This window comes from Molothrus aeneus, chromosome 1 (assembly GCF_037042795.1).
Source record: "Molothrus aeneus isolate 106 chromosome 1, BPBGC_Maene_1.0, whole genome shotgun sequence".
Lineage (NCBI taxonomy): Eukaryota > Metazoa > Chordata > Aves > Passeriformes > Icteridae > Molothrus > Molothrus aeneus.
In genome coordinates, this window is record NC_089646.1 from 85,474,193 (window position 1) to 85,618,371 (window position 144,179).

Below are 144,179 nucleotides of genomic sequence, written 5' to 3' on the forward strand. Positions count from 1 at the left end.
AGAAGCAAGTTGAAACAGCAAAATTGATAGACAGCTCTTTTACCTGAAATGCTGTCTTTGGTATGAAAAGGAGAGCAGGCTACAAATTAAAGTGTTGCAGCCTCCTTGGCTTGACGGCAGTACTAGCAATTTTCAGATATTCTCTGTGTGTGCATGTCTATGTGTGAGACAGAGAGAGGGGGAGACAGACAGACAAGGAGAGTGACTGGAAGCTTCTTGATTAAAGAAAACCCCTATAGTATTATGCTCACAGCAGGCAAGCAATGAGAAAAATAGCAGAAATTCAATCTATCTTACAAAATGCCAATTATTTTAAAGTACTGATTTTCTACGATGTGGTAATAGGCTGGCACAAGCAGGTTCAGCAGTAGTTTCCAAAAGTGACAATGCCAAAATATATTTAAAGAGATTTCTTTGCCCTTGTCTCAGCGTCTGTATAGTGGTGGAGCAGCTCACAGCTGCTCATAAACCAAGTAACCTCCAAGTAAATTTTTAGCCTTTCATCCCAAAATTAACTTATTCAGCAAAACAACCTCTCTCAGGCCCTGGAACATGAGAGTTAAAGCCCCATCAGTCTCCTTTAGCAATTTTCATGGGTATGCTATCCTATCAGCTTATCAGCACACAAGCAAATCTTATATTTTCCTCTCTTAGACAATTCTTAATGTTTGAGCATGCCCCTTCCCAATACTCTCAAAGTGTGAGAAAAAAGGAGAGAAATAACAAATTTAAGACTAATAATTTAGCAATCCAAGAAAATCTGCTTATGCTTGTATAATTTACTTTAAGTAATGCACTTTCATGGTTTTGCTATGGGCTTTGAGAAATTTCTCTCCAACTCATCATCTTCTGAAAACCTTAAACCTAAACAAATTACTTTTTTTTTCCCAAGAAGTAAAAGTTCATACTTGCATTGGAGTAAGATTAATCCTGATGTCAGTAAAGTAAGTAACAATACATTTAATAGGCAAAATCTTAAAAGTCAAGAACTTGTCTACATTGAAGAAACATTTAAATGTGATACTAAAATAGTAAATCTTTCCTACAGTTTCTACTCACTCTCCTTCCCTACCTTCTCCTGAGCCTTCTAACATGCACTACAAACCTGTGTACCATATTTTATAACATTTTTCTGATAGTCACTCTCTGAGAAATTATGACATGACTACTGTCTTCAGTCTTTTTTTTACTGATTTCAGTCCATTGAAAATAGGAAATCAGAATTTGGATGATAATTTAAGGAAAGTTTTTTAAGTACTATCCTTGCACTGGTAAAATGGTGTACTTCAAATAATTTCTAGAAATGTTGGTATTTTTCTTTAGTTATATTTTAGTTTGACATATGTAACGTCATACAACAACAAAAAAGTTACAGTAATGAAACACAAATACTGGTTTATTGCTGTGAAAAAATATATTATGTGTAAAACAAGAACCTATGCACTCTGTCAGTTGCACCAAAACAGACTTGTTTCACAGATCAATTATGCCTAAACAATTATTTAAGAAGCTTTTTTTTGTCTTGGCTGTTAATTAACACCACCCAGCTGAGATGTCAAAACTGAGTGAATGAAAACTCCCTGTCATTTACATCTAGTTTAGATTAAAAAGACTTCCTAAAATCACTGTTGGAAGCAGTTTGAAACTCTTGATTAAGGTTAATCTCATAGATTTCACAGTAAAAAAGTTTAAAAGTGCTTACATAGGATAGATGGCCATTGCTAATTAGGTAAGAAAAATAATTCAGGTCTTTTGTAACTTCAGTAGGCTTCTATATCCTAAAATATACCATCACAACAACCCTACTCTCACCCTGACACACGTGCTACTTGAAGACTCATTGGTCTTGACAAGCAGAGTCAGTTCCTGGTTCTAATAAACATACACTAACATAAGACCCAGAGAAGGATCCCCAAGTGAAGACTTTGTTCCACATCTGCATATCAGCGTAAACAGATTTTAAAATATTCCATACAAGAAATTTGCAATGAGACAGTTGCTTTGGAAAATTTCAGCAGTGTTACATAGTTCCTGCAGCTCATGGTAAATGCTGGTTGTTAACTCTTTCAGTTGAAATAAAAAACGCATGTAAAAAGCCACAGAAAACAGCAAAGTTCTATGATTCAATTTTAAATAAAGTGAAATGAGACCTAAGTTCAGCTCTGAGGTCAAATAACAGCTTCCAAAGCTTTTATTAGTATTTTCTAACACTAATAAGCTAAAGGGAACAAATTTCCTGAAGGAATACAGCAAAAATGACAACCCAAAGGGTGGGATCATTCACAAGAATTATCCAGCTTCATAATCACAGCAGGAATCACCTATCTTGTGCCAAATCTCAGAGGTTCTCATTTCTACTGTGTCCATTCTGTATTGAAATTTCTAATGAAAGAGATCCAGGACTGAAAATGGGGAATAAGTTGAGCAGCTTTTTGATGCAATATAGCAGCAAAACTGAATCAACACAGAATACATTTCTTAGATTTCCAAATACAAGAACCTACTGGGTTCAGTTGCTATGTAGTGCTAAATGGAGTGCTAACTGAAGAATTTGCAGCTGGTCCCTTATGGAGCTAAGTGTGAAGAATTGCATGCCTGAATCACAGCAAGTCTACACCTGATGTAATTAGTTCTGCACCCCATTAGTGTGGCCCTCAAATGAATGTGACTGCACAGACTGTACAAAATCTGTTATTGAGAAAGAACCTTTTCCCGGCATGGTGATGCTCTACAGAGACATCCACTTGATGGCTCAGCGTCAGCTCAAGGTCTTAAAATGTGGCATGAGATGATATGCTAGGATACTTGTCACAGAAGAAAGAAAGAAAGAAAGAAAGAAAGAAAGAAAGAAAGAAAGAAAGAAAGAAAGAAAGAAAGAAAGAAAGAAAGAAAGAAAGAAAGAAAGAAAGAAAGAAAGAAAGAAAGAAAGAAAGAAAGAAAGAAAGAAAGAAAGAAAGAAAGAAGAAAGACATATTTTCAGAAGTAAAAATGAAAATTACTGGTTCCATTTGTTTACAGAAAGGGATCCGACAGTAACAAAAACCTTCAAGGCAAAATTAAGTATACAGTGTAAATGGAAAAGAGGTTACTTTATCTAGGCTTTTTTCATTTTAGGTGGTTTCACAACAGGGCAGTTCTATTGATTTTACCACTCTCTAAAGGAATAATCAAGTTTTTCAGCAGATAGAGGGTCCTGAACCAATCTCTCCTAGCTGATTAATGCTGAAATTTGGTGAGTTTTATTCTATAATTACCTCCTGGCAACCCTTCTGGACCTTTAGAATATTGGCTAGGTTCTATTTCTACCTAAGATCTTTCATAATTATACTTTTCTAAGGAAAATACACAGAGAAATAAAGATGACAAGGGAGACAAAGAATGCCGCTTTGAGACATTTCTCAAAATAATAGTTCAGTATCTGTGTAAATGAGAAACCAGTTGAAGGCAAGATCTGTGAAAGAAAGGTGCTCAAAGACAAAGCAGAAAAGATGTCTTGCTGGAAAAAAAATCATAACTTATCTTTCATTTGCTCCAGGATTGTAGGGGAAACATAACAGGAAGACTATTTTTTTCCCCTATGGCAAACAGTGAAAATACACTAGAAATAAGGTCTCACGAGAAGAGTTCTTTGAAGGAAAAGTCAAGAACATTTTGAGGTCAAAGAGTATTTCTCTAACATTTCATAGAGGCCAACTTCCCCATGTAGACAAGCATATAATTACAGCTGGCACCAATCAGCAAACAATAGTACACTGGGTTTTTTGTTCTTTTGTCATGCGGAACAGAGGCTTCATATCACAAAATAGGCTAGCTTTAAGCAATGAGCAGGTCCATATTCATAGCAAACAAATCATGCATTTCAAAAAAGTTTTACCTTCCCAAGATCAAGCAAAGGACTAAAAACTGTGAATCACAACAAAACCAATTTTTTATCTTAGCTTTGTAACACCCTCATGGTAAAAGAATAGAACAGACAACACTCTTTCACAGACAGAGAAGAGAAGAATAAAGCTGGCCAACTTCAAAACAGGACTTTGGAGGAATTTCAGCAAAGTATCCTATAGTGAAACTGTGAAAAGCCTTCTACAAGTATGTGAAGTCCCCTGGCACGTTTTGTCTCAGTTACTGCCCTCCTTCTTTCTGAACATATTACTCACAGGCTGCATCGAGATCTATCTGAACATATCTGAAGGGCTCAGCTCTGTAGTACTCTTTGTTGCCTCCCTCGCTAAACTCCACAGCAAAGGAGCTCAATGAAGTACCTTCACTGGAGGAAGTAATCTTTTCACCAGACAGTTGGACCATGCACAAGAACATGGGATATGACATAAAATCTGTTTGGGGTTTTTTTTGGTTTGTTTTTGTTTTTTTACCCCAACATGACTGCCTGCCTAGCTGATGAGGTAGATTATCTGGAGAAGAGGAAAGAGCAGGTTTGCAAAGCAAAGGATTAATGACATACCCAGAGATCTGCATGAAAAAGGTTGTGAAGAGTGTGTCAAAAAACAGACAGTCTGAGAAAAGGAAAGCCAAAATCTGAGAATAGATAGAAAGAGAAAACATCCCAGGCACTCCACTCTCCATAGACTTGCTAGTCAGAAGGGGTGGGCCAGAGAGGAAGAGTAATTAGAGATAAGACATGGCAGCTAGTTTTATTGCTACAAGTCAAAAAAGCTTAATTAGTCCTGCACTCAGACAGGATTAATTAAATGTCCTAAGCATCCCAACTCCACTATTTATTTCTGTATGGAACATCAGGCCTAGAAATTTGTTAATTTGGGAAGCATGCGATCAGTCAGGGGAATAAACCAAGTCTTGCGGATCCTAGATTAACATGAAAGCACTGACACATCATCTTGAAGTCCAGCTCTTCTCACCCCACTGAACATGCCTTTTTTTTTTCCATTTTAATCTTCTATGCTACCAAATGGGGCAAACACTAAAACTATCCTGTTTCTGTCAGTTAGAAGCAAAACTGTAAGACTGAAAAATGAAATAAACCACAGAAAACCCGTTCAAAGCTCCATACATCACCAGATAATACTACAACAACTCCATGTAAGCACAAGATTATAAAAGCTCATGCCATCAGCATCATCAGGTTCCTATAGCAATACTTATGATGCACCATCAGACTTCTGGTTCAAAAATATGGCTGCCTTGTTCCTTCTCACTATGCAACTCCACTACAGCCTCTTCTCTGCTCATACTTCACCTTTATCAGCAAGTCATTTCATCTGAGCTATTTAATGAAATTATTTTATTGGTGGTGCTCTGACATGCCAGACTGTCAAGTGCATTGCTGCAATAAGGTCCCCTAATGAACAGCATGATCTCGTTAACATGACATACTGTGCCCAAAACAGAGCCTAGTGCTAGTGCCTTAAATTCCCTTGAAGCTTTAATTGTAGAAGACCCAAGTCCAAGAATTTGTTCCACTCAGTTAGTATTACAGAAGGCACTATTCTTTCACTGCCTGAAGCACACTACCGCAATGAGATGAATTAGTGTTTAGCTGGTTCATTTACCCAATCAAATATTTTGACTATAGAAGGTACTGTCAACACATCAATTACATTAAAGACTATTTGGAGCCTTGATTATTGCCAAGTACCAGACAATATTTCCTTTTAAATTTCACACAGTTTTCAGTGTGAAAAATGTGTCAGTGTCATACCTGTGAACTTGGTACCAATAACAGCCACTGCAAAAACCTGGTTATGTTCAGCAAATTATTTTCCCTTTACTAAACAGTCTTTGGCAAACTGACCACAGAGGCCACTTTTCCTTCAGCCAGATATTTCCCTGGCTGTTAAGGACCTGTTACTGTCTGGCATTATGTTATCTCCCTATGTAGGAGTAATTTCAGTACACAGAAGGGTAGGCAAAGAGCTGTGCTTCATCATCTTGTGTTCAGACATAAAGTTTGTCCCATACACTTTGATTTCAAGTCTTCCTTACACCCTGAAGATTAAGCATGTGATATTTTTGGTTAGTGAAAAATGTGCCACCAAGGCGTGGTTTTTTCCACCAGCCGTGAAGATTCACTGATCTCTTTTTAATTTCTCTTTTAAAGTACAGAGGAGATCAGTGACAGCAAATTTGCCTCATTTGTGTTTCCCAGTCCAAGACATGTGTACATACAGCATCACAATGAAGCTCAAATTTTCCTTCATTATTCCTGTTGTGGTCCTTAAAACCTCTTTAATATAAAATTTAAACTTGGCTTGACAGAAATTATCCTGGTTCAGTCTGATGAAGTGCTCATTTCTGATGCCCCAGCTTTCTAATTTTCCATATTTTTTTTGTTTGGATTTTTTGTTTACTTTTTCTTTTTTATTATTGTTGCTTGTTTGTGTGCTGAGGGTTTTGGGGGGGGGCTAGGCTTGTCAAGGAGAGAAGCTTCATTTTAATATTTCTTAACATGAACATTCAATCTAGTTTTTTAGAATGCTTTAAAATTAAATTTACAGTTATTTTTCATTAAACATGCAAAATGACAAACCCCATTTTTAGATCATATAAAACAATGTGTCTGTTCATCTGAAGTAATTTGACCTTTAATGATTTGACCTTTGTTTTTGTGCTGCCAATGAAAAACAATAATTCATAATTAATTAATATAATTTCATTATAACAACCTCTCTAAAATTACCTATTCTAGTCATTCTTAACCCAATTTCTTCCAGACTTGGGTAAACTGAAAAACATATTCAAATTTCCTCAACATTTCACATATTATACAAAGGGATGTGTGCAAGTTTATACACTATATGAACTGCATATATGGGATAAAATTTATTTTTATGTACAGCTTCACTCACTTGTGTTTGATGTAAAATCCTCTTCCTGTTTTAAATGCACATGTTAATTTATATGTGAGCTCCAAGACAGTCTTGCAAAGACTGTCACTAAACTTCAGGCTACCTTTTTTTACCATTTTCCCTAATCTAACCTTACATCCTGTGTTTTGTTTTTTTCTCTAACTCAGGCAAGATCAATTAAAATCAGTAATCTTATTTCTGCAAAATAAAGTGGGAAAAATAATATATGTGAATGCTACAACAATTTTTTTATTGATAAAAGTATATATAGACCAGTGTTCCTGAGTGATACTTGATGAAAAACTTCCATGTAATAAAAAAACCAGATTTTTTTTTGTGGTAAATAACATGTAGAGTGAAATGTGAATGAATATTCTTCTGAGGTTTTTTTCCTGCTTATTCCATAGGTCATCTTTCCATCTTCTCCTTCAATGTGCATTTGTGAGTGAACATAAGCTATTTACAGTCAAAAGGAGAGTGTATGCCTTTCAAGTTTCAGCAGGTTGTCATTCTTTTAACACATTACAGAACACAATCCAATTCAATAAAACCTAGTGAATCTTGACCTGGCACACTTATCTCAGCCTTACTTGTTGCTCCTGATGGGAAAAAAACCCAAACCCCTAGCTTTTGCAATCATGTTGGGGTTTGGGATTAATTTTTCTTTCCTCCTCCATCTGTTAGAGCCTCTTGGGATGGTGGTACCAGAATATGACTTCTGTTTTATTATATTGTTGTTGCTGTTGTTGTTGTTGTTGTTGTTGTTGTTGTTGTTGTTGTTGTTGTGGCATTGCTGCTGCTGTTGTTACTTCCAGAGCCTTTGATGGTAACAGCTATATTTCTGGGAGCTTTGAGTCAGAACAAGGTCCTGCTAATATAGTAGCATCTTTACTGAAAACATAATGGTGGGCCTACTAAATGTGGTCTCTAGTTCTTTAACTGCCTGGATTCCTCCAACAGGGCTCTTTCCTCAGTTTTCTTTCATATGACCATCCTCCTAAGATGAAGGCAACAGTACCCTACAAAGGATTTTCGAATTACTGAAGTTTAAACTCACTGTGAATTCTACCTTTTAAACTCTTCCACCCATGCCCTCAGAACCTTATGGAGCCATTTCTCTGAAAAGCTTTCTAAAATCTCTCACCTTTTTACTTAAATGCCACAGACCAAACAAATGCACTGTTTGTGCCCTTAGAGCTGTGTACTATTTTTCTCCTGGTTTTCACATGAAGGGAGACTGGAGAAAAGACAGCAAGAAAGGATTGCTTTTTTACTTTTCTTTCCTATCCCTTTTATCTGTTTGCCCATACCTCCTTTCTTTATGCACTGTGTCTTCCATCACAGTCTGACCCTGTGAAGATACCAATAATGAAGATTTTTTTTAGAAGAACTAGTATTTTATATATAGCCTCATACTGGTCAGATGAACAGCAGTTTTTTCTGTGCCCCATGAGGCAAAGTTAAAGTGAAGACTGTGGTTTTCTTTTACATCTAACAAGGGCTGTAAGACAGGAGTCACGAGCTAGTCTAACCATTTTGCTTTGAAGCCTTTTCAATGTAGAAAACTCATAACACATCAAAGTGACAGTTTCTCTCTTAAAAGAAAATGAACAACAACTGGGTTTATATCCTAAAATTTGAAATAACTGCAGAGATTCTAACCTAAAAACTCCCTTGCAGAAATGGTAGGAGATAACAGAGTTCAGTACATGAAAAACATGAAACCCAGTAATTCTGAACTGCTACAGATATTTTAGCCAGAAGTTCTCTGGCAGTCACTTACAAGTGTGTCAGTGAGTGTGGAATCAATGTCTCAGGTAAAAGAAATTAAAAAACAACACAACAAGCTGGCAGGAATACAAGGTGTACAGTGATGTTGGCTCACTTATAAACCTGGTTTGCTACATAAGTTCTGGGGACTGTGAACTCCGACTCTCATGGCATGTGCACGCACTCACATGTTGCTGGCTTTCTCACCACTCTGAAGCCTCTTAGAAAATTTCAACCAAAACAGATAAGAAAATGAGCTTCCAAAGTTATGAGGTTCCCTCAAGTTTGGCAAAAGAATGCAAGAAAACTCCTAACTGGAGGAGAAGCTGAAGGCCATCCTTCTGAGGCACTATGGAAAGACATTACAAGAATGTCTCAAGAGCAGTAACATCTCTGTCAGTGCTCTCCCTCTCAGTATGGGGTGTCAGAAAACCTAGCCATATGAGGCTGAGAGATAAGCAGCAACCAGCCTTCATTAGCTTTGGGGCTAAAACTACTTCCTTTATTTGTTATGCCAGCAAGTATGAGCATCTTTAAATACCACTGGAGTGTAGGTACTCTGTATGCTAAGGGCTATACAAACATACCAAAAATTGCTTATTCCTGCCCTAGAGAGGTTGCCATTTCCCTCACTGAGATCAGAGAAAAACAATAAAGTTTTAAAACCAACCCGCATGCCCTTGGGAGATACCCAGGTGCAGCTTTCAGAAAGATGTTGCACTAGACATTAGGGTGAGAGTACTGCTCAGACCCCCAGAGCCAGCCCAGAGGTGCATACTGAGCATGAGGCTGCTTTAATCCCCTCCTGGCTGCGCACAGAAACAGCAAATGCAGTGGAGCCAGCTGAAGTCTGATAAGCTTAGTAGCTGATATGCTGCCTGCACCTTATCAAAGAGTAGTTTTGATAACTCTAAGTCACCAGAATCAAGAGAGAGGGTATCAGTAACAGTCATATAAAGAGAATTTCTTGCCCTTTCATTCCCTAAGTAAAAGCCAAGACACTCAAAGAGATCATAACGAAAATATACACTGTAGTTATGCAATTATTTTGGAGTTTTTTCTAATTGAAGTTTTTTAAAACTTGATTAACTATGAAATGTAGTCTATAAAAGGGAAATAAAAATAGCACAATCACACACTGTAGATTGCATTGGAAGTCACAGATCACAGCAATACCTAGGGTTTTATGTACACAAAGTATTTGTTTCTCTTTTATTAGACAAATCACACAGGGACAGAGGGGTTTGCATTTTCTATTTGCTTGTTTCAGAGTTTACACTTTTTTGCCCCCTTATTTATGCAGTGTAAAAAACATTCATAGCTTTTATTTATATAAATGTTTTCTATTAAAATGGCGTGCATATAGGGAGAGGAAAAATAAACTTAGTCCTACATTCTGACTTTATGTCAACATAAAGAGGTGTGCTTCTGTATCTAAATAATCTAATGTGAATTAAGGTAATTTTTAATATGTGAATTTGTTAATAATACACAATGCTTTTATTTAACAGGATTAAGTACTCCATGAAATGTGGTAAAAGCTTAAGACCATGTCTATGCAGCATTCAGAGTAGCTGTATGTTAGAGGAACTTGCACTAGCAAGAAATCATTCTGCTTAGGGATGATTGGTTAAATTATTAATACATACATATAGCCATGATTAAATTAAACATACTGAGAGGAATGAGAGTATATGGAACTTTCTTCAACTGCCTTTGATAGTCCAGAACGTGACCTTCAGTTAAGCATGATGATATGTCAGTACACCTGGATTCACAGCTGCAATATAAAGAAAATAATGCAAAATAGTAGGAGTGTCTCCTGACCCAATTGGTTCTTACCTCTCTAATAAAAATACCCAGGTATGTGTTACATTAAGAATTAAATGATTACTGATCTACAACATTTACAATGCTTTGAAGCAAGCTAATTAGCTCAAGACATAATAACCTGTACTAGAAAGTTAAATTGTTGCCTATATGCTTTAGAATTATTGGCATTTTATTCATATTCATCCCCAAAAAGTAGGGCAGGAAAATGCTGCTTTCAATCAAGCCAATTCACCATAATTATTTCCTGATTGACAAGATGCCTGATTACAATTTATACTCTATCTTGCTAATTTATGAAAGATCTTTTAAAAGTGAGTTTTTTGCCTTCCAGTGCATTAGAAGGTGATGCTAACCCTACTTCAGAGGTTTCTTCTGCCAGTGAAGTCCTAATTAGTTTTGGAATCTTCTTATGTTATTTGACAGTCCATGCTTTTCATTGGTTGGCCGGATGTTTTTTTCATGGTGCCTCGTGGTATACTTTTTTGGTTTTTATCTACAAAATCTTTTTTTTTTTGGCTCAGCATGCAGTCAATAGAACACAAAAATATCAGAAAATTGGATCATTAGTAAAAAAGTAAGAGTACTTTCTTTTATCACAAAAAAGTACTATTTTCTTAACACATTTTTTTTCTAGAATCTATGAATTAATTACATTTGAAGATAAGGCAAAAGTTCTTGATCTATTCAATTCCAGTCTTTTTGATTCAAATGCCAAAAATTATTGTTAAGATATTATTTATAACATCTTTCATAATAAGGAAAGAGCATCCACACAGTAATACTAAGGAAACAGTAACAAAGTAGGAGAAAATAGCTGAAATAAGAAAACTAACCCTCCACCTTTTTTTTCTGAGCATCTTTTTATGTCTTCTGTGTTCATTTGATATGGAGAAATATTTGTGCATACACTCCCAGTCACTTCTGTGAGACCATGATTTTAACCTTAGGCTCCAGGCCAGAGAAGCATTCAAGAGTTTTGAGTTTCACCAAAATCAGTGTTGGATTACTCACAGACCTAAAGATTTGTGTTTAAGCTTCTACCTGAATCAACTGCAGTGTTCATACCCACCTAGAGGCTGTAAATAGGTATTGAGAAAGCAGGTAAAAATGTCAACCATTAGAGCAGTACTGCTCTCTTATTGTTCAGATCATACTGTAGAAGGCTTTAACCTTAGTAAATTAAGCCATCTGAGACTAAATTTTCCATACCCAAATACCTGCCTTAATTCCCTCTCCTATCACAGCACACTTACATAATGACTATAACTCAAGATGAAACACAGCAAAGTGCTGATTTCTCCCCCTATCTCATTGCCTTGATTTCCATGCAAAGAAAAAGAGATAATTAAAAGGAAAAAGAAGAGAACAGGCATCAATTTGAAAGAGTCCTTCAGACTCCAGCTTACCTGGGAAACACCATGGCACATTGCAAAAAATCCAGGTGAAATCATATTTATCTTGTTCTATCCAGCTCTAGAATGACTTAGTTTGCTGAGTGGTCACTTCACACCCTGCAAGTGAGACTTCACTTTAGTACGGGCACTTACTCTCCCTCAAAGAGGCACATGATCCTACAAAAATACTTTCTAGCTACCAACAGCTGAAAATTTTTATTTCCATATGCACAGTGCAACATTTTGACTCTGTAATGGGACATTCAGAGCTCTAAAGCGAGCCTAGCTAAGTCATTCAGAGCTGTAAACCAAGCCTATCTAGATCTTCTTCTTGTAGGTCTTTTCTCACAGATAACCCAAACATCTGGATTTTATTAAAATAAGTGTAATTCTAGCGCATTTCTATTTTAAATACAGAGACTTCAAAGCAACATGATGAGAGAGAATATGGGCAAGTGAGGCAGATTTAGAATCAGTTCTCCCTGGGGCCGGCACATCCTTGCAGTTGAGTACATGCTGCTAAGCTTTGCTTCAGTAAAATCTGTAGTTTCCTGAAGAGCAAACAACAATATTCATTTCCTGAGGAGCAGCCAAGACTGTTGTAGGCAGAAAAGCTCCCCTGGTACCACAAGAGTAGCAGGTAAAAAAGGTACAGAGGTGAATGTCCACACAGAAGAAGGAGCAGAGGGACAGACAACAGAAGATGATGGACAGGGAGCTCCCTAGAAGCCAGAGGATGCAATCTCCTTGCCACCTGGCATTTTGACACAATGTGGTCACACTTCTCTTGAGATTATATAACACAACAGTGAAAATACAAAGAAACACAAATACTACCCATCACAGGCTTCCTGGAAATGTGATAACAGTATGTAATGGCCATGGTGGTTAATAAGGTTGGGACAATTCTCCCCCTAATAAATCTTTGCCAATAGGGGGGGAATATAGCATACGCTCAGCACAAGAAAATGAGATACTGTCTACCCTGGCACAATAACTGGATTAGGATACTGAGAGACAACAACAAACATGAGCGGCAATTGTGCAAAAGAGAGAGGAAAAATGTTGAGATTATCATAACAGACAGGATAAGGAAACTACAATATAAGAAAGCTATACACAGAGGAGTATTTTGTGTGGGGCTGGGGACAACTTTTACACCACTGAGCAGCAAATTTTAGGCAGGAGTGGAGAACTATTTTACTGTTAAAAAGAATTTCCCAAAGAACAGGAAGTACTTGAGACTCACAGTATCTCCACTTCAATTTACCTTGCAAAATGTATGCTCCATCTGCCGAGGTAAATAGCCTGCCTTTACAGAGGATGATGACTTATTACAGCTACCTGCATGCTCACTCTTTCAGCTTGACTGGCAGATATCAAAATGTACAGCGAATTGGAAAACTTATACTGAGTATAGTATGGCACATTTTCAGAATTTCACTTGATTGAAAATTATATTCTGTTTCTTTTTATTGAAGAGATTGGAAATCACAGAAAAAGATCAATGTAAAATTATAACTAAAGGTATGATATAGCTGCCTGACAAAATTATTGTAAAAGAAAGAAAAGGTCAGACAAAATGTGGCCTACACACAGCTTTAGCTCAATTTCCTTAACATTTTACAAATGTTCAAAAGTGGACAAATACATTAATGAATTTAGAACATGTGAAAAGTAATTAGAAAAATGTAAGTGGGTAAGATATTATAGTAAAATACCATAATTGTCTTCAAAGGTGAATTTTATTTTTATAGGCAAGTAGAAATATAGTAATTTTTCAGGAAAGCATAAGCTTTTTGTTTGTGTATTAAAACCACCAAAGAAGAAAGTATTATCAAACAATGCAGTTTAAATGAAGTTAAGTTGAGATTTGGGCTTAGTTATAAAATCCCAAAATCAATTAAAAGGAAACTCAAAATCAGAATTCAAATCATTGAAAACTAACATATATGCTATATTGATAATGTAGGTAGCTTTAAAATAGTTTGTAGAAATAATTCTGATTTGAGCCCAGAAAGTTATTGTGCCTAAGGCAAAACTCATGCTAATTTAAAACCAGGTACATTAAAATCTCCATTATCCTTTAATCTTTGTTAAAGACAAAATTTATTTCCTAGGAAAAAACATAGAAAAAATTCAAACTAACATTTTGTAAGAAAATGTCAGTGCTCATGAAATTTAGTCAAGTGTTCCCAGCTAAAACCCTTCCCAAGACTCTAGAAATATCAGGGGCCTTTTTGTTACTCAGTCATGCTCATTTTTAAAACAGAAAATTGAGTCAGAAAGCTTCTTAGTTTTATGACTTACCCAAGCTTAGCAGAAATACATCTCATACAAAAGTCAAGGGCTACGTTGATGGTTACCCTTTTTTCCTTTCTTTTTTTTTCCTTGTATACATGAAGAGGTCAAGGGTTTTCCAAGGGACAAATTGAAACAGTGTAACAGCTTTCATTTTAACAGAAATATTGAGAAAAAGAGTGTGCAACTTTTATGCATAGCCTAGGCACTATTTAATTTTTAATGGCTGAACAGTTTTAAAACACATTTGCCTTTACATTATACAGTATAAGCAAAATCCTGTCCATTTCCCCTTATTCCTGCATGAAATGAAACCTAACACTTCTAAGTGATTTTATGTAAGACACAACTTACAATTTGTGAGACTGAAAACCTGAAAAGGCAACAGATTTTCCTCAAAATTGTATGTTTTCACTGTTAAAAGCCAATAAAAAAAAAAAGCTGGGGAAGTTCAACATAAAAATACATCTCTTTTAAACTTGTGAAAATCCCTGAAAAAATAGTAAACTGAAAGAGCAAGAAAAACAAAATAACATGTGAACAACAAATTGAAATATCCTCTAAAACACCTTGACTTGCCACTTGAAGAAAAAGCCAGGATTACTCTTTTCCACATCCAAGAACTCTCCACCACATGTACAGGTACCAACCCATCCTTAGATGGGTGCAGCCTTTCTGTCCTGTGCAGCATGGTATGAGCTGCACATCTCAGCAAGGGAAGTGTCCAACCTGTCTTTTGCAGGCCTGGGACTTTTCTTACAAGTTTAGAGAGCAAAAATGAACTGGCATTGCCATTCAAACTCCCAAGTGCTGCAGGGCCACAGGGAACAGGAGCTGAGCAATCAGGTGAAAGATTACATCTTACGAAGGGGCCATAAATAAGAACTCTACAGGTCTGACAGGGCTAGCACTAGAAGTGCTGATAGCCAGCGACTGTAGCAAAACTAAAAGTACAACTGAAGGAAGACTGACAAATTTAAGATGACACAAATGGGGAGAAAGATTATATGCAATGAGGTTTCTCTCCTATCCACTTTCACTGCTCAAAGAATCAGGAAGGAAAGGGGAAAAAAAAGCACTTTGTAAGAGTTATAAGATATTTTTACATGGATATATCATTCGCTGTAAGAAAAACTGGTATTGTTGTGCCCCTTCCTGTTCAGGGCTGAATTTAAATGCTTTCAAATTTCTTGCTCATTTGAAATGCAGCAGAGATCTATAGACTTATTGCTGTCCTATATCATGACATTGCAAAATATGCCAGCACTTCCTAGGGAGGCCTACCCACCTCATTGTGAGGCTGTATTTAATATACTGCCTCTTATCAGCTACAAATCTCATTTGTCACCACAGCTCTTAAGGTTCCTGCCTTCCACTGAGATTTCTCCACTTTCCCACAGTCTGTATTTTCAAGAGACGAATCTCATTTTGTCGTCTTCCTGCCCATCTTTCTAATCTCTCCAAGACCTTTTTATTATCTTCTGTACTTAGTGTTATTTTCAATGGCTCTTGAGTTAGTATAAGTATTCAGGCATTCCATTGAAAATCTGCTGTCTTTTCCTAATAATTTAAAAAGATAATTAATAATAATTATTAATGTGAGATTTTGAAAAAGTTAGACATAATTTCCAACAGCCTTTCTCTTGCCTCTACCTATTGTTACCAGTATGAAAAAACTAAAAATCTCTTCATAGTTAAGTCAGGGTCATTTGAAATAGAAATACCATATAATAGGAACATGTATGAAAGGAAAAAAAAAAAGAGTAGAGTTTTATGAAATATTAGAGGAAAAAATTTCCGGGATTTCCAGGTATGTCCTCTTTAATTAAAAAGATGCTGCTCTTGTTGAAGAAGCTAAATATGCAGTAAACCTATACTGCAAGTCAAGAAGAGGGATTTAATGCAAACTAACATCATATCAGAGCCATATGCATAATGTATTCATCATAATAGAATAAAAGCTCAATTCCTTTCCTTATCTCCTCCCACTCAGGGAGAAACTGCTAATTTCTAATAATGCAAAAAATATAAGGTATTACATTTGAACATAGATCCAAGCCAGGTACTATGAACCCCTTCCCACGCAAACATGGAGAAGCCCAAAGGGGTTCTGGCAAGATGCTTAGATTCCCATTTCCCAACACCTACAGATTAAACTAAACTACCAGTGACTAAACTACTTGCCAGTGTACATTCTCCCTCACACAAGTTAAGTTAGCTATGAATTTTTTTATCCCAGGCCTTCTGGTATGTGCAGACTGTGTTTGGGTTGACTGCAACTGCATGTTTCCATATCATCATATAACCAGGACCATGTCTATTACACCAGATACCTTAAAGAGGGGGAGAGATATAAGACATGTTAATCCCCCTGACAAAACTACAGCTGATAAAACTTGGAGGAAATCAGTACTTAAGCTTCAATTTTCTTAGAAAACTGACAGTCACTTTCCCAAAATTGATGCTGTAACATTAGTCTACATGAGCAAAATCCATATTACATATTATTCCACAAGGGTTTTTTTCAGGTTTTGAGTTCAGTTTTTGAGTAATCACTCTTCCATTTAATGCTGTGTTGCTCTTCACAAAAGGTGTCAGTGAGGATTACCACTTGCATTTCTGCTTGTGATATCATTGAAATGTGATGATGTAAGAATTTATCCCATTTGTACAACACTTAAATGATTGTCCTAAATGCTGCCCTCTGCAATCCATCTCTGCCAATCATAACTGATAAGATAAGTGAAAGGAGCAGTCCTAGTGATGCATGGGACTGCCTCTTCAGTGCAGTAGGAAAAAACAGCAATTATTTTGAACTAGGCAAACAAATTCCACAAAAAAACCTTCACATTAAGTTCTTTTGGTTGGTCAATTTGATTTTTTTTCCTTTTTACTCAGCCATTAGCTTAGGAAAAACAAATGAACTAAACCCAAAAGCAAAATCCTCCCCAGCCCATCTGTTTTCAGCACAAGTTTTGAATATTTACACATATGCTTTGATCCTAAATGCCAGCTTTTGGCTCAAAGATAATTTTTTAAAGCCAGAGTGTAAATATTCATTCAAGAAGAGAAAGGCTGGAGAACCTTTATTCCAGCCTCCCAGCATCCCAGGCATTGTGAGGAAATGTCAAATGAAGCAGGAATTACTGCGTCAATCCCAAATTTGGTGATAAAGCAAACTGAGCTTTAGAATAGCCATGATGGTAGCACTACTGGTTTTTACCTTTCAGATTTTTTTTTTTGCAATTGTTTTGAATAGCGACAGAGGACTTCCATTTACTTCTTTCAGGGTTGCGAATGCTTGTTCGAAAACAGACAGTAACTGCTCTTAATTACAATGAGAAGGGAAGAGGTAGATGGACCAGTATTTCAGGCTTAAAGATTGAGTAGAGCCTAAGGTGCACAGTGTCATCTAGAGGCCAAAACCAGCTCTTCACAAAAAGCTTTACAGTGAGGGTCTGAGGTTTTTTTCACTTCCTCTAATAGTCAACACTTTTGTCTTCTTGGCTGGTCACATAAATTATCTCTACAAATATCTTGAACTGGAGACCCACTGCAGTCATTCTGAAAGTCTGCACTCACACCTGCAGATGAGGGCAGGAATGCATCGCTGCAAGGTACACAAAAGTGACTGGGCTGTGTGTAACCAGCCTCAGGAACTATTTTCTCCTTACATCTCCACAAATACTTTTGAGCACAGGGATCAGCCACTGTTTGTCATCATGAACCGGAAAGATGATTTAGTTTTAACAAATTTGTACCGACTGAGATGGATTCCACTACATTTTAAACTGTACATTTATGTCATCATCTCCTTTTTTCTTGGAACATCATATAAAACTGACATTCAGTAAACAGGACATAGTAAATCTGGACAGAAATACTGCTTCATTATTGTTATCAAAGATGCAAGAGAAAAAAAAAAACACTTTTTTTTTTTTTAAGCACTGGAATATGTTCCAACAGAGGGATCTTAACTTACTAACCAAATGAGAACATGAAATATTTGTATCATCCCCAGTATTAGAACATGGCAACCAAAAGCTGAATTTTCAATCTGCATGTAAGAGGGTATTTCTCACATATTTGAATGTTGTATTCTATTCTTTCCAGAAGAATAATCCCCCGTTTAATATACACAAAAAAAGCACAACACACCTGACAAATGCCTGACATGGAGTTAAGCAGAGTGTTTACCGCAAACAGAATCTAGGCAGATTAGTATCATCACACAAAGAGGAAAAAACATTGGCATAAAGGAAATTATTCACACAAAAATATTTCAGACTTGGTGCAGGCTTGGTATAAACCTCATTTGTTTTCTGCTGAAAAAAAACCCCAAACAAACAAACAAACAAACCAGTTGGAAGAATGTAATAAAATAGTGTGCAGACCCATTTAGCAGTAGTACAGGTAGTACTGACTCCATCAGACCGAGAGAAACCCAAGAGAGAGAGAAACACAGAGAGGGGGAGAGAGAGAGTGAGAAAGTGGTGGAGCACTGCACTGAATCAGAAAAAAACTCTTAATGTACCTGTACACCTTTGGAAAGAAAGAGAGGGAGGTGAGCCAGGCACATTTTTATTCCTTCTTAGCACTGAATAATCACAACTCCTGCCCCCTAAGGATGGAGTTCACCTGTAATGTATGAATGAAATCTGGTACATGGTGGTCCAATCCCCATTTATGAGAGAAGGTATCTAATGACAAAAGAGTATAGTTTATCTGGGAATTCAGGACCTTTGTGAGAACTAAGACTTTCTCTGTTCTCAGTAGCATCAATGTAGTCACCTTTATCTAAGGTAAAACCAAGTTCAGTTACTCCTTCAACCTAAAACAAGTATTACCAACCCTGTACCTTCTTGCATCTTGCATGAAATCTATTTATATATTCTTTTTTTATTCCTAATAGCATCTGCAATAGTTAAAAGTAAATGGCAATTCAAACTTAAGTGTCTATAGTTCCATAAAAATTTTTTTGTCTGCAATTCAAACCAGCTGGAAAGAAGAGTAAAAACTGGGAGAAAAAAATTACAAGAAATTTGTCTGCTATTTCCCCTTCTATTTAAAGTGCAGTTAACATGGCTGCCTAGAGAAATTGTCTCTGTTGGAAGAAGGAAACCACCTACTTGTCTACTAATTCTGTAGTTCAACAAGTAAGTCCATTGTTGATATAAACATAAATATTGAACATATATTATTTTTAATGCTTAAAAAAATGTGTCTATAGGAGAAAAAAAATATGTAAAACCTAAAAAAAAAAACTTTTAGAAGTAATAAGAGTTACCAGAAAGAACAGAAATATATATTCTATTATAAAACATGGAAGCAAGAAGCTATCAGCACATTAGTCTTCCCCCACATCTTCAAAAGTACAATGAATTTTAATGTAAAGTGTTAAAATTTAAGAATGAAAGTGCTGAATAGAATTATTTATAGAAGTAAAGACGCACAGGCAGTAATTCACTGAAAACCCACGCCTCCAAAGACTGCAATGAATGTGAAGAAAGGACAGTGAATTTATTCTATATAAAGGATCATATATTTTATTGCTGAGAAGATTTCTTCTTTTCTTAAATTTGATACCATTAGGCTCTTACTTCACAAACTCAAAGTGCAAACTTCATACCCTGGTAGTTCTCTAACATTAATGTGATGTCACATTAAACAAACTTGGGTACTTTTCCAGTTTGTTAGTATTTATACATTCATTTTAAAATGATGTTTTGATTGACTCCTATGCATCCAACAGAGACTTTTTTTTTCTGTCCTCTCATATAATGAGGCCAGAGCACTGTTAAAGAATAGCAGGAGGGCAGTATTTAAAGTAAGTCACTGGCTGGAAAAGTGTTTTGATGAGGAGTACTAGGTCTCTTCCCATAGAAATAGACTTCTCACTGATGATTTAGCGGTTAATGTCAAAGAGAATCCATGACACACAGAATGAGTGATTTGCACAGGCAGCAAGATTCGTATTTTTGGTTTTATCACACGTATGACTTTTTGCCAATAGCTTCTTCTATAATCCAAGACAGTAAATACTCCTGAGAATTCAGCTTGCATACATATGAGAAATACAGTGATCACACAGTCTTTTCAATATTTTTAAAGCAACATTCAGAAAAGAAAAACAGAAGCTATTTAAAGCATAGAGATTAAATCAGAGTGTGCACAGAAAATTTCTTTTATCTACCAAAAGAGCAATTCAGAGACATGATTAATTGTTGCATGTAAAGGGCACTAAGAAAACATTACAAGAAAACATTTCCATTCCAAACAGATCTATTTTTCAGCTCTCAAAGCAGACTATTATATGCTGCAGGTAATTGAAAGTAAAATAATGAGATTCACAGAAGGCCTGATATTTCTATTTTATATCTGAACATTAAGGGCTTCCAACACCCATAGCATTGGGTCTACAGTATATAATCAACCACTGGCATTCTCATTGGTCATCCAGATATTTTAAAAATCATTCATCACATTCTGAATAATTTATGGTTTCAGAGCAGAATTCCAATCAGGCTTAGCTGCTGAAGTTCATAGTCTAGGGTATTTATTTCAACTGTATAAAAAGTCCAGTTTACATTAATATGCTAAGCTGAAATTACAGGGAAAAGTCAGTTTGGGTGTTGCTGCTCTAGGGGTATAACACAACACAGATCAGAGGAAAGCAACTGAAAGTAGTCAAGTTCTTAAACCAAAACAGATATCAAAACAACAAGCAGGAAAATGAGAGATTTCAGATTAGTTTCCAAATAATGGAAAGAAGCAGTTACCTTAAGTAAATAGAAGATACTACACAGGCTAGATGGATTGCAATTACATTAAGAAAATCCACTGGAAAAAAATACTAACACACATTTCCCCTCACTATTCCAACCCTATGTTCACACTTATATTGAAGTAATGGAATGGTAGTCCAAAATAGTTACTTGAAATTCAAAGTGAGTGACAAAATAGCTGTTGTTTCATTGACTAAATTGTGAAACTGACTAAAGTTGTTTTTTTTTTTTTTTTTAATTTGAAATAACTTTGATTAGCAATTTTTGTAAAATTCTTTTCCTATCATGTCAAATTATCAAGGTTTAACCCCAGCCAACAACCAAGCACCAGCAGTGACTTGCTCATTCCCCCCACCAGCAGGATTAGGGAGAGAATTGGAAAGGTAAAAACTGGAAAACTCATGGGTTGAGATAAAGTCAGTTTAACAGAGCAAGCAAAAGCTGCACACACAAGCAAAGAAAATCAAGGAATTAATTCACTGCTTCCCATGGACAGGCAAGTGTGTCAGAAAGAAGAATAGACAGGATACCAAGTATAGACATTGTGTATGTCAGTGCTAACCTCAGCACTCCTATCTAAACTTTTTCAAACTCAAAACAGTGTAATGCTTTCTTTATTTGTTGCTTGACATAGAACTTAGTCTCACTGTCAATGCACATCTTGCTCTCCGGAGAGGTAAAATGGCTTCTTACAGCATTTCTCCATGTTTTGCAGCTGCTTTTGGGAGAGAAGATTAAATATAAAATGCTTTTAGTAATGAAAAAAACCAACAACTTTTCTCTTTACTGTCTGCCAGACCCTGAATGATTCCTTGTACAGCAGGGATGGTTTCAATCAGAGAGTGCAACATTCTTAGCTAAACCTTGTTCCTGAAAATATGTTTTCTCATTTTTCCATGAAATTACACTCTTACCCTTCCTCATGGCTATGATAGATATAAAGAACATCACTCTCTTTTTTGTAATTTTCACAGAAAACCACTGTTATGAAATTTCTATTATTTTTGCTTAGAATGCCCTCAAAAAGTATAAAATTTACTTTTAAATACTTTATCTGTGGGCTGTAATATAGCTCTGTAATATGATTGCCCTTTTCATTTCATGTGCACAGTAATTCAGAACAAAAATATTAGAGCTCTACACAATTCCATGGACTTAAAACTCACTCCATTCTCTAAGGTGGAGATCTACTTATTTCCTGATATATTCTGACACTGAAACAATAAAAAGTCCCCACCAAATTATGTCAATTACACCTCTGGAAGTCTCTAATAAATTTTATATACACCGCTGTGGGTCTTTTAGGGCATTTTTTTAAATAAATTAAAATATTTGTTAAATGGTTAATTGTTCTTTAATTAACTTTATTTTGCAGAATTGAATTCTATTATAACTCCTTTACTATATATCTTTCATTTAGAAGATACCTCAAACACATTTATCAAGGTTTATTTCCACAGTTGAAGAAAGGATGGTAATTTAAAGTTGAGCATTGACTTCACACTATGAAGTCAATGTTATGATAGCAAAAGTATTTCCTTATCTGCTACCTGCAACATTTGACAAAAATATTATAAGATTTTTTTTGTCATTGAATACTCTTGAAAATTTATTTTTCCCACAAGTGCTTGCCAAGTCAGATCTTGGCAACTATACAGACTGTATTAGAATAGAATTAAAGTGAATGCTGGAAGTGATCACAACTGAAGCCATCTTCTGACGTTTAAAAGTTTAGTGGATTTTGTTGTTACTGAGCTTGTTTGCTTTTAAGATTTTGAGGCATATGTAACCAAAAGACGCTGCATAATGGCTCTAATTTTAATTTTCTTTAGTCTTTCCACCATTTCTTGAAATGCCACTTGACCTTACAGTTTTGCATGCCAGAGAGAGATGAAGGTAGTGGAATATCTCCTGCTGTTTTTTCTAATCTATTAATAGCTATCTAGTTTTGTCAAAAACCATCTCTATTTAACAAAACACAAAAATCAATAATATGTATTTTGATGAAAATGTGTTCTCAGAGAAAAAAAAAAGCCACAGACAAGCTATAAAATTATAGAACAACTTTTCCTGTTCCTGTATTTATTCTGTTGTGCCAACAGGCTTCAGCAACAAGAAGAAAGTGTGACAGAGACATCTCAGGACATCATTTCTGCTTGCAGAGGTTTTATTTTTCATTTTCTGAAAATTCATCAGTGTTGTAGAATTTAAACATTGGCAGAACTAAATTAGAGAATTACCTTGCTAATTCTTTTCAAATCCTTCAATGCCAGATTCCTTAAGAATTGATTAATTTTTGTAGATAAATAAAAAACGGTAGGCCTGATGTCTGATGGGAAATAAACCAATCAGCATCTTTCCCAACTTATCTTCTACTGTCAGCTCCAGAACTTGGTCCTGAGCTCTCTGAAGAATGGAGGGAAATCAGAAAGATGGGAAGCACACTGATCAGGGTGCTGGGTGAACACTGCAGAGCTGAAAGGCACTGGGTGGGTGCCATGTGCATGTTGCAGGCTCTTGGCTGCAATGTATGTTCATTACCAACCACCTTGTTTCTGTTAAGTTGCCCATGTGGCCATACCTATGCACGGAATGCAGGGCATGATGATTGAAGGGATCAGTATCATAGCCAAAAAACAGCCGATCAAGAGGGAATGTGGCTAGCTATGGACACAGAGGGGCAGGTGCACACACTCATGCTCCCCCACAACCCCTCCATCACAGTGTTTTGCATTTCAGTAGTCTGGAATCCAAATAAGTCTTTCTTTTGCATTTAGGTCCTCTCTAATAAATGCCTTGAACATATATCATGAGTCTCTGTTCTGTGATACCTACTCCCAATAATTTTGAACTAGAAAGTACACTCAATTTAGAGATGTGAAAACAACATTAAGAATGTTTCTGTAAGCACTAAATTAGTTTTTATTCAAACAAATCTGCTTTCTGAATCCTTGCTCTCTTTTCTACCTATCTAAATCAAAGCCAAGACCTTTTTTGCCTAGAGATGCTAAAATGTTTATTCTTGTCCTTATCCCTGTTTGCTGTAGTTTACCATTGATTTTCATTTGTCATCCACTGTCTGCATTCATAACTCATAATTCATAACCACCTCTGTGAAACTCTCAGGTTTTTATAACATACTATATATTTAATATGAGAGAGATGTTTTTATTCCTACTACTATTTCCAGCAAGGACATTAAGGTTTTATTCTGGTTGTACCAGAATGCATTGCTGACAAGCAGAAAGGCACCAATAAATTATTCAGGTCATTCTAAGTGGATGCCAATAAAAACCTCATATACAACAGCATTTCTTTTGGACTTTAGCATTTGAGGCATTATTCTAGTTTTAAGCATTACTTTTTGATATAATAGATTCATTTTTCCTCCCCTTTTCTGCATAGGTAGAGCTCAGTGCATTTAACCATCAGGAAAGATGAACTAGAAATGATTTGAAAAAAATGCCCTAAAGTAAAAATAAAATCATCATCATTCAGTTCATTCTCTAACAATAAGCAAAGAGGGGTCTTCTGCACAAAGCACTACTGGGAAGTACTTAATCTCTCCAGAATCCCAAAAAGAGAAAATGTTGCATGGCCCATTAAAATTAGGCTACTTCTCTTTTGCATTCTCTCTACTTCCCAAATTTATAACAATTTAGGGTCACGATATTGTGGACATTAAAGCTTACCTTTGGATCAGTCTGCTTCACTGTGGAACAGAAGACACGTATTTGTTGGTGAGTGGTGAAAGTCAAACATTGCATTTCTCAGAATGGACAAAAGGGAATAAATTAATTATTCAAGGATATGGTCATAGAATATTTTTATGTTCACAAACAGGAAGAGATTATTTGGCAGGGTAACAATGAAAAGCAAAATGAATATATGATGAGTCCAATTTATTGCATAGACACCAGCAACAGAAACATGGTCTGTTTCTGGGGTGTATTATTCTGCAATATAACACACTCATGAAGACACGGGCCTAACCTGGGGCTTTGCCCTCAGTGTCCTCATATGTGATGCACTACCACTGAAGAAAGAAAATTTATACTGAGAAATTGAAAGTTCAACAATCATCAGGTACCAACTTTCTAGGGATCTGTGTTCATGTTCTGGACAATATTTTGTATATACATATTGATAAGAAAGAAAAATATATGTAGATGTTATCAAATTAAGGTTTAACTTCAGAAAACAAAATTAGATGCTTATAAAGCAGGAATAAAATTATTAATATTAGCCTGATTATAGCCTCTCTTCATCCTCTGAAAACCCAATTTTACACTTGTTCAATAAAAAGGTTAAATTTTCAAAAGCTTTCTGAAATACTAAGTGCAATTTTGAGCTTTGATGCATGCTTTAAGACTCATTTTTTAGTATTCCATAGTCTCAGTGTTTGATTTTTAAGTTTGATTTCTTCAGAAATATATTTTAAAAAATAGCCTTAGAATAGTTGACCAGGCATCACATGCAGTGCCAAAGACACAGAAAAGTATTTATATCTCCACTGAGATGACAAAAACCATTGTATTGTAGACACAAGAAAAGACAATTACACACTACAAGGCTAGACTCTAATAATACTTCAGAAACAAGTGTTGCTCCATGAACAAGTATGGTGACAAAAATAGCTTCACATTAGAAACAAAGGCGCTTCTAAAATGCTTCCTTGAGTCTTAGTTTTCATGATTGATAGTCTGGCTCAACTGTCCGAAGAAAATGTTGATGGCTTGCTACATGAAATCAGTCTTTGATTCACAAGCGTTTCTGCTTGTGTTTCTTTTACTTTTGATATCTAGCAGACACACTGAACCCTATTGTCAAGCTCAGAGAACTGATCTAAGCTCAAAAATTCATGCTAAATTCTGGCATTAACATCACTGAATGTAGCCTTCTTCTCACCCCACCAAGCGCCCATCATTTTAAATTTTGGGTGTTTTGTTTGTCTTTGACCACTGAAACTGGGGATAAAGGGGGAAAGAAAACTTTCCTGTCTTGTAATATCTTTATAAATATTTTTTGTTTTCCTATAAGTGGATTTCTCTCCATTGCTAAGAGAATCTACAGTATCTATGCTGCTATGAATGTTGCATTCTTTACCAAATTACTTGTTGGGCAGGAAATTCTTAAAAATTAATAAAAATTTTATTACAGCAGTTCTGATAACACTTCTCACACAAACTTCATTGTCTTAAAAGGGAAGATATTTGTTCCTGAGATTCTCTTGATGGCAATGTTTTAGCTACACAAAACACTGCACCGACTATAAAGTGTAGGTGGTAATTCACCAGGAACCTTCTCTGTGCCTCTCCAAGAGTACAGCATGCTCTAGCTATGAAAAAACACCATGTTTTAAACTATATATATATTGAGAGTTGTTTGAAAATAACACATATAAGTTTAATGGTCATTGCATTCCATCGATTCTTTCTACATACAATCTTACCATTAAACGTTTTTCATATACAGCAATTAACATTTGGAACAACCAGATAGTTTAGCCCAGGGATCAACACATCAGTGTTGGCTCAGCTAAAAACAAAAGCCTTGAATTTTTTCTTTCTTATTTCTATCCTAACAAGCGTAACAGCACTTTGCTCTATAAATCACATATCAGCACTAGTGGCACTAAAGAACACAGGTTTAATTCAGTAAGCTGTCTTCATGAGGAATTACCACAACAGTCAGTATGCCTCGCTTCATGAGGGCGTGCAGATCATCTTTCTTGATTTTCAGTCACCATCTAGATACCCATGGGGTCAGATTCTGAACTAATATTAAAGCTAAAAACCAGCTGCTGGTGTAGCTGCTAAGGAATTCAGTTGTGCGCTTACCACTGATTCCGAGTTGAACTAATATAATGACTGTTAATTCTTTGGCAGTTCATAAATACATTTTCTTTCAAATGCTTGCACAAGAAAATACATAAAAACACCTGTGACAAAAACAATTAAAATCAAAAAATAAACACAGAAAACGTAACTGCCTAGTGTACCTTCACATGCATATTTTTAAAATTATTCTGAAGTAGATTTAACTTAAAATTATTAAGCAAAAAGGAATTAACAAGTCTATACAAGTAATTGAATTGGCTCAATTATTAGTAAAACAGGCAGAAGATAATTCTTCCTCATTCTACTGAAATGACTAAATTGGCAAATGAGCTGAAGAACTGGCAAGGTTGAACAGGTTTCAAAAAGCCTCTACTGCTTTTAGAGATCAGGATTTAATTGCTTATTTTCGAATAACCTGCATCTAGATCCAGTAATTACAGGAAATACACTCAAAATCATAGGGAAAAACAGCCAACAAGATACTCAGAAGAAAGAAAATGAAAGCATACTTTGTTTCAAAAAGTGACTTCACAGCACTCCCATGTGAATGAACATCTAAAGTTAACTGTTATCTGCTTGTATAAGCAGCCTGGGAAAAAATGCAACTTGGTTTCAAACATGGCAGGTACTGTCTGTTTTGTTTGATAATTTTCTCCTCTGACCATTCACATTGGCTTTAAATCCTCTTTGCAAATGAGGGGAACTAATTCAGCAGCTGAAGTAGGAGCAGCAAAAACAGATCTTGTGTTGTATTTCCTCTCAGAAAAAGCTGCAGAATGCAGGAGGGGAACTTTGCCAGAGAGGGCTCTGCCTCTTTGTAAACACAGTGCTGCTGAATTTGCGTAGTGCTGCCTACAAAGGCTAAAACTGAATGCCATCCTCCCTCCAAATTTAGCTGTTTTGTTTGTTTGTTTGTTTTTAATTTCATTGACTGTTCTAGAAAGCTTTTCAATTCACGCAGTCACAGAGCTTAAATGCCAGCTGTGCTATGAAACAACTACAATTTGAAAGAGTTTTGTGGGTACTTTCTATGTGAGTGTATCCAAGGAACACAACAAAAGTTCTGGGGAGGAAATGGTTTGATATTCCTGAGTCTTGGGTTACACAAAATAGGTTGGTAATTTGCCCAACAGACCAAATAGAATCTGCCTGCTCCTTACCACAGTCTGCAGAAAGGCATGAGCTTGTTTGTTTTAAGAAGGAAATAAAAACTCAAATGTGGTCTTCCATGCCCACTCTCAGACTTATTTGCATGAACTTAATCTGTATCATCTTCCAATATTAGACATGAAAAAAATTCTACACAAGTAGTTACGAGATAAAAAGTGCATTTTTCCCATTCCATCATAAAGCACTAGATTAATTTGTTACATGAGCATCGCAGGAGACAGGTGAGCTAGAATAAGCTGTCTGCTATTAAAAACTTGGCAAGGGAAAAATGTATATTGAAAAAGAAAGTGAGTGAAATCAGTGTTAAATGCTGCCCATGGAATATTGAGGGATGATGAATTGCACTTCTTTCATTACGGCTCTCCTATGATATCCAGATAGGAAATAAAGTTTCCAACCCTAGTAATTGGAATGTTTGCAAGACACTAAAAGAAGATTCAGAGATTTCATTTCCTCTTCTTCCTGAGTTGCCATGCTCTGAGAAGGGCTCATTCCTAGAGAAATGCAGATCGTATTGTTGACAACACCATCTTTAAAATAGATTTGTGGTCTAACCTGCTTACAAAATCTGAAAGATTGGTGCACTTTCAAGGTCCTTTCCAGCCATAGGCAATATACAAGTACTTGTTCTGCTGCCCTCATGCTTACAGGAGCTGCCAGCAGTCCCGTCACCAAAAACAGAGGGGAAAACCCTAGTCTGCATTTCTTGAGAAGAACTCTGGTCATATCAACCACTCTCACTCGTTTTTCATTACTGTCTAAATCCTAAATCTAAATTAATTATTTTAAAAATATTATTAGCACTGAGTTTTCATAATAGAGCTGCATAGTTACAATTAGAAATATTTTTCAGTATTTCAGAAACAGAAACCTCATAACTGCTGTCTTATTTTAAAGCTGGACTGGTTTTAAATGTCACATGTTTTGGAGTAACGTCTGTCTCTTTCTCTTGCACCAAATCTCATCATAGCCTGACCTCTGAAAGCAGTTCAAAGGAATTTTTTTGTTTTGTTTATTATTAATTTATTGGGAAAAGAGACATATAGATGTATCCACTTTTCACTGTAACCACTCACAGTTTTTGCAGACTTGATATGCCTGCACAGAATATGGAAAATTAATAGGGTTTTTTTCATTATAGGAACAAAATCAGCCAAAGGTTTGAAGTACATCTAAGTATAATTCCACTCCATCACTTAACAGAGCACTACAATAGCATCTGTAAAGATGACGAAAAAGCTTTAAATTTTAAGAGAAAGAAGCTTTATTTAAAGATTAATGTGAAATAACAATGAATTTTTTAAATTGAGAAATCTAAAGTGACTTGTTCCAACAGACTAGAACTATATGGGGGATAACTGTCCCTGCCCTTGCCCACTGTGTCCTTGGCAGTGGGTCCTTACTTCCTGGTTTGATTTCAGATTAATCAACGACTTCAAGTTTTAGCAAATGCTATCCAGTCATCACTTGTCCCCAGAAAGGTTATTTTCTTTGATTGTGATAACTGGCTTTTGAATTCTTAGCAGTCCCTTTTACTCATTCTAAGAAATTTCTCAGTCCACAGACTTCCAGACCTATTTGAGGAGGCTGTTCACCACAGCCTGTGAAAACCTTTCTTTTTCGTGTTGTTTCCACAGGAGAAGTCCCACATTCCTTCCACAGGCACTGACATTTTAAATTTTAGTTTTTAATTTTAAAGAGCATATAATATGAACAGCAAATTAAGCATAAAATGTCCATTTCTCAGTGTCTGTAAGACAAAAGCCTTGAATATTCCCATATATTGTGATATATATGCTACTGGCATACAGATGTTCTAGACTTTCTTTTTTTTTTTTTTTTCTTTGAAAACCTCACCAAATAACCTGTCTTGTCTTTTATATTGAGGACTTTCCCAATCCCCCAGTTAATCTCTGCTTCAGGCTCAGACTGGTTCATGGTCATAGAATACTAGAATCATTACGATTTGAAAAGACGTCCAAGATCATCAAGCCTGTCTTTCGAGCAAATGCCACCATACCCACCAGAGGTATTGTGAAGTTCTCATTCCAAAACAAAATTTTGGGAAAAATCCATCATGTTTTAGTACTCAACACACAGATATAAAGCACCTTGCAAGTTGCTTTTTGATGACATTAGTTCTGGAAAGTCATTTTTTGGGAAGTAAGAGATAATAAGTTTTAGCTACAACAAAAAGAAGCTTCCAAATACATTGTTTCTATTTTCAATTATGTATCTATATGTTCAGTATACACTTCTTTCAAAAATAAACTCTGCGTACTTGATGACCAAGTGCAAATTCTACTAACAATTTAATGAAAGTATTAACCTGGGAAGTTTGAGTTAATGGTGTTGCACATTTCAGTTCAGCTTTCTTTTTTAATTGTATTTCTTAAGTAAATCAAATAAAAAATAAATGAAGAGTTATATATTATTGCCTGGCCTCCCCCAGGCAGTATTTCCATGTCCATTAATGCTGCTGTATATATTATTCCAAGGTGGAAGTCAGTTCAGTTGGCAGCATATCAAGAACTGGGCACCAGTTGAGCCAGCCCTGATCCACCACAGCCCACACAGCCTGACAAGGCCAGGCCAGGCCCCAGATGTGGCCGGGGAGGGGAGGGGAGGCCATGGGGCCCCGGCCAAATCTGGGCTGGGCCGTGGGAGCTGACACCTTGCTGACACTAAGGCCTGCTCCCCACCGCCAGCCCAGGCCAAGTGGGGCCTGCTGGGCCTCAGGAGCAGCTCTGTGCTGGTTTCACACTCTCCCCAGCATTGCAAGGCCGACCTGCAGCTCAGCTGAATTCTGCCACTGCTGAGTTTCACCAGAAACTGCTGGGCAGGGGGAGGGAAAGCCATCAGCCCATGGCATGCTGCTGCTGAGTCATAGACTGGCTGCTGAGGTCCCAGCTTCCCCTCCAATGCGGCCCTGAAGAATCTTCCACCGTAAACAGTTCCGGCCACAGCCCAGCAGAGAATCACAGGCCAGCCACAGGCCTGGAAGAGATATTAACTCTTTCACTGTACAGATGAAACTTGCAAAATAGCAATCCTCTCTTTAGTGAGGACAGAGTGAAGACATGTAGGGAAACAACATGAAGACACCAAGGTCAGTAAAGGAGTGAAGTCCCAGATGGGAGGAGAATGAGGAGATGCCTTAGTCTTAAGGTGAAATTCTTTTGGTAAGGCTATGGTGATGGACTGTGATACACTAGATTATCCCTTTAAATAATGAAAAAGCATGGGGGGATGAAGTGTTCAAACCCCAGACATGAGCAAAAGCATCTATGCTGAAGCTGAAGTAGCTGTGATTTAAATGAGAAGCTTGAACAGAGGGAGATAAGAGTGATGAAGACCCTTTAGCCCCAGGGAAAGAAGAAAACTTCTGTTCCCAGAGATGAAGATGATCTCAGAGATCGACAAAGAGAACCTTTGCTTCTGAACCGCTCATCCTTAAAATAGTACCCCACAAGCTGATCTGGCCCATAAAATCAGCTGTGGGAAGACTGTAAAAGATGGTATGGACTTCATGATTGCAGGCGGCTGCCATTTGTGGAAATTAAAAGCCATGAGAGAATTGTTTTTTGTAGAGAAGCCGCCATGGCATGGTATGAGAGACTTCTCTCCCTACGAGAACTGATGAAAGACTATTCTAGAAGTGTTGAACTGATTAAAAATCCCAGGTTTTGTCTCTTTACATTGTCAGAGGGAAAGAAAAGAGACTGGGAGGGGGGAGGAGAGGTGTTCTGAAAGTTTTATTCAGATTCTTCTTATTCTTTCTTTTAGTTCTGTTAATAAAGTTTTCCTTATACCCTTTTAAAGTTTGAGCCTGCTTTGGTCTTCTCTTAATCCTATCTCACAGCAGAAAATAAGTAAATAATTCTAGTAAGTGCACTTTCATTGGGCCAGCACAAAATCCACTACATTATTTGGTGCATTGGCCAGGAAACTCAAACTGGCAAACCAAAACCACTACATCAATCACAGAGGGTCGGCAGCATTTAGAGCTTGTCTGAATCGCTAGGTGACCAGGGGTTTACTTGATGTCATAAGTCCTCATACTACATTAGTCCAGTTTTGCAGAGCAATTTCAGTGAAATCAAAGCCATATAATAAGCACCAAGCTGCCACAGCACAGTGGAGAAATGCCCCTCACATTCTTACAATTGGGCAGATGGGGGAACTACTGTGTTGCAACATGTATTCCCTGTGGTTTGATGTGTGGGCTTTGGCACATGGTGAGCATTTTTGCAAGGAAGTATTTTACCATAATTTAACTTTTATTGTAAGGCATGACACATCCTTTCCAGCTAATTGCTCTATTTCAGCTTTTAAAATGAACAGCTCTTTCTCTCTTATGTTTCAGCTCATCTATTGTAATGATGTTACTGCTGCTGTTAAAGGTGACCTGGAAATGATCTTAGATTATTTGCTTCCTGCTTCTTCATTTTTTTACAATGATTAAAAATGGCTAAGAGATTCTAGACTATTTCTAAATCACATCCCCTCCTCCTGCTCCACTCCCCCTTTCTATTTTTACTTTATATATATGTCATCTTTCATGCTCCAGCTTTACCCAAGTTTGAAGTGCACATGATATATCCCTAGCAGATATTTTAAGTTGAAGAACTAATAAAGACTTTTAGGACAAGACTCAGCCCTGTTCCATGATGTGCTACACAGATCCTTATGAGTGTTGTGCTACTATCAGAAATTATCTGGCCTTCATCACTTCTGCACTGGATCTAAAACCCTGCAGTCATCCACTCACTTGTTAGATTCTTCACTTTGTGATTGAAGATTTTGGTATTGATTTGCCTTACAGAGGGGTCAAGATGCAAGAGATGCTGTCAGAAGACTTACAAGCCTTTGCTGAAGGGGAGGAAAACTGAGCACCCCTGTATTAAGATATCGATATTCAAGACAAATAGAACTCCCCAATCTCCCAATTCTCTCCAATTTATATAACAAGATAATACCTGTGAACCTTATTAAGATCTATTCTTTTAGGTAAAGAGATTCAGAAAAATTTCAAATGAGAAGAGGCGAATTCTAACTTTGTGGGGAAAAAAAAAACATCCAGAGTCCATAGTTTTAAAAGGACTACTATGCAAAGATGTTCTCTCACCCAGAGCCAGGTCAGAGGAGCAGCTGCATCTGGGAATGGTGACTATTCCTTAATCTTTCGTTTTATGTGCAGAATAAAGAGATCAAACCAACTTTTAAAACACCTGAGCAACATTTTTGTTCGGCAAGGAAGAATAGTGTTCTGTCTTTCATATCTGTTAAACTGATGCATTTACTAGAGGTAAAGTCCCTGCTGGGAGTGTAATGTGAAAATCCACTCAGTGTGTGTGTTTCTTTATAAACTTTAAGTGCTAGTAACTTGATTAATTTAACTTTGCTTTTCCCTTCAACCCTAAAAGATGAGAACATTTTGAAATGTACAGTGAAAAATCTTGGTACAAAAAGGATTTTATTCTGTGCAAAACCAAATCAGATGACATTTTTTTCATAGAGAACTACGTATGCTATAATCATGGGGTATCACCAGATCACGAGGCTGCTGAAGTCAAAAATAATTTGAAACCCACAGGTGGGCAAAGATTAATATGCACCTTTGGTTCTATAGAGTGTTGCAGAGATGACAAACAGACAAACAGATTAATCAACTACTGGATTAATAAGCAATTGATGTATTCAATATGGCTGGCTCCAGCAGTACAAAAACATGCCACCAAAACAAACAATAAGAAAGGTTTGCTGTTCTCAGGAGAAATCTCCAAATCCTGCTCCCAAGTGTCAGACTTATACAATTAAAAAGATTGTATTTTAATCTCAAAGAAACTATTTGAGCAGCAGAGCACTCAAAATAAACAAAATACCTATTATGTGGATCAGGATAGATAAATTTAAGATTATTAGCTCAAGAAAAGGTCCTGTTAATTTCTGATTAGATTATACTTGTCATAACACAGTTTAAATTGTGATTCTTCCACAACATCCCTCTTGATATTTCCTGAACAAAAAGGAAGGCTTTAGGAAAACTTTTGACACTGTGCCCGATGACACTCATGGACTAGCTGCTGAAGCATAGGTTATATAACTGTACAGTGAGATAGTCTGAAGTCATCTAAATCATAAATAAAATACAAGAATAGTTTAAAAACAATTCCTATAAAGTGAATTTTAAAAGTAATCTATGGGTGATCAAAATATTTCATTTCCCACAAAAAGAAAAAAGGCACCCATGATTTTAAGCTAGACTCTTAAAAACAATGCACCAGTTCAAATTGAATCTGAGGTTTAGTCTGAAGAAAGAAAACTGAGACTTTACCTCATAAAATAATAGTTTGAGGTATTTGGAATTTTTAAAACCAATAAATTTTAATAAAAAATCAAACAACTGATAATCTTTACGTCTGTAGTCTGCAATCTTAAATGTGATATCATGTATCTACAAAACAAGATTTCAAAATAAATCTAAGAGTCTTCTATAGACTAAACTGAGTTGCAAATTAGAAATTTAGTGATTCAATACTTCTTTAATTGGTAAAAAATTCGAAGCAGAACACACTCCCCCTGCCTCCATAAGTGCAGCTAATAAGTTACATTAGTTTCTACTAGACAGGTTTCTTTACCAAAAAGAATAATGATTTTTTTTAATAACCACTAAGAAATTTATTATAAAAATATTAAAATATCATAAAATCTTCCAATGGGACATATTGATGGAATTAACTGGAGATGGTGAATTCTGTGAACAATCACACTCCAATATGGACCTCTTATTCTTCAGAGCCCCAGTAAAGGGAAATATGTTCACAACAAAGATTAAAAAAAAACTAAGAAAATGGTTTTTACAACCATTGAGGGAAGTGTTACTAGTTTGTTGTTCAGGTTTAATGCGTTTTCCAAATGCTTTAGTCAAAATCTCGATAGCCCTCCATGTTAAAATCTGTTCTTTCCTGAAGTTATTTATGGGATAACTGATGGCACAGATCATTTGTCATCAAAAGCACAAGATTAGACACAAAAATAAAATGCTGACAAAACATACTTCAACAGCAATACTCGGAATGGCAAGTGTATAATAGAACTTTTGAAGCACTTTTTTTTTTTAAATCTTCCTCTACAAAGAATGTGTTTTCTTACTGACACCGGTAATATTAATTTCAGAGAGACCAGGAGTGCATTATAGAAACTGTGACTGGAAAGATGGCAAGGTTTTGTTTATTGGAGTATTTTCATCTGTCTACTTTTGACAAGGTCAAAAAACTCCTCTAATTCAAATTTACACTTGGCTGCTGATGAAAAGTAGCTGTTTGCTTTCACATAAAGTAACCCACAGTATCAGGTAACAAACATTTGAAAGCATTCCTACTAATAACTGAATTCAGGACAGCAACTAAGCAGAAATATCCATCTTTGTCAAACACTGTGCTTCCGAAGTGTTCTGCTAATCACTTGTAAGCACTGAACACACAACTCACTGAAGTCTCATTCTATTGTTTGCATTTCAGATTAACAATAATTCAAACAAACAAGAAGACATTTTAGAAAGTGTTGCAGGACAAATCTTTAGAACTCTCCCTTCTTAAAAACACCCAAACCAACCAAACAGAAAAACTCCAAAAACAAGAACAAACCTCTAAACTAGAAACCAATCATGAAAAACACACCCAGAGAAGGAGCTCCTTTCTTATTTCCCACCATAATTAGTGTCTGTCAAGAAAAGTTACAGAAGCACTGTATTTTGTGGTGGGTGAGACATGGAAACCCATGAGTGAAAAAGTTTAAATCCTTCCAAATCAGCACTTATAAATCAGAGATGCCACAAGCCCAGGTAAACTAAGCTATCAATCTTTGCTCCTGCTGACAGAAATTCTTTCCTTGTCACAGAATTTTTGAAGGGGTTTCCATCTGATTCCTGTAGACTATTACCTAGATATGTCTACTAATGTACTGTTTAACAGCAATAAAGCTCTTGACAAGGTGATGTTAGATAGTCAGCTAATATTTACACATCACAGAAAATCAGTACTAACTATTTTTTGTGTTTGTGTCTTTGAAAGTAGCAACTACTCATATGACAATGCAATTGATATTCTCTATGGGCACACAATATGTCTGTGTACATTTTATTCTCATATCTGAACTTAAACCAGTGCTACTCTATGAATGCACAATAAGAATAATCTGTCTCAAGCATTAAAAAGAACATGCCCTTGGATGTTGTTCTATTCCTTTCCTATTTATCTGATCTAGCAAAGACTTTCACAGAAGTGATATTCTTTTATTAGAATTCATTAATAAATTATGCAACTGACATCTGAAATCCCAGCAATAGTCATTTGCATGACAGAAAACTTACACTGGCAGAAGTTCTTTTTCAACAAGGTCAAAAATCTCCATCAGTTAGTTCTACATCAAGTCAAGCTGGTGAAGCATTAGGGCTGTATACTTTCATAGTAGAAATCCTACATTAACATAGAATAACCATTTTGTTGTACATGCACAAGTGATGTAAAATATGCATTGAAGGTGACATCTGAAGAAAAAGAACAGCAACAGAAAACTCTCTTTCCTTTATTGCTTCTGAACAATGGACTTCGCTATGTCCTCTGAGGCCCTGTCATTGGCTTTATATTATAGTTTTATTGGAAAAAAAGCACCAATATAATTTTAACTTACCTTTATTATTACTTTCATAACCATTAAATCAACAGATTATTTTTAATAAAACTGGAATTATGTCTTGCAGTTTCAATTTACTTTTCACGACTTAGAGAGTTCTTTTAGCTGAGTGTATACTCTTTGCTAGGCATGTCCTTTGATGCATAAGCCAAACAAACCTAGCATATAGGCCCACAAATTGAAAGTTTAAAGTTAAATCATGGATTCTGACATGCATCACAGCTGATTAAAAAAAAAAAATGAGAAGGGCTTGAAATAGTTTCACACAAGGATTTTTCTGAAAGACCTCTTCTGTTTTTATAACCATTTGCTTCTCTAACTCCTCTTTCACTTAGCTTCTGAAAAGAGATGCATTTCAGAGATGGGAAAGATAAAGGATGGAAGAATAAAAGGACAAATTAAGTTTTTGTATCCTATAAAGTACTCCAGAGACCATCTTTATCTCATTCTCAATGTGAAAAGATGCAGTAAAGTAGAATTCAACATGAGTCCTATATGAACCTATACAGGGTTCTTTCCCTTTTGTAGTGTAATTCATTAAATCATCGCCTTGATACATTCTTCTCCATAAAACAGCTGCACAAGGTTTAGACTTCTTGTTCACTTACAGTCTATAACAGTCAGATTTATGTAAAGGAGAGGTTGGGAGAAGCAAATGAGAAAAGCAAAAATGCCCAAGCTCTGTAGTTTTTCTATCAGAGCTCTGCTAAACGAGTCTTAAATAGTCTCCAAAATTCATCGTATTACATTTTTTACTGATGTTATCCATTGCCTAGAAAAGTTATGAAACAATGAATGCTTCTCTTGAAGGGGACTCATAAGTGATGCCTTAACTCTAGCACACAGTAAATCACAAACAGCCCTATGAACCTCTAAAATAAAAGTAGTTCTGTATTTTACATTCCACTCACTGTGCAACATATCCCACTAAAGCCTGCCTTTAGGTTAGCCTGCCAACTATTTTCAAGTCCAAATACTATAAATATTTGAGTGCATGTAGAGTAAGGCCTTAAAAAATTCTACATTACTAATCATTACATAAGTAACTTTTAATCAAGGAACTCATCAAGAAAGTAGGACAAGGCCAGTCCGGTCAACCTGAAGCTGATTATCACACAGATGTGTTATCATGCACTTTCTCAAAAGGTTTTGTTTAGATTTGAGAGCAAAATTATTTCTAGTATCAAACCATGTGTGTCCTTTTTTTCCCGTTCAAAACTAAAGCTAGCAACTGTGATTAGAAAATGAAATGCAAATACTTCTGAAGAAATATGATGAGGGGAACAACTCCATGATTTGTCATTGCCATCAACAGGCCTACACAGTACAGTGCAATTACTGCCAATGAGGTGAACAAGGCTAGGTACAAGTGAGGATCTTTGCCAGGCAAAATTTCTGTTTGTATAATTTCATTCTACTATGCATAAACACCCTTCAGAGCAAAAGAGTCTCACCTCTAGAAGGACAAACTTCTAAAATGCTATCCAACTGCAGATAAAAATTGGATAAAATAAGACACCTGCTTTCTAATCTAACAGATTGGTTGGAGAGTTTATTTCTTGGTTTTCAATGTTGTGCAGCAGCATAACCTGGGTTACGACTTGGGTGAAATGATTTGAAACTGCAAGCAAGTGTGGTGAGAAAACAAATACAGTAGAGCTCCATCAGGTGAGAAAAGCAAAATTAAAGACAGAAGCAAGAGTGCTAAGACCGAGGTGGTCAGTAGCTCAAGGATTCCAGGGGTAAAATACAAATATACAAAATGTTAAGGAAAGAAGCAGCTAATTGGAAAACTGCTCCTCATCAGCAGAGATGTTCAGCCTATGGGATCAAACATAGGATGGGATCAAAGAGACCAGTCTTCCCCTCTAAATGATGACTGCCAGGCTAACCCAACTCATCAGGGGACTTAGTGGAGGGTGACTATCATATTAATAATTTACCAGTATCTCATAAGTTTCTATTATGTAATAATTAATTGGTTACCTATTGTATCATTTGAAAATTTGTACTTTGCATTCTCTAATGGTGCAGAACTGCTTTTTAAAGAATGCAGATAGGAAGGGCAACATTAAATGAATTGCAGTTGTTATTTGTACCTATCCATCTGTGAAGCTGCCTAATGTGAGCTGGGTTAAATATGCTGATGTCATTAGCACTTCATGGTTTGAGCAATGGTATTGAAAACTCAGTTTCAGTACCACAAAAACTAGCAGCATTGGTACACATAGAGTGTACCAACTACCTCCTACAGTGGTAGTTTCACTTGAAAATTTATTTTCTCTTTAAACTGTCTGAAATACATTAATTTTTTCAATTACTATGTACATGAGAATTCATGGTAAGGCAAGAGGCTATATGCTGAGACAATCACAAGAAAAGTCACTGATTGAAATGGGTTTTTTTTATATCCACAATTCATTGCATGTCACAGACATATCATTGGAGGAGAAAAAAGTAAACTCACCAAAAAAATCTCCAGACACTTAACCACCTTACTTATTTTTTTTTTAATTCCAGAAACATAGTTCACCAAACAAAAAGTTTTCCAACCATCATAAGTATTTCTTATTTAGAAATTTGGCAGGTGCTGAGAACTGCAATGTTTGGCCCAGAAACCTTTGTCATTCATTCAAACTAAGGGAAATCCATTTCGTAAGCAGAAAATCAGTGGAAACCATGGATTTGTAGATCTCCTACAACATCTGTTTAACTAGAATTGCTGCAGTCAGAAACCTGTGCTATATTACATCACACAATTTGAGCATTTGGCTCCACCCCGCTCACCAATACTTAAGCCTCTGCCATTAAAGCTCTTACCATTCACAGAAATCAGTCTCCCTCACTTTTGGGGTAATACCTCCTCTGACACCCTTTAATTTCCTAAGGCATAGGAAACCACCATGTGCTCCTGATGCAGAACACCACATCAGTTTTCCTCCTCTATTTCCTGCTTTTTTTCTATTCCTCCTTACTCCTACTGCTCCTCTCATCTAAAAGTAAAACTGCAAGATAATGGGAAAACAAAGAAAACAACTTTTGCTTTTCAGTTAGTGCTTTCATTCTTCTTCTTCCTTTTCCCCTCCCTGTTCTTTGGATGTTTAAATGTTTCTATGTTCTGCTCAACTCTATTGCTGTTACCTCTGTCTTTCACTGTCAATGACCTCCATGTCAGGAAAAAAATCAGCTCATAGACATGAAAGTCTGAAAATATAAATATACCATTTTTACCTCCTTTTGTTCTAAAATACTTTCCCTCTTTAGAGACACAAACCCTCTTGCCCCAAATGTAAATCTTAAAAGATATCAACAGGTTGTTCTTTTGCCTTTTAGATAAAGTGTCATTAAGTACACAAAAAAATTATGAAGTCTGTGCTCCTCCCGTCTTTTATTTCAAGGCTTTAAATGTTTTTCAAGATAAAGCAATAAAGTTTTATTCTTTTTGCAATTTGTTTTTGATCTGCTGAGACAAAATAAAATATTTGCAGTATTTACCCCAAATTAGCTGTAACAACTTGGTCTAAATAAAGACTGTTTCGCATCAGTCTATTACAAAGAATGACTATTTACAGTATTTTAAGTGCTACTCTTTATTCTCAATTCTACACCCTCTAGAGAAACCAAGCCAACAATCTGCATAGATATCAAGTTTTAAAACCTTATTTGAAGGAGCACAGAGCTAATTTTGTCACAGTATCTCACCATAAAGGTCAAAATTGACAAATTAGAGGATAATGTATTTTCCACTGGTTGGACAAAGGAATAGTCCTCAGAAAGCAACCGGAGCAGCCCATCAACTTAGATTTCCAAAAAATCACAGCTACTCTGAATGCTTTAGGTAGCAAAAGTGATTTATAGTTTTCTGCAGGAGGTTCTGAGTTGTAAAACATGAAAATATTACACTTACACAACTCTAAAAGGGTGAGGAAGGCTAATGTAGTTGCTAAGAATACAAAAGTGGATATTAAGATGTGGAAAGAAGAGATGCCTCCACATCCCTTCCTCTACACAGACTCAACTATAGTCATGACCATTTACATATATGGTACATCATATAGCCAGTATACTAAACCATTTTAAATTACTCTCTTCTTCCCCTGTCCCTTCCCAACACCATTTTTCTAAAGACATATCCTTCCCTTTGGTTTAACCTGCCCTCTCATTTTCTACATACATACTCAATTTCTGAACTGCCTTTGAAGTATTTTTATATCAACCTTCAGCTCCACCCAAGATTTTTATTCTTCATTGCCTAACAAACTTCTGGCATCAAGGTAGAAATGTGACACTGTCCTTGCAAACAAGAACATTGAGCTTCATTTTTACAGCCTCTCTGTAGATGGAGACTTTAAAGACCGGGATTATCTTGGACAAACTTGTCTTCCAAACCGTCACTCATCACTGCCTTGCATGACTGGCACACCTAGTCTCCCGCAAGGAGGAGAAAGCACTTTGACAAAGATGCTCATGTCACTGCTAAGATGAACTCACAGTGTTCAAAGGGCTCCCACTGAACAGCCCTTTGCCCAGTCAGACATCCCTCCAGCTGACACCCCCAACAAGTCACAGTGTTTAGTGCTCAGCTTTTACTCCCCTGGTTCCAAGTAGGCAAAATAAAATGGCTGCAAGAAACATGTTTTTCCTGAGGAGTATGAGCAACAAAGCAACAAAAACAGAGAAAGGAGAACCAAGAGATACTGGTTGAAGAGCAAAAGAAGCAGAAAGGCCAAAATCAGATTTGTTCTGGAATTGCTCATGCCAATTCAAATCATAGTCCAGGTTTCCTTCACAGAGTATCTACCATTGCTGTTATCTGTTACTCTGTTGAATAGTTTCCGAGATAGCTAGGAGTATTTCAGGAAAAGGCGGAAACATGAACTCTCTTCACAGCACTGCAGTTATCCTCATAGACTGACAGATTGCCTAGAAATTTAGATGTTCTGTACAAAGCCAACTCATGTGAAAATTAATGCGCTATGCATAACCCAAAGGGACATGTCATAACATCACCCATAATCAACAGTCAGAAGCATAATGCATTAGTTGTAATGTTTTATGGAAGAAGTGCCTGGTAAGATACAGAGGGAGCACTGTGTATGGTAATGTAAGAATATGTATTTCAGTGCAATGCTTAGTGTAGAGAAGAAAAAAATATGGGCTCAAAGCAGAATTCTTGCATCATTTCCCTCTCACATCAGGAAATTTCAAGTTTAAAGGAATATTTTGTGTTGAATACCAAGTAGATGAGCCTCTGAACCACAACAAAACATTCTTTTTTGCATAAAAGACTTCAAAATAGACATAGACAGTAATACAGATTTTAGATGCTCATTTCATCCTTTGTATTGCCAGGTCCCTGAAGGTCTCTTAGTTGTTTGTTTCTAAACTAAAAATTAATCCACTTTCTGAAATCTTAATATATATAGTCAGTGAATTCTCCTCCTAAGTAAAATTTCCTCTAGATTCAGACATTATTTCCTGCAGATGTCTCTGGCAGCCAGCTGCATGCTTTAGCAAATAGCATCAGGGGTTACCTGATATCTCAAGAGACAAAGCAGCCGAGTGATAAATCTCTACAAATGGAGACAGTTGCTGTACCACAGAAGAAAAGGCCAAGTTTAACACTAAAAATCCTGTCATCAGACACATTATTTTCTATTCTGCAACCCCACAGCCTTGCTATCTTTCCTCCCAAGCATGTAAGACCACTGAAGAACAGAACAAAAAAGTAATGTATATCATCTTTGCAACTGCAACTTGGGGATTGTACTTTCACCTTTCTGACTTTGAATGTACTCACGTGGAAAAAAGTAGGAAAAATAAACACTTACTAAACAGTCAGCTCATAAGAGAAATAGACATTTATGAGAGCTTCTAAAATCATGTGATTTTCTGACTTGAAACTTCCATCAAATTTGACCTGAACTAAGATGAGTTAAAGACAATGTCATAAATCTACTTGTTCAGAGTGTCACTGCTGTTAGTATAAGTTCAAGGGAAAAGTTTTTTGCAAAAAAGTTTTATTTTTTCTCCCTGGAATTAGCTCTTGAGTAGTTCATGTTACACCCTGGGTCTTAAACAAAAGTGGACATGGGGCACATGACCAGGGAAAAGCTCTTTTGCTAAATCCTGAAAAGTGGTGTTTTCTCTATTGAAAGAAAAGTTTTCATTATCACGACATGGTAATTTACATCCAGGCAGCCTGAAATGCAATTGGTCTCAACACTTCAGCAAGAAACAGGTACTTCATGCAATGGCTTATTTAAAAAGCATTTACTTAAATCCCTTAGACACTATAGTATGTAAATGTCAGTTTCTCATCTATGGAAGTTTTTTTATTTTGTTTCCTTCTAATAGGTGGCTGGTTCTTTTTTTTTTTTTTTCTTAATTCACTTTTGAGCTCTTTATCTTTCCTTTAACTCACATACAGGTTTTGGCCATTTCTTGGACACAATTTATCTAATTTTGTTGAAGTATTATTAACACTTGTAGCTATCCCAGTTATCTGTGAAATGGGTGATCTCCATTGAAAATGAGGAGACCAAGGGGGAATGGAGAATTTTACCACCTAGGTAAACAGGGAACTAGCAATGCCATGGAATAATTTTACTGTGGGGCTTTGAGTAACTAGGTCTACTTTGGAAATGATAAATGTTCCTTTGTGAAGAGAATACTGAAATTCCCTTTTGAAAAATATTACCTCCTCAGGAAATTGGACTAGAATGCTTACAGTGAAATATTTTATGAATGGGACAAAAATATGTCTTGATTTTTAAAATCAGTCCTAGAAGTATAATTAATGGCATTATGAATGGATTCTACGAGTTTTCTCTCACAGTTAAATAAATAAGCATAACAATGTCCAGTTGCCCTTAGACAGAAGATAAAAACTCTATTGTATCCAGTTTGTACATACACAGGAATTAATTAGGTCCCCATCTACACCATCTTTCACCCTAAGGTCTAACTGGTAGACTATTCTAAAGCTTGTTTATTGCAGAAAAAGGCAGTGCAGCAAATATGTGATTAACTAGTTCCATAGCATGAGAGAGACCATAAGAAAATATTTAAGTAACATATTGAATACCTAAAGGATATTGTTCATTGAAAGAAAATAAAGCATATTAAATAAAGATATTTTTAATTCATTCTTTTTATAATAGAAATGAACAAGATTTCCAGGAAGCCAGACCTTTTCACAATGACACCAAAGCCAAATGTCCTATAATAGTCAATAAAAACAAGAGCATATTCAGTTATGTAATTTGTAGCTGGTATGTTACACCACAGTCTGGTAACCTTTGGCAGTTACCTAAATAAAACATTGCTTTTCTTCCATGAGATTCAGGCTTCAGGGAATATCCTGGAAGTAACAGGTCCAATATGCATTAATCTAACCAACAGGTAATACTCATCTCTAAAAAAGAATGTCAAAACAAACTATTGACTTCTATACCTTACCTAATTCTGTATACATTATCATTTCTATGGATTATGGACCAAATCTTTTATGGCCAAAATATTTACAAAACAGACAACTGAATTAAAGGCTGAGAGACACCTGGAAAATAAGTTTCCTTTCTCAACTGAAGGGCAAAATCCTTAGAACAGAGATTGTGCCTATTAATACTGGTAAGTGAAAAAAAAGTGTAAAATATAGTATGCACCAAAACATTTTCAACATTTACAGCACAATACTAACAAAAATACAATTCAATCTTTCATAGAAGACACTTTCTAAAGATTTAAGCTACAGCTTCTTACAGGATCAGAATAATGGTTCAGGAACAGGTTGACTGAAAAAATGACTCCAACTATTTTAGAAGTCATTTGGGACACCATGTGTCTAAGAAAGCTAAGGGGATTTCACGCATCTTAAATTAGGTGTCTGTTTCAAATTAGACCAAATAAATAGAGGCCTCCCTTAATTTAATCCACTTTTATAAGCATGTAGAGGCTGGAGTGTAGTTTTTCCCCCATAACTACCTCACAATATTTGAATAGGTAATGTATTGCTCCTACTCTGGCATAAAAATTGCCTTTAGTTTTCTGTCAGTATTTATCAAATATATCTCCTGGTGATCTAACTATATTGATGGATTCAAATCAAATGGTCAAGTTTAAAACTTGAATGATGTATATTGAGTATATTGTTCTTTGGTATTTTCTGTGTCTTTTTTCAGGATTGAGGCACACACTTCTGCATCTTTCTCATGAACTCTTATGTTAACTAGTGAAAATTTTTTTCTTCTTAGCTAATCCACTGAGGTAACCTGATGTACCAAATAATTTTTCCACCCCTTTAAATTGAATGAGAATATAATTTAAAGGAGGAGTGAAACAAACCCTAAAACCATCACCAAATTATCATTATCAACTCCCACCTACATCTGACTTTGATCTTGAAGTGAAAGAGCTTCCTGTGGGCAGATAAGGATCACCTACATAAGCTTTTTTGTGAGCTCCTTTACTAAATCTTCCTTGATATTGTCCTTAAAACTATTCTGGAATATTTCTATATTCTATAAGCAAAAATTCTGAAGTCACACAGCTATGAGGATAACTAAAGTATATCCTCAGTAGGCAAGCCCCATTGACCTCATTGTTCCCTATCTCCTTTTGAATCCTTCAGTATGAGGAGAGGTCTATCGTGCTATGGAATTTATTTCTGCTCCACACAAAGTTAAATGAGACCATTGCCTGGCTGAATGAAAATATGTTTCATATAATAAATTTCTTGGATAAACTGAAAACCCTTGTTACAAATTAATCAAGAAATGCCAGACACTTGGGGCTACTGAGTGTAGGGGCATATACATTTTATTATGAAGCCTAGATTTAAAACTCTAATAATCTTAATAAAATAATTTTGTTTCTTCCACAAAATAAGAATATATGACTAAAAACAAAGAATAGACCTGAAGGTATTATCCTATTTTAGATGCCTGACTGCCCTAAATAATTTTATCCCTTGCAATATTATTAAGTGTGCCAGTAAAATGCAAAGAATTAAATCAGTGAAAGTAGGAGACAGTACAGATTGCTAATGTTCAGGATTAAAGGAGTCCTGCTGTAATAAATGCATCCCTATATTCAATGAGTAACAAGCACAACAGAGTTAAAACTGCCCTACATTGATTCCACCCTGAAGGTAAACCAACTACATTGTAATGCTATAAATGCCTGCCTGGAAAAAATCGCTGTCTGGCAGCCAAAGCCACTGCATTCTAGTGACTAGTATTCAGTTTAGCTTGAAGAGACAAAGGCTGAATACAAATTTTACACTGCTGGAGGTCAGTACTGAGTAGAGACAGCCATGTACACTTTCACTACATAAAGAGAAGGGCAGAACTGTGAAGGCTCATACAAAACCTTATATCTATTACAGCATATGCAACATCAAAAGAAAAAGAAATACCTTAAGTCACCACACGATATCATAAGTTGAAAATAAAAATCCTGGACTTGTTTTGATATTTGCTCAGAAACATGAAGTCTTAGGTGCCCCAAAAATAATTGTATATTTAATATCTTCTCTATGCCAACTTGCCCCAGATTATCACTGTCCTGTCTCTTCAAAACCCAACACCTGAGAAACAAATTTCTCTGCTTTATCTGGGATTCATGGGGGGTGGTGCACTTTGTTACATTAAAATGGGAATGTACATGAGGTTGTGTCCACTTTCTGAATGGAAACTTTGGGGCAAATTTCACAATATCTTTACTGCCTGCTGGGTGAATACATGCCACAAGTTTTTCCAGTTGCTGCCTGCAGCCACAGCACCATGCCAGAAAAGTTGGACCCTCCGTCCACAAGTCCCAGCCACTGCCGCAGTTCCAGCTGCCTGCCACTCTTGCCAAGGAAGGGTTGGACTTGCAACTTGCTGGGAAGTTCCTTCCAGCAATATCAGCAGCATTGGAGCCTTTTGGACAAAAATATGGATGTTTTCCCAGGTTTTGTTTTGTCCCTGTGCCCCATTGGTTGTTGATTGCAGGAAGAGAGAGTTGTGCCACCTCAGAGGCTTGGTTGCTGTGTTGTTGTTACTTTCTCTCTCTCCACAGCATGGTCCAAAAAGGGCCTTCTCTGCCATGTTTTTTTTTGTCTTCTGGTCCACACAGTCTGCTATGGTGGCTGCCATCTTCAGAGGAGACGGCTTCTCCGTCATCTTCTTTTCTTTGTTCCCAGGGTGACCATAGGACACATTGGAATTTAATAGTAACTTTAAACAATAATCAGATCCATGTGTAAAGGAATTCTCTTGTGTCTCAGATAATATATTGTCATATCCTATCATATAAATGGTTCTTCTCTGCAGAACTGCTCTCCAGCAGATCAGGACTCAGCCCGTGCTGGGACTTGGGGTTATTCCTCCCCAGGTGCAGGACCCTGCACTTGCCTTTGTTGAACTCACTTAGGTTTCTTTCTGCCCAGTTCTCCAGCCTAAATATATCAGTGCAAACTTCCATATCTATATCAACATTATTACTTTTAATTGAGCAGCTCTTAAATTGAGCTAGTTTGATAAAATGATGGAAATTCTTCCAGACGGAATTGCCTACACAACAGCTTTAAGACTGTAACTGCATTGGCAAAGTAGTACCAGTCCATTTCCTGTCAAGAAAAACATTAACATCTGTAAAACAGATCTAGGTCCATGGAATAGAGACTTTAATCTTAATCACTATTAATCTGGTCAAGCCTGCTGAGAGGCTATGTAGGGCTTTCCTTCAAGGCTTTAGACTTCTGTGAAGACAGTCAAGTTCCTATTTTCTTAATAAGAAAAAAAACCCCAGAGGACATTGTTTTTTCTACAGGCACTTTATTCTTCATTTATTGTTCCAGAAGATAAGTGAATCTTTATCTTTCTTTGAAATGGGAATGAAAACAAACATCATATGTTAGAAGAGTACCTTTAAAAAAAAAAGCTGGATTTGAAGTACTAGTGATACCCCAGCAAAGTAGTATAACAAAGACAATAAGTCATGTTATAGTTATAGTATATTAAATTACAGTATTATTTAAATAAATCAAATATATTTTACATTGGACATATAGCATGTATATTGTTGAATGACTATAAGAAACAGTTCTTCACCTGAGGAGCTATCAGAAAGTTTCAGCTACATCCAGTTTTAGATAATATATGTGTGTGCATGCTGAAAGGAACTCAGTCACAAATAGTCAGTTCTTCCAAGGTAGAGGGCTTTTTTTCTGTAAATTGCCTGTATTTTCTAAAAATCCCTATTAGTTTCCATTGTTTTGGTAAACCACTTAGGACACAAGTCTGCAAACAGAGAGTCAGACATAAACTTTTAAATAATGCAGTGTCTGCATTACAGGCAGACTTAAACAGCATTAATGCCACCAATCTCATGTTTGAATTTTTAAAGCAATTTGTATCAATAAAAATTAAACTGAAGTAGCAATGAACCAACTAAGCAGTGGGTTCTGTCAGAAGGAATAATATTGCAAGAATAATCTCTTCAAAATAAAGTTTAAATATTAAAAACAATAGCCACCCTAATGACTATGCGTTTTCTTGTTAGCACAGTATGAAGGTGGCTGCCAAATTCCAAAACTAGAAGCTTCACAGGGGTTTGGCAGGTGACTCTTGACAGAATGTCACATTTAATGTAAATCAATAAATATTTGCTTTAAAATTTAACCATTAAGGACCACTTAAAAGCCCAAGAACTTTGAAATTAGCATTAATAGAGTTCTCAGTTAATGAGACCAACAAGAATTCTGTAATAAAAATTACCAATACAGAGGAGGAAAATCTTCAGATGTTTAAGTAATTTTCAGGTTCTGAAATCCCAAACAGCAGAGGAAATAGAGATCAGAGTATTTTACTGATCTGAAAAAAAAACTCTGACATAATAACAAAACAATCTTCTGCCATAGGGACTGGTCCAAAGCCAATTCATGTCACTGGCAGCTTTCCCTTATGATTTTGGTGATCTTAGGAACAGATTGGAATGAGGCTAAATCCTTTTTTTTCTAACATAATCTATGGAGACAACCACAACACAAAGTTAACTGGACACAGAGGACATTATGTAGTGCAAATGATGAATATACTACAGTTTAAAAAAATGTTTTAACTAAAATGAAATTTAAGCAATCTCCCTAGAACAGCTCTAATCAGTTTTGCTTCAGGAAAAGAAGGTACCAGCATATGCCATAAAAAAAATGGGACGGCAGAAAATAAAAAGGCATGTGTTTCTGTGAATGTATTTGGGTGAAAGAAGTGGCACTGCACAGTATGTATTTGTAGATTAGGTTCTTAGAAGCATATGAAATATTTAGGAGCAATGAATTTAAATGCTATTTCTATATTAGGGCAAATTAAATGTTGAATTTTTGAGACAGTTTAATGAAGTTGTATCTAGTTCTTTGTCACACTCATTTTTCAGAATACTTTTTTCTCATCTCTTTACAGTCTAGATATTATGCTGAATGAGCACTGTCCTGACCAAAGAAATTAGCTATAAAATTTAGTTATGAATCACAGGTATCAATTACCACTGGGCTCAAACCCAGCAACTAGCTCTATTTCATTATACTGCAAAAATTCCTACAGTGCCAGGAATGGCATATGTTTATTATCTTAATGATGAACTATTAATAAGATTATTCGCATCATCTAATATTTTATGTGAGGTCCCTAACTTATTCAAAATACCCACGTGGTCTTCCAAGATTAATTCTTTCATTATTGCAGAAATAATCCAGCTGAGGTGCCCTGGACAAGCTGATTTTTACTTCCAACAGGGAGAGCTAAGAGAACAGATTTAGTTTTTTTGTGTTGGGTGGAGAGACACCCAGTCACTAGCCCAGATCTGATGATACATTTATAAACTGAGATGCCAGAGCGTGAATGAGGCATACATATCAGCAGCTAGAAGTGAAATCCACCTTGTTCAGCCAAAACACAGCCTTTAAAAACTTGATTCTCGTTCCAAATTAGTGTTTATTAACACGTAACTGATCATGGCATTTTGCTTGTCTTCTGCATATCAAGCTGACTTCTTCCTCTTGTGTCAATAAGTATTTTAGAATCATTGTAAAAGACATTATGCATTGGTGCAAAATCAATTTCTTATTATTAAGCAGTGCCTTTTGCAGGCTTACTAGTGAATGTAGTTAACATAATTTTACTCTAGGGAAAGATGCTTAATTACTTTTCACTTAGAAGCACTGACTTACTACATATACCAATGTCAGGTGAGAGCTCAGAGGTCCTGTGCCAAAATTCTTCATCTCATTTTGCTTGATAAGTGTGTCTCAATCCTTATTGAAAATGACTGACTGAAGAGTCCTCCAATTCTTGTGAGGACTATTTTATGACTATATTGACAGAGCTAGTGCTGCCTTGCTTATTAAAGACTCATCCTGAAAACCCCAAGACAGTCTGCGCCATACTGGACATCAGCAGAAGCTAAGAGAGATGAAGCTTGGAGCAAAAGTTATAGAAATGAACCTCAAACAATGCCCAAGGTTGGTATTGCATTTGAAAGCATGAGTAACTTCAACCAGTAAAGAAAGTTTGCAGAATTATGCAAACAGAGATGAAGTACCTAGAGCAGCTGATTTATAGTCAATGTGATGTTTATGAAATTACACTTTCATTGTTCAAAGGAAAGCATATGTGCTGAAAAAGCTTCCTGAACTGGTTTCCAGAGCAGGTTTTTCTCCATTTCTCCATTTCTCCATTTTCTAAATTTTTTCTTCATTACTAATATAAGTCTATAGCATACAACAAAACACACTGTTATACAATTTATGCCAGTTCTCCAAATGGGATGGAAGTATCGTACACTGCATAAGATTGAATCAACTGTAAAATAGTACCTATATAAAACTTCACATTTTAAGAAATCAAACTGTTTAACAAATTTTTCAATAAATATGTATTGTCTCCATGGTGTTTCAAATGAAATAAAAAAATTTCTCTTTCGGGAAGAAGCATCAAGAGTTCTTTAAAGGAAAACCATAACAGAAAAACAACATTTTAAAGAAGAAGAAAGGTGGTCTCTACACTTTACAGACATAAGCCATCCTGCATCTTGTTTTTTTGAACTTCATATTTTCCCCTGTTTCTATATGCCTTTAATTTTATGCCCCTTACATTTATCTTTAAATAATCCAAAATATCAGGCCCAGACTAGAAGCAAACTATTCCATTGCCAAGAGCAAAAGGACTACTGTCTGGTTTCAGCTGAATGCAAAACAAACAAAAATGCACACTAAAAATCTATCTTGATTTGTCAAAAAAAAAAATCAACTAAAAAAGGAGAAAACCAAGATTAATTTGGATCCATAAATGAAGATGTCTGAGTTCTTAAAAAGATTCCTTAATTTTACTAAGACTATGGAATCCAGAGATGTGTCATGTCAGATTTGATTTTTAAAACAAACTATCAAATATATGGTTCTATAAAATACAGCAATTTTTTCAATGAAATTTTACCTTAGCTTTTGGGGTTGTTCAGCCTGAGGAAGAGAAGGCTCAAAGGAAACTTTATAGCAACATTCCAATACCTAAAGAGAGCCTAAAGAAAGCTGGAGAGGGATTTTTCACAAGAACATCTAGCAACAGGACAAGTTGGAATGGCTTTAGACAATAAGAGGATAGGTTTGGATGACATATTAGGAAGAAGTCCTTTACTGTGAGAGGGGTGGGACGCTGTACAGGTGGCTGTGGATGTGCCATCCCTGGTAGCACTCAATAACAGGTTACATGGGGGTCTGAGCTACCTGCTCTAGTGGAAGGTGTCCGGGCCCGTGGTTAGGGACTTGAAACTAGGTAACCATTGAGGCACCTTTCAACCCAAATCATTCTATGATCCTGTGAACTGAAAATGAAGAAAGAAAAGAATGAGTACATTTCTGGAGGGCACTGTTTCTAGAACACAAAAATTCCAATGACTCAAGATGTTTCCATTTCATATCTTCCCCACTGCATAAGCCAAAATATTAGAATTATAGAACCATGTACGTATAAGTGATAATTTGCAAAATAAGATTGTGTCTCAATTTCAGTAGATGCACTACACAAATTCAAAGGAGTGTCAACACATGCACATTCAGGAAAAAGAAACACATTGCCACATTTTAACATGTATTGCCTTTTTAAGAATGTTCTTAGTAATGAAGACTCAACTGCTGGTAATGATCCTGTGTCGCAGACATCTTTCATGAAAAATCCTTTCTTAGGATTTTTCCTTGTGACAAGCTGCAGTTCAGCAACCAAAGTAAACAATGGTTATCTGCTGCTGTGGAATGCAACAGGTGATTGGTCTCCTGTGGGTGTTTGGATTTCTTGACCACTCATGGCAGAGCTGGCTCTTGCTCTGTCTGAGACACAGATCTTTGTTATTCATTCTTTTCTATTCTTAGCTTAGCTAGCCGCTGAAGAAACTTTTCCTTTCTATTGCTTTTTAGTATAGTCTTAATGTAACATATATCATAAAATAATAAATCAAGCCTTCTGATCATGGAGTCAACATTCTCGTCTCTTCTTCATCCTGAAAACCCTTGTGACCGCAGTCACAATTGGTGACCCCCGACTGAGGAGGACAATCATCACTTGGTGAAACCACCAGAGGAGCATTGCTGCACTGGGTAAACCCCGAATGTGTGGCATTGATGGTTGCTTCACAAGTGACCACAGAAGTGGATTCTAGCCAGGAGCTGAAGAACTGAAGATCCGAATTTGGACAGAGTTCACAGCAAGGCTGACCACAAAGGGAACCTTCTGAAAAGCCTCCAGGAAGATGTTCGGAAAGCTCAGCAGAACCATGCAGATAGCCAGAGAGTCCTGGACACTGTCACAAGGTACTGTTGGTTTTTCCCCTCCTAAAGATGAGGTCATTCATAGTTTGTGGCTGCTCATCTGGAGGACTCCTCCCCTAGAGGATGAGGTTCCATTCTCCCCTTCAGAGGAGAAACTTATTGCCCTCTGGCAAAAATGGGGTGAAGAGGACAGAATTCTCCTGGTGGAGACAGATCTCTATGAGTTTTTTCGATGGGCAAAGCTCTTTGGTTTTTTTACGAATGTGCTATATGCCCTCGATATGTTTGTCTGGGAGTGTATGGGCTCCATTTTCCAATTCTTTTTATACCGGGGGTTCGGATGCCCCTCGATTTATCCAACCTTTTTGAAGCTCTTTCTAGTCTTGAAACGGAGAGCAGCTGTTTTTCCCTGGATTGCTAACTGCAAGGGCAAAGCCCCGTTCCCCCCAATTCCGGGGGAAGACCCTTTGGAGGGGGACGATCTGCTGCTTTCCAGCCCCCCTGAACCACAGTGGGGGGGCGAAGTTTCACCCGCAGCCGAAGTTTTTTTTACTGCGTCTTCGGAGCATGCTCAGACGGAGCCGTTTGTTCCCCCCTCCCGTTGCTCTCAGGGGGGATGGGAGTGGGCGGCGCTGCCCCGGCCAGCGCCACGGGCACCGCCCCAGCCAGCGCCACGGGCACCGCCCCGGCCAGCGCCACGGGCACCGCCCCAACCCGCCCCGCGGGTGCGGGCGGTTCCCCCCGCGGCCCGTCCCGTGGCCGCCCCTCCGGGGGAGCCTGTGGGCGCTCCGGCCGCGGTTCCGCCGGCTTCCCTGCCTGCATCTATCTCAGAGACACCGCTTCCCGCGGCTGCGCCGATGTTGCTGGGCAACAGCGATCCACCGCTCCCCCCGGCCGTCCCGCCGCCTTCTGCGACTGCGGTTCCGCGGCCGATGTCAGAGTCCGGTGCAGAAGAAGCTGCCGACCCCGTGCCGCCCCCGCCGCCCCCGCCGCCTCCCCAGGCGGCCCCGCTGCCCGCCCCTGCGGGGACTCCGTTCTCCATGTCCGCGTCAGAGGCTGCCTTGGAGCCGGCGGCAGCAGCAGAGGCGCCTCCTGCATCCAGCGTGACTTCCTCCCCGAGTTTTTCGGGTTGTCCCGGGGCTGCCCCTACGGGGGGAGCTGGGACAGGGGAAGAGGGCGTCAGCCTGTCCTTCCGTGGAGGAGGCATGGCCCGACAGCTGGCTGTGGGCGCAGCGCGACTGCCTGTTTTCAAGATCAGCATTCTTGGCGGGTTGGGGGGTGTTTGGTCCGGGTTTTCCCCCTGGGGGATGCGAATCTCTCTGCCGCCCCTCGCGCGCCCCAGCGGCGAGGGGGAGGTGGGTCCCGAAAGTTCTGCCCCTGGTCCCCAGCCCAGAGCGGGTGGCGGTGGTGCCGTGAGGCAGATGGGAGGAACACCTGGTGCATTTGCATCGCAGAGGCAGAGGGCACAGCAGGAAGCGAGCATCGCTTGTCTGCTGTGGGGAAAGGACATCCCCAGACCCGAGACGAAGTTTCTCGGGACAGCTTCTGTCTTCCCATTGCCGGCATGCCTCGGTGATTTTGGGGAAAGGAAGCGTTTGGTCACCCCTTCTGCCATTGTACTGGCAAAAGGGTGCGGGTCTGTGCCAATGCAGAGCCTGCCTCGGGGGCTGGGCCTGGGCTGTCTGCCTTGGTTGCTTGGGCCAGGGCCACCTCCCAGCCTCCTGTTGAGTTTGGGGGCTTTGCTTCCCCCTTCTGGTCCTGGGCCACCTTTCAGTGGGCCAGGTCTGGGGTTCCTGATCCTTCCACATGGGCCAGGGCCCCCAAGGGCCTCTCTCTGGCTCCTCTGCTGCTGCTCTTTCCGACAAGACAAAAAAAAAAAAAAAAAAAAAAAAAAAAAAAAAATTAAATTGAATAAAAAAGGGTGAAAGAGCTGGCAGCAGCTCAGAGGCATTGAGGAGCCAGGGATTGGCTTCAGCCCAAGTTGTTCAATGAAGGGCTGTGGCAAGACATTTCAGAAATTTTCTAATTTTCTCAAAATTGTTTGAAGACTGTCAATGGACTTTTGATAAATATTGATGGACCTTTTTCTGTAGCAAGCCTGTTTCAGGACCAAAAGAAACTTTCAGATATGGCAAAGAGGAACATCTTCAAGCCATGGACTTTTCCTGAAACTCAGCTGCTTGGACTTGAATTTTCTTTGCATTGTTTTTGCATTTTCTTATATTATAGAATTGTTTTAGTAATATGATAGAATTTTATGTTCTACGGGTGAAGAAATTCCCAGTGCATTGCACAGGAGCACTTGAGTGGAGTTTGATTGGCAACAGATAACCTGTCAAGTGTTTGTCTTTTTCTTCGGCATGAGTACAGCAGAGAAAATTACAAACACTTTTTCCTTTTAATTTAACTAAATAAAAAAAGGTGACATGTCGCAGACATCTTTCATGAAAAATCCTTTCTTAGGATTTTTCCTTGTGACAAGCTGCAGTTCAGCAACCAAAGTAAACAATGGTTATCTGCTGCTGTGGAATGCAACAGGTGATTGGTCTCCTGTGGGTGTTTGGATTTCTTGACCACTCATGGCAGAGCTGGCTCTTGCTCTGTCTGAGACACAGATCTTTGTTATTCATTCTTTTCTATTCTTAGCTTAGCTAGCCGCTGAAGAAACTTTTCCTTTCTATTGCTTTTTAGTATAGTCTTAATGTAACATATATCATAAAATAATAAATCAAGCCTTCTGATCATGGAGTCAACATTCTCGTCTCTTCTTCATCCTGAAAACCCTTGTGACCGCAGTCACAATCCTGGAACCCAGAATCTACATTTCTTATAATATATTGTATAAGGATGTTACTAGTTAATCAGATGGAGATTCAATAATAATTTAGTTTAAGCTGTCGCTTATTGCTTATGATTAAAGTGATTATAATTGCACTTCTTTAAGATAAATACAAATAAGCAGTATGAACATTGCATATTGCCATAAACTCTGAGAAAAAAAAAGTTTCTACTATTCTTGGGTTTCTAATACTCAATAAGCTCAAGTTCAGTATTATTCTTCAGCTATTGTAAGAGATTATTACATTTTCTGTTCAATTATTGACACCTTTATTACTTTGCTCACTAAACCAACTTGTTCTGCACATGCTTCTTTGGAGCTAGATCCCCAGGAGGCATTCCTGGATTCATGGGAATATTGCAGTCTACAAACCTGCAAAAGATTCTACCTTACCTATATAAATTAAATCTGCTTATCTGCTCTCCACCATAATATAGATATTTCTTACCATTCCTATAGTTGCCTTCCATTTAAACTGAAAAAGGATGAAAGTTACCAATTTTAAATACCTATCTTACACTGAAAGCCTTTAGAGCAAATTCTCCAAAAAGCTTTAAGAGGGTACTCAATAAATTCTTCTGCAAGAAGAAAGAAAAAATAAATGTTCCCTGCAATGGATTTTCTTCCCTTCTCTTCTGTAATTCCAGTGGAAATGATATGTGATTAGAGTTTACTCACACCTTTCCTTTCATTGAAATGCAATGTTGCATTTTCTACAGAAGAAATGTGTCCTTGGTCTCTCTTCATTTGCCATGGGCACAGTCTTTAATAAAAATTTTTAAAAACCCAAATCCAACCCCAAATATGCAAAACTACATCATGTTTCCTACTGAAACAGCCTACTGAAGTAGACCCTTCTCATCAGAAAGATATAGGTCCAACTAGAAATAGTTAAAGACAGGTATTTGTTAGCTGAGTGAGTCACCGAGTGCCTCAATTTTGTGTTCAAATTTACTTCTGTGGAGCCCTTAAGATCAGCCATGATAAAAGCAAAGATCAAGTACCTTTGGAGTTTCTGGGACCATAAACATATCTGAAAATGCCATGAATTTTTCTTTTATTATGCCTTAGCTTTGAAGAATGCCTTATTTTTGATGACTGAGTATTATGTGCAGAGCTCAGATGAGGAAGTTGGAGTGGGGCAGCTTTTAGTGCTTTTTCCCACTGTATCAAGCAACAGCTACTCAGTCTTTCCTATGGACTCCTTCCTTTTGTTGAAAATAAATTGATTTTTACTCAAAAGCTGATTTTAATAGCTCATTAGCTATTTCAAGAAAAAAGCCAATCAGCCAAACCATTCAAAGTATTTAATTTCTCCAATAAGCTATACTATACTACAATTCAAAGTATTTAATTTCTCCAACAAGCTATACTATACTACCACAGACATTTCATGTATGAATGCTTCATAAATGAAACTTCCTTGTTATGAAAGCTATCAGTAAGATCTTTATTTGCATCACAACTATGACAGAGCAGTGTCATATTATGTAACCTAAAATATATCTTAAAAAATCATAAAATATAAAGTTTCTTAGTAACAACCAAATTTACTATTTTATATTTCTAATTACTTTAGAGACATTATAATACAGGCAAATATTTCCCACCTAGTCTGTCATCTTTACCTTTTCAAAACCTACAAAATAGAAAAGTGTGTTTGCATCTTGCTGCAGTTTTTTTTGGAATTTGCTAATTATTTTTAGCTTACCCATCCAGCTGGAGTAATCCAATTGTTGGATTAACCAAAATAATTGATATTACTTGAACTGTCTTCAATACTCTCTTCTTTTTATATCCAGTGATTCCCATTGACTACTGTAGATGATGTTAAATATCAGTAAGATGATGTTAAGTGTCAGTATTTCCCTTACTCCAATTCAATATACACTTGGGGATCTACTATGCCCCTAATACCTCCAGTACTTGCTTTCAGCCCCGGTGGAAATTAATTGCTCTTTGGCTGTTTCTCAAATTTGCCCCATTGCTACATGCTCCTTCCTACCTGTTCTTACCCGTTTCTTGTGTGTTATTGTCTGATACTATCTTGTCTGATAAGTATTCATCTCCTTACTCTGCATTAGCACTGATTTTATATTACTAATTTCAAAACTCTCATTTTTTCTTTTAAAAAATACTTGGACTTTAAAATGGTATTGAATTTAGTGAGTACTTTGGACACCTTACCCAATCATTGGATCATTATTTTTGAGATCTGCAAAGGAGAGCAACATGCAAAAAAATACCGAAGCATCCCATTCTTTTCTTTTGTCCTCTCCCCTCTCCAGTTCATTTAATTTCCTATAATGGATGTAATCAGCAGAGATTCAATACTTCAGAAATTCTGACTGCCCTTCCACTTCTGGTACCGTAAGCATATTTCCTCATTTCTCATTCACCAAAGAGAAATTTATTCCAGGTCCATTTCGGTGAGTGCTAACATTGAGCTATTCTGCTCCACATTTCTCCTTCCATACTTACTCATGGCCATGATTATTAAAGTCTTAGCTTTATATTTAGTCTCTATAAATTCAGAAACCTGTCACAGGATTCACAATATTGGCTGTGAAATTGCATTTCTAAACTTCCAAAGGCAAGGTATTTTTACAATGAGGGTGCTAAAATACTGGAACAGCTTTTTCCAGTGAGGTGAGAGATGCCACATCCCTGGAAACATTCAAGGTCAGACTGGAAGGGTCTTTGAGCTACCTGAACTAGTGGAAGATGTCTCTGCTCACTGCAGAGGCGACATTTTACGTCTCCTAGAACCCAAACTATTTTATGATTCTGTAAAAGTCACCTTATGCCTTCTTATGTGAAGGTTCCTCAGACAGTTATCTTTTCCATTAAGATCTTGTTGTACATAATTGATTCTTCCTTTATGTTTTGCTCACATTGCCCCTTTTCCCATCAGCAAGGAAGAGTTGGTCAACATGGTCAACATTGTAGGTGAGAATCATTCAGGTTCACAACTCTGTCTAGGTGAATGGACACACACACACACACACACTGGAAAAAGAAAAGTAGAAAAAAAGAAAAAAAAATAAATCTATTACTCCCTAAAGCAGGCACTTCTCTCTCTGAAAGTATGATCTAATACCAAATGTTGAATTAAAAGACACAGCACTCAGGAGAAAAAAATAAACTAATTTCATTACTACATGTCCCACAAGATACATAAGTATTTACATTTGAATAATAATGTTAATATTAGGACAACCATGGCATAATCAGTTGTGCTTCATTACACCATTTTACTGTAGCTGCAGCATTATTTATTTTTGATACAATTACAGAGACACTTAGCACTTTGAAGATAAAACAATTTTTCATTTTATGTGAAAAGACATTTTTTAATTCCTTGTTGGCTAAGCTATTGCAAATATTAAATCTAAAATCAGTCAAGTACAGTAAAAGATTTGAGCAAGACAATTACAAAACCCATTTTAAACATCTGTACATAGAAGAGTATTCAATAATTCAATTTTTTTAGTAACAAATCAAGGTTAACAAGTGGGCAATGTTGCAGAGACCAAACTTCCCTAGAAACACTCTTCACACTAACATCTATTCAATCATAGAATGTCCTGAGTTGGAAGGAGCCCACAAAGATATGTCCTGAGTTGGAAGGAGCCCACAAAGATCATTTAAGTCTAACTCCTAAGGTCAATCATGCTTATGAAAGTGAATTTACTAGCAATTCACAACAAATACATTCGTACTCATTTGGTCTTGCAATAGAGCAATATGACAGTTCTCAGAGGTATTCTGCCTCACATACAGTCCAGAGACAATGTAGATTTACTGATTCTATCAAAATCAGAAATTTTACACTAGTTAAAACTACTATGTAGAGTGCAAATAAAACTCACACATTGTTACAATGTACTTCTTCAAGATAACAAATTTTAAGAAACAGAATTGACAAAAGTAGTGTTTTAAGCTCTTTGGTAAATATACATTTCCAAATTCAACTTGAATATGAGGCTCCATTCTGGATGTACTGAATGATGTTTTACAAATAGAATGTATGCTGCATAAAGGAGGCCTTCTATCTTTAATCTTGCATTAGTAGGAGCTGCTGTGATGCAGTTGCCACTGAGAAGCCTCAGTTCAAAAGCAGGGAAGGGGCAGAGGACTGGAAGAAAAGCACTTCATGAATATCTCTCCTGCCAGGACCAATCATCCATCCTTTATTTTACAGAACATGTCATACAGTGATGAGAATAGTATGTCCTGTGTCAAATCAATGAAGCAAAGACTTAGCCCTGTGCTTCAGCAACCATCATGAAAGATTAATCTACACAGCATGTACCCACACTTCAGTACAATTATATTCCCTGGGAGAAGATATTTGATTGTCTCAACTCCAGGCAGCGCAGTGGGCACCCCCAGGCAAACTGGGGCCAGCTGGGATGCTGTAGCCCCAGACAGAGTTCAAAATAAAGCTTACTGACTATCCCCCCTTCACACAGAGTTCTATAATGTCTCAACAGGTTTATTCTTTGAGAATTTGTCCTATTACTTAGGGCTTCAAAATGTAATTAAATATCTATTATTATAAATATTCCTAATTTTTTGCCATATTTATCTACAAAATATTAATTAGTAGTGGTGAAGGTGTGGTGCAGGTATCAATGCACAGTTACATCATCTTTAGCCCCTTACTATGACAACTGGATGTATTTTTTTAAATAAAATTGGTTTACTAGATAAATGGACATTACCTTTTCCATCAAGAGTATCACGTGCAAATTCAGAGATTGTTAGCACATAAAACTGGTATTTTAGTGTTTTGGAAAGGACAGAAGACACAATTTTCTAGTCTGGACTTAGTGCTTGAGAAAATAGGAAGAAACTGAACACTTCTACTTACCTTGTCTGTTTCTTTAAATATAATTCAAAGACAACCGCAATATTTTTAATTTTGTTTCAATGGTAAAACCTAATAAGCTGTTTTCCTTCTGATACTTCATTAAGCACTGTAAATTAAAGGGAGAGAAAGTCATAAAGGCTTAATTTAAGTGTCAAAAATAGTCTTGGGCAGAAAAATGAGGATTCACATAGGCAACTTGGAGACAACACTGCAAAATAAAATAGTATCTATAATATGCTTGCATTCTACTGTCTCTCAGATATAGTTCTGGTTGCCTATATACTTTCCATATCCACTTGCAATGAGCTGCCCATTACTGACAGCTAATGACCACTAGATCACTGAAGTGTCACTGTACAAAGTCTGCTCCTGAATTATACTACTGTATATTTCATGCTAATATTAACGCATTTATATATTAGCATTATATACAGTTTGTCTATTTATAATATAATGATAATGATAATAATAATAATAATGCCATACAATACAATAACAATTGTACCATATTATATGTTAGCATTATATATAGTTTTAGTTTTTCTCTTGCAATCTTCACATCCAGGGTAAACCTGATCCTTATTAATATGAGCTGTCTGCTTCTGTGACTGGATTGTCCACCTCCCTCTGAAAAAGACTTAAGTGCAAATCAGACAGGACAAGTAAAACCATTATTTTCTGACGCAGTTCTGGAAGCAGACACCTGCAAAAGAGGTTTGTAAATTATAACTTTCAAGAACAACCAGAACCATGTGCTTGCCTACAAGCTCTGAGTAAAACATGAGTAGGAGAGGGCTGAAGGTTACCCTGTACTGCAGCCCTTGTGATTAGCTGGGTCTGCTACAGCTGATCCACAGGTTCCAGGTCCTTTCTGCCACTTCACCTTGCTGAGTGAGCAATGCCTCCTTTAATTTCTGTTAACCCCGTTATCAAAAGGAGCCCTTTGCTATTTAATGATGCAGCATGGCTGCAATATTAATCTTCCTGGAAAAAAAAACCAGCTATTCTATTCCTGCAATAGTTACTGAATACTGATTTTTACACCTCCTGGCACTGCTTCTTGGTGGGAACTGCTGACTTTAGCAATATAATTTGAGCCAGAGGTGGGGTCAGAAAAGAGTAGAAATCTAATGTCCCAAATTTTGATGCTGATTAGAAAAAAGAAAGAATTGTCTTTCTTTGTAGGCCATGCCATATTTTAGACTAAAATGTAGCAAGCTGATGGATAGGAGCAGATCCCTCTGTGACTTCCCAGAACTATAGGAAGAAAAGGAAAAACAACTGTGCAGAACAGTTTGAGTAATGAGGGGCCTTAATTAGAAAGTGGAACTATGCTTCTAGCATCCATATAATTTTGCCTCGTTTCCACTAGGAAATGTATCTTCTAGTTTTTCCTCCAGGTTGTCTTCCAACAAAGCTCTCTGCTTTTGAATACGACTATTAAATTAAACTGCTGTATATTTAAGACTTAAAGCTTATTTCAACACATTATTTAAGTATGTGTTAGTTCTAATCACATGGCTTGTCTCATTTGATAATGCATTAATGGGATATTTCACCCGGTCACAGTTAAATTCTTTTGAAGCGTTTACCTTAAACCTTTAAGTCAGGCATAAGATGAGACTCAATCTTTATGTATTCTCCTCATATTTTTGTTTTGTCTTCTCTCCTTACTTCAGAAAAAAAAAAAATACAGCAATTGTAATTCATTGGTTGTCAAAAAATTCCCATTCCTGTTTCTTTTCAGATCCTGTTTATTTCTATTTCCCTCTGATTATTTGCATTCCTTTTTAATTTTTTTTTAGATTTTTTATTCAAAGCATTGCAATGAGGCCTAAATACACATTTTAAAATAATTTTCTGGACAAATAGGGTATTTACAAACTCTTGTGACATAACAACATACCCCCTTAATGTCAATGTAAGACATTTACTAAGAGATACTGATATAGGCCAAGATATTGTTCATCTGCCTATGTTCTGATTCTTCAATGTCTGAAAAGCAGAATAAAATAAAACAAACACTCTGAGACAACCTCCTATTCTACTGAATTTGATACATATTTGTTGTGATACTTCAGTGCCAGAAATGTCCAGAATCCTTTCATTAATTGAGATAATTATAAAAATATCCTGTTTGCTTCATTTTTGAACTTGAACAGTGACATCTATCATTGAAAAAGTTTGCTGGTTGTACATAAGAAAGCCATCTGAAAATTAAGCTAGTAAATATTTTATATTGTAGCCTCTTTGAGTGCCTTTCAAATTCTCAGACAAGCACAAAATCAAAGTAACAACCTATCCAAATGGGAGTAAAATATGTTTTTAAGCATTGCTCATGCTTTCAGAAAGAACATTGCTCAAGGCTGTTTCTGAATCTATGTTCACACACACACACACACATCTCTACCATGGGTCATGCAAGAACTCCAGCTGGGTGGAGTTAAAGCAGCTTAAAGTAATCTGGCTGAGAAAACTTCTGTGAATAACTAGTGGCTTTAATGATGTTTTATTTCAGGTGCAACCATTACAAATACATCTGTGGGAAAAGGAACAAAAAAAACCCTTCATGAGCACTTTCTCTTACTGAAGAAAACTATTAAATGTGGAATCATTCACTGAATCCAAACAACAATAAGATTCATGTAATTGCTAAAAGGATTGACACCTAAAGCTACAATTCTAAAAGTGCTGGATGAAATGAAAACAGAATAAAATACTGGTTCCTATGTTCTAAAGTCCCCTTCGAAAAATCTGGAATATTTCTTTTTGAAATGGTGTTCAGGCCTAAATCCTGATTTTCTGTCTCCTATGTTTCTGTGAATAAAATTTGGAAAGAAGATAAAATACGTAACTTTAAAAAAGACTAGGGAATTTCAACATCTGAAGTGTCCTATTTTTAACTAATGGCGTTCATGGAAAGGAAAAAGAAATAGAAAAAGAAAAGAAAGTTAGAAAATAACTATTCATTGCAATGATTGTTAATTAAACAGAGTGAACATTGTACTCTTTCAAAAACTTTTTTATATTTATAAAAGAGTTTGATAATTTACTGTAGACTGGAAGTCAGTATTACAACCAAATTATTTTTCTTAATCTCTATATGAAAACCGACCTCTCAATACAAACTATGTTTCTCAATACATATAATTTCTCAATAAAATATAAAGTGAAGGAAAAAAACCAGATCATAATGAAACTCAGCCTCTAATATATACACAGACACTTTATGCATTGCATTGGAGTAGTTGTTTTCTTTCCTGCCATTGGAATATTTAAGTTTTGAAAGATGCCCAGCAACTTCCCCAGTAAGTTTACGAGTATTTCCCCCCAATGTATCGTTGACACACCAGTACTGGTAGTTAGTTAGTGATAGGCTTGGTGTTGGAAATAAGACAAATTGAAAACCTCTAAAGTAGTAACAAACTGAGAAGCAGAGTCTAAGAAATGAATAATAGTTTTATTGCAGTGGGAAAGGAAGAATTGATTTTGAGACTACAGTGTTTGCTTGCAATTCTTCTCTATCTTCTTCTAGCATATTGACAAGTAAAAGTAGCTCGTTACATTTTGTCATCACACCAGCACTAAGGCTTAGTCCTTAGACAGTGGACCATGCACAAGCAACATTCTTTGCAATCTTCCAAGGGTGCAAATTACCCTGAAGCTTCTAGGAAGAGCAGCCAGTGTGTATTTTGCACCTTCCCAAGCCAGCAGAGATACCAAGTTGTGAAGCAGTTACCTTTACTCTGTCTTATATAAAGTGTTTTATATAAAATATAAAGTATGCTGAGGCACATTGGAAGCAAAACCTTGATGTTCTCTTTCAAGAGCACATTAATGAAAACTAATGATTGAAGTATATCGTGAAGCTTCCACCACTAAAAAGTTATGATGTCAGCTAAACTAGAGAGTGTTTTGTTCTGCCACTATGGCAAATGCCTAGTAATCACCTAGTAAGGTGACTTAGCTTAACTGTCTTTTGTCACAGACCACACTAAGTGTCATTATCCTCAATTTCCCCTGAGCTAAGAATGCAGCTACTGTGACCCAGTTGATGCATGGTAACTAACTGCAAGCAGCAGCCTGAATGTGAACTTGACCTATCAGAACTTCATTTTAATGCCCTTCTTCACAGTTATTGCTCTGGGAATATTTTAGTTTTCTGCAGGGGAGAAGAAGGGTTGGGCCATTTTCTTGTTTCTATTTTCACAGGAATACAAATGCACAGCTATTCTGTACAGCTGCTGTGACATGTGTGCCATGCTATTTTAACTAGCAGCAGAAGGACTGTTATTTTAGAGGGGAGAAAATGTTCACACTGTGCACTGGATTCAGAAGAAATACAGCACAGGACTCTTGGGTCTGCAGGCTTAAGAGAGGATACGTCCCAGATTTTCTTACCCAGACAAAATAGCAGGCAGTGCTGGGGAAGTGCCATGTGCAGGGCTCTGGTGAGGGCAGCCCTCAGGCTCTTCTTTCTCCAACCTCAGCTCCACGTGTGATTCTTCACCATGAAGAAGAGATAGGTCAGGCTGCAGAACTCAGATGCCCACTCTATCTACCCTGTCAATGCAGCAAAATTTATGAGCCCTGAAAGCTGCTCTGTAAAAGGTCGTGGCTGTCGGATGTGGAGCCAGACCATTCCTCACATCTGTGCCTGCTGTTTGCATAGTGGGATGTTTTCCTCACTAATACATAAGACAAGGGGGATAGCTACATAGCTCAAATGGAAAGGAATTTCATCTGACATGCTAAAAACACCCCAAAGGTTTGTGGACATCACTGGAAAAGGTGAAGGAACTTGGAAATCAAAGAATCTGTTATAAGAGAAAATATCACACAACTTCAATGCAATGCATGGTCACCATCCATTATGAAGACCATTACTGTAACAATTTTCAGTAGGTCTCAGGTACTTTGACTTTTAAAGTGCATATTTCACCTTAAAAACTGGAGATTATATTTCATTTCCTTCAGTGACACAATGATTTGTTTGTCTTCAGTATTATTCTTCAGGCGCTGTTGTCTTTCTTTATCATATTCAATTTTCATTAAAAAAAAAAAAGGGAAAAATAATTCTGGATGGCTGATATGGCTAGAAGTTATTATTTTCTGAAAATGAAAGGTAATTTCATTTTAAAACTCATTGTGGCATTTACCCCAAAGCTATTGAAATGTGTGGAAGGAGGAGGGGGTAAAATTATCTTTGTAGCTTTCTAGTTTCATTACTATAAGTTTCAAGAAAAATAAATAAACTTTAACAGCTTTTTACTATGGAAACAGGACATTTAGTCTCAGTGGGTATCCTGAATGCTGCATTTTAAATTTGATTTTCTTTTTTTTTTCAAATGGGCCTGTGGGGGAAAATTATCAGGATGAAAGGATAGGTCTGGAACTTCAGAATCATTTTAACAGCAGTTGCCAAACTTTTGAAGCCTCCATGAAACACAGCCTATTGAAGAGTACTCTAGCATTGCTGGCTAAAATTAAAAGAATTTAAGATAAACAACTAAGATAACTGTAATGCTACAGAAAAATGTGATAATAATATTAATATAAAGAACAAGGAGAAAAAAAGGTCCCAGTGTTATGAAAGACTTAGAGAACACTTTACACTTTTCTAAAATCTAAAATTCAGGGAGGGACTTTAGGTAAAGCTTCTTTGTGCATGAAAGAAAAACACCAGGCATATCTTCAAGTTTTTGAACTAAGAGAAGGGTAGAAAATGCTATAGCAATGGAAAACTTTTGTGCAGTGTAACTGCAAGCCCATGATACATGAGACAGTCAATGAAGTTAGCCCTCCAGCAAAGCAAGGGCAATCCTGGGCATTATTTCCCTTCTCCTGGTAGACTTTAGACTGCTTGGCAGAAGCCACAAGCTTTATCTGTCACTCTTTTCTAGTGAAAACCGTGTTTCTTCTGCAATTCAAAGTATCTGCAAGCTGGGGCTTCGAGAAAAAGAGTCTTAAATGTTGCAAGTATTAATCTGAAAAAGATAAACACAGAAGCTGTCAGAAGCACATTGTTTCATTAAAACCAAGCAACTCCAAATGTTCTTCTATCATACACAAATTATCTACTTGAAGTTTTTCTTTTTTCTTCAAACAATATATATCTGCCTGTAAAAGGTCTGTATACAACTGCTGAAACCTTTAAGTATTTTTCATTTCTTCACTTTTGCTTTTTGACTACATAAACCTGCCAAGAAGCAAACAAAATCAGAAAATCATAGAATGAGAGGACAGCCCAGGTTGAAAGGGATCTCCAGAGATCATCTGGTCCAAACTTTAACAGGAAAGAGAACTAGATAAAATTACCTGGCCCCCTGTCAAATTACATTGTGAAAAACCTCCAGTTAGAAGGACTCCAAAAATTTCATACTGAGATGAAATCTCTCCCAGTGAAGCTTGTGCCTGTGACCACTTCTCTCTGTGGGTCCTTGTAAAGACAGAGCCTCTATACTCTTTCTACCAGCCCTTTAACTATAGCAATATTATGGTGAAGTTCTCCCCTAAGCCTTCTCTTCTCCAGAGTGAAAAGGCTGTAACGCACAGGATGCACATGTTACTTTTACACATGGTATGAACTTGTTACTTAATTGTACAGTATTTAACGATAGGGAAGAAAAACAAAACAAACAAATCAAAACAAACCAAACAAAACAAAACAAAACCAAAAACCAAAAAACCCAAGAATTATTTTCTGGAGCAGTTAGCTACAGCTAGAGATTAAATAGTAAGTAATAAGTATAAAATTCCTATCTGGGTGTTTTTGGCAGTTACTTCTCCATCTCCCTTTTCCTATCCAGCCAGGCTGACTCCACAGCAGCCTACACCAGTCAACTACAGGTTGCTAGAGCCCTCTTTTCCTTTTGCAGGAGAAATTCATCCTGTCCTTTGTGCCAGCTCTGAAATTTATTTTTTTTCTTTCTTGTATAGAGAGACATATCAAAATTTTGCTTTTTTCAGGTTAGTTTGATGGATTAGTACACTGTGTCAGCTCCAAATTCAGAGGTAGACCCCCCTAGTCATCATGAACCAGTAACCATTGAACAAGCAGCCAGGTTTGTTTGTGTTGCTATTGAACTCCCATGAAATGTTCAGCACTGAAGTGCTCTTTCTGCTACCCACTCTCAGAAAAATTATTGATATAAGGACAGAATCCCTAACCTCTGTAGTTTGTGCCATTGTGAATTCATTGTAAGTTTGTTTCCTGACATTCTTATTTCTTTGCCCTCTATGTTCAAGTACAGAGGTTAATTTGGTAATAAAAACCATGCTGAAGGATCAGTGCAAAAGTCTATCAGGGAACTACTGGCACTCCAAATATGTTGATGATAACAAATTTTAATTGCTTCAGAGTGCCAAATGTATGTCAGCAATTTTCCTTAGACCATTGTTATGCATCCAGTGTTTCAAATGATGATTTTGCAACTAAGGAGAATAAGCACTCATACTGTGGTTTCAGAAATAAAAAATTGAGCTAGCCTTTGAGAACAAATATTCTGGGAGTTTTGAATAGCATTATACTGTCTTGAATTCAACAGGGATAGCACTAGGACTTTGTATCTGACATTTAATTTAAAAAATAGCCTGTGCCTTAGAGGAAAAAAAAAAAAAAGAGAAAGGCTGTGCTTAAAAGTGTAAATAATGATCCAGACTTCCAATTCCTTTTCATTGACTACACTATTAGTACCTGGTCAAGATACTTTTTTTTTTTCCACATTGTGATTATAAACGCTGAAACACAAGAAGTTTGAAAATTATATTAAGAATGCAGTCATCCTTTTCTATTCAAAATTTGTTGGTATGATTAAAGTCTTACTTTTAACATAAAAATGAAAACCTCTAGCACAAAACAGAGGTGCCTGAGCTAGATCAGATACTGGAAGAAAGGTTCCTGACATCAATACAGAGCTCAGGGAGAGCTACATACGCTTGTTCCTGGGGTTAAATACAATGATTGTCAATGGCCTGAATAAAGGAGTCTGATCTTTCAGTCTGCCCAAAGTCACAAAGGGCTGAGGCAGCTACTGCAAGAACTGAGCTGTTGCTTTATTGCTTCACACTACTTAGTTGGTCTAACTAGGATTTCACTGTTCCTTGCTCAGCTCTTTAAGAATGAACCTGAGCTTTCCATGTCTTGTGCAGATTTTTCAGAGCAAAATCTTTAAACAGCACTCCCACTCAATGGCCATGCTGTGAAAGTGGCATGATAAAAACATAACAGTTTCACTCAAAGTCAATGTAATCTTCTTGGCTCATACGAGCTCTTCATCTCTTGATGATTCCTTTTTGTACCAATGCTGACCCATCTTAAGTATTTTCTTCATAAATAGAGCATTTTTGCTGAGTTATTTTGCAAAAAAAAAAACCCACCCTAAAACAGCAGTACCTAGATAAGGTGTGTGCACCACTAGCTCCATCACTAGTTAAAGATAGGATTCTTTATTTCTCCTCTTAGTCATCCCTCCCTTTAGGAAAAAACAAAAAACAAACCTAACAAGCAGAAACCAAACCAACACCATTAAGCATTTAAATAATGAAATAAAATTCACAAGGGAGGAAAAATAAAGCAGAATGCAGATCACAGAACGAAGATTGTCTTAGTCGACAGAGTGAGAAAGACTGTTACTCCCAAAATTGTTCTGGCCTCCTCCTGGAGCCCTAAACTGCAATTTCTTTAAGGCAAAATGTTTGCAATGGCATAAGAAAATGGATTTTTCTTTTTTCTGCAGAAAGAGTTACTATCCTTTTCCAGCCTTCCTATCCATCTTAGGGCTAAATAAGAGTTCACATGTCTACAGGGCACTTTGGTCAAACAACTCTATGTAGCAAATTGTCTTAAAAGATTGACATTTGTGCTTCACTGGGAAACTTTCTGGTTCAGTTCAGAAAAGCAACGACTGATGAACTTGCACAATAATAGTATTTTTGTCTCTGACTCCAATTGAAATCAGACCATCCAGGGTAAAGAGTAATGAAAAATCTTTTTTCTCTCAGTTATCTAAAATGCTTTGTTTCAAGTCTGGTTTGAATTTTATTTTTAGAGTTTGGACCAGATTTTGTTCAATCACCACTGGTTCTTCTGGCTATAATCCCTTTGATTCCTACATGTACACAACACAGACAAATCCTGGAAAGGTCACTAAGAAACAAATTGGCCAAGAGAAAGTTTTTTAGCCTCTTCCTCATAAAAATGATTTTGTTTTTCTTCTCCTTGCATCTTACATCAATTTTTTTATACAATATTCACATGTTGTCTTCCTTTGCTATTGTCATCCAGTATTCATACAGCTGCGTAATATCTTCCCACTGTGTGCATTTTACCATGAAAATTGTATTTCAAATAAATCAATAGCATATTTTAGGCAAATTCATATCTTGGAATGAGACCCACTTACTGTAAGAGTTAATTGACTACTAACAGTGGATTAGGAATTATGAGTGAAATCAGTTTTAAAATTACATAAATTAGAAAAACTAATATACTCCCAATGCACAAGTCTCTCACAGCTCTATTTTCCACAGCCCCTAATACAAGCAAACACAAAATATATTTGCCTTACCAGGCATTTAGGAACAGAAATATATTGGAAGACATCAGGTAAGTTATAAAATCTATTTTTCTCCTAAAGAAGGTGCCAGAAATTGGTTTTGGGTTTTTTTTTTTTTAGTTCCTATGACATAAACACTGTTTGCTTCTCTTCATTTTGTTTTAAATCCAGAGAAAACATCAGAAAAACAGGAGATTAGGCCTGAAGGTAGAATTAATTTTACAGAAAAGCATTTTAAAAATCAGTAATTAGCAAATTAAAAAAGGAACTTTACATAATGGTTCCTTTATTAAGTGAGGAATACTTTTGATTGCTTTTATCTGTAGATGGCAAAAATGCTACAGGAAAGTGATATATCAGTCATATGCACAGTTCGCTAATGCAATCTGTGTGTGCAGTATTGGCTTAGTACTTCTGTGACAGTTCTTCAGACTAAAGCTACAATGATTTTTATATGAAAAAATCCAAAGTTATCTGATACTTGAATTCTGTGCAAATTGGTCAGAGGAAAGGAAATTTCTATTTTCTCATTTTGCTAAAAACATCAGTTTAACATCAGTTAGAAAGTAGCTAACAAGATAATAAGTAATTTCATTGTGGACTTTATTGTAATATATAGTATGCCAAATTCTGTAAACTTTTCTATGTAAAACTATAGCATATAGGTCTGCAGGAAAAAAAATATTTTTTGGTAATATAATCTATATACAACTTTCCATTTGTCTACTGCTGATGCAGGAAGAAATTCCTGTATTTGTGAATGTTGAAGTCAGTAGTGAAGGTTCCCCTATTGTTCCTCCATCAATTTCTGACCCATTCTCACAGGGGTGAGAATTGTACACAGCTTTTTTTTCATCTCCATGGGAAAAAACACATGCCTTCAGCTTTATGTAAGATTGCTGACAGAGGAACAAATGCTGAAACTGGGAATGGTCACCCCCACAGAAAAGCATTCTGATTTTTTCCTCTTCTCCCTTGCTATACACTGCATACACATGTGTATTTTTCTTTACTATGGACCACCAAATGAAAATAAATTTCTTGCTTAGAAGAGTCAGCCTGATTTCTAGGTCACCAGATACACATGGTGAAGAGGTGCACCCAAGACTGGGGAGACGAGACAGATGAGTTTTCTTAATCTGGATGTTTCTGTCCCAATGCGATGGGAAAGATTTGCTGGGAAGATGACATCTCCCTCATGGAAAAGTCCAAAGCAGCAGCAGAGCAGCAGTTGAGATCTGACTAGTCATATCAATGCAAGTTTAGCCCTGTGGTGAACCAGGCCTTTGGGATGCAGTATCAGTTATTGGCAAACAGGTACTTGCATCCCAGTTTGAAAATATTGCTCTGTCCATAATAGAATAGAAAAGAGCAAAGGTTATTGCATGCAGCTATGGGAAGTAACTGTGAAAAGGTTTAGCACTTATTTCCTCAAATTCAAAAAGCCAAGTTGTATGTACACAGTTTGTGATATTTTGCAGAGGGAGTAGAGCCAGCATATCAAATACTAGTAGTACTAACATAAGTCTTCACTGACCAAATTGCTCTACATATGTTGTTCTAAAACCTTGATGAAATATAGCAAAAGTAGGTCTGCACAAAACTGCAGGCACCATCTGTCCAAGGAATTTTGACAATGTTCTTTGCTTTCTTCAGCTCCCAAATCCTGTGGTGAGAGTCCCTGGGCTGATTGTCATTTCTAATTATGAAACAATGCCTTGACAAAAATATATGCCAGCCTTTAGAAAATCTGTATATAGAACAATTAAATATATCTCTAGAAACCTGTTGGATATCCTTGCTTCTTGTTACATCAATCACACACTCCTTTCTTTTTTTCTTTTTTATCTTACGAGCTAGAGAGTACACTTAGCAATATAGTTATAGATTGACAGTTGTACTGCAGAATTGCTTTGAAAAATCAATTAAAAAGTAATAACTAACTTTAAACAGACATACTTTGATTGAATTGAGTGATTCAAGGAAGGTAAGTTGTTTTTTCCTTTGTGTCATATAACAATTAATTGACTGTATCTGAACTTCCATTGATTTGGGATTTTTTACTTATCTAGATGTGATCAGTGCTCTTAAAGACCATTAGAAAGTACTACATGAAGGATTTTAAACGGCTTATTAAAAGAGTTTGCCCCATAAATTGTGTTTGCCTTATTCTAGGCATAATCAGAAAAATAACAGCAACCAAAAGCATGTGGTCCTGGTCCTGCCTAGTGCACCCATTGTCAATGCAGCCATAGAAAATTAGCACCAAGACCCTATTGCAAGAAAGTAATTGTGAATTTCTGAGTATGGTCATAACACTGCTCTTCACTTCTGTTCCTCATCAGTAAGTCTGCCCCAGAAAATAGTTTAGTTTCTAACCTATCTCTTACCTGTGTCCACTTGATGGTTCTGTCAGACCAAATACTAGTTTACAAAATTATCTGCCTAAATGTTCCTCTGGATTCTTCTTTTCCTATTCCCCCTTCCTATGAGATATATTTTGCTCTCTTCTCCAAATTTCCTTTTTTTTTTCTTCTAGAGGTACATTTTTCTACAGTATTTTAATCTTATCCCTAGCTTGCTGCCTCTGTTTACAACCATCTTTTTTTTTTCCCTCTTTAATTGCATTGAGAGGGTGGAGGTTCTGTTGTGCTGTTCTCTGCCTCACCCACACATCCTTACATGTTATGAAAAAGTGGGAAAATGTAGCTCCTTTTTGCAGTTTTTAATGTCATGATTTGTTTAGTCAATATGGAATCCTCATCCCACAGGATCCACAAAGAGTCAAAGACCTCCTCTTTACAGCTCAACCCTTATTATCTCCTCACAATACACCCATGAGATATCATTCCTGGTGTCTTAACACAAGATATAAAATACACCCCATGTCTTTCACTGTTAAAAATAGCAGAGACTACCAAGGAAGTATGATTTGTTTTTTAAAAGCCTAATTCTTGGAACAGATCTCTCTTGCTGAGAGAACAGTCATGGATAAGAACGACTTTTTTGCTGTCTTCAGTACTCACTATAATGATCATATGAGGATATTTTCCTTAACTCATCTACATATAAAAAATCCTCAGAAGTTGATGTTCAGCTGCTTATTAAGAAGACAGCTTACTCCCACTACCTGGATGTATATGCTGTTTGGAAAACAACAGTACCTAGATATGCTATGCCAAGTGATGGTTTAATACCAGATTTTTTTCACTACAATGCACTTTGTTCATTAAGACCCTGACTGATCATGTTTTGGAGATGTGCCAAGGGCTATATAGAATCAGAGAGATGGAGATAATCCAAATTTATAACCATGAAAACCCCTCATAATCTGTTTTTTAAGTTATACATATGCTTTACTTTTTGATCTTAAAATTCAGGTGACTAACTACAGTCTTGCATGTCCATTCCTGTTGGGGCAAAGAATTGAACTCATCACTGAACTCCAGTTTTATTCTAGAAATACTGCATTCTTCATTATATGCCCCCTTGAGGACACATGTTGCTGCTGGGCCTTGGGGGATGCTGAGGCTTTTCACAGAGTGCAGCTGCAGCCACCATTTCCATGGGTTGGAGTTGCTGGAGCTTCATTAATAGAAGGAGGTGGTTCAATCAGTCAGCTGGATCTGGGAGATCCCCAAAGATTCAGGTATACCCTTGTCATTGTCACCCAACCCCCTGAACCAACACAAAGCAGTTCTTGCTGGGGGACATTCTGGCCTGTTTAGGTCCTCAGCATCAGGTGAGTTCGTGTCTCGTGTGGTAAGCCTAAGCAAGAGCTGGGGTTTCAGCTCTATCTTCACTCATTGATATTTAAAATTCTGAGTCAGGACTTTGAATCCTTCAGGGGCCACAGGAGCCCAAACTCTGCAGGACAGAATTAGTCACTTTTTTGGCAGTTTGAATCAGGGCAAAGAGCAAGCAGGGCAGCTCCACAGGGGAGGCTCTGTTGGGATCCATGGTGGTCCAGGCATGGAGGGTGTCCTCACACACAGGATACCATCTCCCAGAGCCTGAGCAGAGTGTGCTGCAGGTGATGGTCCCTACAGGAGGCAGGGATGCACCCCAGGAAGTGACAACAAAGCTCAGGGCAGGAGTATGTCCCAATCTGGACTGAAAAAAACAAAATGGACCCCAAGGGGACCATATTAATGTCATCAGAGCCAAGAACAAACAAATCTAGACAGTTTAGAAGCTGCCTCGAAGCTGTTTGGCATACATCAGAAGATCGCACTGCATGAAGGCCTGAGGGGTAGCAGGAGGAAGAGGTAGAAGGGATAGCTTTCTCCCTTTCCCCATCTTTCCCTCCATTTCTCTGTTCTGACAATACTCCAGCAGCTTCTGGATCATCACCAGCAGGGAGCTTAGTAAGCTGAGATCAGCCCAGGACTCGTCAGGACACCAGCCCAGGAGGTGCTCAGGGACAGCCAGCTCCGGACACTCACCGGACCAGGTTTCAGCAACATTTGGACAACTTATCTGATGAATTCTAAACTGTATTCTGAAACCAGGGAGAGAAGAATTAGAGGCTGTTCCACTATGTTCCAAGGCACACAAGCCATTTTTGGAGCTAGTATGCAGCTATTTCTGGAAACAGAAAAGGTCGGTGAATAAGTCAAGACATTCAGCCATTAGTGGCACATGGAAATTATTTCAGTGTCTTTCCTTTTCCCAAATGAAAATAATAAATGCTTATTTTCACAGACTTTCATTTTGAAAAACTATTAATTGTGCATTTTCTTTGCACTAATAATGGCTTTGTATCTGAACTAACACTGGATAACCAAATGCAAAGTGAATCCATATCTTAAGAACTAGAAAGATTGCTTCTGTACACATTGTTGTACAAAGCTGACATTTTGACATTTGGAGGTTAATTATCCAAGGTTGTTAAGTAAGCAAAATTGGTTTTCTTTTTCCTCAGAAAAAAATTAAACATCCACAGTTAATTGGCAACTTCTGCATATAATTTCAGCTTTTATCTCTTATTCACAGTCAAACAAACTACATCTAGCAGGAAAATTAGTAATTTATAAATATATTTTACTCTTATTCTCTTCCAGATAACAGTGTATTTTGGTAGTGTATCATGGACCCTCATTCACTAACAGGAGCCATTTTTTGGAATTTATTCTGCCATTAGTGTATACAAAACACAATAGAAAAGACTTCCTTTTCTTCAATGTTCTTTGTTATACCATACCTAAAGTGAGAGTTTTTTTTTAAAGTTACACAGAAACTTGATTTTGAAGTCTACTCTCATAAAATTATTAAAGAGAATTTTAAGACTGATATATGTATCTAATCTAAACAGCTTGGGGTTTAAATTGTAAATTCAGAATACTCTTAGCACTTTCTCAGTAAGGTATAGGTTGAAATATATTCACATAAAAGAGCTGTTGAATAATTCTAAGAAATGAAAATATTTGAGGAAGAAGTAATCATTTGCTTACAATTAATGAACAGTAGAAATTCCTGTGTTTATGAATAGATTTGTTTGCTGCACATAATTCCTCTGCATTTAATCAAAAAATACCTATCTATTTTCAGAATAGTTCAGGTGACAGCATAAAAAGACAGGACACTCTATTTCTAGGGCTTTTAAGAAAAATTATAGAGGTTTTTGAATTCAAAATAATAAGGGATTGCATAAATTTCCATGTAATCACCATTCAAGTCTAATATGACAGGAAGTTGTTTTAGGTCTCTTCTTATGTGGCATGAAGGAAGCAATAAATTCTGTTTTATGGAAAAGAAAAAGTAAATCCAGCAATCAGGATTCAGCAGTAAGCTTCTTGCTACAGTGGCCTTTAGCTGTTATAAATCACTTAGTGTGTTTTAAATCCATGGACTTCTAAGGGAACAAAATGAAACGTTGTCATTCCTTTTTCCTGGCTGGTTTTATTTCCTTTGAGGTCTGTTAAGAGTCCTATGATCTTGATTCTCTTACATGGAGGGTTTCAAATTTATCAATAACCATCTGTTGCTGTCATTCTGTTTCATGGCCCAAATCTAGAATCTCCAATGCTAGTCCCAGTGTTTGCTGACATTTTTTTCATTTTCAGTTCTCACTGGGGCTATAATATTCAAAGATCAGGGAGAAAGTAATGTCTTTGATGTTTTCAAAGGCTAGAAAGATATTTCTCCCCTCCCAGTGTTATGAGTTTCATTTGAACACCTGGAAAGAAATCTGAATTTTATAGATTTATCTAAACAGTGATCCACTTGAACTGAAGTGGTTCAAAAAACTTCTAATAAATATAGCTTTTCATGTTTTTTGAAATTGTTAATTCCATTGTACAGTGAACAGAGTTTACACATAAATAATAAACAACATTTAACTATCATAAATGTAATCCACCATTGAATTCAGGTCTCTCTTCCCAGCCCACAGTGTATGCGTATCTATTATCTCCCCATCAACATAACTCTGAGAAAGGTGGGAATTCAGTGGGCTTCCTGCCAGGTTACAGTGACTGAAAGATCCTTCAAAAGAATAAGAAATATTACAGACTCAGTTCACATAAGTGTCCCAAGGCTATGTTAGATTTCACTCCAATGTATCTTTCATGCACCTCATCTTCCTTCAACCTCATTGGGATTCAGCACTGCATCGCATTTTATGTGCATAAAAATACACTGCCTTCATGTTATGATGGCATAGGTTACCAGGAGTGATTTATTATACACCTTTGACTACACCTCCCTTTCCAAGACCACTACAAACTGCTTTTACAGACATTTCACCCAATTTAATAGGGGCTGGTACAGCTATAGCCCCTGCACAGACTTCTCACACATATCTAAAACAAATCACCAAATATACTGGTCTCTGCAAAATAGTAACTAAGTTCCTATTTAAATTTTCTGCTTTTCTCTGTGCTTATGCAGCTTCTCCTAATTGTGGGGTCACTCTCTGATCAAAGTTGACCCAATCTTGCTTTGTCTGGTTGAAAAGACAAACAGCAAAGGACAAACCATAATATTAGCAGATTCTGCATTGATCCAAGGGTGCATAATTACTAGTGACAGATCTGTCAACTACAAGAGCTGAACAAACCTGGTCTGAAGCAGAAGTGAACACAATGGTCTCATTTTTGTCAATTTAGTCAATGAACACAGTGCAGAGGTGAACTTTTATACAGCCCTAAGATATGTCAAGGTGAACCCAGCCAGCAAAGAATCACCCAGACGGCCACAGAAAAGATTCTAGATGCCTTAAAATTTGATTTGCTATGTTTGCTCAAACCACAGTCTTGGGGTCTTGCTTATGTCTCCAGGAAATGTTATTATCTCCTTAACAATGACATCACAAAGTATCCACACCTCACCTTACCTTACCTTATCTGACCTGGTGATCATTCAACTGAGTGACTGATGCTGTTCCTGGTCTGTCTCTAATTCATGAGCTATTTTATCAATTTATCTGAACGCATTCAAAGAAATCCATTAAAGTGAGGCTACCTCCATCTTTGAAAAAAGGAAAAGGTCCATTCAGATCCTGTAACAGAAAGTTTGACCAAATGTGACAAAACCAGTAAAAAATTCAGAAATTACTTATACCCAAAATTACTTATGTTGGGCACTGTGGATAGCTTTGAAAAATTAACTGTAGCATAAGAAATATTAATTAAGGTCTAAAGAAGCTGAAGTCTGTGAAGATGTTTTGTGACAGCTCCACAAAATTAATTACAACAGATTAAAAATCTAGCTATAAAGTAATTCCCAGCTTTTGATTAGGACTCTAATTCCAGCTACTACTTCAATTTTTGGACTGCAGAAATGTCATTGATGTGGACTTCTAGCTACTAACCCGTGTCAGGACTTTTGTTTCTATCTGTGCTGGTGGTATTTTTGGAGTTACACCTCTGGAATAAAACTTGGGCGCTTAGTTGCCACAGAATAGTGCCAGGCACCACCTGGTACATGACTGCCAGCTTCTCTTCCTGGCCTTTTTTAAAATCTAACTTATCCCACCAATTACTGCTATTCAGATTCCCCATTTTTTTCTTTGCTTCTGATACCCCTATGCTGATCCCAGTTCTTATCTGACTGAACTTCGGTGCCAGTCTAGTTATTAATTTCATCTTCCCTGTGCCTTGCCTGCCCAAGTCAAACTGGTTTTCTCTCAAGCTATCCAAGCCTAGCATGGCCTCTCTTAGAAAAGCCAGATGTCTTTCTCGATTCTTCTCTCTCTTTGTATATTGTCTTGAGCAAATCTAAACAGAAATTTACCTAGGAAGTTCTGCCCTGATCTTTCTGTCTTGAACCGTTCATACCCAGTTACTTTATGGATATATCAGAACAATTCTGTGTTGGAGTCATGCAAGATTGGACAATTCTCAGAGGAGATGGATTATTTTTTTCATCTGACAAACATTTAACAAGCATATAACATTTATTTAGGATTTAATGTTTGGACAGGAGCAATAAAGTTCAGAACCCTAATACCCTGGAAAGTTTTAGTTCCTCCGTCAAAGCGAATTTTTTAGTGAAAACTTGCATATGTTGTTCTTACCATGACCTAAGTAATACATTCTTTTCCTGATTCCATTCTCAGAACTATAGGAGTAATTAGAGGAAATTTAACAAAAATATCACATGGCAGACACCCACTGCGGAAAATTACAACCCAAATATCTCAAGTCTGGCGGTCATAAGCAAGAAGAACTGAGAATTAAAAGTCCTCCTAGCAGAAGTATCAGCCAAAGTAAATATCTGAAAACACTATCAGTTCAGTTTCTAGGGATTACTATTGCAATCTTTTTCACACTTACAGTTCACAAGTTAATTGTGTGAATGGAGATTCAAGTCTATTTTGAAATAATTTATTTTAAATAACTGCCTTCTGTTTTTTCAATTTTGAAAGCAGCTTTCAGTTTAGTTAGCAGTGAAAGAGTATTGGATTTATTTACAGTTCAACAACATTTAAATCAAATTATGTCAAAAGTTTGGGTTCAATCACTTGGTTTCAGTAACATGATTTAGAATAAAAACCAAAGAACAAGCTTGGGGTGAAATGAATAATCCCAAATCAATCTAAAAGCAATCTGATTAAGCTGAAACTATTTAAGGATTAGCGATTGGTATGTACATAGGAATATTAGAGATAGGAATTACTTTTACCACATTTATATTTAAATTCTATTAGTGGATTTTTTAATCAACTAGCTGTTACTGAAAAGGCTAAAATAGAAAATAAACACATTAGGTTCATCACTTGCTTACTCATTTCTTACTGTGGATGTCTTATTATAGGTTCAAACACTCTAAGAAATATTAACCTCTGAAAAACACAAAGATAATTTAATACTTCAGCATATATAAAATTCAACACTGCAAATAGAATGTTGTTTGCAGTTTAATTCCCATTCCACACAGATAAAAAATACAGAAGTTACATATGGACACATGGATACAACTTACATACAAATATGGAAAAGTGAGTTATATTAGCATGAGGCTGAAACACTGAGCTCTAGATTCTTCTTGTGAAAGTGTGCATGTCTTGGGTGATTTTGGGGGAAAAGATGCACTAACAGAAAACAGTTTAAACACAGAAGCTGAACTAAATGCAGTATTTTAAATCCACTGAGTTGCTAGTAGGAGTTCTTTGAATGCAGTACAAGTAGCACTGATCCAAGTAAGATAATTTTGCACATGTGGTCCAAACACACTGCAGTATAATGCTGTACCTTCAGAATAAATGCTAGTGTAAGCTAGAGTTCCTGAGCTGGCTAGAAACTGGTATAAGGTACAAGAGAGAAAAACTGCTGTCTTTGTGTCAAGATTCAAAGAATCTATTCCCTTTTGAAGGCAAGAAACCTGAAAATCTGTTGAGAGAAGAGTGATAGACTGGGGGGAAAAGGTGAAGCAATACAATCCTACAAATCAGAAAGCTTTTGTCTTCTTTTAACTGTCATATGGACTCTGTATTTACTTAGACCAGGCTACAAAATTCCATTTTATAACTAATGATCCAGCCTAATGAAAGCAAAAAAACTGCATGGCAAAATGGAAAACCTCAAACAAACAAAGCCAAGATTATAAGAAATTAGTGCAAATTACTTTTGACCAAAATCCTCAATTTGAAAATAATCCTGTCTCAAGGACATCAGGTAGAATTCAGAGTGTGTATTGAACATAGGCAGCAAGGTTTTAGGAGCAGAGGACAGGCTGGGGAGGTCTGCAGTGTGGCATCCATGGGAAAATAGTCAGGACTGTGTGTGCCACAGGGCTTTTATACTGTCACAGTCTAAGTGCAGGAAAGTCTGGGGCCATCACATCCTGCCGTATGTCTGAGTGTCCAGTGCCCTGGCTGGTCCGTAAGTCCCTGTGCCCTTTTTCCAAAAGGTTGGCAGTTTATGGCCTCTTGCCTGGGGCTCCCACCACCCAGAGCTCATTCTGCAACCCACAGTACACCTGCACACTGAGATATATTCCTCAACACTTTTACATCAAGCAACAGAGACCAGTGCAGAAATTTTAAAGAAAGCTGAGGCTGTGCCTGCTCCAGAACCAGAAGCACTATGGCTATTTCAGCACAGCTTTATACCTCAGCAGGGAACCTATATTGGAGCAGAGATCCAGGCAGAGGCACTGATGTAGAAACCATAACACTACTCTCTTCACTACTGCATGGACTTGCAAGCTCCCGTGGTTACTTGCTGAGTTATTTCCACACAGTCACTCTCTTTTTTGCAGCATAAGCAGATCTGAGAATGTCCCTGGTGAGGAACAGACCAGTGGTGCACCCCAACTTTTTCATCAGTACAAAGTGTAACCTCTCCACTATCAACAGGAGATGGAAGTATTCACAGGTGCTGTACTCAGCAAAATGTAGACCTGGATTACACAGTAAATCATCTTGTATAGAAGAATTCTCTTGTATGTTTTGGAGAGCAGTAAAGAAACCTAAAAGTCACACAAACCCATTTCTATCCAGCAGTGAATCAAATGTCTCACCTAAGCACATTTGAGTGCTGTGCTGTAAGGAAATAGCCTAGACTTCATATCTTAGAGTTCAAATCCAGTGTGATTAACTGACTTGATTTTTCTTTTTCAATATGGCAGAGTGACATATCTAGATAATATATGCCACCACAAACTGGGTTATAGCCAGAAAACATTAAACAAGAATGTATTTTGTTTTGCTTCCATAAAAAAATTCCCTAGTGTCTTGCTGGAGATATGACATTTTATACAAAACAAACAGCTATGATTAAGGAACAAATGGTTTCTGCTTAATTCAGTTTTAAGGCTCATCAATCTTTTTTTTTCCCCATTAGATGATTTTTTCTCAGCTGAAATTTGAAAGAATAATCAACGAGCACTGTAAAAAATGTTGGTTTTTTTTTCTTTCTATGGGGTTGTTGCTATTTATAATTGTGCATATAATAGACAAGTATGACTCTAACATCAGAAACATTAGGGAAGCTCCACATTCCTTCATTTTTAGAAAACTGTCTGGTCTCTGCACAGTCAATGTACAGTAATATGAAATGTAGGCAAAAGTGATAAAACATCCCCGAATCCCAAAGTAAAATCTGTAAGTTTATCCAGTATAATTTGAACTGAGAATGGGTCTTGAGCTTAGCGCCACAACCTAGACACTAAGCAGATCTTCCCACCATTTCAGTTCCATGTAGACTAAACTCTTGACTTGGACCTTGATTTGAAAAGATATCAGTTCTAGACACCAAGTCTATGATGTCTTCCCAATAGTGAAGGTACTCGGTTTTAATTTTTTTATTGTATTTGGGTTTTACCTGTCCCCTTTCCCCATCCCTTCCCATCTCCACAGTATCTTGCTCTCAGTTTTTTGCACCAAACAGTAGATTGAAAACATATCACATTCCTAGAAATACTGCATCAGTTACTGTCAATTCCTAGCTACTCCAATGGGTAATATTAATTTTCACTCACCTCTCGACTAAGAAACAAAGCATGCTAAGATGAAAAAGCTGTTCTTATGATGGAAGGCGATTTTTTTTTCTGAAAAAGATCTGGATATTTCTAGAGACCAATGTTTGAGACAGGATCATGTGATAGTGACTGATAAGTAATTCAGTGACTTTCAATTACATAAAACACTTAAAATTTTAGGTATGTAGAGTGGAAGAGAGCATAACACTATAGTGTTCATTTTGTATTCAGCAATGAATATAGCTGGAATCCATAGCTGAGCTCAGTTTAAAGCTTTGGTTAAGCAATTTTTATTTATCTACAAGTGAATATTCTAGAAATAGAATTCAAATAGTAACTATGATACTATAAACTCTCCTTATCAATAGGAACAAAGTAAATGAAAGGACTAAATCTTGAGTGTATTACAGCAACCACTGGGAAAGAGCAAGCTACATTAGCCAGGCACAAAACAACCATACTGAAGTTATGTGTTTTGGTTGCTTTCCAATTGAAATAATGAATCACCAGAAAAGCACACTGGGAAAAAAATTCTATAAAAAGAAACTACCATCTAGAAAACAGATCTCATAAACAACAACAACAAAAACAAACAAACTAACAAACTCCCCCAAACAAACAAAAAACCCCCACAAAATAAATTTCCAAAACAATCACCCTATTTTTTTTTCTATTTATCAATCTAATTTACCCATTACAAGTCATAATAAATTAGTAAAAAAAAAATCTTTCTAGGTCTATTTCATAGAGAATTGTTAATGCGTCAGAACAAAATCTAGCTAAATTCTTACCTCTTTTGTTGTATTTCTCCTCATTTTCTTTGCATTGTCTTATCAGGAATATCAGGTCTTTACGAGGATAATTTCCAAGTAGAGTGCTTCCAGTATGTTGCTGAAACACACATAGCAAACTCCTTTAGAGAATTATGTGTTATTAGAGACAGAAGAAAACTGTGGCTCAAAGTAAATTCAAAGCGATGGGTCCGTCTGCTTCAAAGTCTCCCTGTAACAATCTACAACACTCTGCTAGTTCTCTATTATTCTAGGAGGAAGAATCTAATCATCAGCCCCATAAATCAGCATAGTGGTAATGTAGACAATGGGACTCTGCTGATTTATATTGAGGCAGAGTCAGGCCCAAAGCTTCTATTATGCTCTGTTCTGAATCAATAGACAGAAAAACGTAACAGAGCAGGAAAATACTTTACAATGTAATTTAGCATAAAGAAAAGGACACAATTTTGAGAACTATTGTATTGACTGTGTTAGTTTTCCTAATATTTGAAACAGTATTTAGGTTTGATACTTGTCTGGGGAAAAAGGAATTTAAAACATCAGTCTCCCATCTAGCACATAATTCACAAACCTCTTATTCATAGTACATAAGTCAAAGAAATTTGAGTTGCTTAATCACATGCTGGTGTTACAGGACACAGCTGAATTTCCATCCCAGCTATAGCCCCTCATCATCAGTTGTTGTCCCTCACCCATCATCAAAACTGTGGTCAGAACTGACACTGTAATCTGCAGCAGCAGAGATGAGAATCTGAGTTGGAATGATCTGTAGTGTAAAGGTCTACCTGTTCACCTCTAAAAATGTCAAAACTGGCATAGCCTTAATATTTCTCTTTGCTTGACAGCTCCTGTAGAATCAGAGAGGGTCTAAACAATTCTGAAAAATAATGATTATTGAAACCCATTCTTTGCATTGTGTGTCTTTAAAATATCTGAACTGAAATGCATATTTCTGCATTTTCTAGAGTCTGTTACCATCCAGATTATCTTGTTCTAGGCAAGATGCTCAGAAGACTCACATGTTGGACTCATAGTTCTATTTCCAAATTTTGTCACATGAGGAAATATAGGCTATCTTCTTGAGAATTTGTCTTAAGGAATTATATTCTCCATTATGTTCTCATTGCATGTCAGTTAATCAAAAACACATTAAATTTGCTAATGTTAGTAGTATTATGTTAGTGAAAGAAGCTGAGAGAAGAACTAGACCATGTGGATAGCGCTATTTTTTTACCTGGTTATTAGCGCATACAGATAGTCTAGTACAAAAGAACCAGTGTTACATCATCCTTCAACACAGATTTAAAAGTATTTGGAGTGATATAACTATATATTAGGGAAAGAAGCTTAACTAAGATCGGGATATATTTTCTAGATAACTTCCCAAATGTATTAAATTGTGGCCTTGTTACTACACAAACTTTCTCTCTTGCCCAGGATGCTAACGTTTCTAACACCAATAAAACCAAAACAAAACAACCCCAAAACCAAAACAAACAAAAACTCACAAGCAAGCAAACAAACAAAACCCCCAAAACAAATGAACAAAACAAAAAAACCCAAATAAACAAACTCCAAATAAAAACAAAAACAAAACAAAAAGAAAAAGCAAACCAGTATTTATTTTTTGATTGATCAGTTGTTGAGCTTATTCACATCCAGCATAAATCCAGATAAATTCACTTGTATCAGAACACTTTAAAGTGTTTTAAAACTAGAATCTGGTTCATTTTCCATTCTATCATAACTCAGGATAGGAACAGCTCGTTCAGAGCTCTTGCTTGTTCTGAACTCTCACTTTGTCATCTTTTCTACTTTTAGAATATTGTCTTTTTCAGCTTTGCTTTTTGGGGTTTTTTTTCCACACTGGTTCTCCCTGCTTGGAATAGTTCCTTGTTTCTGTACAAGTCTTCTTCCATTTTCTGATATTCATTTACTTGCTGGTTTTCTACCACCAGCTTCATATATTATTTTTGTTAGCAATATCTTTCATTAGCTGCTAGTAAACTTTTATTCTTGAGGCAGAATCTTCAGACTGCAATGAAGCTGCTTTGTTCTTGACAGTCTCTTTTAAAGAATCGCAGTTCAGGGACTTAAAGTTCTTAGAAATTTTTATTAAATTTTGACTATTGCTCTTTTGAAAGACTACTTATGGTCTATTCCTGCCATCTTTTTCTGTCTCAGTTCTGTTTCAAAGTAACAAAATGGCTGAGGCTTTAGGACATTTTTTTCACAATTTTTTTCCCATGTAAAGCCAAGTTATTAGTCATCAGTAAATTTTAGAACAATATTTTCCCTATCATCTGATTTAATTTTATCTGCTATTTATAGATAACACTGTAATATGTATGTATTCATCTTGAGAGAAGCATCTGCATTATTTAACTACAGAGCTTTCAGTAAAATGTGTCTTTAACACTGCCATCCAACATAGCACTGCAGTGTAGTGTAGTATAGTTTACACTCATCTGCCTCCTTTTGATGTCCCTTTATCCATGCAAACATTCTCAAACACATGAACAGAGCTAGTACTGCACTGGAACTGTTTATTTCACAATGTTTAAAATGAGAACTTTTTCCTGGTTTTAGTACTAGATGGACTTATATGTGTAAGATATTACTATAGTTATCGAGTTTTTTTCTCTAGACATGCCTTCCTTATGCTAAATTAATCTCTTGGAGTATTATTATTTTAAATTACCAAATAGTAAAAACTTCAACCTTTAGTAAGCCTCAAGATCTCCTTCATGTCTCCTGCACAACTAGACTAAGCTTAAGAGATGTATTCTGCAATTTTCCTGTGATTAATTAAAATATTCAATTACTCAAGTTTTGGCTGCCTATTTTTTGTGAATTAATTACTTGGTATGTTTTCTTTTTTCCTTTTATGTTATTAAATGCAGTGACAGAGCTGACTGTGTGTCAAGGCAAAGAGCATTACCACATCTGAGGTAGTCATATAGTTACAGTGAAAAATATAATTAGATGGTGTCAGCAAAAAGCATCAGGTAGGCTAAAATATCTTTCTCTTCTCTTTGTATAATTTCATCACTACAAATAATAGCAACTGATCATTATAGGGGTAATTCCTTGGTAAGGAGTGCAATCATGTGTCCTCATTTTCAAGAAATAGCTATCTTTCATACAATGAGAATAGTTTTTGGTTTCAATTTGTTTGAAAATCCATGTTTACAGTACCAATCCTTCTTTCTTAGCAGCCTAAGATGGAAGAGTTTCTCTCTTTAGGTCCTGCTTTGGTGTCATGGTTTAGGAATGGTGTTCCTTAATTCAGTGCTCCCACTGAAAAGCTGCAAACCATGCTCTGGTTGCTACCTCTTCCCTCCCCAACCCATCCCTGTGAGGTGGGATGGAGAGGAGAATTGAAGGTACATAAAGTAAAGATCATGGGTTGAAATAAGAACAATTTACTGGAAACAGCAATGAGATAAGAAACAAAGAGTAACAGCAACAGGAACAATATCAATAAAAGGGTGTACAAGAAAGTGAACGACTCACACAAAAAAAAAAAAAAAAAATTCACCACACAGGAACCCACAATACATGAGCCATGGCCACACCACCTGGAAGAGATCCCCTTGCCCTGCCCCTGGCAATGATGTGAGGTGGTACAGAATAACCTCCATGTCCTAGACATGCCTCCCTTCTGGCTACTGCAAAAATTAATACTGTACTGGCCAGAAGCACGACTATTGGCTTATTAAAAAATTTGTATTACTGAATGTTTCTTGGCTGTTCTGGGGTCAGAGTAAATCAAGCCTCACTGGTAGGAGAGAACTTAATTCCTTCTTTTTAAACTTTCTGGGATCTGAATATGGCATGCTTATAATTGTGTTTTTGTACATTGGATGCACTTCAGCTGTTCAGATAATTTCTAAGGAGCAGGTGTTTTGAGATAAGGAGACTTATAGTGAAAATGTGGTTACTTGACCACATTCTCCCCTTTCTCTCTGTCCTGTACCTCATTCCCAAGAAAAAACTGTTGAAAAGGTAAGAACAAAAGGGTATTCAGATATTTTAGTCTATGTGAGCTCACATTATTTAAAATTATGTCTGTTAATAATTTTAAAAATATTTATTTCATTAATAATCGTATTAACTTTGCATACAATTGAAAGAATATTCACCCCCCAAATAATTTACTCTCTATTGCTTTTCTAAGAAATCTATGTGCAGTCAGTATCTTGTACTAAGATTTGATTTCTTTTGGGGCCTGCTATTTGGTCTATGGATTTTGGCATAATCTCATTTCAACTGCTCTCCAGGGTGCTTATGATATTCATGTTGCTGAAGTTATTCCAGAAGGCCATGATGAAATCTGAATGCAGGTCTCTGTACATCACACACTTCTATGCCACAGAATAGGGATGAGATATCAAGATTTTAAATGCACATTGTGGAATAAATCATATCTCTTTTTTAAGATAGGATTCTGTCTATAATCTTTATGAGAAAAATTCACATTGAATAAATATTAACTCTTTCTCCCTTTGCCTAATGCAGAATGCTTCAGCTTATGTATAATTCACATCTTATGGTTTGTTTGTTTGTTACTCTTCAGTGGAAAATTCAATAAGAACCTAATTAAAAGGAATCGATGTAGTATCACAAAGCTGAAACAAAAGTGTAACTTCAGAGACAATAATATTTTATAAACTTTTATTTTTGTGATTTATAGTTAAGGCAAGTAGTAGAAATAAATATTAAAGCTTATTTTTAGCTAATGAAAGATTAAGTTACTTGGAGAAAAATTACTTCATTAGCTCAAAAAGGGACAACAGTGAGCACAAGCAGAAATAATATAAGATAATAGAAAAGATTTTGAAAAAGTAAAAGTGAAGCTATCTGGGAAAGTAGAAGAAAAGAATTATTAGTTAAAAAGAGCAATTGCATAAATTATTCCAATACCGTTCCTATAAAAGCCATCAGAGTAGTATCAGTAATATGCACATTTTATGAAGCAGGTGCTATTGAAATGATACTATAAATTGAAAAGAAAGAGTCAAATCATTTGCCAAGTGATTAAAGTGTTGCAATTTATTATACTTTTAATGTAATATTTTTGTGGGATATGAATAAGTTTTACAACATGTAATATAGCAATTTCATTCCTTGCGATCAATACCAACTTAGCTGTAATAGCCTCTTCTAAGATTTATTATCATATTTTGCATCTCATACATAGATAAAGGTAGTTATGAAAAGAATAATGGAATTGACTTGTTTTAAAAAATTTTAAGGGCTTCTAGTGAGGAAGGAATACTTCTTTTCAGGTACAAGATACTTTACATTCCCACATAAGGTCTACTTGTAGTGTTTCTTCTCTCATTCCACATAAAATTAAAATTTTCTTATTGTATTTATTTATACCCTGAAGTCTGATTTGGAATATTTTGTGACCCTAGTACCATAAATATATATAGCTACATAGATATATAGAGAGAGGTAGAGATACATTATGTAGATAAAACAAAACGGGAAGGGGAGAAAAGGAAAAAGAAAAAGAAAAAGAAAAAAGAAAAGAAAAGAAAAGAAAAGAAAAGAAAAGAAAAGAAAAGAAAAGAAAAGAAAAGAAAAGAAAAGAAAAGAAAAGAAAAGAAAAGAAAAGAAAAGAAAAGAAAAGAAAAGAAAAGAAAAGAGAGAAAACCCTGTCACATTAACTTCCATTCTAGATCCAGATTTGTTCTAGTGTTCTGTATTTTGATTCCATCTTATCTCTTACATTCACTGTAAACAGTATCATTGAAAATGGAGTCAGTATAATTTGATGATTATGAATATCTCACACAATTAAGCTATAATGTGTGATTTGACTTCCACCTTCACTTCTTGTGATTCATATTATACTCTGCAGAGAGATTTGTTGATTGATATGAGACAATTTAATCAAAAATTGAGGGTGTCATCTCATAATAATCAGTCCCAGAAAATAAATCTTCAGGAAAAAGGCTGGTAGAGCAAAATCATATCATGGTGAAATGTTTTTTGGTTTTTTTTGTAAGTTTTAAAATCCACACTTGCTTTTAGTAAAGAATCCAGTTACTCTACATGTCATACTGAAGTTCTACATTATCTATACACCCTTTCCGGTTTCCAGAAAAAACAGCTCTGAGCAATGATGTTGATTCTTATGTCATGACAGTTCTATCAATAAAGTCCAAAAAGGACCTTCTTTAACCGTGATCAACAGAATGATGTTTTACATCTATTTTGAACTTAAAGCACTTTCCCCTCTCTAATGAAAACATTTTACCTATACAAATGTAAAAGCCACAAAATACATTTTCATTGTCAAATCTGTTCAGGTTGACTGCCTGTTCTCCAAGTGGAACTTGTAAAGTGCCACTAGGGTTTTTTTTTACTTAGGTAAAAGCAAATATCTTGAAAAAAATTGAAGTGTCAGAGTTTCCCAACTTCTAGAAAGAGGCTAAGGTGTCATTTTGAACATACATATGTTATCCCACGCTACTTGAAAATATACTCAGAAGTAAATTTGCCTTGAGACTGTGAAAGGCATGAACAGCCCCCACACATCCACGCCTAATTTAGGAGGCTAGTCTCCACTCCCAGTGTAGACAGTGCAGACAGATAAGTCCTTCAGGCATCATTTGGAGTGCAAACTCAAGAAAGTATTCACTGCATTCAAACCAGCTATCTATATTAGCCAGCTCATTGCTTAGACTCCATCTGAAGTCATTCAAAAGGAGCAAGCACATGGACAGGGTACATGGAGCAGCCCCACATTAAGTTGCTGCTTGCAATCTCTCTCTGGCATATTATGAAGAATGACATACTATGAATGAGGCATAAGCTTCTGCAGAAGAATAATCTTTCCCCATTTTGTTACCTTCTTAGTTAATTTTCAATTAGTTAATTTTAGGTAAGGTTTGTTTGGGTTTTGTTTTTTTTTTTCTCAGCAGCCTGGACCTAGACATATTCCACCTATGCATCACAACATTGCCATACTATCCTTTTGTACTGGAAACATACCTATTTTAGAAAAGTTATTTTGTTTTTGAAAATAAACCGTCATACTTTAGCAGGCTTGAGTACTCAATTGATCATTCCTCAATATGAACTTTGGAACTGAGCACATAAAGTCAGATTTTAGAAATAGGAGATTGAGTAGTGAATAGTACAATGCTTTTTCAGTATGCTGCCTTCCTGTATGCGATATTTTAAGTATATTAAGGCTTACTCCCAATAGAAAAGATAAAAAATACTAATTAGCTAAACAATACCAGACCTATTGATAGATTTCGTTTTGTAAGAAAGCATCAGTATTCTGGCAAATGCAACTCAAAAAGTGTACTAGGCATTATATACAGAAAATAACACTTGGCTGTTATTCGTCAAAACAAAATTCAAAGTGCTTCATAGGAAAGGGAAGTCTCAAGTGTCATTACTCATACAGAGTGCAGAAATCGAGGTATACAGACATAAGGTGACAGCTTACAAGAAAAAAAAATGTAAATGATGCTGCAAATGCAATCTCAAATCCCTATACAATGAACTAATGTCTACCTCTTTCCTTGATTTATATTGCCTTCTTGGTAACAAACATATGCATAAAGCATGTATATAAACCTTAGACCATGTTCCCCCTTTGCCCCTGCTTGTCTTCCCTAACTTTATAAGTGTAGCTTACAGGATAAATCACCAGAGCAGCTTGAGACCTCCAAGAGGTTTTTTTAGAACCTAACTGAAAGTTATAGCACCTGACAAGAGAAGAAGGAAGGAAGAGAGAAAGAGGAAGAGAAGCAGGGAGACAGAGAAAGAGAAAGAAATAAATTTTAAAAAAAAGCCAAAAAATTCTGATTTTGTTGAGGTTTTCTTCTATTTCTCATTTCAACACTTTAAACCAACCTCTAGCTAAATATAACCTGATGTTCCTGTTTATCTCTACAGGATATATTTAATGAAATCATTACATATTGTACCTATTTAGGGACTCTAAATTCCTCAGTCCTTGAGAAAATAAATTGAAAATCTATTAAGGAAAATGGACTGTTAAAGCACTGCATACATTGAATTTATCTTTTTTTTTTTCTATTTATTGTTTACACTTTTTCTCATTAGATTTAAGATCAGAGACAGTGGTATCTAAGTTACTAACCCACTGGCATGTCACTAGCACATATATATATATATATATTTATATATAATTTATTTGGTACTTAAACTATCCTAATCATGTTACATTGCTGAGAGGTACACAGACTAAATGACCAGAGGAACATATTTTTATTATATTCAATACAAGTACTTCCAGTCAGAGTGTTTCCAGCATCATCATATTTAACAGCCTTAGTGGATAACTTGCTTTGCCAGTTGAGCTGATATCACATATTTAACACAAAAATTTACAAACCAGACAATTGAACAGACATAGATACACAAATTCATATTCCAACTGAGTGCCTGTTCTGAATTTTGTATATTTGCTTGTAAAAAATGCCATTTGGCATTTGCAAATTGCACAGTGTTTCTCTGTAAGTAAGGTTTTTCTTCCTGTTTAATTAGATGATTCCTATAATTAAAATGATAATCAGAAATAGTTACTCACATTACATTCACATTTTTTCTCTTCAATATGTATTATGAGGGATAAAATGGATATTCCCTTCAACAAATCACCTCAGCATCCTAACAGGGATGAAAAGCATTAAATGAATTCCAAGTTTATGGAACTGGGAAAAGACTTCACACTCTATATCCTTGCTGTCTTTTTTGGGAAGAAGCACTGTAAGGTCAGGAAAAAAACACAACAATATTCTGTGGAGTCTGGAGTTGTAAACACTCCAGTAAAAATCACAGAGAAATTACAGGTTTTTAAAATATAATAATAGCAGATTAAGATTCTTTCAGTCTTGATATTGACACCAAAGAAATGTGAAATATTTATATTTTAATAAATATAAATATATGAAATATTTATATTTTAATAAATAAATGCATTATATATTTTTATATATAGAACATATATATTAAATTGCCCTTGCAATACTTCCTGAAAGAAAACTAGCTGATGAATTGCAGATTCACAGATTCAGGGGGACCAGTCAAAAACTTCTCCCATGGGAATGCGTAAAAAAGTTCATGTGGTACCCTTCCTCTGGGAGAGTTTGGCTGTAGTAAGCTGGAATCTTTTCAGGTAAGAAAGTGTGAAATAGGTAATACGTGTGAAAGGAACTACAGGGTAAAAGAGAAAAATTTTTGTCCCCTTAACCATTTCTCATACACAGTTTTTCCACCAGTCCAATTGTAAACTTTTTAAAAGAAGTTTTCTGTAGTTTATGAGAAGTTTTCATCTACAATCAAAACAGTTATCTGTTATATTTTCTACCTCAGGGGGCAAAAAAATGAAAACCAGAAAATAGACTATTTTCATAGGACCTATTCTTTATTCCAGAGGATTTATTTCATTATACTTCTGCAAATGAAAAAATATTTTAAGAAAAAAAAAAAAACATGCTTTAATGACACTCTCTATCCATTTAAAGTTTGCTTAAAAAATCTTGAAATCTAGATAAAGTGATGTACTTTTCACACGGAGACTGTGAAACTATTTTGCATAGGGATGAAATCACATAAGAGAGTACATCTAGATTTTACCAGGTGACTTTGAATTCTTGTAGGTCACAACAGGATGACAGTAACCTATGTTTTCCTTACCTAGTGCTGTTATATGACCCTCTGACTAAACTTTCCATTTAGAATGATGGCCACAAGAGTGTAGGAGGCTAGGAATTGTGAACCCTGTCCTACCAGCATGATTCTAGTTGCTGAAGAAAAGCTTTTTTTGCTCAAAATTAATCTCTCCAATAGTGTTCTCTTAAATGCTCACAAAAGCAGCACACTCATGATCTCTGGATTTTACTGTCCAGATAGTATTTTCACAATTCCCTCTTTATAGGTCTCTCAGAATGCTGTCAATAAATTCTAGCTCATTTGGAATGTAACTGCTTAGGTATTCATCCAGATTAAAAGGACCCTTATCTTTTGAACCTAGCTGCATTGCACTGGCTTCCCATTTGACAGCATATTGATTTTTATTTGTTATTAACTGCCTATTATTGTTTATTAGGTAATGTTCCATCATACCCTTCTTGGCTGATAAATACTTGCTCTACTGCCTGTTTATACTGATCCACTTTAGGCGACCGGCTGCTGACGATAGGATATTAGCATTTTATGGATTAAAATGCTAAGATTATTGATGGAAATGAAAACTCAAGTTTGCATCAATTTCAAAAAGCAAAGAGAATAACCTATGGCTGATGTGTGGTGAAGCATTAAGCCAGTCTATTCGAGGAAGTATTCTGGACCATACATTTCTTAAACATTCAGTAGTTTGTGTAGTCCTATTCCAATAAATACAGAAAACTTGGAGAAATATCATTCTTGTCAAGCACTTCTATTTCCTTTTAGATTTTATCTACTGAGTTTACTGGAGACACTTATTATCTTTTTTTTTTTTCCAGCATTATAACGTGCAGGAGTAGAAATCACTGTGACAAGTCAACCCTATGAACACAGGTGACTTTTCTGTTAATTATTACAGTTACAGTGCTATTGGTCTGGCATTCTAGATATAATATGACCTGGTATTAACCTTTATATAGAAAACTGTTTGGCCAGGTGTTTTTTATCAGATGTCTGATATAGTTAACAATGGAAGTACTTAGGCACTTTGCTGAAAGGTGAAAGGAAAGCACCTGGTACAACTTGAGCCTTAACCTTATACAGGAAAGAATAACACATTATAAAACAAAATATACTAGTGAATGAATTCCTATAGAAAACTGTGCTAGAATTCTTCTCATTGGCATTAAAGATTTATGCGACTTTCACACCAAGTAAAAATTTCTAGTGTCTTACTACATATTCTGAAACTGTATGTAATATAATTACAAGGAATCAGAATTTATCAATAAGTTGACAATGCTGCTGAAGCTGGATAGACTCTCTCAATATTTTTTGGATAGCTATGCTCACTGTTTAAATCTTTGTTTGGTCTTTTCAGAGGTTTATCTTGTAATAATTAAATACATTATTTTACCTTTTGCTTTTGCTGGAGAATGAGAGCCTCTTTGCCTCTTCCCAGAAAAAAACCCAATATTATGCTTCAAGACTAGGTTTTAGAGAAAGTGATATCAGAAAAAATAATTTTATAAGCCTATTTTAATGTCTTACAACATCATTCATGTAAATTTCTCAGAAAGTTTAAGACATATACTCATTAATTAACCTCCATTATACAAAGGGAATATGAAGAGACTGGAGAGGAATAACCACAGGAACCAGTACCTGCTGGAAAGCAGCTCTGTGGAGAAGCATCTGGGGGTCCTGGTGGACAACAAGCTGTCCATGAGCCACCAGTACACCCTTGTTCCAGCAAGGCAAATGGCATCCTGGGTTTCATTAGGGAGAGTGTAGCCAGCAGCTTAAGGAAGGTTATCAATCTTCTCCCTCCACTCAGCCCAGGTGAGGCTGCATCTGGAGTGCAGTGTCCAGTTTTGGGGTCCCCAGTTCCCAGAATTAATTTTTTTCCAGGTGAAAAAAATGAACTAATGAAGAGTGTCCAGCAAAGTTTTATGAAGATGATTAAGAGATGGGAATATCTCTTTTATGAGGAAAGGCTGAGAAAATTTGGCCTGTTGAGCCTTGAGAAAATACATCTGAGAGGGAACTTCACCAATGTCTCTAAATATCTGAAGGGAGAGTGCCGAGAGAATGGAGCCAGGCTCTTCTTGGTGGTGCCCAGCAACAGGGGCATTGGGTACAAACTGAAACACTGAACCTCAATATGAAGAAAAACTGCTTTATATTGAGTGCCTAAGAACAGGAATAGGCTGCCTAGAGAGGTTGTATAGTCTCTTTATCTGGAGGTATTAAAAACCTGCCTGGGCACAATCCTGTGCAAGCTGTTCCAGAATCTGCCTTAGCAGGGTGGTTGAACTGAGTGAGCTCCAGAGTATTCCCACCCTCCAAACCCTACCAATCCGTGACTGTGTGAAATACAGAAACAACAACACTGAAGTTGAAGTCGATACAAAATAGCACACTTAAACCTCAGTAGAAAGACAGATTTCTCATCAAAAGTCACGGGCCCCTCTCTAGAGATTAAGCACTGTCTTTGTGGAAAATAAGGTGACAAACTATGTGAAAAAAAGAAAATAAATAAACACTTCAAAGTAGCATCACTTATAATTTCTCAGCATATCATGCAATAAATTGCAGATATATTGATACCCAAGACACTTCCTAACTTCCACATAGTCTGGCATGACTTACTACTGCTTTACTGTGACATTCACTCATCTGCTTGCAAATTGAACCGTTGTATGTCCACACAACAAGAAGCCAAGGCCTTTAGAGTATGCATGCTTTCCATTATATTTTCCTGGAAAAAGGAAAGATTATTTTATTTTACATAAATATTATTAATATGTTTTCTATAACATGTTGATTGCCCTTCTATTTCCACTTTTCAAAAGAGAAATTAAAACCATTTAGAACCCTTTACATTACCTGCAGATCTGAACTAAAATGTGGATACAAACACAGTTTTGTTGACATGGGAAAGCCTTTAATATGGAAAACTGGTATGCTGGGAAAAGTTTCTGTAGGAAAGTGACTTCAGCTGCAACCTTTCTGGTTTTCTAAGTACAGTGCACAACAGCTTTGTCAGACCCTTCTCAAGCCTACAAAAGTGTCATGGGTAGCTTTTGATTTCTAGTAGTGTATTGACTCAGTGAATCCATTCTGGAAGTAACTTGCGAAATGGGTTAGTTACCAGAAAATTAAAAATAGATTACTGGATTTGAGATAAGTCCTGTGATATTGCTTTTAGATTTCTGATTAATATAATCCAAAACTTCCCATCAAAATCCTTTTTTACCTGGCACAGACACACTTGTACAATTAAAACATATCCATGGAAAAATTCTTGCAGACAAACATCATAGGGGAATAAATGTTGTTTGAACAAAAATTTTTAAAAATTCAAGTTAGTATTTAGAGATAATATTTGCCATTATTCATCCAGTTCCACTTGCTATTTTTGACACTCCCTTTGAAAAATTATTTACTGAAGAATCATTCCCTGATGCTAAGAGTGGGAGCCATTAAACTATTGTCCTTTAACAAAGGGATCTTGGTGGGAGATTGCCTGTGCAATTTTCCTCTCCATTTTTATGACCTGATTTGAGGGAAGCTTATATTAGCTTTTTGATATCCGTCTATATTTCATTCCTACATTATTGTTTGGCTTTTGGTTCAAGGGCCTTATGTCCTCTGCATATGACTGTTTCTGGCAAATAGCTGCCTCAGTGTCTTAGAATTATTGCCTAAAACTTAGGAACTGCTGTAATGGATTAAACAAGTCATTTTTCTAAGCAGGTCAGATCTGCTGGTCTCATATTAATATTGCTGAAAGAAGTAGGTGTTCAGAATTCAAACATGTCTGAATTCAAGTCTGTCATGATTGATGTTTTGCATAGCAAAGAAAAAGAAAATAAAGAGTTTTAAACTGTTCCCTTTTAGCCTCAAGATTAACCATTTTTAACACTTCTCTCAAATTAACCCTGTTAAAAAGCCTAACTAACCCTGTTAGTCCATTATATGGACTGTGCATTCATTGTTTTGAGGGTTACTTCTTTACTATTTATTCTGGGAATGAAGTTGAAGGCACAAATGCAGACGCATCTTCAATGAGCACTAGAGTATCCAGGGAACAGCTAGAAGATGATGCACACTTAATTTTTACATTTAACAAAATAACAGAAAACAGTAAAGGCAAAATTACAGGGAAAGCAGTCTTGAAACATTCCGTTTCCTGTAAATTTGAGAAAATAGTTTTGGTTCCTTTTGTTGTTCCTGGTTTGTTGGGGTTTTTTTAAATTCTTCCTTTAATACTATCTTTTTGTTTGTTTGCTTTTTGGGGTTTTTTTAATCCAAAAGAGGTGAAGCAATGCCTGTCTAAATTAACAGCAGATATGTTTGGCATCAAGACAATAAAAATCTGGAAAAAAAAACCAAACCAAAACCAAACAACATCAAATATGTTGCACATTGCACTGGGGCACTTTGCAGTAATGACTCTTGACTTATGGCCAAAATCTTATCATTGCAAACAGCCCAGTGTAACGTGATACAGCATATTCTGATTTTTTTTTTTCTGGTTGCCAAACTAACTGTTGAATACCAAAAAACATTTATCAGAAATCAACAGATGATGCTTCTAGTTAAATTTGCTACAGTGTTTGTTGTGCATTTTATTCTTGTATTATCAGTGGATGTTTGGACTATAGGCCTTCAGACACAGTGCACCTCTGTTCTTTGATGAATTATGCCATTTTTAGGAAATTCTTTTTAAAGTTGTGATGGTTTATCATCCTTTTTGGAGGAAAAAGATTCACTGGAAGCAAAGATACTTCAAGGTTTATTTCACAGTTGGGAAACAAACTGCACCCTGCCTCTGTCACTCTCCCCATATCTCTGTTTCACACGCACCTGATCCGTTTACATTCAAAACATGACAAACAAGCCATGGATATGATTCCAACAAGGAAAAAATGATATTCTAATAAAGTGCTATCATAGTCCCATTGAAGCAGTGAAGAGACTCCCAGTGGTATCAATACAAATTGAGATGAATTCCCAGAAACCTCTTCTTCCCTGCATTCAGGCTCAGCAAACATGAAGAGGGGTATCTGCAACTGAGAAGCAGAATTTAAAGAGTTGACCATATATTTGAAGATATAACAGATACCTGATAAAGGTTTCACTTTTAAAAGTCTCTGAATTTCAGCCTTCCTTTTAAAGAAAGGGTTATTTGCTCTTATATTTCTTCTCTCATGAATAGAATCTTGAAAAAGTTATGTAGATCACTGAAGTAATCAGTTTGGTCATCTCTAACTTATATTTACATTTTTATAAGAGTCACTACAAGGTAAGCAGGGGTAGAGCCAGTCACGTGAACAGCAGCAGATATAGTGAGACTCTCTTATTTAGTTTATTAATGTATTTAGTTTATTTAGTTCTCTTTTTCTGACCTGATGACAAAAAAGAAAGTATTTTTTCTGCTCAATTACACAAACTCAAGTTCAGTGTGGCCTCCTACTGTCACCACTGCATTACTAATACCAGTTTGGCTTAGCTGACAGTGCTTTATTTTAACAGAGATCTTGATGTATATCCAGAGAATTAAGCTACTGCTTTATATACAGGAACTGTGTATGTATCGGAAAGCCTAAAACACTTGCTCTGATATGTTTTATAGCACTGTTCAAAAGGAAAGATAATTCTGTTCATTTTTATTTTGAATTTTCTGAAAATATTGGGCACTGTTCTAGAGACTTTCTTCTCCAATTGTCTTCTGTGAGAGCTGAAAAGCCTTTAGGGTATCTTTGAAAAAAAAAAAGAGTGCATGTCAAAACATTTTAAAGTTGTTTGCCCTTCCACTTAGAGCAAAATAAGGATAAATGTTTGTCTATTCCTTTATGTTTTTCATTCTCCTTCTAAATTCTTTTCTCTCTCCCTCTCCATATTTCCATAGTTTCCATAGTTTCTCACTTTTATTCCTGAAGATATTATTTTATATACTCCTTCCCATCTACTTTCAGAAAATATCTGCAAAAGACTGTCAGTTTTGTTTGTTTCCATATCCTAATCATTGATTTCAGCAAAATATGGCCCGCAGCTTGACTCTTCTACACAGCTTACAACATATTTTTTATAAGTTTGGAACAACTTCCAGCAAGCAAAAGTACATATCTCCTGAGATATATTAGTCATACAGAGCCTTGCTCATGATACACCTTAAACAATTTGTAAAGCTATTTATCTAAGTGAAATCAACCAGCACAGCATTTCATACTGACACCAATATAATTGCCTGAACTTGAAAGTTAGAATCCACTTTTTTATTTGCAAACACATTGTATATAAAATATGGAATGAACAAAAAGTCATTGAAAAAAATCTATGGTTTATTTAGCCATTGACTAATGGCCACATGCACTAGAATATGAGTGCTCAAGGTTTGATGGTAGCATAGGACACAAAAACACCTACATCACATTTCCTTTATTCGAATATATTTAGTATAGTAAACAAATGTGATATTTTACTGATGCCCTCATCCATGTAGCCCCTTTTTCAAGGACAGTTGTTAAAGACATGCAAATCTTTAACTCTTTCTACTCAGTTCTCTTAACCACTAATTAAGGGAGGATTGCAATATATGCATAAATACTAAATATGCTAATTATTCTAAGTTTTGTTCATTATAATGGGAAATTTGGAACAGAGTAATTCAGATTTAATTACAGATATAACATCAAAAATATTTATTTCTTTGATGGTAGCAACAGTACACCACTTCAGGCCTTGATTAAACTCATCTTATTAACTGTAGTACAGAACACATGAAACATCTATTGCAAGGACCTGCTAGTTTATAAAATTAGGAACAGATCCTTGAGGAAGGAAAAAACTTACTACCACTGAAACAGATGTAACTTACAGATGCTACAACAATTTTCTCAAATTACAACGCACTCCTTTTCTCCATTAATATGTTTCTGCAGCAAAAAAATATAAGCTAATTTTCTGAGCACTTAATTTAACCATTTTTCTATTAAAATACACGGAGGCAAGTTTTCAATACATTCCATGCATTTCATGTAGTAGGCTGATACTGCCTGTGAATATTGCAGTAGCAGCATCTGTAGGATGGGGATTCCTTGTGGTATCTTCCCCAAACTGACAGATGCTCATTATTTCAATTCCATCACATCAGCATTAACATTTCAGAAGAACTGTGATTTAGTTGTATGAGAAGTTGAAGGAAAAAGGATTATCCTTCTACTGTCACACATCAGTAGTTTTCAAGGGAAGAATCTAAGAAAAGGCAAGTCTTCTTCATGAGGAACATTTTATTTTCTCATAAATAATGGAGGTAGATAGAACTCCTCTGTGTATCATACACCTTCTTAACATAATCGTTAACCTCTGTGTTATTAGATTGGATAAGAGGATTTTTAGTTATTTTTAGTGACTTTTTAATGACAATGCTTGTCATTAAATGCTTGTGTTTATGATTTTCTGTTTGTTTGATTGATTTAATGTATTTGAAACAGACTAGGATATAACATAAAATCCATCCATATGCATTGTACTTTGCAGAATATGTGAATGCTCATTTTTTTCCGCACTGACATTCTTCTAAATCAAGCAATATCCCTATTAAGCTTTAAAGAAATAACTGTGTTATAAAAATTGGTCTGGAGAACTGGTCTGTTAAATAATGAATCTTATTATATTTATGTACACTTAGCAGTGAACATTTTACACCCACATAACTATACAAATGCATAACTCAAATTTTGATAAAAAATCTGACTGAAATTTGAAAGGCAGAACAGGCTCAATATTGTTGGTTTTCCTCACTATTTTACTAGCTGTAGTAATCTCACTTCTGTGGATGTGGTGAAAAAATTAATAGATATGGAATTGTACCTACAAAAAAAAGACAATTAAACCAAAACATAATTGTAAAGTGATCCTTATAATAAAATATCATCTCACATGAAACCTACCAGAAGCAGCAGGAATTTTATCTTCTGTGATTCTCAATACCAACAATGTTAGCTATGAACAGTGAACACTGCTCTGCAATTCTGCAAAATCATTCATTATTTTCTGAAGAAGTTTAGAAGGAATAGAGAAGAAATTCCAAATTGCAAGGAAAAACACCATTGAGCTGAAAAAAAGTTGTGGGGTATAAAACCTGGAATTTTTCTGATATAAAAAGATTAAAAAATCTTTTGACAGCTGGCTAGTACATGTATGATATCTTATCTTTTCAGAGGCTTGTGGTCTCATTACCCAACAATGTAGCTCATACTGGCTTTTCACAAAAGCTTCCAAATACAATTGTTCCATGGACTACACCAAGAGCAATGGAGTGCAAACCGAAACTGGAAATTTTGTCATCAGACTTAAATAAAAGCCAGAATAGAGAGGCTGCTCCTTTACATTATCCTTAGAAATATATTTAAAACATCTTTCTGGCAGACAAAACTTCTTTGCGACAACAAACAAGATTCTGGCATATGACTTCTTCAAAAGACCTTCAAAAACCTCTTGTGAAACCACACCCTCTCTGACATAAGGAAAATTCAAATAGCAAGTCAGTCAGTTTGCCAGACATAAATTATGTCATTCGTATGCTGAATATTGTAATGAACATACTATCTCCATCTATTTATGGGTTATATTTACAGTTGCAAAATACCTTTGTCCCTGCACCTACACTACCTTCAGTACTAGGGGAACAGCCATGAACAGAACCAATACTTTGCACAACAGTTCCAAATCATCTGTGTGTATCAATCTCATTCTTATTTAACTCAGAGGTGATTCACTGTTGTTTTAACTAATCAGTACATTTTTCTGAAATGTTAGAAGTTTAAGTTAAATCTGATTATGTATCTGAAGTATCATTTTTTTTTTAAAAAGTAGACCAGGGAAAATGACATAGCTGTTCTTAGTAAAATATTAAACTGCAAATCTGTGATTCAAAAGAAGCAAAATAGGTAGTGCTGACAAAAAAAAAAAAAAAAAAAAAAAGAGATACAAATTTGAAGGCTGTTTAGTTTGTTCAGGTGGTTTGTTCAGGCTGCCTAAGCTTTAAGCTTTTCCAGCTTTGCTGCATATAGATTCTGTCTTAGATTGCAGAATTCATTAATGGCTCTTGTAATCCTCTGACTGCCTTTCTGAAAACACTGCATTTGCAAGAAACTTCACTGCTCGCTGCCTACCTATGGGTGCATTCATGCTACATTTCAGCTCAGGTCAGAATTACGCTCCTAGTGTGTAGTTCCAAAATGTCACCACTCAACACACCTCAGCTGACATTTCAATGCACATACTGTATTTATTTCCTAAAATAAATTTGTGAAACTAAACCTGGAGATTCTCTCTAATGGGATACAGCCATTTAAATCACTGGTGTGCAGGACCAGTCTAATATAAGTTCAAAGTACACCATCTAGAGGTACTGACTGCTGGTATTCCACTTCACATGTCTGCCTCTGCTGAGCTGCAGTGCTGGCTACTCTGGGGCCTTGAAGAATTTATTTAGGGCCTGCTGTGTCATTTCAAAATCAAGGAGAACAAAACCCAAAGGATGAGCAGTTTTCTCTCCACTAGTAATACAGATTATGAAAGCGAAGCTCATGTTCTGCCTGTCCATCCCATCTTTCTAATTGCATTAATATGATTTAACAATAATCTAAAGACACTTTATTTTTCTACTTTTGTTTCTTACCTCCATTTCGACTTTCTTGCTTACCAACTGCAGTGATGGGCAGCTCTCCTAAGCGACCTTTCAACTGCATGAGTTGCTGATTGATGGTGTGTTCAGTTCAAACACAGATGAGCACAGCTTGACAAAAGAATTAATTGATAGATGCAACAAAAGCTGTGGCAATCAGATAAATGGACTATCATCCCCCTAAGGAATTTTTTTTAATTGACATAAATAACACGATATTGAATTTATGAAGCTTATTTTAAATCAAAAAAATTTTTTCAAATAAAAAAAATCAGTTTCTCTATTCATCCCTCTTTTTACTTTTTACCCACTAAGGTATATTAAATTATTTTAATTCACAAGTTACTTTTTTACAGCAATAATAATTCATTAGATATCTTAATTCACAGAAAAAATTCTGAAGTCTTTGTTCAGGTTCATTCATTCTAACACTGAGGTGTCAGTAACATTGCCAAGACCGTAATAAGTAACAGTGAAGACAGCGACAATCTCAAACTAAACATATCAAGATCAACTATAATAAGCCTAATACTGACAAAAATTTCCTTATATACGTAACAAGGAATTTGTCACCACTTTGTCACCTCAGAGAGAAGCACCTCTGGGACCAAGGCCACTGGAGCTGGCTGGCCCTGTCCATACTGCCTGGTCTCCTCCTGGTCCTATGTGGTACTTCTGTAGTGCTTAAACTGAATTATAACATGGGATGGAGGGTATCCAATTCCAAGTGCCATAATAATAATAGTACTTTATTATAAGAGGACTTATTCAGAATAGAATTTGCAGTCTGATGTTCATGTTTTGCTTCATGTGCACAGTATGTGCACTGTGTGTAGACATTTGAGGATATGGAAGACTTGGTGGAGGGGACAGGGCTGAATGAGGCACAATCATATATGCCCGTTTTTTCCTATAGGGATAAATACATATTACAGTTAAAGTTACCTTTTTATTTTATTTTTTTTTAACAAACAAACTTTGGAGCAATTTTCTAATGTAAATGATGGGGACAAGAAAATAAGTAGATTTTAATCAAATTTTAAATTGTAAAAAAAAATATAGATCTATATAAGAGCTGCTTGCATTCAGCTCTTATGTATAGAATATCATATAAAATAATATAAACATAAATATATAAAATATAAAATTAAATATAATATTCAATAAAATAAATTTTAGTATGTGGCCTGGATCATACCTTCCTGCCCTGCCTTTCTCTGCTTCTGACAGTTTTTTCTTTTTCCCTGGTATCTTCTCCTTTCATTGTTCATCTGTGCCCTGAGCCTGGCTTTCAAAGAGCATTATTTACTGAGGTGAGTTCAACTAAAAGTTTGAATGGCATTTCAAAGGGATTCAAAGTGGTTCCTCTTGAATGGCTTCAGGTGAATAGTTTCACTTTGTGAACAGTTTTAAGAATAGTTTGTTTTTTTCTTTAACCTTTTTATTTCTTTTCTCTCTTTCTGACTGACTTTCACTCACTACAGAAGTGCAAAGAGACAACTGGTCTGAAAGGAGCACAGTGGCAGAAGGGGAAGGGGGAGGAGACAGGAAAAGCAAGAATTCAAAAGAAGTGGAAAAGTAATAATTACAATAAAATTTGGCAACAAGGTCCTTATAGATACATCTACCCAGAAACTAGAAAATTTCAATAAATACTTACTTTTATGTTACTGGAAACATTTTAATCTTTAGCCTTAGAGTAAAAGGAAAAATTCTCAAGTGACTAGAGTTTGCCTCAGAAAATTTCTCCTTACGTATCTTTTCCCAGCTTTGTAACTGAATCTAAAGCAGTGTTAGGTCACAATAAAAGATCAAATGTAGCCAGGATAATTCGGAAGAGCATAAATCAATGCATAGGTTTGGTGTTTGAAGAAGATGATATGAGCTTGAACTTTCACTGACATTTCAAACTTGTAATGTACTGATTTAACAGTTGCTTACACATGTGATGAATCAGCATTAACAGATACATAGGTTTCTTACATCTGTTCCTAGGCATCATTGAACCATTTACGATTAGCATTTGTGTTCAGGTTATAGCTGGCCAAATAACAGATATTAATGTCCTTAGTAGGATTACCAAAGTAGTTTGGAATTTAGTTGTCCATTTCCTTTTGAAAGTATGTCTTAATCTTTCTGTTGTAATTAATACTTCAGAGTCAACTACTCTATTTACAAAAGGCCTTTCAAAGTTTCAAATTTCTTTACTCTTTTTTCACAAAACATTCAGTTGTTCAGGTTGCTGATTTTAAATCTGCGTATCTTCTGAGGACAGGATATACTAAAACATCTGACAAGGGAAATATAGGAAATTTTTAGCAGGTACAAAAAATCCACAGAGAATTTTTATGGTTATAAAATATACTTGGTTTTTGTTTGGTTTTTTTTTTCTTCTAAATCACAGATTGCAAACTACTGAACATCAAAACATAAAAAAATATTCCTATTGTGTTGCCATTCATTCAGGAAGAATAGCAAAGGCATAACAGTAAGGACTTAATATTATTCCCTCTCAACAGCTAATAACAGGGTTTTTACAAGAACAGCAGTCTGCACCATTGCTGACAAAATCTTGTATTATGTCAATATATTCTTTATTTATACTGGCATACAATCCCTTTCTGGAATGTCTTAGCCATAGATAATGAGGAAAAAAATCTGACTTTTTCAAAGAAAACTACTAAGCCTGCCAGACTGCAGCATCCAAAATTTTCGTCCTTCATTCAAAGTCCTTTTGAAGAGTCCAACCAATCCCCACACACAAAAACTGTAATAGCCATTTTTGAGAAGCCTGATCATACTTTGCATTTTATAGCCTGGGCTCCTTTCAGAGCAGTCCAGATGCAGCCTTCAGGAACTAATTCTGGCTGATGTAAAAGTCTTCCTGTATGGGATGTGCATGTGATACTTCCTTAGGTCAAGATGGTGAACTGAGTGGCAGGTGGGAGGCAAGGAGGATTAGGGATTAATAGGCTTATGGTATGAAGAATATGGGTAGCAGCACCATAACATGGATTCAGAATAAGAGCACACCACATATGCTACACTAGCTACTGCTACAGTTCAGAGGAGTCTTTTAAATATCAGGATATAGGAGCAGTACCCAACATAAAAAAAAAATATTGTGTTCACTGAAGTATTTGAAGTTGCTTGTCTCTACCAGCTTGCATTCAAATGTCCAGATTAGCAGAGCAGGATTCAGTGAGAAAATGTGCTTTGTAACTTTGGAATGAACATGCAGTTTAATGAAAAATATTAATAGAGTATTTGTTTTAGCCACGGCAGACAAACTAATTTGTTAAGTGAAATCTGCACACCAAACATTTCTAAAAATGCAGCACTTGACCTAATGCAGTATTATTTAGGAAAATCACTATTCCTTTACATCTTGGGAAAGATAAATTGAGAATTTAAAATGCTTTGTTAAACAGTTTTCTTTCTTAAAGATTTGTCCTGTTCATCAAGTACTATGTTGACATCTTCTATATATTCATTATTTTCTCATTGTTTTTCTTAACAGCTTTTAAATGTTGTTTCAGGACTGTTGTTTTACTGACAGAAACTCTTGAAGCAGAATTGTTTTTCAATGCACTTCTAAAAGATGTTCATTCAAGGTGAACAGCTTGGATAGCTTCCCCTCTGGACTGATTGACAATAATGCTGAAGAAAGGATTTGCTTTTGAGCTTACTGTTTCACAGTCAAAAAGCTTGCCAGATCCAATAAATCTGCATTTATGTCTAACTGTTCCTCACATCTTTGCTTTCGTGCTAGAGAAGAAATTTAGGAAAGCAACCTTGAGTTTAAAGCTCCATCAAGCTAGTCCACAGCCCATTATTTTTAAACTCTCCTTGTTAGTCTTCAGATTTAAAATAATTTTCACACCATCAACAATGATCTTTTGTTCTGCTTTCTAAGGTTGTGTCTGTCCACTCCACATGACCTGCTTTTTGATGTGGAATTTATTAAAAAATGGCATGAGTCAAAAATACCATGCTAGTGAGGGAGAGGAGGACCCAATGATACTTTAACCTTTCTCAGAATAAAGCTCTCTTTTGTATAGCTGTACTAGTGAGTTAAAAGTCCAGGTCTTTCCTTTCCATTCAGCTTTCAAAGTGTGAACTAGCAAAGGAAATTCAGAGATTAGCTCAATGCTCATTGCATTACTGAGAATATAACAATTGTCTTCAACATGCCTTAGAGGACACCTAGAAGTGCTGGTGCAGGTGTTCAGCCATCTACCACAGTCTGAGGTGGAACACTCACCTGGGCTGAAGATGTGATTTAATTCCTTGTGTTCCTGTCAAATTTCCCTATATTCTAATTGCGGAAAGCGACCGTGGGAAATATTTTCCGTGAAACCCTTTGGAATTCATGCCTATGAAGTGCAGAATTATTTTAAAGCTAATGTTTTACCTTAGGTCAGTCCCCAGCTTCATCTGGGCAAGAAGTCAGACATTTCCTTGCATCAGGACATGCAAGATGCCAGGCATGTATCAGCATTGTATAGCCAAGCTTGTCTCATGAACAAACCAGCATTCAGCATAAAAGAGGAGAAAAAAAATTATGTTCACAGATACAAGGTTTAGAGCAACTAGCCCACCTGTCATAGACTACTTTCACCACAACTCTATACTATTTTTTATTATAGAAAATCAGGAAATCTCGTAGTTCTAGGTATTGTACAAATTCTTCAAACAGCTTCAACTGGATGTACTCAAAGACCTTGCAGTCAAACTTGCACAAGTTAAGAGAGAAAAAGGGCCTAAAGCTGGGCACAGTAATCCATATAACATTCCCCACTCTAACACTGCCTATAAGGGAAGTTAAGGGCTGCCCATCAGCTCTCCTCTCCCTCTGCTTGTGGGGACCTTTCTACCTTTCCATTCTCTTTCCTAGTTCACTAGTATCAATTTTTGCAAGGTCATTTGGAACACTGAAGGGAAGTGGCAGATGGAGATCATTTTATTGGGTTTATGGCCTACAGATAGGCACATCTCTATGTTGTTTTCATAATCAAATCCATAAAATAACACATCCAATTCCAGTTTGAGAAAACTAGAAAATTCCTGTGCCTTGGTACTTATTTTTTCACTAAATAATTCCTCACCTTTAGATTCAGAAAATTTTTCAGACTGAAGTTTTTAGAGGTGTTTTGAGCAGTGAAACCTAAAAGTTGTACAACTGTCATTAGTCACAAACCACTTCAGGTTATTTTTCCCCATTTCCACTTCGTGTTGCTTAAAATTTTTTCTACCTTCATCTAATCCGTTAAGCACTCACTGTACATTCAGTTGTGTGGTCACATTGTACAAATGCCATCATTCCTCATTTTGCTCTATGTCAGTTTGTCTGTACCTCAGAGAATAGCATTTTCTTCAGGAACAGAAGCACTGCAGTTGATTTTAAGAAACTCTAGTATAGGTGTGCACTACTCAGGATAAAAGTTGAAGGCATAAAACTGGAATCTGATAAAGGCAATATCACTGGAGAGCGGCTCTGCTTTTGCAGACAATTTGACTTTAAATTTGCTCTTGGCTTTGGGGAAATTTTTCCCCCCCAAGCAACTAAGAGTTTCCAAAGAGTTGAGGAAACAACAGAAAAAAGAGCTGATTTGCTGAACGCACACAGACCAGATTGTAGTGTTTATCTCTATTTATATTTGAACACAGAATGCTTTCTGATTATTATCTTTTTATTTTTAAACAGTCCTGTTGTTTCTCGAACTACATTTTAAACCTGTTTTCCTGCCTCCAGTTTACCAATATATCTCCTGTTACATGAAATTCTAACTAGAAGGTAAAAAATACCAAAAAGATAACATCACGTAATTTAAATAAATTTAATATTTCTTGTGTAATTTTGTCCATTTATTTCTTTTATGTTTACAAAATACAGGTGACATTTTCAGCTGGACTCACATAACATTATCCTGTACATTCATTGTTAGAACTGAAAAAATCAATTACTCAAATAGGGCACGTTAGTGGCTTAAAAAAGTCCATATAGTTTAAACAATAACTAAAATCCAAACTTTCCTGAAAAGTGTTTTGATTTCAGATTTCCTGTTATCCCTGTTAAAAAGAAGGGAATCCTTTAAATAATCCCTTATTATTTCTAAGGTTTTAAATTTTGTCTGTTGAACTTCTAAAACGAATAATGCACAGTCATTGTTAATCTAAAAACAGACCTGTCTCTCCCTGTTTGGGTATCTGCTGTAGTAGAATGCTATTTACATGGAATCTGGAATGGAATGGCACATATACTGGCTATAAATGATTGGCTTAAACTAGCTGGATAAAAGAGCCAAAATTAAAACTTTTTTCCCTAAATTTCATGTCTGCTTTGGGTATTTTGTTTCCTCTCTTTTTCTTTTTTCTTTTTTTTTGCCCCCAAATGACAGCCAGAAACTTAAATGTGGGGGTTTGGCCATGTGAATGCCTATTTTTTTCACTGAGTTTGTAATAGCTCTTGTCAGAACTGGAAAATGAAGGACTTCTGGAAAGTGTCTTGGAAAGTGCTCTACTGAATTTATGCATGAGGGAAAAATATTTAGAATGCTCAAGAACTGTTACTTGCTAGTATCTCTAGCAAGGAAGACCCATAGTACTAGGTATGAAAGTTTAACAGGTATGAAAGTTTAACATTAAATTTTTAGTAGCAATAAGTGAACTCCAAAATTGTAACCATGTAATATAATCATATATAGTCATTAAGAGAAGTTACATTTGACAGTTATTTATTGCTAAAAATGTTGCTGATAGATATAAAATTATCCTCAATGCCATTTCTAGTGATGCAGACAACAGGCACAACACAGTCATGACATTTTAAATGAATTTTGAGCTCTTTTATCTTCAGTGAGATTTAATAATTTAAGAAACTCTAGAGATGCAAACTGTGTCTTTCTTATAATCAGATTTCCAAATTTATTTTACTAGCATCTTGGTAATTAGACAATAAATTTTCTTCTTGTTCCAAAAACAGTTCTCTTCCATAAATACCTCAAACGAGAGAGACAGAACCTCATAAGAAGATCTATACATCCTAATAGGTATGTAAGTAATGGGAAAGCATTCTAGAAAACCTACCTTTTAAAATAATTATTTAAAAAAATCCACAAACTTTTTTCCATAATTATATCAAAGAAAGAAGGCAATTCTTAGCAAACTACTCTTGATTCATTCACTGAACATGCTGCTTCTTCTTCCTCAAATGTGCTGAGAATTGCACAACATTCAATGTGAGATGTCTGAAATGCAACTTTAAACAGGAATTCCACAAGGAACTGTTTGTTAACTACAAATAAAAGTAATTTTGAAATATGTTACAGATAGCATATGTATTCCATTATAAAGATTGCAGTGAAACTTTTCAGAGTATAGAAATAAGCTGTGAGATAAACTACTGAAGATAAGACACATAAATTCATCTGCATCAAATTTAGCTTTCAGTGTTATTACTCCTTCCAGATACCTGCTTTTAAAAAAGCAATTTCTTCAGAAATGTAAAGTTGCTTTACTTACAATGTATCATAAATTCAGTTTTGTAGTACTGAAGTCAATGTGAATAGCAAGCTTCTGGGTGTTTTTCCTTTCCAAGTATGAATACTTTTGGACAATCTTATTATTAGCCTTAAAATCAAGCTATTCAGGTCATCTTTCAAGAACTCCCCTATATTTCCATGTCCATGTCAGGATTAAGCAGTAAGTGGTAAATGAACTGCATGAATCACGTACGTATATGATATTTTGACTGAAGCAATTAAAAGGAATTTGGAGCAAGTTATTGTTTGTAACAACAAATGTATGTATCTTTCAAAGCACTGTTAAAAATAGCAGTTTGCTCTTCCTGCTGGATAATTGCTATTACTTTGCCAAACTTGAATACAGTATGTCATTTCAATGGGAATTTGCATGATAGATTTTTACTAAGTATATTCAGAAAAAGACTACATCAAGACAAATACCAATAAAATGTCTAAATTATTTTAAATATTAAAGGTGTATGACATGAACAGGACAAGCAGTGGATCAGAACCAGCCAGTGTGGGTTTATGAAAGACAGACCCTGCTTGAGTGATCTGATCTCCTTATATGACAAGTTGACTTGCTGTGGGTGAAGCCTAACTGTATGTCAGTAAAGCCTCTGACACTGTTTCCACAGTATTTCTGTGGGAAAATGGTCTGCTTGTGGATAGGATGTGTGCACTCTCCACTGAGTAGACAACTGGCTGGATGGCCAGGTCTAGAGAAGGGAACAAAGCAACAAAGCTGGTGAAGGGTCCATAACACAAATCCTATGAGGAGCAGCTGAGGGAGCTGGGGGTGTTTAGCCTGGAGGAAAGGAGGCTCCTTATCACTCCCTACAACAGCCTGAAAGGAGCCTATTTCCAGGTGGGGTTGGTCTCTTCTCCCAGGTAACAAGGGACAGGATAAGAGGAAATGGCCTCATGTTGCACCAGTGGAGGTTTAGATTGGATAATGGGAAAAATTTCTCCATTAAAGGGATTATCAAGAATTGACATAGGCTGCCCAGGGAACTGGCTGAGTCATCATCCCTGGGAGTATTTAAAAGATGCATAGATTTGGCACTGAGGGACATGGTTTAACGCGGGGCTTGGCAGTGCTGAGTTCATGGTTGGACTCGTTGATCCTAAAGTTCTTTTCTGACATAAATTAAACTATGAACCCATGAGTTCATGGTGTTCCTTAAAGATGTTACTGAGGGTGGCATGAGGTATCACTTACCTTTCCCTGGCACACTGTGCTCTCATGCCATAGCTGTTAAAGTCATTACCACCTCCTGTTTTAAAGAACTGGGGTTGAAGCCTCTTCCATCCTTTTTGTACAATACTTGGTTAAACAGAGAAATGCAAGACAGGGAAGGTAAATACTATGGGAGTAAACAAAGAGAATGAGTTTTGGATTAAGGGTTATCTCATTTCTGCAGGTTTCCAGAGAATGAAAAAAGGGAAGAAAATTGGAAGCTCATTTTGCCAGAAGCAAACTTGATAATTAAATGTCCCCTTGTTTTTCTTCCTCTTGTTTGTTTTTTTTTTTTTTAATTTTGCATTTACATTTTTTTTACTTCAATAACAAGCTGTTCTTCCAGGTCAAGTAGAGGTTTAGAATATACAGCTTTAATAGAATGCCCATGGCTCTTAATGTGGTAAAATTTATGTAGGATTAGCCTGTCTGCTTCTCCCACTGGACTACAAGCAAACAGAAAGAAAGTTATCATATTTAATTTGCAGTACTGGAATGAAACAGAGAAGAACACATCATTAAAATTGAGTGACCTCATATATACATTAATTAGAACAGAAAAATGGAAATAAAATGGTGCATTAGACATCTCTTAAATGTCCTGCTCCCAGTCACTGAATATTGCAGCCTTTCTCTCTCCTGTTTGATTATGCAGGTGCCTAGAGAGATCAGTCTCTTAACTTAGACCTTTTGAATTACATCCCTGAATTTGAAACGTACAAGTTTACCTTGTTCTGTAAATATACTTTGTCTTTTTTTGGCATAAATAAAGTACTATTTACCTGACACCAAGATCCTCAACAATGTAATGGCAGTATAAAAAAATACTGTCCTTTCCTTCTTTCTTTACTAATGCTCTGAATATTTACTTTTAATGACTCCCTGTGCCCATTGCGGTGGTTATTGATGTATTGCAAATATTCATGTAGTGTCAGAATCTGTGTTCCTGTAGGAATGATATTTCATGTGGTGTCCAATATAAAACTCCAGATGAATGATATGAATCTATGATGGAAACATGGTCAGTAACAAAAAAAGTAAAGCAAGTTTAAACCAGATGACATTTCCTGGTTGTTTTAATAATTTGCCTGACCCTTTCAGAAAAGTGAGGACATTTCTCAGGCCTGAATTTTCAACAACATATCAATATTTCTTAGTTCATATAGAGTAGCAGAGGAAAAAGGGAAATTAAAAATATAATCTATAATTTAAACAAATTAGCACACTAGACTCTAGATGACTCTTCAGCAATTACCTAAATTCATGAGTTCTGTAGTAGAAACAAATAGTCTATGAAGTTAGGATAGAAGTAGGACTAGTGGAAGAAAACTAAAACAAAAAAAAACAGAACGCAGTAAAAGGTTTGTCAGAACATGATACAAAATCATTTTCTCAATAAAAAGCTCTTACAGTCTCAATTGCTTTGGATATTACACTAGAATTTTCAAGAGCAAGCACTTCAATACTTAGGGAAAAGCAATGCTACACATTCAAAGAAGAGATATGAGCACACCAATGTGACTTGGAGAGGACAACTCAAGATGTAATGTGTTAATATGACAAGTAACTTGCAAGGAATAATTTGACTTTTAGGATGCTGTTTTGCCCAGAAACAGAACAGAAATTTCATTGCAACAAATTTTCCTGAGCTTTAACCTCAGTACATTATAGATGTCCTGTTAAGAGATCTTCACCCAAATCCTAACAGAGCACTTAATTTTACTTCAACAAAAGCGATTATCTTGAAATATGAGGGGCAAAATAATGCACATAAGACTTTCATCTGGACATGGCTTGCATGTAACTTTTTTGTCCCTGTGTGTTATCATATGTTTCTGTCCTTATATTTCCGTATGTTTCATAGTCTGAAATTTGGAATTCAAATCCATCATGCTCTAATAGCCCAGAATGAACCCCAAATGTTTAGAGTGAAAAGAAATATTGTTGGCTGTATGCGCTTCTAGCAACATAATAATTCCTTATATATTACCTGCCATTACTCATATTTAAAAATACAATCATTTTAATGCTCATATTGAAGTGTGATTTTCTGTGGCCTGGCTTTTGACATAATTACTGAAACTAGTTTTATTGGTCACTTTGTATACTTTCACTTCTCCCTATCTCCATTGTCTTTCACAGGGGAAACTACCTATCCCTTTCAGACCAATGACAGAGCCCCTTTGCCAGCACAAACTACCTTTGGCATGACTGATTTGTCTCCAGAGTCATAGACAGATATACTTTTATCTTCCTCTATTAATGCTATATTTCTCTCATTTAACCTCTTATGTTGCGAGCTTTTGAGCTCTGAGACCATACTTATTATGCTTGCTTACAAATCTTACTACAACAAAAGTCTCTTAAAATATTTTCTGGCTATAATATAATGAACAATAATTTAATAAATGCACAGTTGATTTCAGGCAGGTATTTGCAATTTTGAAAAGCTGATTAATGAATGAATGATGATTGTTGGTCCAGCTGTATTTTGTTTTTGTGCAATGAGATGTTATGTTAAAGATAATATACAAAAGGAATTAAAAATGAAATTGAAAGCTTTATATGTAGTGTTTCAGTACACAATACTTCCATAATAAAATCTATTTCCACTGGTGTCAATATACCTTTGGTTACTTTCTTTGAGCTGTTTAATTCAAAATAAAGGTCATGAAGTTTACAAAACAATGCCCTTAAAACCAATGCTCAGGGCATCTTTTTGTTAGCTGCCTAGAACTCCTTGGATCAAGTACTGCTTAGATAGCAAGTCAAAGGTCACGCTGCAGTTAATGGAGGTCCCAGATTTCTTTATTTGGCAACTACAGTATCAGGGAAAGCAGATGACTGAGACCTCCTTTTACTCTTTAAATGTTGTGCTTCATCTTTTTAAGACAAAGGAGAAGTGCTTCTCTTTTCCACATCACTTACCTCAATGATCACTTAAGCATAAAATTAGAGAAAAGAGAAGAAAATCAAGGTTGCTGTCAACTCCTAAGCACTATGCTAATGAAATCACTACCTTCTGCATATGCTTTTTGCATAAAATTTTCTCCACGTCTTAAAATAGCTTTTCCAACACAGTTCTTCTGACATTATTCTTTCATTAAATCATTGCCTGATTAATTGTATCCTATTGATGATAGCAATCCATTGATGCTGTATTTTCTTTTTATCAAGTAAAAGGTCACATCAACTGAAACCTGCTATTAAGCAAATAGCAAAGACATTGAAAGCAGTAATAATAGTCTTTGCCTGCATACACAAGGTTGATGATAAAATGAAGGTGGAAATATACATTTAAAACTAACCCATATAAAAACATTGCAATATCTGAAGAAAATATTATAAGATAAAATGCCCTGTTTATACATAAAAAGAAGCAGAGATGAATTTAAAACAATAATAAAAACTATATACAATGTCATTGAGGAAAAATTTATAGTATTGCTATCAACCATATTTGTTACACTTAGGAATAATTTATCTTATATTTGTCTTAAATTGTGTGCTTCTTAGAATATTTGGCTTGGAGCAGGAATATAATATTGCTAACTCTCATGAAAAGGGGGAACATTTTACCCTTCCTTTCTTAATTATCTATCTGTCCTTAACAGTTGTACACCATTGTCATAAATACATATGCTTGAAAACAGAGAACATAATAGACCTTTAGAGGAACAGCAAATTACACAGCTCAAGTGTCAATGTCAGCACAAGCTGACAATATCAGCTACTGAATAGGATTCACTATATATTAGATATTTTGTTTCCCTAGGAGTTCTGAAAAAAAACCAAATTGTAACCTGAAACAATTACCTTTCTTGAAAAATATGGAAATTTGAAAAGCTGGGGAGAAAAGCAGCCCTGTTTCAGGTGAAGAAAATTGTTTGTTACCCTTTGTTTTGTTCAAACAGGACTGAAACTTTTGGAAGATAAAAGATTAATTCTCAACTTTTTAATAAACTAAACATTCCAGTTGGAAATGTCCAAATGAAAAGTTTGACTATTTTTACATTGCATTTTTCCAAAATACAAATATTTCAATGACTTAATATTGATTCAGAAAGTATTTCAGCATCACCAAAGATGTGTTTATTTCTTTCTATAACATGCAAAAATGGCAGACAAATTATTTCATCCAGTTCTCTAGATACTTGTTATATTGTCTAGCTTTTATTACTGTCAGAGAAAATCACAATCTTGAATGTAATTATACTCATAATAACTCTCTAAGATAGGGAAATAGTACTGGTACATACAAAGGGACAGCTCAAAGAGGGGTCATAGCTCAGGGATATTCATTACTGAGGGAAATTTCCATGCCTGAATTAAGAATTTATCACCTCTGTATGTTAAAAAGCAACAATTACATGCCAAGAAAAATATATTCAGCCTCCAGCACACTGAAGAGGCAACCAACAAAGGCAGACAATTATTAATGCTGAAAATTTGAACAAAATTATATCTCACACAGCTAAATATCTGTCTGTGAATCTGTCACTATGGGTCTCACTGAAAATATGATCCCTCCAGCCAGCAGAAGTTCAGAGGTGGAAAGTCACTCAAATTTCAAGGTGAAAAGAGAAAATTAGACATAGGAAACCTAGATTCCTATCTTTGTCTGTAATTCTCTCTCTGTTCTTTGTTATAGCCCATGTAAAATAGGCCAGGGAGATGGGATGGCCACTAGAAATTCTATTCCTTCCCATTGTTATTATACAAATTTATGTTCTGGGGTGCAATTTGATCTCAATGAAGATATGAGGCTTCCAAACCCGACCTGGCCAATTCACATAGGAATTGAACACCTGTGCAGAATTTCCAGCCCCACACTTCCAGCTCACGCTTCTCTGCTGTTCCAGCATTAAAAAAAAAAAAAATTAAAAAATATTTGTGATTAATTATTTCTTTCTCAGTACTGTCACTGACTGCTGCTGCTCACAGGGTGTAGTGTCTGGACGGCAAATAAGTGACTGGTAGGGCTGTAAACCAACCACACTCTTGATCCTGCTTGTTTTAACAATTCTTAGCTTGCTCCTTTTCTTTCATTTTGGTAGACCTTAAGGAGCAGAGGCAAGCAAACAGATAAAAAGGAGTGATAATCTGGTTTTACCCTCTTTATTTACAAATTCATTCCTGTGACTTTTAAGTCTGATAGGGAAGGACAACTACTGCTTCAAATACGTATTGCAGAGGGTGCTGCTTACCTTAATAATAATGGTTAACAAGTACACAAAACTCATTACACATAATTATTTTGCAGCCTATTTATCAAAAGAACAAGACTGATGGAACAGATGTGATTATAAGGGATGAGTTCACATTTTCAATAGCTTCCAATTATTAATTTACCAGTGGATCCACTTGTACAATTTTCTGGCATGTTGACAAACAACTGAAATTAGAGAATCAAATTTGCTAAGGGATGATCTTAGAGAATGAGGCACAGAGAAAAAGAATTTGGGATATGATGGCAGTGAAAAATAACATAATCCTGTCAAAACTTGAGAATTAGGGAGCATGAGCTTTCTAAGCTGAGTGCCATATAAACAAACTTCTAATAAAGTGATTAAAAATCAAAACAAGCAGATTTTTAAATAGTAAGGTTATGTATGGGTGCCCCATGCTGGCCTTGAGGATCTGTTAAAAAACTAACCACAGGATTTTCAGTTTTGATAATGGCATATAATCCTCTATGGCTGCCAAAAAAAGCCAAGAAAGGCACTGAATATGTTCATAGCAACCACCAACAGGCCTGCTATTAGTCTGGCCATTATAACAGGTGGCTGTAGTTAGCAAGGGATATTAACACAGAGGTTTCCTGTACTTCACCATATGGTTCCCATTAATTTAATACTCACAAAAAAGGGAAGATATTTGTCAGCAAGCAAATCTTCCTCTTTAAGCACCTCATTCAAACCCCAGGTACCCATGAGATAATTTTGCTGAATAAAACATTATGGCCCACATGCTTTTCCATGTAATAATCCATAACAGATATTTTAACAAATCTATGGCAGCCTCTTCAGGTTGACACAGTGATGCATGCCCTTAATGAGCAAGGGCTTCACAATGCAGTAAATGGCAGTAATAGTTATATAATATCAAATCAAATAGTACATTGCAGAGCCACAGCTGATCTTTGACAGTTCACAGGACACAAAAATAGAGTCCAGCACTATGAAATGTTCTCCTGTATTACTAACCTGCACATACTGATCTGTTTCCATGCTGTTCTATTGTGTCCAAACAAAACCATTCGAGGTAAAGGAGATGCTCTCTGATATTGTTATAGCAAATACACCTACTGGCCTGCCTGGAAAAGAATGATTGAGGGAAAAGAAGATTAAACAGCTAAAAAATTGCAAACAGATTAAAGAAGATGAAGAGAAGTTAAGCATTAATCACTGTCCACACAATACAGAGAGATGAGGACATCACATGAAGTGATGAGGCAGCAGGTTACAAATGAAGAAGAGGAGATTTTTTTCCTACTGTGCTTAAGTGTTTCATGTAAAATCATTGTCAAAAGGTATTGTGGACTCCAAACATGAATTTAAATAGCAAGAAAATGATTTCAGGAAAGAAGATACCTTTGAGGCTTCTTATGAACCTGCACTGCTCAAAGTGCATCCTACTGGCAGTGGGGAATCAGGAGAATTATCACTGGTTTTCCTCTCTTTTGCTGGCCACTCACTTTCCTCATTCTTGGTGGTAGGCTTTCTTTGGCTACACTGTACCATTCATAATGGTGTTTCCTACCTTCAAGACTGTGCAAATAAATGCACATATAAGTCAGTTCCTTGTAGTATGCATCAGTCTCCTGCCTCTCCCATTTCAAGGTTTTGTAATGGCTTCCTCATTAGAAGGTTGTGGTTTTGTTGACAATACTGTTAAGGAAATATGTAAACTAAATTCCTTTTGGATTACCTCCACCAAGACCAATTAAAAACAAGCTTCAGACATTGCATTAGGAAAAGACTCTTTAAGGATGCAACACACAGAGTGAATACACTGGAATTTGGATTGGGCTTAGATTGTTCATGACCATAATTAGTGCAATAGAAATCACTGCCATCATCAATTTTCAAGTTTGAGAGACTTGCTGCAGTAATATGAAGTGACTTTGGCACACTTAGATGTTTCCAATTAATAAAAAAAATTACTATTACTTATTAAGCAAATAACTCTAACTTATTCATCAAAAAGTTTTATTATACATACATGTTATATGAATAAAAACCACTACCTCGTCAACAAGAGCTTGCATGAGAGCCTTTGAAGGATTTAACATTTGCAAAGGTCTCTGCCAAGCCTTAAGGTAGCATTATCAGCTATAGGAGTTCACCTGGATGAAAACAAAGGCTGAACTGGTTTGCAGGCAATTCTTGCTAGTCCCAATTCCTTTACTTGACTGTTTCAAAAGAGTTATTTGCAAAGAGGGGAACCACCATTTTTATTAAAAGCCTAACTATTTCAATGGCAGCAATAGGTCTTGGAATCCATCTATCTCTTTTGAAACAAAATACACCAAGTTTAAAAAATCAGAGTTTTGATGCTGCAGAGATGAATAAAGAAGATATGAAAATGAATGAAATGACAGAAGAGAAATTCAAGTTGAGAAGAGAATGCCTCAGAAAAGTCAACAGAACATTGGCTAGATAGAAATTGTTTTTAGTGGGAAAACTAATCTCATTGCCTCCAAAATTTTAAATATTTCTATATAATGATTATGTTGCATATTAGCAAAATAAATATTTTAGCACTTCTATTTTGCACTTCAGTATCTTTCCCATACTTAGAGCAAAAAGAGTTAGAACAGGTCTTTAAAGCAGGGTCAGAGTGCCTTTCCATTTTTCTGTATTTTGATTGTTCATGGTGTAGGAGAGTCTTCAGTCAATGACTGACTTTGATGACAACTAGCATGAGGCCTGTTTTGCTATTCTGTCAAAGATTTAGCATGCCAGTCAATATGAGATGATAAATGGTCACTTAAATTTGGTCATAATTCATTAAACATTAATCGTGAAACGGAACTCCACTAATGCCAAGTATTTTTGGCTATGCTTTCATGTGCCATTATTTGGAGTATCCTGAGGACATTCATCAGAATGACAGCTGTTTCTGCATTAATATATAGAATAATAGATGAGATACAGCAAAATAATTCTCATGATGGGTTGTGATGACATCATATTCCTCAAAAAACCCCAGAGCTCATATGATTTATTATATTAAATGTATCCAGATGGAGATATTTTCATGTTTTACTGAAGCCCATTCATTTGTTTAAATAATATATGGAGCTGTAGCTTTAAGACTTTCACAGAGGCATGGCAGAACTCTCTGCCTTGTCTTAACATGCAACTAATTATGGATGTGAGCAAAATCCAGGGAGGTATGAGAAGGATTTTTGTAAAGACTCCAGCATTATTTGTTGGCATTGCCAGTAGTAGTATATTATATGACTGGACAGTATTTTCCCCAGTATGCCCTAATAATATACGACTCAAATCACTTCCCTCCCTGTAATGCATTTGTCTAAGGTAATTTTGTTGGAGTTTTTAACATATCTGCCATGGACTGTGCTGTCTATTTTCTCCTGACGTTAATGAACAAGACAATGAATGATGGCCTGAAGCCCTGTTTGTAATGTTTCTCCATTCTCATAACTCCCATGGTATTTAGGGGAAATATCCTTATGAAACAAATACAGCTGTTTCCTTCATCCTCCTACTCTTTTTCTTGGTCCCTGGACTTTCCAGTAGAAGAAAAAAATGTTGTCTTTACATAATCTATTTAATCCCTGAATTCTTCCAGTGTGTTTTTCCCCCTTCCTTACATACAAAAGCTCATTTTCTTTAAAAGAATAAACACAAAGAGAAAGCAAGGTTGTTGAGCTTTAAGGTCTTAAAGAACAGAAAGGCTGTCTCCTGCCTCATAAAAGTGAGGTCAAATTTATCCACTGCTAATTTGAAAAAAATTTGCATGGCAGTTTCAAGGTGACGTTAGACCGTGTGAAAATCACAGGGTCCTTTGGATGCCGACATGAAATTTCATAATAATATATTTACCTAAATGAGGTTGAGAAAACTGCAGAAACTGCATGTTTGTGCCTTCCACTCTTAGCATAATGTCCCTAGAACCAATTGTGCTTAAAGTCTGTAAGGTCCATTCCCACAAAGAAATTGAGATACTTCACTGCCATTCCACCCAGTTCTCCTAGAAAAACCATTACACCTTGAGTATCCTTCACCAGGTATGTTATCTGTGGGCTTGTTTTCCACTGAGTTCAGGAGAAATCACCTTTGTGGGTCTCTGCCTAGTCTCGTTTTCAGAAAGAGTCTTGTGTATGTGAGAGCTCGCTGGCTTAATGAGTAGCTGGATTTTCAAATACATTCAGGTAGCTGTACATATATCTATACAGGTGTTCCCTCTGTAATTCCTAAAGATGTTATGGAGGATGTATACCTATCTCATAACCATATTATTGCAAATCCTTCTTTATCTGTGACCAGATAGATTTTTACTTAAATTAGCCCTTGATCAGCTCTGGAAAAAATATTTATAAAACTCATCAAAGTAATTCCTGAAATATCTGTGTCAAATAAAATTTGTTGAAACAGGCACCTCAGGCCCAGGCTGCAAGATTTGAAACAATACTTCACTGCAGTAATCATCTTTCCTAATTTACAGCATGGTGAATCTAACAAAAAATGCCAGATTAGACAAAGGGATTTATCTTAAATTCGCAAAACAATACCAGTAAATTAAAAAATTCACAGGATTGGAACAACATTCAAATTCTGAATTAATGAGGATGTGTTGCAAACATGTGAGAACTTATGTCATACATCATGCATCCATATTAAGACAAGCTTAAATAATATGATGCTAAATTTCTTTTAAAGCCAAATATATTTGTGTTCAATTGAATAATAATCCTCTTCTAATGATATAATTAATGCATTACATTAAAAGGAAATATTCACACATAATCAGGGAGAGAAAACTGAAAAAGCATTTAGATGTCATTACGAATATGAAAGTACATTTACCTTCATTTCTATTAATGGACATAAAAATTAGGTTCTAATTTATTATTACGCAAATAAAGAAAATTAACCCATCAATATATTCAATTAAGGTATCATTCTTTGTTCCATAATGAAAAAAATTAGACTAGTGCTCCTTTAGAAGGCATAAATGACTGAAACAGGTTTTCTCTCTTCCATCTTCTTAAAGCAAACTTAGCTCTCCCTGACATTTGGCATTTTTCTTCACACTATGCTCAAACAAATGAAGTGAAAAGTGCAAAACTCACAGAATAAAAAGATCATAAAAACTTTATTCCATTCAGATAAAAAAGTGCTCTACTCTACAAGATAAACAGTGCCAGCCCATCTAATTAAATTGAGGTACAACTTGTCTCTTTTGAAGCTTTGTCACCCACTTCTGTACAACCAGGATTTCATGAGCTCTATAAACAGCACTGTATGCCCTTGTTTTGTAGACATCAAAAATAAAAATCCGCATAAGTCTGAAAAAGCAATTTCTTTAGGCTTCCAATCTAAAATAGTTAAATTTAACAACTGACCAGAAGGATCTGTCATCCCATTTCAACCCACCATTTTATAACTAATCTTGTTCTGTTTCTTTGATAAGCTTAAAAAACCCCAAATGCCATCTGATAAAGTTACATTATAAAATCCAGATATCAGGTAAAGCTGTAATCTAAGACATGACTGTTCTATTGAGGAAATGCATTACAACACATTAGGTAAAATACTATTCAATTTTGAAGGAAAAGGGTGGTTAGGACAAAGCACTGGCCAATATATAAGAAGCTATGTTTTTTGGCGTCTCCTGAGAGAGACATCTCACCACAGTTATTGCAAAAAAAAAAAAAAGGGGGGGGAAATCCATAAGAGGATGATAAACCATCCTTCTGCAGGCTGAGTTCTGGGATGACAAACCCTTGTGTTGAGCATCTTCCAAGACCTGAGAAGTGACATGTCCTACAAGCAAATGAGGATTTTAGTTGTTTGGGTCTCAAGTTATAACTCTGACCTCTCTTGTACTTCTCTGATACGGCTCCTTCCTACAATTTATCAGGCTGACTATTTCACCTACTGTTACTTGCTCATGCACAAGGACTTCTGTTTAGTCACTAACTGAGCCTGGGGTTACCTCTCTGGAACTAAGGCATTCTCTGCAAGTATCATCACTCCCTTCTTCCCATGCTCATGGGTCCCACTGCTCCTCTCCCTCCTGGGTATCAAACCAGCCTGTGCACTTTTACACAGTCAGAGGATTCTGTGCTAGTTACATTCATAAGGGAGGAGAGGAATGGTTTCATATCTGCTGTTGAGCTTGCCTATGCTTCTAGGCATTCGATTGTTTAACTGCAAAAATTTAATCCTCTTGATCCTGTCCTTTGTAACAGGCCCAAGAGGAGGAACATTTTTCTAATTACAGAGGGCAATCACTGGAGGTGAAATCCCTGGCCTTGTTGAAATCAATGGTAAAATTCCATCAACTGACTTGTTCATCCTCTTAATCCCCTTTTAATCCTCTGTAGGATCAGATCAAATGCAATCCTTTAAACTGTATCCAGAAAAAAAGTGAAAGTTAGTACAAATATTGGAGCATTTTGAAATGAATTTCCTCTCATCCTTCTACCTGTCAGATGAACAGCCACTGTCTAAGGTTTTGTAGATGCAGCTTTTGACTCTTCTTTTTGTTGCCCTCTTCAAAGTACCTTGCAATATTTTAAATCCTAAGCCAAAAAGATCTGGTTCATTGTCAAACTATCCTGAAAAGAGAAAAACATGCATTTTATTAGAAAAATCAGTTCCAACAAAGCAAAGAACACCTTACTTCACCACTTTAGGCTCCATCTCCACATAAGGCCTACTGAAAATTATATTGTCTGGCTTTGAGGACAAAGAAATCATTTAAAAAACAGGACAAAAGTACCTTTCTTTACATAGTTCCCTGGTGTCACTTCTCTCCTATTTGTTGATTAATCACCCTTCAGTTAAGCTTTGTCTAAGCTTTGGTTGGTCACTGAGAAAAAACTTCAGGTGAATTGACTCAGTCTGAAATATGAATTAAAAATTTGTTGTTACCTGACCATCTCTTTTTTTCCAACCCAAGCCACACACCTGCACCTCTTGAGACTACTACTAAAATTAAGAAGCGAGGGATGAGCACGTTTTATAGAAATCTTGTTACCTATTGAAACACAATATACATCTATTTTGAATTGTATAGATGCTATTTAGGCTGCACACAATTTGATGTAACTCTGTTTCATTTTAGTCTGGCTAAATATGCACCACAGCAGGATGATAATGCTATGAAAAATTAAATACACTCTTCTCATCTACCCTACAATATCTGATATACTCCTGTGGCAGCTACAACTGATAGTTTCACATTTAAATCATAACATAGGAACTGTGATTTTTGGCATTACCTCAGCATATGTGGCACCACGTTTTAATACTATGGATTGATTCTCAAAATATTATAGCTCTCTCAATTTAGGGCTTCCTGTTTAGTATTTTTTAAAATATTTTTAGATGGTTCATATTTAAATAATAAGTATCATTAGTCTCTTCCCACAGCCTCAAAACCATAAGCTATTCTGCTTAGACAATGATGCTTTTTTAAAAGGGAAGAGTACAGCTAACAAGGGTGCTGTTTTCAATAGCTTTTCCCCATCCCCCCAGAGCAGAAAGCAATTTAAAAATGTACTTGCTCCTTTACTTCATCTTTATTCTGTCCGTATAATAAATATTTAATTTGTTAGCTAGTGTTTTCTTGTGCCAATATTTGGGGTTGGAGGAATTTTTAGAAAATCGCCTCTCATTATATCTGGACTGTGGTAGGCTCTGCAGTCTCAAACAACTGGACATCAGAAGCAGAACTCACCAAGAGATAAGGTGAAAAGTCATGAGGCATCCTCCTGCACCTCACTGTTCAAACTTTAATCAACTCTCAGAGAAATAAATAATAAGGCAAGAGTTGGATGAGATTTGACTTTGACAAGGGAGATTTGAATGACAAGGTGCTGCAACTTGAATGACACAGGGTTGGGAAAATGTCAGATTCCACCCTGATATCGCTCCATCAAACAGCCATCTGGCCTTTCCAGTTCAAGCCTTTCAAGTTAAAATAGATCTGAACTGAAATCTAACAAAGGTCAAAGCTAACCAAATTGGAGTTACTATATTCCAGACAGAGATATTAAATGCTTGGTTTCTTATTATATGATTGTATTGACTCTGTTGACAAAGACAAGTGCACCAGTTTCAGAAGAGTTGAAGAGTTTGATTCACCTGACTTTCATTAGCACTCTTTCTATAGCACTGGTATACATCACTACCTATTTTCATTTTCAGCTTTTTTAAAATCTGAAATTTTAAACAACTTTTGATATTTCAGAACAATGATGAAATTTTGTTTTTTGTAAAAGAATCAGTTTCTAGGCATAAGACAATTTTTCAGCAGCAAGGAAAAAAAGAGTAAAGTTATAAACACTAAGTGAATACCTTAATTTTCATTTCTTCTGTTCAGGGTCAAAATCTGCTCACAGCATAGTAGGAGTACTAGGTTTCTTCTTTTCCTTAAAATTCTTTAAAGGACATTTTTTTTTTTAATGAACGAAATAAAACACTGAGGAAGCTGTATCCCTTTTAAGGATTGGAAAGAGCCACCTCTGGCTTTTACCTCACCTCAGTGGGATGAATGTTTTGCCACTTTCATATTGACTTCAGGGGTTTTGTATTGCAGCAGTCTGCATGCAAGGCAAAGGAGAGCCAAGACCTTGCCTTACAAAATACTCTACTGAGCTGCACCTCATTCCTTTCATGTGCAAGTAACCAATAAAATCAGTGGAGTTATGTGTCTATAAAACTGATATAAGGATGAAGAAATCTGACCCTATACATTGTGATCCCAGTGTAACGGGAACAGACAGCTCAATTCTTATTTGGACTTCCTCTTCACTGAATGCTAACTGCACTTGCTTTTCAAAACTTTTCAGACTTCCAAAATGAGCCTGTATTGTGCATAATCACAAGTAGCAATCACATCATGTTTAAAATAAAACAGTTCCAGCACTTTGGGATTAGCAAAACCCAGACATACTGATTTAAAATGGAACTCATGCCTTTTTCCTTTTGCTCTTTCTCTCTCTCTTATCAGAAGTCAGTGGGGAGTTGGAAACTTATTTCTCAGGCCACAGGAGGAGAAAGAGTGAAGAAGAGGTGAACAGGACATGCTCACAGAGTTTGAAATAATGTGGGTTTATGATGGAAGTACTGCTTTTGGGCTCTGGACGAACACAAAGTTGTTGTTTTCTGTTCAAGTGCAAATGTTAAGCTTGACTGCAAAAAGTTACACCTAAAAGTTGAGGCCTCCAAACACTTCAATGTCAAGTTCAGATACTCACATTGCCTACATGCTGGACATAGACTTAGACATACTGCCCCATCTCCTCTGTGCCCTGGCATGTGCAGGAGGGAAACCTGGATGCTGAAGAGAGCTGCACTATGCACTCACATAAAACCATATCCAGAGTTAGAATGACTAGGATCTTGGGCTATGCCCAAAAGTTCCCCCACTCCATACTGGAGTGTTTTCTTTGGTGATGTTTTTGATTTTCCGCTCCTGTTCCTATCAAGGAGCCAAGAAAAATAAACTACATTATAAGAGTGATGCTTCTGGAGGTGTTGTCCTCCTGGCCCATTGACTGACTGTCTTGACAACTGTTCATCCTTTTCTATGGTTCTAAGTAACATGAAGAAGGTGACTGCAACAACAGTTTCATAGAAGTTTTGCCATTTGTTAGGACACTACTCCAAATCTGTTGAGTTATAAATGCCTTTACATTTAGAAATAATCAACTTCTATAAACTTCAGTTTACATGTGTTTTCTCCACAATGTTTACTGTGTGACTGAAAAATTGTTTGAAATGTCAAAGGGCTTAATAAAGAAAAATAATATGCTATTGTATTTAAGATGAAATCATGTAAGAAAATAAAATAACCTTATTTAATAAAGAAACTATTATATATTAGAATAACAGTATTTTGATGTGGAAACTATCCAAATGGATTACAGCATTGATAGTAGGATGTGGAGAAAACTTCAACTCAGCAGCCTTTGTGAACTCTCTCTCCTCACCTCTTCCTTTCTCTGGAAAAATTCTGAGGCTTGCCTGAATCATGCAAGGGGAAAGTTGCTGTCAAGCAGAAAGACTAGCCCCTCCTCTCTGCAAAGATATGCAGCAAATGCGACTTTTTTGTAAGCATCTGGCACTGTAAGCACCCCAGCCTAGCTCCACAGTCTCTCTTAGGAGACCACTGAGTCACATCCCTACTTCAAGTCTCTAAGAAACCTGACAAGAGCTGCTTCATTTTCATTCAGAGCTGCTCCCCAGGCAGATTAATCACCTTCATGACCATTGACCACTAGCACTTGAGATATAGCCATCATTTAAGCATTTCTTCACTCATCCTTGTGTTTCTACATTCATCCTTATAATACTGAGGTCATGCAACTTGTTCAGTACACAACAATATTGTTACATATTGTATAGTCAATTGACTTCACTCCAATTTATGTTTTTCCAAAGAAAAGTGCTCATTGTTTCAAATATGACAGGTGATTAAAAACAGACAAATACTTTAAATAAGTCAATTCATTTTTTGTGTGTTAAATCCCTGTAATTGGAAGGCAACCATTCCAAGCACAGTCCAGAGAATGTCATGTAAACTCTTACTGGTGATACAGAACGGGATTAGAGGCATTAGTTTTCTCACTTGTCGATATCTTGGATACATTTTGACACTGGATTAACAGGGCAGTAGCCAAACACATTAGAGAAAAAAAAATAGTGAAGTCTCACAGAAGTGATGTAAGCTGATATTTGGCAATTTATGTTATTTACAGGCAAAAACAGTGATCAGATTAATTAAAAAGATTTTAACCTCTGAGATACCAGTGTATTTCCAGTGGAGTTACTCTGTGTTCAAAGTAGTACAGATGAGATGAGAAGCTTTCTATGAAGCATTGTGACTGTGTTCACAGGGGTTCTTGGATGAGGGAAGAGATGAGAATGTTGACTCCATGTTCAGAAGGTTTGATTTATTATTTTATGATATATATATATATTACATTATCACTATATTAAAAAGAAATAGGAAAGGAAGAAGTTTCCTCAGAAGCTAGCTAAGCTAAGAATAGAAAAGTATGATAACAAAGGCAGGTCTCTCGGACTCTGTCCAAGATAGCTCGGTCCTTGATTGGCCATTAATTATAAACATCCAAGATGGGCCAATCACAGGTGGACCTGTTGCATTCCACAGCAGCAGATAACCATTGTTTACATTCTGTCTCTGAGGCTTCTTAGCTTCCCAGAAGGAAAAATCCTAAAGAAAGGATTTTTAGTGAAAAGATGTCTGCGACAAAGCATGAAAGAACTAATCTACCTATTGACATTCTTAACCAGCTTCCTGCTGAAGAAGTATCTTTTGTCTAATCACACACAGAGGCAGTAGGAGAGTATGGGATTCTCCAATTCTCATCTCTGACAGTCTTGTCCTTCTCACAGAAGGGGCACAAGAATTAGGTCTTCCATTCAGAAAAGCTTGCCTTACTATCTTGCACCACCAAGACATCCCAGAAGACAAACATTTTGGAGGAAATTTCCATTTCACCACAGACAGACAGACAGATGAGGGAATGACCTCCTCCTTTATCTCAAAGAAAAAGGCTCTTCATTCCACCACAAGGACATAAGACTTTGACTGTGACTTGAACAGGCATTTTATCAATTTTGAAAACTGGTTATATTTTATAGGAGGAAACCCCTAGAAAATCTGTAGGAAGGATTTTGAGTCTTTTTCTGCTCTTCAACCAAAAATCTAGATAGATTAATAGATCCTCTTAATGATTTAAATGTATTTGTTATGAACAGCAATTATACTTTATATTTCCCTCTGTGTTACTATCCAGTTATTAAAATTCTTAGAGGGATACCTCTGCCCAAATTAAGGTACAAATGATGTCAAAGTCAATAGTATGGACTTTATTTAACATTAAATGTGAAGGGGATGGGGAGAGAGAGAGAGAAAGACAAAAAAGGCAGGGAGAGAAAGAGAGTGATGGAGAGACAGATTAATTAGAAAATATCACCACTCTGGGGATTCCAATGGCATCCTGTTGATCATCTTCTTCTTTCTTGGCAGGGAGGGCCCCACAAAACATAGAGTTCAAATAATTTATATACATTTGGACCATATGGACATATGGGAATGTCCAGGTACCTCCCCTGGGAGAGGGCAAGTTTGACATTTTCTCTTGCAACAGACTCTGGATCAGTTGCATCCCTTTTGCATCACTGTATTGGTTTGGCAAGGGCTGGCTTTTGGTAGCAGGGGGGCCACAAAGATAGTTCCTGTGGGAAGTTGCTGGAAGCCTCCATCATGTCCAGCAGAGCCAATCTCTGATGGCTTTGAAGATGGACATGCTGCTGGCCAAAACCGGGCCAATGAGAGAGGTTGGTAATGCCTTTGTGATGACATGTTTAAGAAGGAAATCAAAACAAAGTCACGGGGTACTTGGAGAGGGTGAGAACATGTGAGGGAAAACAACATGGTGGCACCAATGTCAGTGGAGAAGGAAGGGCAGGAGGTACTCCAGGCACCAGAGCAAAAATTCCTCTGCAGGCCTGTGCCCCTGCAGCCCTTGGGGATCCATGGGGGAGGTAGAGCCCGTGAGAAATTTCTCACAGCTTGTGAGAAATGTGCCCATGCTGGAGCGGGTGGATGCCTGGAGGAGGCTGTGATCCAATGGAAGACCTGGTGGAGAGAGATGGCCTCTGCTTCCAGGAGCAGCCTGACCTTGGAGCACTGCACCCCATGGAAACACAGCCCAAGGTTACAGCAGTTTTGGGAGGACTGTCTGTCTGTGGGGGGAATTCACTCTACAGCGGGTGCAGTATGACTGCTGCTCATGAGAGCGGACCCATGCCGGAGAATTTCATGGGAGGGACCTCACAGCCTCACAGGAGAAGGACTCTTCTCCCAGAGCACCAGAAAAAAATCTTGGTGATGAACTGACTAAAACTCCCACACCCTGTCTCCCTGCACTTCTTGGGGAAGGAGACAGAGGCTGGGGGGAAAAGAGGTGTTTTAACAGCTTATTTTACTTCTCATTATCATCCTCTGATTCTGTTAATAATAAATTTCATTTTGCAACTTAAGTTGAGCCTGTTTTGCCCTTGAAGTGTTTCTCCCAGTCCTTATCTCACTCATGAAACCTTTATTACATTCTTTTCCTCTCTCCTCTACCCAGCTGTGGCAGTGAAGGGTGACTGAGCAACCCTTGTGGGTGCCTGGCATTGGGCCACTGTCAAACCAGGACAATCATGTGCAGTCTTCTGGTGCAAGGCCTCAGGAATGAGTCTGGGGTGTCACAGACATGTTTTATGAAAAATTCTTTCATTAGGTTTTTTCTCCTGAGAAGCTGAGAGGCCTCAGAGGAAAAGAAAAACAATAATTATCTGCTGCTGTGGAATGCAACAGGTGCATCTTTGATTGGTCTCATGTGGTTGTTTTTAATTAATGGCCAATCACAGTCCAGCTGTCTCAGACTCTCTGGTCAGTCACAAGATTTTATTATCATTCCATTCCCTTCCTTTCAAGCCTTCATATTAAATCCTTTCTTCTATTCTTTTAGTGTAGTTTTAATATAATATATATATATAATAAAATAATAAATCAGCCTTCTGAAAAATGGAGTCAAGATTCTCATCTCTTCCCTCATTCTGAGACCCCTGTGAACATCACCACACTGGGGAGCACTTTGGGGTCTATGATGTTTTTTGACATTCCTCAACTGGTCTAATTTGAATATCCTATGGATGCAGTCTTCCAGGGTTGTGGAGTTTTACAACTGAGCCAGTTTGCATAACAGAGGATGGATGTTCAGAGGTAATGCCACACACCCAAAACTCTCCTCCGCCCTTGGCTGGGGGGTGTGTGTGTGCAAACCTGGCCTCAGCACATGGGTCTGTGGATTACATCTTCCCACACTCCAAATCCAGCCAGAACCCATTTTCAGGACAGCTGCTGGTTTGGCTTTCTTGTGGATGCATTCTTCCCCTTCAGCCTTGTTTACTTCCCCTAGACCTGAGATAACTGGAAAATAGTGTCACCTTTATCTTACCTCACATTTCCTTAGGTGGCTAAACTGACAGTCCAAAGTTCCAGTCAGGAGGTCTATTCAGGGAGGAGTGCGCTTCAATGGTCACATCTTATTCATACAGTTTTGCCATAATGGGAAAAAAGTCCTTCATAACGATGTTTAAGCCATTAACTGTAACATTTCAGGCTCTCACACTCTGTCCTAAATATCTGTATTATATCTGAAAGTTTTTAAATTTCAGGAACCCGTAGCATTTACGTTGCTTAAATGAGATTGGCTGACACACCATTTTTCAGGACAGAAATATATCAATTAACACCACATTTTTATGTATCCTTTGGAGGTCACAGTCATTTTTTGCACTGTGTAAACTGAAAAAATTTGCATGTGAAATTGTAGTTTGATCAAATAAGTTCTGATTTATTTGGGTTGAGTGCATGTAGTGTCATCAGTGCAATTTCTCTCTATATTCCAAAGATTATTACTCAAAACATTACAGCTGAAGCAATCCCAGTGTTATTTTTGAAATATGTCAGTAGCTTTGTAATTCTTATTTTCATCCATGGAAATATGCTGTTTATTTGGTCTAAAAAAATAAATTTCTAGACCAATTTAAAAATGCATATAACTCGAAACTGAATGTATTTTTTAAATTCAGATTCATTCTCAATACAATTCTGCATACTATAAACCTTTCTGAAATATTGTTTCACTGATGAGTTACCACAGATACCAAGCTGTTAGGCAGCTTAAAAAATCAACAGTAGATAGGAAAACATATCCAAAATACAGCCTGGCAAATGTCAGAGCACACTGGTGGTCCTTCTCCTCTCTGTAATATACTAGAGAACAATCAACAATAATGGAGCAAGGACTAAAAAGAACAGTAAAGGAAAAAAATCAGTTTCATCCTCATCTTCTGGGATTGAAATGCTGCTAAGCAGTACTATCCCTCATTAGCACTTCATATGCGGTTGAATTGCTTCAATATTTCTCAACAAGCAAACACAAAGGCTGAAAAATATTAGTAAATGTATTCTCAACAGAAAAACTACCCATCCTAGATGTTTGTATTGTCATATTGCCATTCTCAGTCTGTGATGGGCTAACCTTGACTTGGTGATGATTGGAGAGACAGCAAACATTGCTCCACAGCAGTCCCATTCTAGTTCCAAATATAAAACACAGCATTATGAGGGCTGCTGTGGGAAAACAAATTCATCCCAGCCAGACCTAATGCACAGTCCCACCAAAAAAAAAAAAAATGGCTAGTAGATTAGGAATGTTTTCTTCTTCTTCTGTTACAGAAAAATTGGATGACTAGCACAAGTAATTGCTAAGTAAAAATAACTGGAGAGAGTCATCAGAGAACAGCTGGAGAGATACAAGCACCTGTCTTATTTCTTATTACATAATGGATACAGCAGCTTTCTGGTCAGTCATAACAACTCTCTCCCCTTCAATCAATATCACCATGAAACATGCACAGGTGACTTGTTCTGTGACCTGGAGATCCAGGAAAATTGAAGACAGACTTGTGTTTTTTGCACAATCAAGTATTCAGAGCTGTAATTTGGCAGAGTTTATCCTCTCTCTTGCAACTCACCTTTATGTGTGCTTATTTCTGAGATCAGCAGATTGTATTGAGAAACAAGCAGTCACTTCCATAGGCTGCTACTCTGCAATTGGTGTCAAGAATTTTTGCAGAATGTGCAAGGATAGAAATGACCAGCTGGGAAGGGAAGGATTCCTGATGGAGGAGTGCTCAGCTCTTCTTTCAAAGCATCCCATTTCAGTTTGGACTGAATCTATAGAACTCTAAATTCTGATATATTTTTGGTTGTTTGTGAAGTTTGTTTGTTTGTTTATTTGTTTTAATTGGTGTCTCCACCTCTTGAGAGGAACTGTTATCTTCACTGGTCACATATATATGTTCAAACATGTGATATTTAAACACAGCTCTGGGACAAGTTTTTTTGTAGTTTTCCTAACTTTTCCTTCATAAAGACGCATCAAATACTAACTGTAGCAAAGGTCATGCAATGTGAACCAGTTTCATTCATAGTTACATTAAGGGATTATCTCCCATTTTCTGCCAATGTCTTCTTTAACATGTTAAATATCTGCAGAATTTCTCCCTCTCCTGGCAGATGCATTGTTTCAAGTCTTTGGGGACAATATCAGTGCCTGCAAAGTCACCAGAACAGAAGACTTCCATGGAGATCCATGTGGACGCAGAGATCCACCTGCAGCCCATGAAAGAGCCCACACGGGAGCGGGAGGATGCCCAAGAGGAGGCTGTGACCCTGTGGGAGGTGTGTGACAGGCAGGGTCCTAGCAGGGATCTGCAGACCTGTGGAGAGAGGAGCCCCTGTTGGAACAGGTAGGATTTGTGACCCTGTGGAGGACCCATGCTGGAGCAGGCTGTTCTTGAAGGACTGCACCCTTGGAAGAGTGAAAGAGTGACACACATTCCAGCAGTATGTGAGAATTGTTGCCTGTGGAATGTACTCATGTTGGAGAAGTCCATGGAGAACTGTCTCCTTTAGGAGGGACCCCATCCTGGAGCAGGGGAAGGATTCCTCTCCCCAAGCAGGGCCTGAAACAATATGGGAAGAATGGACCATAACACCCATTCCCTGTCTCCCTGCATCACTGAGGGGGAGGAAGTAGAGATGAGAAGGAGGGAGGGATGGAAAGAAGATGTTTGAAGGTCTGTTTTTACTTCTCATTATCCTGCTCTGATTTTGCTGGTAATAAATTCAATTATTATCTCCAAACTTAATGTGGTTTGGCCTCAATGATATTTGCTGAGTGATCTCTTCCAGTCCTCATATCAATCCATGAACCCTCCTTTACATTTTCTCTCTGCTGTTCAGTTGCAGAAGGGAGTGAGAGTAGCTCTGGTGGACGCGTAGCATCCAGCCAGCATCAACCCTCTATGGCACAGAAAAGTAATCTCTATGTTTTTGTGAGCAAGACTTGTAGTTATGATGTACAGGTGATCTGAATTACCTTTGATTGTGGTTTGTTTTTACTAGGGCTCATTTCACTGTAAAAATAAATGTTATTGTCACAGAACTCATGCCCAGAATATAGGACCAAGTTTATAGGTCCTGTTCTCACACCAGGCTTTATCCAGTTAGTCCTAGTTTGTTCCTCGTATCTTTCTTCCATCTTTTTATACTCACAAAAATCTTCTCTTACTTCTACTGTCTCAAAATCTTCCACACTTAATTTTGGGATTGTTTCTTTTTTATTATTTTTTCTCCAAATTAACTTGTGTGCCCTTGAAAAACATAAACATTTTCAAAATGGTGAAGTATTTTGACTGTCCTACTTTCTAAGACAGTCTCATGTAAATATCTTTCAATGAACATTTCAACCAAAAATGGCTAACTTCTGATAAAATTATCAGCAATAAAAAAGAGAATCTTTCAATGGGGACCAAGAGACAGTTTCGGAAGATTAACTTTAACTTTTCATTACTTTGACTAGAAAGTTGGCAGTTTAAATAAACTGCAGTTTCTTTCTTCATTTTTTCCTGTTTATTCCTACACAAAAGAGATACTCACAGAAAGGCACAATATTTACAAGAAAATTACTACTTTTCTGAAGTAATTGAAGATAAAACCCTGGGTATTTTTCCTCTATAGAACATTAAGCATATGGTTAAAAAAATGCAACAGACAGGATAGTGCTTTGTATTCACTCCTACAGGTTAGTAAGAGTAATTTCTGTAGAACATGATAGGTTTTAGTCACGTTAAATCTTTCAGAGCTTTTCTTTAAGAGCTATTTGAGTTGTTTCACCAAGCAATTCCACTTTAGAAAGGTTTCCTCTTAGTAGGCAATTGCTCCTGTATTTTCCTGTTAGCCAGCTGTCCGCACCTAAAGCTGAGTTGAATGTAAATTTCAACAGCCTATAAGATATTGATGGAGTGGTTCCAAATTCAGTAAACTTTGGTCATCAGATGGCCCACTAAATTAAGCGAGACTCCTGCTGTCTTGTATCAAGCTGAATACTTAATTAATCAAAGAAACCACTTGATAATCAAGCAAAAAACATTGTTAAAATTAACCTTTGGGATAACAAACAAACAAAATATTCCATTTTCACCAAAATCAGATTTAATTCCTTAAGTACTTTTAACAAATAGTGAAAGTTTACCCTCCTCAATACCTTGTATCTCTGCTATAAAAAAGTAATGAATTCTTAAGTCTTTTTATCACATGACTCCATTAACCAAATTTTTCTATGTCTGCTCTTTGAACAAGTATTTCATCTTTTCAGATCATTCTGATGGCTCAAACACAGATCCAATGGTTAATGTAAGTCAGCCTCTCCATAGCTATCTGCTGTGACATGCCCAACATCCCATCAGCCTAGGGGTTTGGGGACTTGGCATACAAAATTACACAGGTACATAACAGTGGAAATTACACAGGTACATAACTTGGAAGTTTAGCCAAAATGTTTAATTAGCTGGTTTCAAAATTTAAATCACTATTAACCTGGTTTATATGAATTTTTGGTTTACTCTTAAAGGAAAAGCTGTAAGATAAAAGTCCTTTTCTTTAAGTTGTAATTCATAAACTTTAAAAACACTTTTATAAAGTCTATTATTAGACAATCTCCTTTTGAAATAAGTTATGTTTAGAAATCAGACATTTCTCTTCCAAACAGAGCAGTGTTTTGAACTATCTAGAAGAGAATAATAACAAAATATCACAGTGTTAAGATACACTGGAAAGTTGTTGTGAAGATACAATATAGGAAATAGAAGACTAGATTCTATCCTGAGTGAAGAAACAGTACTCAGCATATAATTATCTGGTATTTAAAATAATTGTAATTTTATTATACAAGTTCTGTAATGTTCAGGCTCAGAACATTAGATATTTTCATGGAAAAAATCCACCAACTTCATTTTTTTCTAGTTATTTGTCACTCAAATTAATGTAAAACAACTTCTGAAAATCCTTAATTTTATGAATAATCCCTTTGAGTCTAGGCAGGTATGTGGAAGATAAGCCTTGAGACAGAATTTCAGAAGTAGGCCCTGATCACCCTTCCAAATGTTTAACTGAATAATTTCTAAAAATAAAAATGCTACAGTATTCCTTAAAGCATTTGTTATTTCTGACACCACCGTCTACCATTTCTTCACTATCCATGTGTTAATGCCACCGTATCAGACACATGCCAATGAATCTTAACTCCATAACAGACAACATGGATTACAAAACAACAGGTTTCTTATCACCCAAGATGGGCCCATGTATACTTATTAGATAGATTAATTATAAAAGAGGCATATAAAAAATAGCTTAAAGGCTATTCTTTATAAAGAATAACCTTTAAGCTCCAACCCTTTTCCCCTCAATGTCATTTAGTGACTTGGGGGAAGAATAAAATTTTCGTGTCCATTAGAGGTAAACAGACATGACAATGAGAAGATACTGTGCTTCAAGAAGACATACTGCACTTTACTCGCAACTCACAGCTCATACCAGTGATGTAATGACTGAAGCAACACTAAATGTAGTGCAAAAGATGCATATTGGCAACAGTAAAAATGTGAACTCGGAGGGGTAAACATTTAGTGAGTTTTCAGGTGCAGAGAGAAATAACTTCAACATAACTTTCACTTTTCACTTTATGTGAATAACTTTCACATAAGGCACTACAAGGAAGAGCATGTGTCAGAAGTTGTTTGCTTTTCCCTCCATGCAGCTGGGAGGAGTACAAATTGTTTTCTAGCCGTACAGAGAAGGTGAATTGTGCTCTTCTCACTGACCCTTCTTTCTCAGTCTTAATAGTCGAATCAAAACAGAAAGAACAGATTCGGGCAAGAATTACCATTTTCCTTGAAACAAGAGCCACAAACCAGTTTGTAACACTCACACTCTAGTTACTTGGTAATCCCTGTTTCAGCCCAGTCATGCTATGGAAAGCAGTCAGCTCTTGCAGCAGGATGAGGTGGGCTTCACTCTTTGCCCAGCTGGTCACAGAGGAAAGAAAACAGGCTGCTGTCAAGGGCCATTGTTTGCAGCAGCAGAAGACCATGGTGATGGCACCAATTGCTACGTGGCCACTCCCACTGAGGACCTAAATTTCAACCTGAGGGAGGAAGGGAGAAAACTCCTGGGGTCTGGCTTCTTCTCCGAGCCCAAGGCTGCACAAAATAATCTTATTCCTACAGAGAGATGTGAAGCTCCAGCAGTTCTCCCACACATTGGCAGACTCTGCTTCCTGAAAACCCATCCACCTTCATATCAATAATGTGGTCATCCTCCCTACAGAGCAGGATTTAGGGACAACTAAGCACAGCATAAATAATATGCACACTCTTTAACCACTAGTGGTATACCTATAATTCCACAGTGCCAACAGCTGTCCTATCTTAACAGTTGTCTTTCATTTTTTTCTTCCTTTCATTTCTATACTCCTTCCTTACCCAACTACAAATCAAGTACTTAACCTGGATGAATGGAAGTGTCTTGTAAATTACAGAATACCTGAAGGTAATTCTGTTTTCTATTGCTTCTTACACAAGGTGATGGAAAGAGACAAGAAGGGCAGGAAAAATATCTTGTACCACTGTTACAGTAATTGATTCTCACATGTATAATTCTTTAGAGAAAACCATACTTATGGTTTAAATGATCCATTCCATTTACAAGATAGGAGCTGAAAGAAAATGTCTGGGTGGCATTTGGCTTTTAGAAAAAGCAAGGCTGTAAGTATGTAAAATATGGAAAATAAAATGTAATTATTAATAACTATTTGCATTTTGCTATGTGTCCCATAACCAGAAATCTCACCACAGTTTTAAGTCAGGTTTTGTTTTTTCAAAGTCTCCTTTCAGTCTCTTTGAATCATAACTTATTATTTTAACCATTTATCTAGATTATACCAAGAATCTATTAGTAATGCTTTGTGGCTGAAACAAACTGCTGGTAAAATGGAGGTCGAATGAGCTCTTCTGAACCTTCATTCTGCATGTGTGATGTCTCTTTATTGCAGCCATTTGTCATTTTTTACCTTTCAGACAGTATTAGAGGATAATTACATGGTATTTAAATTGCCAGAAATTAATGCATTTCTCCTTCCAAGAAAGGTTCTTTTCTATTTTCAGTCTACTATACTCTGTAAAACACAAGCTTCTGTGTGACAAATTGGACACTGTGAAGTAGTATATGAAACAAAAGTGATTAACACCATTAACAAAGGCTGAATTCATTTTCAGGCAGATGTAGAAACATTTCATATATTAGAGGTTAAATACTGTAGGATTTCTCATATGACTAATTTGAATGCCTATGGAGTTTTACTTTCCATTCCAAATTTCAGTAATTAAAATATTCTTGGAATAGTCTTCTTAATATTAATTGAGCATTTCTCATGACACAACAAGCAAAATGTTTATTGCTACTGAGTTTCTATTTCATTCTTCAGTTCCAGCAGTCTCTAACATAAAGATCTCTGTGCAGCAGACAAAATGCATGGTAGTTTCTAAACCATGGAGTTCTGTGAGTGTACCAGAAAGAAGAAAAAAAAAATTAAAAGTATGGTGATGAATTTTGATCTTACTTTTACTAGCTAAATTCTAAGTCAGTAACTATCTTTGAAATGACAGCTAATTCTAATTTTTAAATATTTCCTCTTACACAATACTCCAGTGTTGGCATACAACACAATGTTCTTTAGCTTGAAGGCAAATGATCTCATTTGCAATTCTAACAGCATTGATAAGGAGTTTTGATTCCTGATCCTGAAGATAAAATTAGTTTCCACTTCTTTTGAAAAAAATCTGTGCATTTTATAAAACCAATTTCTAAGAGAACTCTAATGCAAAGACAACATATTTTCAATGCCTTTTGGTGTAATACCTAAGGAACGGAATCACAATGATGTTATATAGAAAATATTAATAGGACACTTTGATACTGCAAAACAACGACCATGTAGAGAAAGTAATTCAGAGGAAGGAAGGTTTGCGTGTATCATGGTTGCTCACTGCAGTAAGAGTTCAACATTTTAGCATCCACATCATACGTGGAACTGGAAGAACTAGAAAATTGTTTCATTATTATGCAACAGAAAAATGTGTGAAATTGTTTCCACTCAAACAGAAAAGAACTAAATGAAATCTTATTAATATATTAGTAGATTGTAGGTAAATGTAGGGAAGTGTAATGAATATCCTAGTCTTGATTCTCTCCTTTAGATTTTATAGCCCTAAGCATGAATAATTCCATAAAAATTCCATAAAAATTCCATAAACTATAATTTAGTTACTAAATTATCTGATACATCCACTTAAATATTTTAACAATTATGATGAAAACAAAACCCACCAATGCAATATAAAAAATATTTAGAGGAAAATCCAAAGACATCCCTTTCTACTTTTAACAGTAAAACTCTTAAGAAAAATCCATCAGTGCGCACACAGAAGATGTAAGTGCTTTAATTTCTACATAAAACCATATGAAGTTGGGTCTTTTCCCCATTCTTACATATCAATACCAGTTAGCAAAATAGGAGGTAGGGTAGAGGGTAAAGTTGTGAAAATGCCTAGCAATTTAGAATACTTATCTACAAATTGAATCAATAAACTAGACTTTGAAGTAAGCCCTTAGAGAACAATAAAATCAATAATGGAATACTGTGCAAATGTGAGGAAATAACAACAAAAGGAGGACCATGACAGTATCAACAGCAGTAGGGGTTTGGTTCTGGGAGATCTAGGTTTGTGTCAATTATCATCAAAGCCCTGATATTTGAAGTTCTAAGGGAAAATGTAAATTTCCCCCATTGCAAACTATACTCAGTGGAGTGAATTTTATTGGCTTTATTGAAAATCTTATTCTGCAAAAAATTATGAAGGCTAGCAGGACTTTCAGTTTCTTAAAATACCATTTTGGAGGAGAATTTCACATGTTTCTGCAAGGAAAAGCTCTACAGAATTACAATCACCCTGTCAGAAAAATTTGCACTGTCCGGTGCTATGCACAAAAAGGAAATATGAAGTAACAAAGGGATAGACTTGACTTTCCAACTGAATATTGGCACCTATTAAAGAAATATTGCAGATAGTCAGAATCAAGTGGGAAAACAGAAGGCTGACAAAGCCTCATAATTCTTTCTTTGTTTTCTCATAATACAATGAAATGCTTCACTAAACACGTATATTAATCTTTGTACATTTGCTAAAGATTTTTTTAGAATGTTTAGTGGAATTAAGAATATCAGACTAAAGAAATTCTGATTTCTAGTAATTCCTAAATAAATAGATAAACACTTTTATAAAATTATTGATATATCAAAGTTGATAACATCATTATGCATCTATATATATGCAGTTAGATTATATTTACAGAATAATATTTAGCAAGTTTTTAAATTGTTCTTTATTTGTATAGCATTTTCCTGCATTTTTTCAATTATAAATGAACCACTGAGGAGGAGTTAAAGGTAACCCCTAGAAAGAGTTCACTAGATGTTTTTCTGATTCATTTCTCATTTTAGTTCTTGTGATGGGGAAAAAAAGTTCAATTTTATGGGATCTGGCTTACTTTCTTATAAGCAGTTTGCTAACCTTCCAGGCAAAGTTCATTCTTCCCTATGTAGTTGAAAGTAGTAGCTATTTGTTTTTCAAGTAGTACATTGTTTTTCAAGTTAATAGAATGTCCTAAGGTCAATTCATGTTTTGTGATTTGTGGATATTTTTTTGTAATCCAGTTCATGATGGATTTTTTTATGCTATGCACTTCTATTTCTCAGCTTACTCCATGCTGTCTATCAGAATTTTTCGTTTCTGTAAAGATAACTGTTTCACTTACTCTTCTCTTTTTGCTGTGAAGTCTGTCCTACAATAAACTATTCCATTTTGCTATTTGTGAATGCCCCTCACTACAAGAAGAACATTGAGGCAGTGGAGCATGTCCAGAAAAGGGCACAAAACTGGTGGAGGGTCTACAGGCTAAGTCTTATGAGAAGTGGCTGAGGGAGCTGGGGCTGTTTAGCCAGGAAAAAAAGGAGGCTTCGGGGAGACCTAATTACTCTCTACAGCTGCCAGAAAAAAAGGTTATAGGGAGCTGAGGATCAGTCTCTTCTCCCAAGTAAAAAGCAAGAGGACAACAGAAATTACTTCAACTTATGCATGTGGAGGTTTAGACTGGGTATTAGGATAAATTTCTCTTTGGAAAGGGTTGTTCAAGCAATAGCACAGGTTCTCCAGGGAAATGGTTGAGTTACCATTCCTAAAGGCATTTAAAAGATATGTAGTTATGGCACTTGAAGATATGGTTTAGGCGTGGACTTAGTATTGTAAAGTTTATGTTTGGACTTGATCATCTTAGAGGTCTTTTAGGTCAACCTAAATAATTATATGATTATAAAACTAGAGGGGATTAAGGTATGCTTATGTGTATTTATGTATATTTTCATTGACTTACATTTTTTCCAGAACACAATGATGACATTTATGGGTTTTTAGTGGCAAAATGACAAAATTGATTGAGTAATTTTATATTCTTTTTTTCTTGCTCTTAAAAAGAAATAATTAAAAAAACCACACCACATCTCTTTTATTTTTACCTTTAGAAGAAGTCTAGACAGGAGATATTTCTCAAGCAAAATGCTGTTACTTTCTTTTGTGTCCAAACCTTGTTTCTTTTATCTCAACAAAACTATAAACATAAAGAACATTTTGACTCAATAGGTTTTGGAAAGATAAGCCTTTCCAATTGCTAGCAATGCCCACTTTTGACATAGATCAATTCTCCCTTCCACTTCTAAAGGTGAAGGAACTGCGCCGTTGCATCAATTCTCCCCAAAGCCAGAATTTTATGGCTTCAGGTGGCAGACCACTTTCATTTTCACTGAGCAAAATAGAGTAAGTGAAAACTACCCCTTTCCCAAAATGTCCCATCTCAAACCCTTCCTTTTGGAGCAGCCCAAGCTCTGACTCAGTTCCAAGAAGAGTGGGGAAGGTGAAGTAGCAGACTACGAAAAAAAAATATCCAAGTAGAAAGATTTGGGAATTATTTTTCAAAACTAAAACTAAATTATTAACCCAAACCTCTTGATATTTTTTGGCTGCTTTGATCACAGTAAGTGCTCATTCCTGATTAGGTTAAGCTTGCCTCTCTTTCTAAAGTGTGCATGTACCTTGCTAAATGGAAATATAATGGCAGCAATTGATAATGTAGAGAAAGAAAAACAACTAGAGATGAGAATGGAAGTAAAGGTCAACTTCCGGAGCCCCTGAGGAACCTGAACGTATATAAGTCTGTTGGGCCCAATAAGTTCATCTCAGATACCTGAGGGAACTGCCCGGTGTAATTGTCAAGCCACTCTGCATAACATTTGAAAAGTCATGGCAGACAGGTGAAAGTCATGAAAAGACATTCCAGTCCCCTGGTATCAACACAGGCTGGAGGTTTAACAGCTGGAGAGCGGCTCTGCTGAGAAGGGCTGGTGGGTGAGAGGCTGAAAGTGACCCAGGAATGTGCACTCAGCCCAGAGAGCTAAACGTGTCCTGGGCTTCACCCAAAGCATTATGGCCAGCAGGGTGAGGGAGGGGATTCTGTCCCCCTGCTCCACTCTGGTGAGACACCATTTGGAGTGGCTGCATTCAGCTCTGGGGTCCCCCAGCACAGGAAGGACATGGACCTGTTTGAGAGAGTCCAGAGGAGGTCACCGAGATGGTTAGAGGGATGGAGCACCTCTCCTGTGAAGAAAGGCTAAGAGCATTTTGTTTGTTTAGCCTAGAAAAGAGAAGTGCTCAGGGTGACCGAATTGCAGCCTTCCAGTACCTGAAGGGAACTTCCAAGAAAGATGAGGAGGGACTAAAATTCTTTACTGGGAGGGTGATGAGACACTGAACAGGTTGCCCAGAGTTGTGAATGCCGCACACCAGAAGTGTTCAAAGCGAGATTGGATGGAGCAATCTTGTCTAGTGAAAGTTGTCCCTGCTCATGGTGCAGGGGTTGGAATGATGATCTGCAAGGTCCTTCCCAACCCAAATCATTCTGTGCTTCTATGAGAATACCAAGGTCAGAACTTGAAAAGAGTCTACCAGCGTAAGTAATTAATTCAAAGTTCTCCAGAGCTTTATTCTGGTTGCACCCAATATTCAACTCTGATTGAATTACTCTATCATGGAAATGCTGCTATATCTTACAGGGACATATTTATTTACCAATGAAACAATCAATGTAAATTGCACTGAAGGTGGACCTGTCATTATGCTGTTCATTTCTGTTATACCTACTATGAATGACTTTATATATATATTCATAGTAGCTATGTGGAAGCTTTTTCCCAGTGATATTGAGAAAATTAAGCAGGGAAGTTTTATTAAAAAAATCAGAGCAAACAACAAAATATATTTCTGTTATTTATGTAACATTTTGCCCCAAGAAATCATTCATAAGATCATCTGGTTTTTTGTCCTCTCCTTCAAAATGTGGATGGTAAACCTTGGCCATGACCAAATTGCAGTCAAACTGTAAGTTTCTCTTCATATTTTATCTTTATCTTTGTATTGGATATTCCTGTTTTATTCAGAGTAACTTAAATCAGACATTTCTGCCAGAATCTTGCAGGTTAGTTAAAATTTAATCCTATAAATGACACAAATATATCATCTTTGTGCCTTTGTTCGTCTACAGTGATAGGATGTCTTAAAATATTTTACAGATGATTAGGATATTTATGTGTCAACCTTGGTCCTATTAGGGTCTGTTTTTTAGTCTAAGGAAGAAATGAGAATGATAAAGAACATTCTAAATGGCACTGTTTTGTTTTCTTTTTTGTTTTTATCACAAGGTCCAACCCATTCATTAACTTGTTAGCTAATTAACATTTTTTGTCTACTTTCCTAAAAAAATAAAGGCTTTGACCAACACCTAAGTGTGAAATTCTAGGGAAAAAAGAGATCTCACCCCTAAAGTAAAAATATCTGCTTTTGTCTGTAGATGGGTAATTGTACTCTCCTATGCTCCCACAACTACCTGGGCATAACCACTTTTAGTAACTAAAGTCTATTAAATTTATAGGACCTGTTATAAGCTCTTATCTCATTGTTGTGATATAGCATCATTAGGTCAATCACTGCATATCTAAGTTACTTAAAAAGATATACTGTTCGCTTTTTTTTAGCATGGCTACTTTTGCTGTGGAGAATACAGAAAGATCGGGGTTTGCTTGTTTTGGATAAAATATTCAAATTTTCATTGAATTAAACTAAACAATGTGCACTGCTCAATTTTTTTAAAAAATTGAAACAGAACAGAGATGCAAAATATAAGTGCAAATAAAAGTGAAATAATATATTGGTAGACAACAAATACCTTTAACATTAGCAAATTGTGTAGATATTTTTGCTCTCTGTCTCTGCTGTACTAGCAATGTAGAACAATACATGTTATCTTCAGGTGACAGAAAATTTATGCTGTCTTTGCAAATTAGTCAATCAATAAAATTTTTCAAATCTCATTGCTCTTCATCAGGCTGTTTTATGGAAATTAGAATTTTCTCTTGCTGATTTCAATTAACTTTGGTTTCCAATCAAGAGAGATAAATTTTAATGTAATTTAAAGCAATATTTTAATATAAAGTCATTTTGTCTATTTTGATATTATTTCAACATGTAGTTGAGACATTTTATGAAAAATGTCACTTTCACATGAGATAATTCTTATAAAAATAGCTAAGCATTTAAGTTCAAATTTCTGTTGAGAAACACAAGATGATTAGCAATTTTTCCAAATAAAAATTTAAAGCAATTTTACATTGCCTAAATGCTCCTTGTCACATTGTTGGTTTTATTCCCCTGCTGCCTGTTTTTCAGTTGTTTTGAATTTATTCCTAAAATGTATTTCTTTAACACATTCTTGTTTATAAGGCATCCCCAACTAAGCTACAAATTGAGGTGTGTTCAGACTTTCAGAAATAAAGCAGTACCTAGAGCTCAGTTGGCTCCTGCTTTATGAGAATGCCTTTTTTTCCATTCATGTGGAATATTCCCACTGCCATGGCAAGCAAGAACAGAAATGTGTTATCAGAAACCATGGTGGATTTTTTTAGGATGCTATAAGAGCTCCTGATTTTAAGGGTCTTTTTAGATGTGTGAGTGTATATGTGTATTTATAAATCCATCCTTTTAAAAGTCACCACAGCTTGTAATATCTGAGCAGGGAAACATAAGACAAAAACATTCTTATGGAAATACAAACAGGTGTTGGAAAATATTCAGTGGATATGTAAATGCAATGTTATTTGTCTCCTGGAAAGAATGAAATGCAGCATCACCCTGCCTCTCAGAGAAGGTTAAACCATCAACATTTAATGAGAGAATAGAGAGGAAACTGAACAGCATCTTCCTTCAGTAAAGTTAACATTTTGTAA